General features: G+C 43.7%; 4 protein-coding genes across 12 annotated transcripts in view; 1 reads left to right on the plus strand and 3 right to left on the minus strand.

Annotated features, from left to right (window-relative positions):
* Nucleotides 1–9527, plus strand: part of auts2a (activator of transcription and developmental regulator AUTS2 a) — a 471784-nt gene extending 462257 nt beyond the window's left edge. For 3 of the 6 annotated variants that reach the window (XM_029691164.1, XM_029691165.1, XM_029691169.1), the window contains 11 exons: nucleotides 904–1136; nucleotides 2508–2552; nucleotides 3739–3834; nucleotides 4045–4116; nucleotides 4376–4405; nucleotides 4512–4583; nucleotides 5183–5324; nucleotides 5751–5831; nucleotides 6052–6135; nucleotides 6335–6575; nucleotides 6694–9527. In XM_029691164.1, the coding sequence (XP_029547024.1) occupies nucleotides 904–1136; nucleotides 2508–2552; nucleotides 3739–3834; nucleotides 4045–4116; nucleotides 4376–4405; nucleotides 4512–4583; nucleotides 5183–5324; nucleotides 5751–5831; nucleotides 6052–6135; nucleotides 6335–6575; nucleotides 6694–8014 (2417 nt within the window). In that variant the 3' untranslated portion in view covers nucleotides 8015–9527. The remainder of the gene's footprint in view (nucleotides 1–903; nucleotides 1137–2507; nucleotides 2553–3738; nucleotides 3835–4044; nucleotides 4117–4375; nucleotides 4406–4511; nucleotides 4584–5182; nucleotides 5325–5750; nucleotides 5832–6051; nucleotides 6136–6334; nucleotides 6576–6693) is intronic. The other 3 variants (XM_029691167.1, XM_029691166.1, XM_029691168.1) reach the window with 3 other exon arrangements.
* A 37921-nt stretch (nucleotides 9528–47448) lies between these two features.
* On the minus strand, nucleotides 47449–109038 carry cxadr (CXADR Ig-like cell adhesion molecule). Its single transcript, XM_029691170.1, has 7 exons — nucleotides 108855–109038; nucleotides 66239–66408; nucleotides 56358–56562; nucleotides 50316–50471; nucleotides 49564–49686; nucleotides 49254–49392; nucleotides 47449–47781 (listed from the first exon to the last, which is right to left on the minus strand). The coding sequence occupies exons 1-7, from the start codon at nucleotides 108904–108906 to the stop codon at nucleotides 47496–47498; spliced, it is 1131 nt and encodes a 376-aa protein (XP_029547030.1). The 5' UTR covers nucleotides 108907–109038; the 3' UTR covers nucleotides 47449–47495.
* A 422-nt stretch (nucleotides 109039–109460) lies between these two features.
* On the minus strand, nucleotides 109461–119363 carry btg3 (B-cell translocation gene 3). Of its 3 annotated transcripts, XM_029691172.1 has the most exons (6): nucleotides 119238–119360; nucleotides 118859–118914; nucleotides 118446–118655; nucleotides 118127–118264; nucleotides 110303–110498; nucleotides 109461–110166 (listed from the first exon to the last, which is right to left on the minus strand). In XM_029691172.1, the coding sequence occupies exons 3-6, from the start codon at nucleotides 118619–118621 to the stop codon at nucleotides 109951–109953; spliced, it is 726 nt and encodes a 241-aa protein (XP_029547032.1). In that variant the 5' UTR covers nucleotides 118622–118655; nucleotides 118859–118914; nucleotides 119238–119360; the 3' UTR covers nucleotides 109461–109950. The 3 variants fall into 3 exon arrangements, with proteins under 3 accessions (XP_029547032.1, XP_029547031.1, XP_029547033.1); XM_029691171.1 differs by lacking the exon at nucleotides 118859–118914 and having other exon boundaries at nucleotides 119238–119363; XM_029691173.1 differs by lacking the exon at nucleotides 118859–118914 and having other exon boundaries at nucleotides 118446–118652.
* A 10678-nt stretch (nucleotides 119364–130041) lies between these two features.
* LOC115148883 (protein EURL homolog) overlaps nucleotides 130042–144179 on the minus strand; it is a 25937-nt gene continuing 11799 nt past the window's right edge. For both annotated transcript variants that reach the window (XM_029691174.1, XM_029691175.1), the window contains exons 3-5: nucleotides 134732–135250; nucleotides 133730–133792; nucleotides 130042–133328 (exon numbers count right to left, since the gene is read on the minus strand). In XM_029691174.1, coding sequence (XP_029547034.1) covers nucleotides 133153–133328; nucleotides 133730–133792; nucleotides 134732–135250 — 758 coding nt within the window. In that variant the 3' untranslated portion in view covers nucleotides 130042–133152. The remainder of the gene's footprint in view (nucleotides 133329–133729; nucleotides 133793–134731; nucleotides 135251–144179) is intronic.

The raw sequence follows: 144179 nt of genomic DNA on the forward strand, positions 1-144179 counted from the left end.
TTGTGGCAGAAACCAGGTCATTTGTGGCATGATAGGTGCGTGTGGAGCACAAGACGTGTTAAACTGTGACAGGGAGCGAGAGAGACGGACATCAGGTTACCTTGGTGCTAATTTGTAGGAGACAGAGACTGACGTCTCAGGATTGTGTTAGCTGCACTCTGTGCCGTGTGTGTTTGTCTATAGTGGTGCAGTAGGTGCTGACAGGCGCCCTGTCCTTCCCACTGTCTCTATTCTGGTGGGTTTGATTAATTGATTGATTGATTTGGTTACTCAAACAACACACACTATCTTTCCAATCAGGCCATGTGATGAAAGTGCTTATGCCCTCTCCTGTCGTGCCAAACTGTGATCAAAGTTTTAGTAACGGTATCGCTCTGAGCAATTCTCACTTTCACAAGGAAATGTGTTCATCTCACCGAAAATCAAAACAGTCAATACAGAATAATATTTTCTGAAAAGCATGTCAAATGCATTTGTCTATTTCTCCTCAACCTGTTGTGAGCCGGTCAGTTAATGAACAGCTCTGGTCTAAAATGGGGTTAGAGGTTTTCATATAATTGCAGTAACGTTTCTGACTCCTGTGTGAGTCCCATAGTGAAGACGATACAAGGACGTTGTCATCCAGATCATCCTGACTCTCTATCTTGGTTTTAATGTGACATGTGACTAACACCATAGACCCTCTGTAATGGTTGTACTGCTCCGCCATGGATATTGTTACTCTCACTTAAAACAGATCTGGAACAGACACCTTCGCCATCATGGGTATTCTTCCTCGTCTTATCCTTAGCATTTATAGAACAGATCTGGAACAGACAGACAGACACAGGTCCTGACCACGAGTCTTCTTCTTTCCTCCTCCTCTTCCTCCTCTTCTCTCCCTCTCCTTTCTCTGTCCTCCAGAACAAGACCTGCTGCGCCAGGAGCTCAACAACCGTTTCCTCGCCTCGCAGAGCGCCGACCGCGGGGCCTCCCTGGGCCCGCCCCCCTACCTGCGCACCGAGCTCCACCAGCACCAGCACCAGCACCAGCACCAACACACGCACCAGCACACCCACCAGCACACCTTCACCCCCTTCTCCCACGCCATCATGCCAACCCCTGCACCCCCCATGGTGCGTACCCCAGCCAGAAATGTGAGGATAAGTAGAACACCACTCCAGGGAGGGCGAAGAGGGTTGGGGGTTTTGGGGAGGAGGGGCGGTGGACTGGGGGGTGGGGGGGGTGTAATGATAACAATGTTTGATGTTTTATTTTATTAAGGTTTTACAGCAAAAACCTCAAAGTGCTTGGTGTATATGCATTAACAATGGGGTGGAAAGGGTAGTGTTTTTGAACATGGCTGTTTTAATACAGTATTGGTACTATAAGGTAGTCCTAGTCTTGCTGGAGGAAAACAGTTTTTTTTGTGGCGTGCCTTCTAATAGTAACCATGTGTTTCTCCATTCTTTACTACAATGATGCCTTTCTTCTCCCAAAAACTCTTTCTAGTGTTTTCTCTGGAATATTTTGGGCACCCCAAACTTGAATCCAGCTTTTGCTAAATTGGCAATAACTCTTTAATTCTGGGCCAGCTTTGAGAACATAATACCATTTTAATCATTCTGCCTTAAATGACATCATGTACTGTCGTTAGTTGAGTTTTCATTATAGGAGAATGCTTTGGGTTTGGAGCCCCGCTGTTTGTCTGGGGCCACAGGCACTGTGTGGCTGTCCCTCTGATACAGGCCTGCTCACCAGCCCTCTCTCTAACACACACACACATACACAGACACACCCATGGTCCCAGACAACAGACACACACACACTTGTTTTTCTATCCTTGTGAGGACCTAAAATGTATTTCCATTCAAAATCCTATTTTCCCTAAACCTTACCCTAACCGTAACCCCTAAGCTTAAAATATCCTTTGTCCTCGTGGGAACGTGGGAAATGTCCCCACAAGGATAGAAGAATAAGACCGTACACACGCGCACACACACACGCACACACACACACACACGCACGCACACACGCACACACACACGCACACACACATGCACACACACACACGCACACACACACGCACACACACACGCACACACGCACACCCGCCTACTGTAACCGCAGAGTATTTGACATTGCTCTGAAGATATTCCTCAAAGACAGATTGGCTAGCACTCTGACAGCTAATGAGGACATTAAAGTGTTTTTAAGGCCGCAGTGTTTATACTTGACTGGGGGAAATGTATTCCCTAGGTCCACATTAAACCACTAAATGAACCCAAATGAGACACAGGGATACACAGAGCTGCATAGTTTATGAGCTCTTCAGTCGCTCACGAAATGGGAGCGCGAGAGGCAGGGAAAGGGCTGTTAAAGGCTGAGGATAACGATCTGGTCAAATGGCTCCTCTGTTCTTGATTCACTAAACAGCCCAGTCTGACATGTAGATCATTAAGCTTCTCTTTAGCTGCTGGAATATTCTTTCCTTGTTCTTAGTTCTGTTTATTTCCTTCCTTCTACAGTTTGAAAAATTCCCAACAAAAGTTGACCCCTTCTACAGACACAGCGTGAGTTTCTGTGTGTTTGTGGGGTAGTTTGTACACTCAGTACGGGCCTCTCCACCCATCTATCATGCTAGTTCATGTTGTACTTCTGTGTGTATTTATACAGTAGCTCCCATGCCTCCACCTCTGCTTCTGCTCTGAGAGAATACAGCATCCTGTCTGTCCAGGAAGGCTGTATTTTTGTCTTACCCATCACAACCTGTCTGTCTGCTAACACGACTGTTTGCTTGCTCATTCATTCACTACTGTACCATTCACACGATGGATCCTGTATGAATCATTGCAACCCCTAGTGAATAGGACAAATTCTCAATTTAGTTCAATGGCTGTACCGTGTGTGTGTGTGTGTGTGTGTGTGTGTGTGTGTGTGTGTGTGTGTGTGTGTGTGTGTGTGTGTGTGTGTGTGTGTGTGTGTGTGTGTGTGTGTACGTGCGTGTGTGTGTGTGTGTGCCGCTAAATGCTTTTGTCTCCACCACACTTGACCTCTGCCTTCAATTACTGCTCTGCTATTCAGAGGCATTCAACTGTTGTGCTTGTTGTGAATCAGAGTAGCAATTACATGTTAGTCAGAGTTTGGTCTTAATTCATCTCACTGCTATCACCACCGTTAGGCTGGGTAACCCTATTTAAAATGAGTTCATTAATGTGGAAGTATATTATGTAAGCCTCAACAGACAGACACCCGTTGGGATTGTATAGTAGGATTCTTTCTGGTGAGAGAGTTTTACTCTCAACACTAGCTAAGACTAGCTAATAACTGTAGATTTGTTTTAGTGGCTAATAAGTCATCCATAGGTTATTACTTTGTAATTTCCATGTTAGTGGCTAATAAGTCATCCATAGGTTATTACTTTGTAATTTCCATGTTAGTGGCTAATAAGTCATTCATAGGTTATTACTTTGTAATTTCCATGTTAGTGCTTAGTATATATAGTTTTGTGAAACACTTTGAGGCACTAAGGACAGTGACAGTTGTAGCTACCTGACTGACGGCAGTCTGGATGTTGATCCCTAGTTATGGTGGGTTTGTTGTGACATCATCACGTCTGTCACGTTGTTCCCACCCCCCTGTACCATGTCATGTCATCATGGCCCCTCCCTCCTTCATCTCAGTGTTCATACAGCTGCTGTCCTTCTCCTCTGTCAGAACAACACCACACCCATCCTCACTCCTCTCTTCTGTTCTCAGCTGTTCCACTCCTACCCCCCGGGCGTGTCCGGCATTCCTCCAGTGATCCCTCCGAACGGGCCATTCGGCTCGCTGCAGGGGGCCTTCCAGCCCAAGGTAGGGGCCACAGGTCAACACCACACACACAAGGAGTGAACATGACAAACACATCTTCATTGTAGAGGGTTCTCTCTGACGGGCAACACACAGCTTAACATACGTTATCAGAATAGGGAGTGGACTTGGAAAACGTGCATGTACACACTAAAGACAGAGACGGTGCTCCCCATACCTCCTCTCACAATGAGCTCTCTCTGTGTTCTGTAGACTTCTAACCCACTGGATGTGGCCTCAAGACCTGGAGCAGTCCCACACACACTCTTACAGAAGGACCCCAGGGTAAGAACCCTGTCTGGACACACTCACGCAGTCAATAGTGAAGCCATGCATAGTTGCTAATTAAGAACGCCTGAGAGACATGAAAGTAACTGAGCCCCCCCTCATCTCTCTCTCTCTCTCTCCTCTCTCTCTCTCTCTCTCTCTCTCTCTCTCTCTCTCTCTCTCTCTCTCTCTCTCTCTCTCTCTCTCTCTCTCTCTCTCTCTCTCTCTCTCTCTCTCTCTCTCTCTCTCTCCCCCCCCCCCCCCCACATCTCTCCAGCTGACGGATCCATTTCGGCCCATTCTCAGGGTAGGATGCTTTAATTCTCTCTCCCCTAAAAGCAACATCCCGTAATGTGTCCTTGAGAATCCTGCCTTTGAGGTTAACCATATCTTCTTGTTTTGTGTTTGTCCAGAAACCAGGGAAGTGGTGTGCCATGCATGTCCACATGGCCTGGCAGATCTACCACCACCAGCAGAAAGTCAAGGTGAGACCTCCCCTTTGCACTTCCTTCCACTCACAGACTGTAGAGAAACACTGTTTGTTGTGCTTCACTATAGTGTGGTTCTCTAAACCCCAATGTTCTATCATCTAAGCCCCAAGCCAGTTAAATTGGTAGTATAATCCAGCTCCCCTCCTGGAGAGAGACAGGAGAGAGACAGAGAGACAGAAGAGAGACAGGAGAGAGAGAGAGAGAGACAGAGAGAGAGAGAGAGAGAGAGAGAGAGAGAGAGAGAGAGAGACAGGAGAGAGACAGAGAGAGAGAGAGACAGAGAGAGAGAGAGAGAGAGAGAGAGAGAGAGAGAGAGAGAGAGAGAGAGAGACTTATAAGAGGACTGTCATCTTGTGGTACCTTCAGTGGTATACTGGAGGGTAAATGCCATTTACACATATTTTTTATTTGCACGAGCGTTAACCCATCTTTTGCAGATATGCAATGAAAGTATAGGAAATGTTACTTTACTCGCATACAGCGATCAGCTTCATGCCTTAGCTCTCAGATAACCAACAAAAGTGAACCCCTTCTGCTGCTGTGTAGGCGATGGGTTTTTCATGTGCTGTTTCTCCCTGTCTGGCGTCTTCCAGCAGCAGATGCAGGTCGACCCACACAAGCTGGACTTCGGGCTCAAGCCGGAGTTCCTGAGTCGACCCCCCGGCCCCAGCCTCTTCGGCGCAATGCACCACCCCCACGACTTAGCGCGTCCCGCCACACTCTTCTCAGCAGCAGGTGAGTGCGAGTTGGTTAGTGTCCTGGGTAGAGGTAGATTGTCACCATAGAAATTGGATTACCAGAAGGGACAAAGCTCTTCAGACCAGAACAATTTGACTGGAACACTCATGGGTCATTGTATTTCTATGATTGACACAATATCTCCAGGACCTCCTCTCCCCACAGAGCTAGATCAATCCCACTGACCCCATGGAGAGGTCTATTTTTAACATGGCAAAGCACCGGTCTCCACATAGGTTATAGATTACAGGTTGAGATCAATGCTCTTGCCTCTAAAAAGGGACGCATCCTGCTTATCTTTCCTACATTGTATCTCAGTTCAAAATCATTAGGGAAGCTATGATGCTAAGCTAAGGGAGATGAATATCTAGTTTTTCTATCATGAAGATGTCTTACATCAACTCTTTCTCTTTCCCATGTCAGGTTCTACACACCCGTCAGCCGGCCCCTTCGGCCACCCGTCCCACCACCCTGGCAACTTCCTCACCCCTGCACCTCACTTAGGTAAGAGGCAGCCCACACAGTACACCTAGGGTGTATGGAGCACTGACAAGTACAGTGTCTGTGTCAGAAGCTGGTTGACACTGTAAAGGAGCAATAGAGAGGGTGCTGACTGTGTTTGTGCTCTCTCTCTCTCCTCCGTCCCATGCTCATTCTCTTGCTCTTTCCCTCCCTCACTCTCTCTCTCTCTGTCTGCCTGTCTCTCTCTCTCTCCCTCCCTCAGAGCCATTCAGTAGGCCTCCCTCATTTGGAGGACTCGCCTCTCTCAGCACAGCAGCCTTTGGTGGGCTTGGAAACCCAGCACTAAGTGAGTTTCATCTCCATGACAACAATGTATATGTGTATTTGACAACAAATCTTTTGGATTTCCTGTCAGATTATGAAAATGAAAAACGAACGTTGCATGGGGTATTCATGGGATTCTAACGTTAGTGTTGACCGACCATCACACCAGGGAGATATGCCTTTTAACTTGTGTTTTGGTCTTTTCTTCTTTCCGTGTGTTGAATCCCTAACAGCGCCTAACTCTGTGTTTGGCCATAAAGACAGCCCCAATGCACAGCAGCACTTCAGCAACAACCACGAGCCGTGGAACCGGCTGCACCGCACGCCACCCTCCTTCCCCACCCCTCCACCCTGGCTGAAACCTGGCGACTCAGAGAGGAGCGCTTCAGTCAGCTCCCACGAGAGAGACCGAGACTCAGACAAGCGAGACACTTCCTCCGTCAACAAAGATGACAAGGAGAGGTGGGTGTTATGAAGTGACAACTCTGAATGTACCCTAAAGTTATACCACTGACAAACAATGAACTAGTGATACAAATTGAAATATGACTTTAAAGCCCATTGTTGTGTGTCCATCCAGGGAAGCTATGGAGAAGCGTCACCAGACCCATCCGTCCCCAGTCCCCATCAACCCCATCAGCCTGTTGGGTCACAGCCGTCCCCCGGAGCCCCCAAAGAACCACCTGCCCCCCAGCGAACCCCCCAGGGATAAGGACAAGCCCAAAGACCGAGACAGGGACAGGGAGCACCCCGACTCCTGGAAGGACAACGGCACAGACGAGCACAAGCTCAAAGAAAATCACCACAGCGACAAGGACACAACGCCAATCATCCACGACGGGCGGGTGTCTGAGGACAAGGGCAATGGCAGAGGGACGACCTCACCCTACATCCGCCAGACCAGCCTGGACCGGCCCAACGGGGGCTTGGGGAGGGGGGAGAGGGAGGCCCTGATGGAGAAGAAGGGAGAGCTGCCCTCTCTCTACGAGCACCACAAGAAGAACAACAACGAGGTGAAGGTAAAGGAGGAGAGGAAAGAGGAGCAGGACAGCCCTACGGACAGGGACAGGCCCCCTTCTCACCCACACCCTCACCTCCACCCACACCCGCCCCAGGTGCCCCCCACACCCAGCTTCCACACCCACCCCGCCTCCTCCATGGCGATGCCCATGGGCATGGCGGGAGTCCACCCCATGAACAGCATCAGCGGCTTGGAGAGGACTCGAATGGTGGCCCCCTTCATGGGCATTAGCCCCATCCCAGGGGCAGAGAGGTTCCCCTACCCAGCCTTCCACTGGGACCCCATGAGGGACCCCTACAGGGGCCTGGACATCCACAGACGGGACCCTCTGACCAGGGAACTGCTGCTGAGGAACGACCCCCTGCACCGGCTGGCCGGGCAGCGCCTCTACGAGGCAGAACGCTCCTACAGGGACCGAGAGTCTCATGACTTTAACCGTGACCACCACCACCCTCTAGCCCTGGAGCAGCGCCGGGAGCAGGAGGCCCGGGCCCACCTGGAGGAGCGCGAGCGCCTGCATATGCTCAGAGAGGACTACGAGCACGGCCGCCTGCACGTCGCCATGCACCACCCGGCCCTGGAAGGCCACCTGCCACACCCCCACCCCGGCCTCATGGCCCCCGGATTACCCAGCATGCACTACTCCAGGGTCAGCCCCTCGGCCGCCGCTGCAGCGTATGCCGCCCACGCTGCTGCAGCTGCAGCCCACCAGAATGGTATCCTGAACAAAACGCCGCCCACGGCCTCCCTGAGCGCCCCGCCCCCCCTCATCCCCACGCTGGGTGCCAGGCCGGGCTCCCCCAGACGGACTATGCCCCTCACCACAGACATCAGAGACAGACCGTCAGCCCACAACCACAAAGACATAGAGGCACGGTGAACAGAGCGGGGTGCAAACCTAGCCTCACCCTGGACTACAGGCAGATTCTGCCCCATACCCTGTGTCTGACAGAATTACTAACACTGAACTCACACCAAGCACTTAGCTTTGGGAAAACTAGACTGTACCATAGCTGTGAATAATATGTGGTTGAAAAACACACCCACAGATGATGTTTTTGTTTTAAAAAAAAAAATGAAAAAAAAGGGGGATGAAATTATGTAAACAAAAAATGAGATTTTACTAAACTCTTTTTTCCAGTTTGCTCCTGCTTTTTGTGTGTATTCTTCTCTTGTATAGAAAGCGGCCTGGAATACCCTGAAGGTGTGTAGGTTAATAGAAACGGATCCCTCACAGATGTTTTGGAATGTACAGGTACTTCAATGCATTGACAGACAGCAAAGTGTGTAGATATGTGTACAGTTAACATGCTCACTTCTTAAGGAACAAATCAAGGTACAAATATGCAAAAGGGTGTTTTGAAAGCTTTACTTTGAACAAATGTAAATAGAGGACTATTATTAAGAAGGAGGAAGGGTAGAATGTGCTTTTTGCAGATTGGTTTTTGCTTGACGCAGCGGAAAAAGCATTGTACCAGAGACCACCATACCCCCCATTCAACTATGCAACAAATGTCTGGGCTTACACTCTGAAAGCCAGCCTGGTCACCACCCAACTAACTCTGACAACACTGTATTCTCTCCACAACCAAGGTCTCACAAAACCATAATAATGTATATATCACTGAAATGAAATAGTGCTCGTAGAAAAACACTATACCGTACAACGGTTGTGCAAACGTAAAACAATTTTCTTAGAAATTATACAAAGTTGTGGTGACAATCCTTAAAATGTCTATTATAGAGCTATTTTTATTTTCAGAGGAAGTCCAATGCCTGAAGTCGCCGAACAGACAGTTTAAAGTGAGAGAGATCCCTTACTTATCAATTACCCCAACAACTCAACTCCCACTACTCCCACTACTAGTCTTGTTTTGGAGAGAATACAGCACATTTACAAAAATACAGCACATTATCCCTTCTAAAGGAGTGTAAAGTATGTGTTTGGAAATAAGTTATGTTTATCTAACAGTGTATTAAAGTGCTATCCTAAGTTGTTGTATCTACAAAAAATAAAAAAGACAAAAAAGCCGGTCTAAACTATGGACAGTTTGTTTCTAATGAGCAGAGATCTATTTTAGTAGTCCACTGAAGGTTTAGTTGTGCGCTTCAAAACTCTGTGAGAGCCAGATGTTGTGCAGTGTGTGTTTTTTAACCCCACATTAAAAACGTCCACTGGAGCCGTAGTGGTTAGTCAATGCGTATTGCAGAGAGATTGTTAACAAGAAAAACGTTTTTTGCTGTTAATCATGTACGTAAAAAAAGTATTTCTAGAATCAAAAAAATAATAATTTAAGACCAAAAAAAAGAAGCGACTGAATCTTCAGCATGCTCCTCATTTAAACTTGTGTTATGTAAATTGTGCCATGTTATTAAAAAATGTGAACTAAAAATGTCTACTGGCTTTTTTATGATCATGAGAGGTAAATAATTGCGGTCGGCACTAGAAATGTAAACATAATGTCCGACCCGACATCAGTGGTGTAAAATAACTATACTGAACAAAAATATGAACGCAACATGTAAAGTGTTGGTCCCATGTTTCATGAGCTGAAATAAAATATCCCAGAAATGTTCCATACGCACAAAAAGCATTATTTTTTGCACAAATTTGTTTACAACCCTGTTAGTGACAAATATGATCCATCCACCTGACAGGTGTGACATATTAAGAAGCTGATTAAACAGTGATCATTACACACGCTGGGGACAATAAAAGGCTACCCTAAAAAAAATGTTTTGGCCACAGATGTCTCAAGTTTTGAGGGAGCGTGCATTGGCATACTGACTGCAGGAATGTCCACCAGAGCTGTTGCCAGAGAATTGAATGTTAATTTCTCTACCATAAGCCGCCTCTGATGTCGTTTTAGAGAACTTTGGCGTGTGGGCGAGCTGTTTGCTGATGTCAACGTTGTGAACAGAGTGCCCCGTGGTGGCGGTGGGCATAAGCTACGGACAACGAACGAACACAATTGCATTTTATTGATGGCAATTTGAATGCACAGAGATACCCTGATGAGATCCTGAAGCCCATTGTCATGCCATTCACCTGCCGCCATCACCTCATGTTGCAGCATGATAATGCACAACCCCATGTCGCAAGGATTTGTACACAATTCCTGGAAGTTGAAAATGTCCCAGTTCTTCCATGGCCTGCATACTCACCAGACATGTCACCAATTGAGCGTGTTTGGGATGCTCTGAATTGATGTGTACAATAGCGTGTTCCAGTTCTCGCCAATATCCAGCAACTTCGCACAGCCATTGAAGAGGAGTGGGACAACAATCCAAAGGTCACAATCAACCGCCTGATCAACTCTTTGCGAAGGAGATGTGTCGCGCTACAAATGGTGGAAACATTATACTAGATACTAACTGTTTTTACACCAGATACTAACTGTTTTTCTGATCCCCGCCCCCACATGACTGTTTTCCCAGTTATGTGAAATCCATAGATTAGGGCCCAATGAATTTATTTTAATTGACTGATTTCCTTATATGAACTGTAACTCAGTAAAAAAAAAAAAAATGATGCATGTTGCATTTCTAGATTTTTTCAGTATAAGTAAAACAACTTTGAAGTACTATTAAAGTAGGTTTTTGGGGTATCTGTAGCAGAGAACACACAACCTAATTACTCAGAGATCAATAGAGCTAGAGACACCAAATGTATTGACAAACAACTTATATACACTACAAGTATGTGGACACCCTTTCAAATTAGCCAAACACATTGCTGACAGGTGTATAAAACCGAGCACACAGCCATGCAATCTCCAAACATTGGCAGTATAATGGCCCGTACTGAAGAGCTCAGTGTCTTTCAATGTGGCACCATCATAGGATGCCAGCTTTCCAACAAGTCATTTAGTCAGATTTCTGCCCTGCTAGAGCTGCCCCGGTCAACTGTAAGTGCTGTTATTGTGAAGTGGAAACGTCTAGGAGTAACAAGGCTCAGCCATGAAGTGGTAGGCCACACAAGCTCACAGAACGGGACTGCCGAATACTGAAGCGCATAGTGCGCAAAAATCGACTGTCCTTGGTTGCAACATTCAATACCGAGTTCCAAACTGCCTCTGGAAGCAACGTCAGCACAAAAACTATTAGTCGGGAGCTTCATGAAATGGGTTTCCATGGCCGAGCAGCCGCACACAAGCCTAAGATCACCATGCGCAATGCCAACCATCGGCGGGAGTGGTGTAAAGTTCGCTGCCATTGGACTCTGGAGCAGTGGAAACGCGTTCTCTGGAGGGATGAATCACACTTCACCATCTGGCAGTCTGATGGACGAATCTGGGTTTGGCGGATACCAGGAGAACGCTCGCTGCTCCAATGCATGGTGCCAACTGTAAAGTTTGGTAGAGGAGGAATAATGGTCTGGGGCTGTTTTTCATGGTTCGGGCTAGGACCCTTAGTTCCAGTGAAGGGAAATCTTAACGCTACAGCATGCAATTACATTCTAGACGATTCTGTGCTTCCAACTTTGTGGCAACAGTTTGGGGAAGGCCCTTTCCTGTTTCAGCATGACAATGCCCCTGTGCACAAAGCAAGGTCCATACAGAAATGGTTTGTTGAGATCAATGTGGAAGAACTTGACTGGCCTGCACAGAGCCCTGACCTCAACCCCATAAAACACCTTTGGGATGAATTGCAACGCCGACTGCATGCCAGGCCTAATCGCCCAACATCAGTGCTCAACCTCACTAATGCTCTTGTGGCTGAATGGAAGCAAGTCCCCGCAGCAATGTTCCAACATCGAGTGGAAAGCCTTCCCAGAAGAGTGGACGCTGTTATAGCAGCAAAGGGGAGACCAACTCCTTATTAATGCCCATGATTTTGGAATGAGATGTTGGAGGAGCAGGTGTCCACATACTTTTGGCCATGTAGTGTATGTCCTCTTCCACCATTAGGAACTGTAATTGCATTTCTAGGGGTAAATGAGTTGAAATTATATAAACCGAGATCAGAACTACCACAATGTTATTTTTGTACCTGCTGTAAGGGAAGGGAGTAAGACAGCCTTGGGACAGAAGTAACAGCTGGCGAGAAGTGCACAAAATCTTATCTCCATGTTTCTGGTTTGTAATGCTCATTGCTTTCAACAAATGTACTATCAGACATAAGTTCATGTTTATGACGATTTGAATAATTAATGCGATAGGTTCGAAATTTATAAAAATGAACCAAGCGTTAACATCGCAATGTTGCGCAACCACTATATTTTGCCATACTAAAATCAGACTATAATATTAACCATTATTTTCTCATCTCACTTTAATGGGAATGTAGTAGGATATGTTTTTCACCATTTGAAATTACTATTCATGCTTAGCGCTACCAATCAGGTGCCCCACAGCTGTCCTTTTCATGCGTGCTCCTTAGTTCTTGACAGAATTCTCTTCACAAACGGTAAACTCATTATGCTTATCACATTTACATGGCTTGACATAAGGAAATTGACTCACATAATCATATATGTTTAACCACTAACCTGCCGATTTAAAAAAAAAGTTTTATTTAACTTGGCAAGTCAGTTAAGAACAAATTCTTATTTACAATGACGGCCTAGGACCAGTGGATTAACTGCCTTGTTCAGGGGTAGAACGGCAGTTTTTTACCTTGTCAGCTCGGGGATTCGATCTCGCAACCTTTCGGTTACAGGCCCAACGCTCTAACCACTAAGCTACCTGCAGATAAAATTTTAAGTGGGAAGCTGATCCGTTAAGGCAATTGATTAGGGCATAATTCGAATGATGTCATATATAACTTTTAAACATTCAGTCATTTGTTGATATTTTGCTAACATTATAAAAGCAATTTGAACTAGGGGAGACAATGGCCTGTGCTTAAACAATTGTATTTTTGATTATTTTTTATTCCGGGTCATCAGTTTACGTTGTTACCTTCGTCCCAGCCTTCTCTCCTGTAACTTCTCCCAGGCTAACAACAAGACTAGCTAGCATGATACTTAAAACCTATTCTGTCATTTAGTCACTAGATGGGTTAAGAAAATGACATGTTTGGAATCTTAAACAACTAAACACAACACTACGACTGAAAAATACTTCTGGGTCCGTTTTTTTAACCGACATCGCTCAAAACCACTTTTTGTTGATAACTGTTTTTTTGCAGGGAGCTCGTCCTCCACATTAGGAACTTGCTAACTTCACTTCGTCATTCCAGTTTCTGTGTTATCTGAGAAAATATTACTTTACCCGGTGTTACTTTCACCCCAGTTTTACTTGACTATTTATAGATTTGAGTACTTTTACTCCACTACATTCCTAAAATAAGTATGTACTTTTTACTCCCATACATTTTTCCTGCCATCCAACAGTACTCGTTACATTTCGAATGCTTAGAAGGACAGGAAAATGGTCCAATTCACATACTTATCAAGAGAACAGGGGATCCATACTGCCTCTAATCTACACACTGAACACAAATGCTTTGTTTGTTTGTAAATGATATCTGAGTGCTGGAGGGTGCCCCTGGCTGTCTGTAAATAAATAAAAAATAAAACAATGAAAAATAAAATTGTGCCATCTGGTTTGCTTAATATATGATTTATAGCATTTACTTTGGGCTCCCGAGTGACGCAGCGCTCTAAGGTACTGCATCTCAGTGCTAGAGGTGTCACTACAGATCCTGGTTCGATTACAGGCTGTACCACAACTAGCGGTGATTGGGAGTCCCATAGGGCGGCGCACAATTGGCCCAGTGTCGTCCGGGTTCGTTTTTGGCTGTCATTGTAAATAAGAATTTGTTCTTAACTGACCTTCATAGTTAAAGAAAGGTTAAACAAAGAAAAAATACTTCTGATACTTAAGTACACTACCATTCAAAAGTTTGGGGTCACTTAGAAATGTCCTTGTTTTTGAAAGAAAAGCACATTTTTTGGCCATTAAAATAACATCAAATTGATCAGAAATACAGTGTAGACATTGTTAATGATGTAAATGAGTATTGTAGCTGAAAACTGCTGATTTTTTATGGAATATCTACATAGGCGAACAGAGGCCCATTATCAACAACAATCACTCCTGTGTTCCAATGGCACGTTGTGTTAGCTAATCCAAGTTTATCATTTTAAAAGGCTAATTGATCATTAGAAAACCCTTTTCAATTACAGGCTCAAAATGGCCAGAAACAAAAACCTTTCTTCTGAAACTCGTCAGTCTATTCTTGTCCTGAGAAATGAAGGCTATTCCATGCGAGAAATTGCCAAGAAACTGAAGATCTCATACAACGCTGTGTACTACTCCCTTCACAGAACAGCGCAAACTGGCTCTAACCAGAATAGAAAGAGGAGTGGGAGGCACACAACTGAGCAAGAGGACAAGTACATTAGAGTGTCTAGTTTGAGAAACAGACGCCTCACAAGTCCTCAACTGGCAGTTTCATTAAATAGTACCCGCAAAACACCAGTCTCAACGTCAACAGTGAAGAGGCGACTCCGGGATGCTGGCCTTCTAGGCAGAGTTCCTCTGTCCAGTGTCTGCGTTCTTTTGCCCATCTTAATCTTTTCTTTTTATTGGCCAATCAGAGATATGGCTTTTTATCTTTGCAACTCTGCCTAGAAGGCCAGCATCCCGGAGTCGCCTCTTCACTGTTGACGTTGAGACTTGTGTTTTGCGGGTACTATTGGGGAGGACACTTAAATCTACCTGTGCCAGGTGGATGTCGGGCTTAGGGGCATGATGCTTTGCATTATAGCAAAGATTATCTATTATATTGACAAGATAGTTGAGTGACCGCTCTAACAATGGAAATACATATCCCCAAATACGGAAGGCAGGCGGGAGGAGGCAAGATCAGATGGGACCATCCTAGCCAATGATAGAGCAGATATGCGTGTGAACAACAGGCATAACTCCAATATAACAATTTTTTTCAAAGTTGTGTAAATACTACATGTGTCCACTATCAGTGCATTCATAACAACCTAACCATTAGGAAACTTCTATTCGATCAAATAAGCTTCACCTATTCCTCTCTGATTATACAGGGGCAGGATTGGAGAGCAATGAAAATCCATCAATATCTCTATCACTCTAAATCAGCAGTTACTCACAGCACTGAAATGAATTACAACCTTATGATGGATATTTATAGCCAAGCACCTCATATTTATCAATATGGAGGTATTGTCCTGTGATGGCCAAGTAGTCTCCCAGGACAGATTTGTTGACTTCCATAATGTGGTCAGGTTTACAAGACTAATGCCCCAGATTTGGGAAATGAGCTTTGCATTTCCACACTGTTATCACCCTCAAGTTTGTTTGCTCAGCAGAGGGTGCTATAATGCAACAGGATAAGACCGTTTTTCATAAAGGTGAAGTTTATACATTAGTGCTTATCCTGTAAACCGTTGTATGCCTCAATTCAGGCTGGGATTCAATCAAATGTGCATTGTTGATAAGTAACCTTTAAATATAATTTACATGGCCTGATGGGTCTTGAGGTAATGCCACAGCCTCCAACACATGTTGACGGTATCGGCATAGGTTCGAATCTTGTCTTGTCTACTACCCTGACACAACATCTCTTATCTTTCCCCACTTTCATCCTCTATTTCTATTTGTTCAATAAAATCAGAAAGTATTTTGTATGATTAATTTACGCTTGAGTCAACATCTGCACCAATGTCATACATGTATGTACCCTACTGTACAGAATGCTATATTTTACATTTACATTTTAGTCATTTAGCAGACGCTCTTATCCAGAGCGACTTACAGTAGTGAATGCATACATTTCATTATTTTTTAATTTTTGTTGTTGTTGTACTATATGTAGTTAGAACTGTTATCCCCATTGCACAATGCTGATAGAATAATTAAGTGATAATGCCCGAGAAGCCGGTGTTTGGAGGATATATTGGCACGGGTGTTGTTAGGCCCAAGACGAAGTCCAGGGCCAGCAAACCGTGCCAAAATATTGAGGGCATACAACGGGTTAACCAACATATTCAAATAATGATATACATAATTTAATTAAAAATGTTATTTTGATGAATTTATTCATACTATTTCACCCTTCCACAAGATATAGTCCCGACACAAATCTAGGGTTGTTACCCAAGCCGGCTGGTCGTTCTATCGATTCGGTTGCCAGAGATGCGAACCAGTCGTTCAGTATTTTTGTTCTGTATCTATGGACGCGACCCAGTTGTCCGTTCTAAATGTTCCATTGTCATACTAGCTGGCAACGTTCTTATCCCTTGCTTGCTAGCTAGTCAACTACAGCTAATTTACAGTCACATCAAACAGTGCAGAAGAATAACAGTAGCTGCATTTGCATTTGTTAAAACTGTTTTCTAGTGACATTAATTTGGATACATCCATAACAATGAGCTAATGAGGCACAATTTAGCCTGGCATAGAAAATGTGTTCTCTCGTTAGGACACAATCACTTCAAACTGAAGCTGGAAAGACTGCACACTAGCAGTACTTCATTTCGCGGTACCTTTTTTCAATTTACATTTCTTTGTATATATCCATAAAAATGATGCCAGCTGATTCATAATTCAAGACTGGCTGAGAGAAGCTGCCTGTCTGCCTGTCTCGTCCTGACTCCCGACATGTTCCTTACTATAGGACAGCTGGAGATCGAATTTTAATATTGAAACAATGTTGCAAATGTCGGAGAGACAGACAGCAAGGTTATTACAAATCTCCACTGTTGAAAACTAAATGAAAATCTTTAATAAATGTGAGATAATGTCTAGAAGCTTTTTATAGTGGAGATCAAGTTTATAAATTGCCTGGCTGGGCTGATGAGACGGTGGATTGCGCAGTCAGATGGAACAGAGTAAATAGGCATTTTAACATCATAGATTTAGCTGGTGGTGACTTGTGGAATTGACTTTTAACCAATCAGCAATGTATGCAATGCACTTTTTAAAGGCAACGTTCCTGAGTTCGCTCGCAGAGACCAGATTCATAGTAAACCCTGCATATGTCATCTTAAATTACCTTTAAATAGCATGTTGTCCAAATCCGTGATGAGCACAGTAAGGTGGCAGTTACCACTCTGCAGTTTCTAGTGATTCATCTAAACAGAGTAGAGGCAGAGTTGCCAGAATGGCCCCGGAAGCATAACCAGTACGGTCCCAGAAGCGTAGCCAGAACGGTCCCAGAAGCGCGGCCAGAACGGTTCCAGAAGCGTGGCCAGAATGGTCCAAGCGTAGCCGGAATCACTCCTGGAAGCATAGACAGTCTTATTTGTAGGATTCTTCCTCTTAATCACATGACTAAACCAGCCAATATATATTTGTTTGTATAATTTTGTTTTGTTTTAAACACCATGGCATGGGGCATATTGATCTCTGAAAAGTTTAGTATGTATGGAGAACAGTTCAGGAAATGGTTTCATTGAAAATGTGTGCTCTCCTGCTCGAACACTAGATGGAGACAAAGTATTATAAGAAATTATGTCATGAGCGCAGACAGAGGGACAATAAAGCAGAGAGCTCCCAGAATATAATGACTTGCTGTAGAGTTGTGCTCATGTTTTTCGACCTCATCTTCTTCATATCAAGAGAAAGAACCAGTCTGGCAGGTATTTTGTTGAAGTGGAAATGTACACTGTCATCAGCAGCGATGTATGCTGTCAAACTGGAAGAGCAGCAGTATGGCAAACAGAGAAAGGGGGAAAAAAGTGTTAACCTTACATTGACTTTGGTGAGAAGTAAACAGAGAACCTTGAGATAATACAAATACACACATAAAAGCATAAACACATGGACATACGTGCACACACACACAGCCAAGCCTTAACCCTAACCCTTGACTGTTAATACTAGGCCTACTATTTACAGCAGTAGAGCTACCCATAACCCCAAACTAGTAATAAATTGTATTTACAGCAGTAGAGCTAGCCATAACCCTAATCCTAACCCCAAACTAGTAATACATTGTATTTACAGCAGTAGAGCTAGCCATACCCCTAATCCTAACCCCAAACTAGTAATAAATTGTATTTACAGCAGTAGAGCTAGCCACAACCCCAATCCTAACCCCAAACTAGTAATAAATGGGATTTATAGCAGTAGAGCTAGCCATACCCCTAACCATACTGGTAGTACTTACAGCAGTAGAGGTAGCCATACCCCTAACCATACTGGTAGTACTTACAGCAGTAGAGGTAGTCATACCCCTAACCATACTGGTAGTACTTACAGCAGTAGATGTAGTCATACCCCTAACCATACTGGTAGTACTTACAGCAGTAGAGGTAGTCATACCCCTAACCATACTGGTAGTACTTACAGCAGTAGAGGTAGCCATACCCCTAACCATACTGGTAGTACTTACAGCAGTAGAGGTAGCCATACCCCTAACCATACTGGTAGTACTTACAGCAATAGAGGTAGCCATACCCCTAACCATACTGGTAGTACTTACAGCAGTAGAGGTAGCCATACCCCTAACCATACTGGTAGTACTTACAGCAGTAGAGGTAGTCATACCCCTAACCATACTGGTAGTACTTACAGCAGTAGAGGTAGCCATACCCCTAACCATACTGGTAGTACTTACAGCAGTAGAGGTAGCCATACCCCTAACCATACTGGTAGTACTTACAGCAGTAGAGGTAGTCATACCCCTAACCATACTGGTAGTACTTACAGCAGTAGAGGTAGTCATACCCCTAACCATACTGGTAGTACTTACAGCAGTAGAGGTAGCCATACCCCTAACCATACTGGTAGTACTTACAGCAGTAGAGGTAGTCATACCCCTAACCATACTGGTAGTACTTACAGCAGTAGAGGTAGCCATACCCCTAACCATACTGGTAGTACTTACAGCAGTAGAGGTAGCCATACCCCTAACCATACTGGTAGTACTTACAGCAGTAGAGGTAGTCATACCCCTAACCATACTGGTAGTACTTACAGCAGTAGAGGTAGCCATACCCCTAGCCATACTGGTAGTACTTACAGCAGTAGAGGTAGCCATACCCCTAACCATACTGGTAGTACTTACAGCAGTAGAGGTAGTCATACCCCTAACCATACTGGTAGTACTTACAGCAGTAGAGGTAGTCATACCCCTAACCATACTGGTAGTACTTACAGCAGTAGAGGTAGCCATACCCCTAACCATACTGGTAGTACTTACAGCAGTAGAGGTAGTCATACCCCTAACCATACTGGTAGTACTTACAGCAGTAGAGGTAGTCATACCCCTAACCAAACTGGTAGTACTTACAGCAGTAGAGGTAGTCATACCCCTAACCATACTGGTAGTACTTACAGCAGTAGAGGTAGTCATACCCCTAACCATACTGGTAGTACTTACAGCAGTAGAGGTAGTCATACCCCTAACCATACTGGTAGTACTTACAGCAGTAGAGGTAGTCATACCCCTAACCATACTGGTAGTACTTACAGCAGTAGAGGTAGTCATACCCCTAACCATACTGGTAGTACTTACAGCAGTAGAGGTAGTCATACCCCTAACCATACTGGTAGTACTTACAGCAGTAGAGGTAGCCATACCCCTAACCATACTGGTAGTACTTACAGCAGTAGAGGTAGTCATACCCCTAACCATACTGGTAGTACTTACAGCAGTAGAGGTAGCCATACCCCTAACCATACTGGTAGTACTTACAGCAGTAGAGGAAGTCATACCCCTAACCATACTGGTAGTACTTACAGCAGTAGAGGTAGTTATACCCCTAACCATACTGGTAGTACTTACAGCAGTAGAGGTAGTCATACCCCTAACCATACTGGTAGTACTTACAGCAGTAGAGGTAGCCATACCCCTAACCATACTGGTAGTACTTACAGCAGTAGAGGTAGTCATACCCCTAACCATACTGGTAGTACTTACAGCAGTAGAGGTAGCCATACCCCTAACCATACTGGTAGTACTTACAGCAGTAGAGGTAGCCATACCCCTAACCATACTGGTAGTACTTACAGCAGTAGAGGTAGTCATACCCCTAACCATACTGGTAGTACTTACAGCAGTAGAGGTAGCCATACCCCTAACCATACTGGTAGTACTTACAGCAGTAGAGGAAGTCATACCCCTAACCATACTGGTAGTACTTACAGCAGTAGAGGTAGCCATACCCCTAACCATACTGGTAGTACTTACAGCAGTAGAGGTAGTCATACCCCTAACCATACTGGTAGTACTTACAGCAGTAGAGGTAGTCATACCCCTAACCATACTGGTAGTACTTACAGCAGTAGAGGTAGTCATACCCCTAACCATACTGGTAGTACTTACAGCAGTAGAGGTAGCCATACCCCTAACCATACTGGTAGTACTTACAGCAGTAGAGGTAGCCATACCCCTAACCATACTGGTAGTACTTACAGCAGTAGAGGTAGCCATACCCCTAACCATACTGGTAGTACTTACAGCAGTAGAGGTAGCCATACCCCTAACCATACTGGTAGTACTTACAGCAGTAGAGGTAGCCATACCCCTAACCATACTGGTAGTACTTACAGCAGTAGAGGTAGTCATACCCCTAACCATACTGGTAGTACTTACAGCAGTAGAGGTAGCCATACCCCTAACCATACTGGTAGTACTTACAGCAGTAGAGGTAGTCATACCCCTAACCATACTGGTAGTACTTACAGCAGTAGAGGTAGCCATACCCCTAACCATACTGGTAGTACTTACAGCAGTAGAGGTAGTCATACCCCTAACCATACTGGTAGTACTTACAGCAGTAGAGGTAGCCATACCCCTAACCATACTGGTAGTACTTACAGCAGTAGAGGTAGTCATACCCCTAACCATACTGGTAGTACTTACAGCAGTAGAGGTAGTCATACCCCTAACCATACTGGTAGTACTTACAGCAGTAGAGGTAGCCATACCCCTAACCATACTGGTAGTACTTACAGCAGTAGAGGTAGTCATACCCCTAACCATACTGGTAGTACTTACAGCAGTAGAGGTAGCCATACCCCTAACCATACTGGTAGTACTTACAGCAGTAGAGGTAGCCATACCCCTAACCATACTGGTAGTACTTACAGCAGTAGAGGTAGCCATACCCCTAACCATACTGGTAGTACTTACAGCAGTAGAGGTAGCCATACCCCTAACCATACTGGTAGTACTTACAGCAGTAGAGGTAGCCATACCCCTAACCATACTGGTAGTACTTACAGCAGTAGAGGTAGCCATACCCCTAACCATACTGGTAGTACTTACAGCAGTAGAGGTAGCCATACCCCTAACCATACTGGTAGTACTTACAGCAGTAGAGGTAGCCATACCCCTAACCATACTGGTAGTACTTACAGCAGTAGAGGTAGTCATACCCCTAACCATACTGGTAGTACTTACAGCAGTAGAGGTAGCCATACCCCTAACCATACTGGTAGTACTTACAGCAGTAGAGGTAGCCATACCCCTAACCATACTGGTAGTACTTACAGCAGTAGAGGTAGCCATACCCCTAACCATACTGGTAGTACTTACAGCAGTAGAGGTAGCCATACCCCTAACCATACTGGTAGTACTTACAGCAGTAGAGGTAGTCATACCCCTAACCACACTGGTAGTACTTACAGCAGTAGAGGTAGCCATACCCCTAACCACACTGGTAGTACTTACAGCAGTAGAGGTAGCCATACCCCTAACCACACTGGTAGTACTTACAGCAGTAGAGGTAGCCATACCCCTAACCATACTGGTAGTACTTACAGCAGTAGAGGTAGCCATACCCCTAACCATACTGGTAGTACTTACAGCAGTAGAGGTAGCCATACCCCTAACCATACTGGTAGTACTTACAGCAGTAGAGGTAGTCATACCCCTAACCATACTGGTATTACTTACAGCAGTAGAGGTAGCCATACCCCTAACCATACTGGTAGTACTTACAGCAGTAGAGGTAGCCATACCCCTAACCATACTGGTAGTACTTACAGCAGTAGAGGTAGCCATACCCCTAACCATACTGGTAGTACTTACAGCAGTAGAGGTAGCCATACCCCTAACCATACTGGTAGTACTTACAGCAGTAGAGGTAGCCATACCCCTAACCATACTGGTAGTACTTACAGCAGTAGAGGTAGCCATACCCCTAACCATACTGGTAGTACTTACAGCAGTAGAGGTAGCCATACCCCTAACCATACTGGTAGTACTTACAGCAGTAGAGGTAGCCATACCCCTAACCATACTGGTAGTACTTACAGCAGTAGAGGTAGCCATACCCCTAACCATACTGGTAGTACTTACAGCAGTAGAGGTAGTCATACCCCTAACCATACTGGTAGTACTTACAGCAGTAGAGGTAGTCATACCCCTAACCATACTGGTAGTACTTACAGCAGTAGAGGTAGCCATACCCCTAACCATACTGGTAGTACTTACAGCAGTAGAGGTAGTCATACCCCTAACCATACTGGTAGTACTTACAGCAGTAGAGGTAGCCATACCCCTAACCATACTGGTAGTACTTACAGCAGTAGAGGTAGTCATACCCCTAACCATACTGGTAGTACTTACAGCAGTAGAGGTAGCCATACCCCTAACCATACTGGTAGTACTTACAGCAGTAGAGGTAGCCATACCCCTAACCATACTGGTAGTACTTACAGCAGTAGAGGTAGCCATACCCCTAACCATACTGGTAGTACTTACAGCAGTAGAGGTAGTCATACCCCTAAGGCATTTGTGTGGAGGTCATGTGATAAGCTTCACTAGGAGTTATTTTTCCCTCCTTCTTCATAGGTTGCCATTATAGTGGTTTCCTATTGTGATATTCTGTGGCAGGGGAGGGGCCCAGAATAACCCATAGGGACCTCAGAAGAGCCTAAAAACGTAAACATGTTAAAATGTACTTCCGCTCCTCTACCCCTCAGATGCATAATCTGTAGCCGATTACTATCCTATGCACTGACTGCCCATAACAGCCTAAATAAATCTATAGAAAAGGTAATTACGTGGGAATATACAGGATATTTCCCCTGACAACAATCCTAATCACATCCAAACGAACACGCTCCTTCCAACTCTCTTAAAAATACTTCCCCTTCTTATAAATGGTCAAATATCCCTGGCAGTCTCGTGGTAATGTTCCCCTGATGTTTGTTCACCCCTCAGAACGCTCTCATTAATCTGAGCTCTATTACGGCTGGTGCTCCAGCTATTAAAATGAAAGTGATGCTAGAAAGATATTTATTTTGTACAGTTCTTAAATCACTAGAGAGGAGAGGCATGTGGTAATGTGTGCACGGAAAATGTTATGCATTTTGACTTCAATATGCATAACAGAGATTGTAAGACAGTATTCAATCAACATGCATTGCATTGTTCGCACAATATCATTTAACATACTTTTTTCCATTAGGAACTGTAGTCAACCTACCTCTTTGCTATAGGTACTATTGGCTATAATCACAGATGATTTCTTTTTTATGCCAAACTCACCTCACACTAGACCTAAATGCACCCAGTTTTCAGAAATAAGACATGGCATGTATCTGTGTAGTTGAGCAAACAAACACTGCATAAACATTGCTATGGGAGGTTCAGTTGGAATCTGGCCCAAAGTTTAAAACAATAGGAATTCCTTTGTATTATTGCCTGCATATTTTGAGAAAGGATGGGCAGGACGGTGACAGTTGATGTGGAAAAATACAAAAGATATGGCATGTGGGAGATCCTGTATAACAATATGTCCACTGTGCAGTGGCAGGAAAGCTATACTGAAAATACAGTTTACCAAGCGTTCAATTACTTTACACTGAAAGAAGTTAAGCTACCATTGAGAAAAATATAGTTTACTTAACTAAAGTTACTTTGAAAAAGTATTTCTATACATAAAAATTACTTTGTGAAAAATTATCATTTAAATCTGAAATGTCATAGACTACAAATTGCAGGGAAAGGGAAAGGGAAAAGGAGTTACCTAGTCAGTTGTACAACTGAATGCATTCAACTGAAACGTGTCTTCCGCATTTAACCCAACACCTCTGAATCAGAGAGGTGCGGAGGGCTGCTTTAATCGACATCCCCGTCTTCGGCGCCCGGGGAGAAGAGATCACGTTGGGTTTATATGTTAACATAGTGTAATTTAGCCTGTTAAATACAAAAACGATGTTTCAAGTGAGAGTTAGGCATGCCTGATGCCGAAAAAGAAAGGAAATTATTGCCTACTGCCTACTTGCAAACGTATAAATATAAAAAATTAATTAAAATATCACGTTTACATAAGTATTCAGACCCTTTACACAGCACTTTCTTGAAACACCTTTGGCAGTGATTACAGCCTCAAGGCTTCTTGTGTCACTGCACAGCTATTTTCAGGTCTCTCCAGAGATGTTGGATCGGGTTCAAGTCCAGGCTCTGGCTGGGCCACTCAAGGACATTGAGACTTGTCCCGAAGCCACTCCTGTGTTGTCTTGGCTGTGTGCTTAGGGTCGTTGTCCTGTTGGAAGGTGAACCTTCGCCCCACTATGTTTTCATCAAGGATCTCTCTGTACTTTGCTCGATCCAGACTAGTCTCCCAGCCCCGCCACTGAAAAACATCCCCACTGCATGATGTTGCCACCACCATGCTTCACCGTAGGGATGGTGCCAGGTTTCCTCCAGACGTGACGATTGGCATTCAGGCCAAAGAGTTCAATCTTGATTTCATCAGACCAGAGAATCTTGTTTCTCATGGTCTGAGAGTCTTTTAGGTGCCTTTTACTGAGGAGTGGCTTCCGTCTGGCCGCTCTACCATAAAGGCCTGATTGGTGGAGTGCTGCAGAGATGGTTGTCCTTCTGGAAGGTTCTCCCATCTCCACAGAGGAACTCTGGAACTCTGTCAGGGCCACCTAACTGACCAAGGCCCTTCTCCCCCAATTGCTCAGTTTGGCCGGGCGGCCAGCTCTAGGAGGAGTCTTGATGGTTCCAAACTTCTTCCGTTTAAGAATGATGGAGGCCACTGTGATCTTGGGGACCTTCAATGCTGCAGACATTTTTTGGTACCCTTCCCCAGATCTGTGCCTCGACACAATCCTGTCTCTGAGCTCTACAGACAATTCCTTTGACCTCATGGCTTGGTTTTTGCTATGACATACACTGTCAACTGTGGGACCTTATATAGACAGGTGTGCGCCTTTTCAAATCATGTCCAATCAATTTAATTCCCCACAGGTGGACTCCTATCAAGTTGTAGAAATATCTCAAGGATGATCAATAGTTCTATTTCATCTGTATAGTGGACGTTCTGCAGGATAAACGCTGCATATGCCGGCTCCATCTGAAATTAACTTTTCATTTCTATCTCGATACAGATTGAATAGAGCCCTTAGTAGCGGAAGGGGTTTCTTGTTTGAACCTAAATCAGCCTGAGGTACCTGACATCCAGCTTATGGTCAAAATGTGCACACACTGCTTCAGCCAGTATTTCCATGCAGCCTCCCTTTGGGCAAGAGCAATCCTTTTACTCTGGAAGCCTACAAGGTCATCAGACAGACTGCTACATTGTTATGTTCTACTGAAAGTAATTTTGGAAATAACACACCACACAGCAGAGGAATAGCTCAACACGAATCATCCAGCATCAGTATGGTTTCTCTGTAAATGTTTAAGGTTTGAATCATTTCAATGCCAGTAGACCTACAACAACAGCATACTGTGGTAGACTAGCAAACACATTTTTTCAGGTCTTGGAATTAGATTCCTGCTTGATGAATTAACTTAGCAGCAGTAGTTGGTCCTTATACAACTAGCCAATACTAAGCAGATAGACTCATTCCAGCCTTGACGAGACAAGGGGCATTAATACATCAATTATTGATCGTCGCCAGGCACATTCATTTGCATGACATCGCTCCTCAGCCGTGCCAAGAAAACAATTCTTTATTCATGAAGTTGGAGAAAGCGCTTTCCCTCCAGGAGAGGGAAAATGTGTGTAGTGTTCACAATGATTTAGCTTTTCTTACCTGTTATGATTTCCTCATGAGGTTCATGAATAGCAGCTAGAGGAGCAGAGTAGATTTTTCTACAAGGTGGAGCACTAGCTCTTGCATAATGTGAAAGCTTGCATGTCAACTTTGATTGTGAATGTAATTTGAAAGTATGAATTATTTTTCTTCCGTGAAAACAATGTTTGAAGAGACTTATTTTTCTTCAGTTTCTAGCGTGTAGGCTACAGGGGTCATTCCAGACCAGAAAATAACATTTTCACACGAACCACGGAGGATGGTGCATCATTAGGGTACTGGTTACTTGGTGCAGATGCTAGATTCTGCAAAAATAGCTAGGAGAGCTGACACGAATGCTTGTTACCATGCTCGTTATGAAGTGCAAGTTTACACAAAATTCATCCATTTTGTGTTTTGTTTCTCAGCTGCATTCGCTTCAGTTACAACTGTCACAAGGTTATCTTTCATTGACAGATGTGCTGGATGTCCAAGATCACAAAGGTTGGAGGCTCAATAGGCTCTAATTACCTACCTGTACCAAAGTCCCCACTCAGTGTTGGTCCTAGCACTATCCCCCAAAAGTGTACATTCTGGGTTAACTTGAAACAGATATGAGTTGGTTGTTTAGCAACAAAACCGATACGTGCACAACTATGAGGCAAAACATCCAGGGTTGGCTTAGATTGTTGATCTAAAACATAAATAAAGTTGCACAATGAGCACTTGTCTCTCAAATACATCGTTATAGTTGTTGGTTAGCTAGCTAGCTAGCAAATTTTTGCCATATAAGCATATACGTGACATCAGTCAAAACATGGTATCAAGAACAAGATCAAACGAGCTGAAACGAGCCACTTTCGAATTCACTACATGGCAGTTTCTAGTCATTGTTGCTAGCTATCTGGCCATCCAGAACCATAACAACACATGGCCTTCTGTCCCATATGACGCACATAGATTTCTTGACATTGTCCGCTAACCCGTCTATAGGTCAACCTCACTGACTGGCATCTGTCATACCAGTGTCATCCCAGATACATTTTTTTTTTAAACTTTACCCATTATGACAACCTGTACCTCCTTGCCATCTAAGTGGGAGGATAAACACACTAGTACACCATAGAGTACATTTAACATCTGCCTAAGTACAACATTATTACTAGGTGTTACACAGGATTTAGCTATTTAAAATTAAGTGTATCTTGAGGGGTATTTACTTGTAATTATTGTGTACCTACATAGTACGCTACCTACATAGCCAAGCTCCCTGCCATCCAGGACCTCTATACCAGGCGGTGTCAGAGGAAAGGCCCTAAATTGTCAAAGATTCCAGCCACACAAGTCATAGATTGTTCTCTCTGCTACCACACGGCAAGCGATACCGGAGCGCCAAGTCTGGGACCAAAAGGCTCCTGAACAGCTTCTACCCCTAAGTCAAAAGATTACTGAACAGTTGATCAAATGGCTACCCTGACTATTTGCATTGACCCTCTTTTTATTTGCACTTGCACCGGCTCTATGTATACTCACTGGACTCACACACACACACACACACACACACACACACACACACACACACACACACACACACACACACACACACACACACACACACACACACACACACACACACACACACACACACACACACACACACACACACACACACACACACACACAATCTGTTTATTATATCCTGATTGCCTAGTAATTTTTACCACTACCTAAATGTACCCCTGCACATTGACCTATGAGCAATTACCATATACTTACGCACACACACACACACACACACACACACACACACACACACACACACACACACACACACACACACACACACACACAATCTGTTTATTATATCCTGATTGCCTAGTAATTTTTACCACTACCTAAATGTACCCCTGCACATTGACCTATGAGCAATTACCATATACTTACTGTTGTAACGATGTACGCTGAGAGTCGGGAAGCAAGTTCAGGGGTGTTCAGGGGAGTGAATACATTTAATAAATAAATGAACAAAACAAGAAACACAAACAGCGCACCGACATGAAACATAAACAATGACGCCTGGGGAAGGAACCAAGGGGAGTGACATATAAATGGCAGGTAATCACGGAGGTGATGGAGTCCAGGTGAGTGTCATTATGCACATAACGCTAGTGACAGGTGTGCGCCATAACGAGCAGCCTGGTGACCTAGAGGCCGGAGAGGGAGCACACGTGACAGTACCCCCTCCCCAAAACGCGGCTCCAGCCGCAGGATGCTGACCAAGATGACGATCCCGGGGATCAGGAGCAGACCGGTCACCTCTGCTAAGGCGCGGGAACGTGTTGATCCGGCTGAGGCGCGGGTGAATGACGACCTAGAGTGCTGGAGAGAGAGCATACGTGACAGTACCCCCTACCCGACGCGTTCAGCTGCCAGCTGAGGCATGGCAGCCTGTCGTTAAAATGCAAATCAGTTTATAACATTTTTGACATGCGTTTTTCTGGATTTTTTTGTTGTCATTCTGTCTCTCACTGTTCAAATAAACCTACCATTAAAATTATGGACTGATCATTTCTTTGTCAGTGGGCAAACGTACAAAATCAGCAGGGGATCAAATATTTTTTTCCCTCACTGTAGCGCTTACCTTCTCTCTCCTGTGTGGATCTTTTTTTGTCTCAACTACAACACTTTGTTTCTTTAGTGTCAATGTCTTGATTTTGCACAAAACCTTGGTTTTCAGTTTGATAACACATGTAACATGGTTTGTGCAGGCTGAAAAATTGTGCAGTCAGATGCTATCGGAAATGTGAGCATTTGTAAGTATGGTGACAAGCATTCATTGTTTCACCTCTGTAATTACAGACTGCAATTACCACCAGTTTGTTGTTAGTACAGTGTAACAATTAATTATTACAATTAATTACAATACTTGTTAGTGTAATTACATGTTAAAATGAAGTGCTACAGATTTTTTGTATATAGTGCAGATTCCTGCAGAGTAACTCTTCCTTTCTTGATCCCTCCACCCCATCAAATTCTCTGTCTGTCACATCTAATGGTCTAGTGCCCCACAGTCTCATCTTCCCTCTGATCACGTCTGCTCTCTTACCCCTCTCTGTCCCCTGGAACCACTGGGTCCTACAGTACATGAAAACAATTTATACAATCTTTCTCCTGAGGGCAACAAAATCACCTTGCGATCCTCCAACCCCCATCACCCACCACCCTTTGTATCGTGTCCGATCAAGCCCTGATGGGTAGGCTTGCGGGGACCAGGGAGGTCTCAATCTGTGGTGCTGGACAGCAGTACGTGTGCGGCATGGAGAAGGAAGGAAGGACAGGGAACTCTAATTTCCTGGTTGGAAAAAGCCTGGGGTGGGCTGCTCTCATCACCAGGGGGCCGTGGAGAGAGAGGGACTAAATCACCACCCTGACCTACGACCCATACTGTGGCGACTTAGGGTGATGGTACTGCACAGTGTATGGACACACACAGACAAGCATGCACGCACACACACACATAAACACACAGATTTATCATTGACATCTCCATGGTAATAACAGAGATGACCCCAATCAAGGCGAGGAAAAAGGAAACATCACATTCCGTCGCCAAGTCTACATTTTATTCCCTTTGCCATTGTACCCTCCTGATTACATGGCATTGGAGGTTGATCACATGTAATTGAGTCCAGCAGAGGTGCAGATTAATAGCACAAATCACTGTGTAAAAGACTGTAATGGGAAGGGCACTGTCTGTCAGGGTTCAGGGAACCTGGTTACAAATAGGATTGGTTTTCTTTCAATTACTTTATCTGAGCTTGATTGACCTTGCCTGGGCACAATGGAACCAATGAAATAGACCCAAAAAGAAAAAACAGGCTCAATCAATTAAAATGTCAAAGAAACTGAAAGAAAACCAATACTATTTGAACCCAGCAGGTCTGGTCTAATGTCTGGGTCTGTGATCTCCAGGGTGAGTAGCCAGCCAGGGCTAATTTGAGTTTCCAATCTGTGATTTACTAGAGAGAAAATTCAGACCTGAGTTAAGCATGTGTAAATGTAACTTTATTCCTTTTTTTGCACTTTTCTCTTTACCAGTATTCTAACCTTGAATTTAAGCATGGGGAAATGATCAGTGCCAGCAAGATGCACGTTTGGTGTGGAGATCAAATAAATGTAGGTGTGGCGGAGGTGTGTCTACAGACCATGAAAAAGGTCGAGCGAACCTACCGTTTCCAAGTGGAAAAAGCATCTTTATTTTTTTTATCCGATAGAAACAACAGCATTCTCCATGCACTGTAATTTATAAATTGATAAAAGCTAATGATAAGAGCTAGGTAAATGAGCAATCCGTTTAAAGAAGGGGATTGTAAATACACATAGTAATTGATTTCGAATTGTAACAATGTTGCCGGAGAAGAAGGCTGACGTTTTACGTGTCCCCAACCGATTGTGTTTTTTTGTTTGTAACTTATTATTTTTTACTTATTTTGTACATAATGTTGCCGCTACCGTCTCTTATGACCAAAAATAACTTCTGGACATCAGGACTGCGATTACTCACCACGGACTGGCAGAATCCTTTTTTTCCTTTAATGAGTCTGACGAGCCCGACGCGAATGATATACTGCTTTCTCGCGAACAGGCCCAGAATGTCACGACTTCCGCCGAAGTCGGTCCCTCTCCTTGTTCAGGCAGCGTTCGACGGCCGAAGTGACCGGTCTTCTAGCCATCGCCGCTCCACCTTTCATTTTCCATTTGTTTTGTCTTGTTTTTCCGCACACCTGGTTCACATTCCCTCATCAGACTAAATGTATATTACCCTCTGTTTCCCCCATGTCTGTGTGTGGAATTGTTCTTTGTGTAGGGTGTTACGCTACAGGCTGGCTTGCGCTAGGTTTGTTTCAAACCTAGGTCTGTTTGTTTTGTTTAATCCAGTTCATGTTACCGTGGTTGTGCTTTGTGCTGCCTTGCCTGTGCCTTTGGGCCAGGGTGTATATTAAAGTTCTCCTGTTATCACCCATCTCTGCTCTCCTGCGCCTGACTTCCTGGCAACCAGTCACTCACCCCATTACACAGATCTCCATGATTTGCGTGAAGAGGAGGCGGAGAAAAATGGGCCAGAGGGCGGGCTGCCTTCTGAGAATTCGTAGGCGATCGAATAAACCTCCACTTCCTTCCATTCTGCTAGCAAACGTGCAATCTTTGGAGAATAAAACAGATGACCTACGCGGAAGATTAAACAACCAATGGGACATTAAAAACGAATATCTTATGCTTCACGGAGTTGTGGCTGAACGACGACACTATCAACATACAGCTGGCTGGTTATACGCCGTACCGGCAGGACTATGTATTTTTGTAAGTCTCGAGCTATTGCTCGCTTGAGGTAGAGTATCTCATGATAAGCTGTTGACCACACTATCTACCTAGAGAGGTTTCATACCACCACAGACTGAGGCTAGCACTAAGACAGCAGTGAATGAGCTGTAATCCGCCATAAGCAAATAAGAAAACGCTCACCCAGAGGCGACGCTCCTAGTAGGCAGGGACTTTAATGCAGAGAAACTCTGCATTAAAGAAATTTGTTTTACCAAATTTCTATCAGCATGTTAAATGTGCAACCAGAGGGAAATAAACCCTGGACCACATTTACTCCACACACAGAGACGCATATAAAGCTTTCCCTCGCCCTCCATTTGGCAAATCTGACCATAATTCTATCCTCCTGATTCCTGCTTACAAGCAAAAATTAAAGCAGAAAGCACCAGTGACTAGATCAATAAATAAGTGGTCAGATGAAGCAGACGCTAAGCTACAGGACTGTTTTGCTAGCACAGACTGGAATATGTTCCAGGATTCCTCTGATGGCATTGAGGAGTACAACACATCAGTCATTGGCGTCATCAATAAGCGCATCGATGACGTTGTCCCCACAGTGACCGTACGTACATACCCCAACCAGAAGCCATGGATTACAGGCAACATCCGCACTGAGCTAAAGGCTAGAGCTGCCTCTTTCAAGGAGCGGGTCTCTAACCCGGAAGCTTATAAGAAATGCCGCTATGCCCTCCGACGAACCATCAAAACAGGCAAAGCGTCAATACAGGACTAAGATCGAATCATACTACACCTGCTCTGACGCTTGTCGGATGTGGCAGGGCTTGCAAACCATTACAGACTACACAAGCACAGCCGAAAGCTGCCCAGTGACACAAGCCTACCAGACGAGCTAAACTACTTCTGTGCTCGCTTTGAAGCAAATAACACTGAAACAATTATGAGAGCTCCAGCTGTTCCGGAAGACTGTGTGATCACGTTCTCCGCAGCCGATGTGAGTAAGACCTTCAAAAAGGGCAACATACACAAGGCCGTGGGGCCAGACGGATTACCAGGACGTGTACTATGAGCATGCACTGACCAATTGGCAAGTCTCTTCACTGACATTTTCAACCTCTCCCTGTCCGAGTCTGTAATACCAACATGCTTTAAGCAGACCACCATAGTGCCTGTGCCCAAGAACTCTAAGGTAACCTGCCTAAATAACTACCGACCCGTAGCCCTCACGTCTGTAGCCATGAAGTGCTTTGAAAGGCTGGTCATGGCTCACATCAACACCATTATCCCAGAAACCCTAGACCCACTCCAATTTGCATACCACCCCAACAGATCCACAGATGATGCAATCTCTATTGCACTCCACACTGCCCTTTCCCACTTGGACAAAAGGAACACCTATATGAGAATGTTATTCAGCTCAGCGTTCAACACCATAGCGCCCTCAAAGCTCATCAATAAGCTAAGGACCCTGGGACTAAGCAACTCCCTCTGCAACTGGATCCTGGACTTCCTGGCCGCCCCCAGGTGGTAAGGGTAGGTAACAACACATCCACCACGCTGATCCTCAACACAGGGGCCCCTCAGGAGTACGTGCTCAGTCCCCTCCTGTACTCTCTGTTCACTCATGACTGCACGGCCAGGCACGACTCCAACACCATCATTAAGTTTGCAGATGACACAACAGTGGTAGGCTTGATCACGACAACAATGATATAGCCTACAGGGAGGAGGTCAGAGACCTGGTCGTGTGGTGCCAGGACAACAACTTATCCTTCAACGTGATCAAGACAAAGGAGATGATTGTGGACTACAGATAAAAGAGGACCGAGCACGCCCCCATTCTCATTGACGGGTCTGCAGTGGAGGTTGAGAGCTTCAAGTTCCTTGGTGTCCACATCACCAACAAACTAGCATGGTCCTCAGATCCTCAAAGAGCTGCACCATCGAGAGCATCCTGTTGCATCACTGCCTGGTATGACAACTTCTTGGCCTCCGACTGCAAGGCACTACAGAGCTCCCTGCCATCCAGGACCTCTGTACCAGGCGGTGTCAGAGGAAGGCCCTAAAAATTGTCAAAGACTCCAGCCACCCTAGTCATAGACTGTTCTTTCTGCTACTGCACGGCAAGCAGTACCGGAGCGCCAAGTTTAGGTCCAAGAGGCTTCTAAACAGCTTCTACCCCCAAGCCATAAGACTCCTGAACATCTAATCAAATTGCTACCCAGACTATTTGCATTGCCCCCCTTTTTACACCGCTGCTACTCTCTGTTGTTATCATCTATGCATAGTCACTTTAACAACTCTAACTACATGTACATATTACCTCAACTAACCGGTGCCCCCGCACATTGATCCTGTACCGGTACCCCCCTGTACATAGTCTCCCTATTGTTATTTTACTGCTGCTCTTTAATTACTTGATACTTTTATTTCTTATTCTTATCCATATTTTTTTTAATTGCATTGTTGGTTAGGGGCTCGTAAGTAACCATTTCACTGTTGTATTCGGCACATGTGCTTGATACAATTTGATTTGATTTTAGATGATTTGTCCTTATGATCCCTGGAGACCACTGTGAAACCAGTCATATGGAAGCAAACTGAATGTCATATCAACATGACATGTATTGCAGCCCTTTTCCCACAGTGAAGTAGGCTATAAATAGCTGTGCCTATATTCAGAGTTTTAATTGTATGCCCTCATAATTTGTTGGGAGGAAATTTGGAGACCCAAGCTATTAAGCTTCTGTTGATTTATGGCTTTAAAATATTGGCCTGGTCGATGGCCGACCGGGCTGGGTTGAAGACAAGTGAAGGCTGGGTCGAAGCCTTATGAGGCTGGCTCAAAGGCTGGGACAAAGACAAGTGGGGCCGGGTCGGAGGCAGAGCACTGGGGGAGCATTGCATTTACATTTTAGTCATTTAGCAGACGCTCCTATCCAGAGTGACTTACGGGAGCAATTAGGGTTAAGTGCCTTGCTCAAGGGTCCATCGACATATTTTTCACCTAGTCATCTCTGGGATTCAGAGATTACTGGTCTAGGGCTCTTAATTGCTAGGCTGCCTATGGAAGAGCACTCTTGAGAACGGGCCGCAGATGCGCGGAGGTGAATAATGTCTTCAAACCTGGCCGGTTTGGCGGGAAGGAATTGTCAGGAAGGCAGGTAGCTTGCTAGTCTGTGATGCGAGTGTTGTGTTCCGCACTGATTGTCTAGTATAGCATCCATGATTCGTATAATGGATTGAACAGTCTATTTTGTTGATGTTTTTGTCGGAAATGACTAGGTGATTTGGGGGTTCTATTTCCGTTGTATTTTGAGATGCTAATCGTTGAGATAAACGTCAGCCTTAACTAAGAACAAGTGTTTTTTTTACATAACAGATTATTATATCAACAGCGAGAAACAAGAGGTAGAGGTTTAGTGAACAAGACCTGACGGGAGCGAGTGCAAAATGAAACAAAATATTCCAATAACAGGAACTGGGTAGGGTGAGTGTATATACAGGCATTGATTGGTGATGGGAGGAGTAGTAAACTGATTGATTAGTGGGAGGGGAGGATTAAATGTTTCAGGTGTGGTCTTTCCCTCCAAACTTTAGCTAAGTTACACATAACACCATGAAGCTGAACTGCTGCTGTGGGATGTAGATGTACAGATAGCAGCTCTGTCTCACTGTCTCAGCAGCTCACTCTGTCTCAGCAGCTCTGTCTCACTGTCTCAGCAGCTCTGTCTCACTGTCTCAGCAGCTCTGTCTCACTGTCTCAGCAGCTCGCTCTGTCTCACTGTCTCAGCAGCTCACTCTGTCTCAGCAGCTCTGTCTCACTGTCTCAGCAGCTCTGTCTCACTGTCTCAGCAGCTCACTCTGTCTCAGCAGCTCTGTCTCACTGTCTCAGCAGCTCACTCTGTCTCAGCAGCTCTGTCTCACTGTCTCAGCAGCTCACTCTGTCTCAGCAGCTCTGTCTCACTGTCTCAGCAGCTCGCTCTGTCTCACTGTCTCAGCAGCTCACTCTGTCTCAGCAGCTCTGTCTCACTGTCTCAGCAGCTCACTCTGTCTCAGCAGCTCTGTCTCACTGTCTCAGCAGCTCACTCTGTCTCAGCAGCTCTGTCTCACTGTCTCAGCAGCTCACTCTGTCTCACTGTCTCAGCAGCTCACTCTGTCTCAGCAGCTCTGTCTCACTGTCTCAGCAGCTCACTCTGTCTCACTGTCTCAGCAGCTCACTCTGTCTCAGCAGCTCTGTCTCACTGTCTCAGCAGCTCACTCTGTCTCAGCAGCTCTGTCTCACTGTCTCAGCAGCTCACTCTGTCTCAGCAGCTCTGTTTTTGGGATCTCTCCCTGCATGCCTGCTGTGATTCACACCACTGAGAGGATATTAAACCAGCTCACCCACCCTCACTTCCCAGTCTGTCTGCCACTGACCTCATCTCCTCTCCGGATTCTTAAACATTATTTTCTCCTTCACCACCATATGGAACAGAAGTGAAGAGCAGCTCTCTGATTAAAATAATTCCCCTCACGCAGTGCATTCTCCATTCCTGTGGTGAGGCTGGCCTAATGACGTTCTTGGTAGTAATTATAATGTCATACTGATCCATTGACCACCATCGTCCTCTAGTCTACACCCCAAGCACTGTTTAAAAAAAATATATATTTCACCTTTATTTAACCAGGTAGGCTAGTTGAGAACAAGTTCTCATTTACAACTGCGACCCGGCCAAGATAAAGCAAAGCAGTGCGACACAAACAACAACACAGAGTTACACATGGAATAAACAAACGTACAGTCAATAACACAATAGAAAAGTATATATACAGTGTGTGCAAATGAGGTAAGATAAGGGAGTTAAGGCAATAAATAGGCCATAGTGGCGAAATAATTACAATTTACCAATTAAACACTGGAATGGTAGATGTACAGAAGACGAATGTTCAAATAGAGATACTGGGGTGCAAAGGAGCAACAACAAAAAAACAGCATGGGGATGAGGTAGTTGGATGGGCTATTTACAGATGGGCTATGTACAGGTGCAGTGATCTGTGAGCTGCTCTGACAGCTGGTGCTTAAAGTTAGTGAGGGAGATATGAGTCTCCAGCTTCAGTGATTTTTGCAATTCGTTCCAGTCACTGGCAGCAGATAAGTGGAAGGAAAGGCAGCCAAAGGAGGAATTGGCTATGGGGGAGACCAGTGAAATATACCTGCTGGAGCACGTGCTACGGGTGGGTGCTGCTATGGTGACCAGTGAGCTGAGATAAAGCAGGGCTTTACCTAGCAAAGACTTATAGATGACCTGGAGCCAGTGGGTTTGGCGACGAATATGAAGTGAGGGCCAGCCAACGAGAGCATACAGGTCGCAGTGGTGGGTAGTATATGGGACTTTGGTGACAAAGCGGATGGCACTGTGATAGACTGCATCCAATTTACTGAGTAGAGTGTTGGAGGCTATTTTGTAAATGACATCGCTGAAGTCAATGTTCGGTAGGATAGTCAGTTTTACGAGGGAATGTTTGGCAGCATGACTGAAGGAGGCTTTGATGCGAAATAGGAAGCCGATTCTAGATTTAATTTTGGATTGGAGATGCTTAATGTGAGTCAGGAAGGAGAGTTTACAGTCTAATCAGACACCTAGGTATTTGTAGATTTCCACATATTCTAAGTCAGAGCCATCCAGAGTAGTGATGCTGGAGGGGGTCATCATTGATGTATACAGAGAAAAGAGTCGGCCCGAGAATTTAACCCTGTGGCACCCCCATAGAGATTGCCAGAGGTCCAGATAACAGGCCCTCCGATTTGACACACTGAACTCTGTCTGAGAAGTAGTTGGTGAACCAGCTGAGGCAGTCATTTGAGAAACCAAGGCTGTTGAGTCTGCCGATAAGAATGTGGTGATTGACAGAGTCAAAAGCCTTGGCCAGGTCTATAAATACAGCTGCACAGTATTGTCTCTTATCGATGGAGGTTATGATATCATTTAGGACCTTGAGCGTGGCTGAGGTGCACCCATGACCAGCTCGGAAACCAGATTGCATAGTGGAGAAGGTACGGTGGGATTCTAAATGGTCGGTGATCTGTTTGTTAACTTAGCTTTTGAAGGCAGGGAAGAATAGATATAGGTCTGTAGCAGTTTGGGTCTAGAGTGTCTCCCCCTTTGAAGAGGGGGATGACTGCGGCAGCTTTCCAATCTTTGGGGATCTCAGATGATATGAAAGAGAGGTTGTAAACAGGCTAGTAATAGGAGTTGCAACAATTTCGGCTGATAATTTTAGAAAGACAGGGTCCAGATTGTCTAGTCCTGCTGATTTGTAGAGGTCCAGATTTTGCAGCTCGTTCAGAACATCAGCTCTGGATTTGGGTGAAGGAGAAATGGGGGAGGCTTGGGCAAGTTGCTGTGGGGGGTGCAGGGCTGTTGACCAGGGTAGGGGTGGCCAGGTGGAAAGCATGGCCAGCCGTAGAAAAATGCTGATTGAAATTCTCAATTATCGTTTATTTATCGGTGGTGACAGTGTTTCCTAGTCCCAGTGCTGTGAGCAGCTGGGAGGAGGTGCCCTTATTCTCAATGGACTTCACAGTGTCCCAGAACTTTTTGGAGTTAGTGCTGCAGGATGCAAATTTCTGTTTGAAAAAGCTAGCCTTTGCTTTCCTAACAGCCTGTGTATATTGGTTCCTAACTTCCTTGTTCCTAACTTCACTGTAGTCCTTCATACGGTACAGTAACTAACTACAGGAAGCACTTGTAAAAGCAACCTGGATGTCATTCTTTATAAGTTGCATATCTGTCACCAAAATGTCTTGTCACTAAGGGTCATGTCAGAGGTGACTTTAGTTAATGAGCTTCAGCTAATAAACGCATGATCCTTGATCTAGCTCAGCTAGATGATACTAGTAGCCAAATGGTAGTGGGGCGATGTGCTCCCCTTCTGGGAATAGGAGATAAAATAGGAGGAATGTCTGGGAAGAGGGAGGATACGACTAATGAGTGTTCAGCAGCTGGGAAAATCACCACCATTCTAAATGCAATATGTTGGGAGTGGGTGGTGGTGTACACTTCCTCTCTCTACCACAGTGACCGTGACTATGATTCTGGTCTAAAAAGGGAGGTTTTCTACAGACATTACATAATGTAGAATTGTTTCTCCCTCCAACATTACTGTTGCTAAAATCTGCACGGCTTTGCTGTGGCAGCAGCAGGTGAAGCAGTGACAAATTGGAGGAGAGTAAGTTTGATTAGACCAATGCTTTTAGAGGGTCCTTTTGTTGGCAGGGAGCAATTACGATTACAGGATAAATCATCCAGCTACGCAGCCGGCTTAGGCTGTGTACAACCAGATAACGTTGCCAAGGAAACCCTCCTGGAGAACCAATAAGCACTCTCCCCCTCTCCCCCCCTAAACCCCTATATGTGCTAACAATTAATACCTTGACTAGCAGGCAAATTGGAGGGAGCTGGGAAGGTAGGTTGCACAAATCCCCAGGTGCTTAACAAATGCCAGTCTTTTCCCTCTCTCTCTTTGTATGAGGAGGTAGAATTAGTCACATATTGAAAATGGAATGAGAAAAGACATTTCAATAAAATATATTAAAGACAGAATAGGACTAGGGAATTAAATGAGAATGGAATGGTGCATACATAACCCCATAAATTGAATCCCACATGCAATATAGGCGACAACTACTGAATGCCTTTTGAATGAATGTTGTGAATACACAGTTCTAAATGTGTAATTATTATGCCAGTAGACAATCCATATGGACTATTACGATGATGGCTATGACTGTGATAATTCAAGGCCAGATAAACAAACCCATTGCATAGCCCAATGTGTGTGTGCGCGTGTGTGTGTGTGTGTACGTGCGTGCGTGTAATTAGAGCGCTATCGGGTCCAGTCATTAGGGTCCATGATTGATTTCAACACTCACCGCAGATCAGATCAATGGTCTGGGGTCCTATCCATTAACAAGCACCCAATTATAGTTATGGACGTTCTGCTTTAGTCGGTTTATTGGCCACCAGTGAAACACTCGGCCTGCCTACCCAGACAGACACAACAGACCCTCAGAGCTATTGATCCAGCCATTCATATGTCAAGATCATGAGCTAGAGGGCAACATAAAAACAGATGTTAAAAATCTGGACGCACGCACGCACACACATCAAAGTCAAACTTTTACAATTCATAACATGCCTGATCCATCCAATAATCATTCATCTTAGTTACTCCACTGTATCCAACTCAGTTGAGCTGCTATCGGAGCTCATTTGTACCACACTGCTTATTAGCTGTGACTCGCCATGCAGATAATTAGCAACCACATTAACTAGAACAGGAAATTGTCTATAATTGAAAGTGGCTAAGTAAATTTTGACTTCTAGTGTTCCCTCAGTCCTTTCACAGAGTAGAGGAGTGATGACGTGTTGTGAGAGGGCAAAGTGCTACACTATACCAGAGAATAACAATGAGTCAGGAAGGGCTATAGGACAAGTCAGTGGGTGAAACACAGAGCAAAGACATTACTCCCCTGTTCCCTAAAGTCAAACCAGGCCTGGAGCAGGGGGAGACAGGGCAATTGTATATTGTTTGGCCTTTTACTCTATTGCTGAGACCGCTTGAACTAGGCCAGTCATTTTTTTATATAAGAAATTTGCATCTGTCTCCTAATCATTCGTAGCATTTAAATCTCTACATAAAATGGTTGAATCACAATATTGATTTAAATCCGAATAGTCCAGACTTTACATTTGGCGGCGTGCCAAACAGTAGTTGGGGTCAAATGTAACACTTAAAAAATGTATTAAATAAACACACTTTAATTTATTTTTGATTTTATCTTTATTTTATCAGGGAGTCATACTAACACCAAGGTATATTTTACAAATATGCCCTGAATTACAGTACCAGTCAAAAGTTTGGACATGCCTCCTCATTCAAGGGTTTTTCTTTATTTTTTACATCAAAACTATGAAATAACACATATGGAATCATGTAGTAACCAAAAAAGTGTTAAACAAAACAAAATATATTTGAGATTTGAGATTCTTCAAAGTAGCCACCCTTTGCCTTGATTACAGCTTTACACACTCTTGGCATTCTCTCAACCAGCTTCATGAGGTAGTCACCTGGAATGCATTTCAATTAACAGGTGTGCCCTGTTAAAAGTTAATTTGTGGAATATCATTCCTTAATGCGTTTGAGCCAATCAGTTGTGTTGTGACAACGTAGAAGTGGAATACAGTAGATAGCCCTATTTAGTAAAAAAACAAGTCCATATTATGGCAAGAACAGCTCAAATAAGCAAAGAGAAATGACAGTCCATCATAACTTTAAGACATGAAGGTCAGTCAATACGGAACATTCCAAGAACTTTGAAAGTTTCTTCAAGTGCAGTCGCAAAAACCATCAAGCGCTATGATGAACCTGGCTCTCATGAGGACCACCACAGGAAAGGAAGACCCAGAGTTACCTCTGCTGCAGAGGATAAGTTCATTAGAGTTACCAGCCTCAGAAATGGGCAATTAACTGCACCTCAGATTGCAGACTGCAAATTCTTCACAGAGTTCATGTAACAGACACATCTCAACATCAACTGTTCAGAGGAGACTGCGTGAATCAGGCCTTCATGGTCGAATTACTGCAAAGAATCCACTACTAAAGGATACCAATAAGAGAAGAGACTTGCTTGGGCCAAGAAACACACGAGCAATGGACATTAGACCGGTGGAAAGATTTTGGTCTGATGAGTCCAAATGAGATTTTTGGTTCTAACTGCTGTGTCTTTGTGAGACGCAGACTAGGTGAACGGATGATCTCCGCATGTGTGGTTCCAACCGTGAAGCATAGAGGAGGAGGTGTAATGGTGCTTTGCTGGTGACATTTTCAGTGATTTATTTAGAAATCAAGGCACACTTAACCAGCATGGCTACCATCAGCATTTTGCAGCGATACGCCATCCCATTTGGTTTGCGCTTAGTGGGACTATCATTTGTTTTTCAACAGGACAATGACCCAAAACACACCTCCAGGCTGTGTAAGGGCTATTTGACCAAGAAGGAGAGCGATGGAGTGTTGCATCAGATGACATGGCCTCCACAATCACCTGACCTCAACCCAATTGAGATGGTTTGGGATGAGTTGGACCGCAGAGTGAAGAAAAAGCAGCCAACAAGTGTGGGAACTCCTTGCCAAGAGTGTACAAAGCGGTCATCAAGGCAAAGGGTGGCTACTTTGAAGAATCTCAAATATAAAATATATTTTTATTTGTTTAACACTTTTTTGGTTACTACAGGATTCCATATGTGTTATTTCATAGTTGATGTCTTCACTATTATTCTACAATGTAGACAATAGTAAAAACGTTTCAAAATTGACTAATACATAAATTACAGAAAAAACACATCAATATGAATACAAAATGCTAGCAGGAAGAAAAACACAGTCATAAAAAACAAACACATTCATCATTAAAAAAGGTCCTCAATCAGCTTTCTGAATTGCCCTAGAGGCACCAAAACAAGAACATTTTAAAGATGATATACCTAACTCAGTAGAGACCAAAGGAATTTCCAGAGTTAACGTTGCTGAGACCGAGTGTGGTAACCCGTATGTTACGAGTGTGGTAACCCGTATGTTACGAGTGTGGTAACCCGTATGTTACGAGTTACCTCGGTCTCAGCAACGTTAACTCTGGAAATTCCTTTGGTCTCTACTGAGTAAGGTATATCAGCTTTAAAATGTTCTTTAGCAATGATGTTAGGTACAGGGGGACTTTTTACAAAAGGGCTTTATAATGAAAACATAGCAATGTAATAACCTACGTGACAATCAACCAACTTTCTGGTAGAGAATGCAGTGATGAGTGAAAAAAGTGTTGCCCGTAATAAAGCGCAGTGCACTATGATAAACTGCATCTAATTGCTTTTTATGAAGTGGCAGCTGCGTTCATATGACGTTGCCATAGTCTAAGACAAATAGGACTGTTGACTGAATAATCTGCTTTCTATTTGGCGAGAGGCAGACCTATTTCTATAGAAGAAGCCCATTTTTATCCTCAACTTCTCAATATGCTTTTTAAAAGACACAAATATCTGGATAGATGTCAAGCTAAGTAGGGACAAGATCAATATGGACATAATCCAAAGTACATATGCTTAAATCAGTTATTTTTATGCGCTCTACAGAACAACATATACTTAGTTTAACCTGCATTCAATATTAATTTCAGGTCAAGTTTTTCTGTAATACAATGAAGGCAGACTGAAGTTCAGATAGAGCCTGGTCAACCATAGGGGCAATAACATACACCACAGTATCATCGGCACATGTTTACAGGTTACAATTTTTTACAGTCGATATTGTTAACGTAAACAGTAAAAGGTACAGGACCCAGAATCAACCCCTGCGGGACACCTTTTTGTAATATCCAGGAAACCTGATTTAACACCATCAGTAGATACACATTGAGTTCGAACTGTCAAGTAATTTCTTTAACAGTTACATGCAGCTTTTTCCAGGCCAATTAAGGAAAGCCTCTGAATTAGCAATGAGCGATGAACAGTATCAGGTCAATGAAGGGGGTAGCACAATGTTGCCTTTTATCCATACAGTTAAACACATAATTTATAACTAGGGATGCAGCAGAGATAGTACTATGACCTGGTCTAAAACTCAACTGATGTACATTTAGTAATACTTTTCAAACATAACAAAGATGTCAGCTGAGAATGAATCAAGGATTCTAATATTCTATGGGCTACCTTCCAAATCTTGAGGATAGTAGCAGATATAACCGTGAGGTTAAAAATATGGGTTAATGATTCAGCAATCAGGGGGGCAGAGAGCTGCAACAAAAATAGATCAAGGATATCAGCCTGTGGATTTTTCAAGTTATCTAGCAAATCACAGAAAGTAAATTGTTGAAATGAAACAAACATTCACTAGAAGTTGATGGGTTAACCGTCGAGTCAGCTAAAGGCTGGCAGAGAATTGCTAGGCAGGAAAGAGAAGGAATTTGTGCACTTTAGCGCACTTACCTTAAAAAAAACATTGTTTATGAATTATATCAGACAGAGAATGTAATGATTCTGCGAGAAATATGTATTTTTATGTACATGACCAATATTTCCAGTTACACCCGTTTGTGTATGGCCATTCAGTCTCAAAACATCTTGAACAGTCTGATGGTTCAGTTCACATCTGTTTACAACTTCTTTGGCACTCTACAGGACCCCAAGGCTATTTAAAGTTATTATTGGTATAATTCATATCATCTTAAAATTAAAATAGCTTTTTTTAATCATTTGGCTGCTTGGCTCAGGGCCATTTTAACACTCCGTTACAATTGCCCCCAACCTCAGCAGTCAAACTCAAGAGAGTTGTGACATTTAGCCAACATGGTGATGAACATTATGCTAGTTTGAAATATTGGACAGTACAACAAAAATATATACAGCCGGTGGAAAAAACAAAGTTCACCCCTAAAAACCAAACATCTGCATATAAAACGAGCAAATGTAGATATTTGGCAAAAACATTTCTAGTAGGGAGAGAACCTAAACAGGCATGTACTGAGTGAGTTTCATTACTCTAGCTTATTTTTGTTTGGAGAAATTCAAGTTGTTACAATTTTCACCGGTCTCCCCTACACAGTTTTGATTCAAACGATATGCCCAACACGAACCAGACTGTGCTGGCTCTGGTATTTTATTTTCACATTGTCCTTTCCAGCATGGCTCAAGCAACGCTGGTGGATGCGTACCCAGGCCAGTCCAGTACAGCTCAGCCCTATAGTGTGAATCAGGCTAGTATATATAATGCTCTAGTGCCGCCTGTTTCAATGGAGCTGTGGATTTTTGCCAGGCGGTTTCTGATCGTAGTGCCTCTGTGCTTCATTGATTAATTATAGTCATTAGAGGTTAGAAAGTCACCTCAACTGGCGTTAGGGGTGAAAATCACTGCCTGATTAAAATTAATCAGAGTAGAAGCCTGCAGGAGGCCAGCCAGGGCCTCAGAGGATAAAGATAGGCTGGCTGCTGAAACCTGGTTAGAGAAAAGCACTATGATTTAAGACAAAGTCAACAGCTGCTGCTATGGAAAAGAAAGGACTCTTTTTTTCATTTTATGTCCTTTTATTATTTAAAAATACAGCACAAAAATGACACACACAAAGAAAAATTAAAACAGGTTTGATCACACAATGTGCAAACAAACCCCCGAAAGAAAAATATTCATACAATATTAGTACACTTCTTTTAAAAGCTACAGTAAATATCATGTTAGTAGTTCTTCTCATTAGTTTCCGGAGTTGAGAGGGACTGTACAATATGACTCCCTAATGACTCTGTACAGTTTGTCAGCAGTCAAAGGTCTATTCTACTAAAATACTATATATCTGGGCCCCCTCCAGACATTCCACACACACACACACACACACACACACACACACACACACACACACACACACACACACACACACACACACACACACACTTCCCTGGGCTTGGAGAGAACTGACAGCTTTTCCACCTTGGGGTAGTGTATGGTGTGGGTTTTTCTCCACATCCTGCCTCGGTGCAGCAGTTGGATGTGGCTGCTGTCCCATGGGTGTGAAGTTACACATGCCACAATGAGGAGAGGTGCGGTGCTACTGTACAATTCAGAAAGCGCTCTATACCCATCACCTCCTCTTCATCCACCCCAAATCTACTACATTCTATTCACACACACAGAATCGGGCTCTGTTTCAATAACCATGCTAGTATACCATTTAGAATCTGGACACCCACACATCCATGTCAAACTTATACAATCCATAACATGGCTGATCCATCAAATAAGTAAGATGCTAATGTGGATCCTGAAACAGAGCTACTGTAGTGCCTTAGCTGAATGAGCAGGCTTTCACCCTCTACTGTTATTGATAACACCCAGCGATCATGTTTTAGATACACATTAACCAAGAAAAGTACTGCAGAGCATCATTATACATACAGAGTATTAGAGTAAGTGTGGTGGGATAAGTTCTAGAGATAGTGTCACTTTTACAGTATATTTACACATACAACCAAAGCCTTCATACAAATAAAACAGAAAAATTAAATAATGAATTAAAAAAAGAAGCAACAAATGTATGAATCAATGTTTGGGAAATGTTTTAAACATTGCAACAGTTTAAATACAGAGCTAATGTAAACTGCGATGCAGTATTACACAGGATCCAGAACCATGTAAAGTGGACTGGTTATTATGCCTGATGTAGGCCTGGTATTACAGGTCCATTATAGCCAAACTATATGTACTGAAGCCAACTCTTGTGCCAAGCACCATACATGGCAATGATCGTTAGCTACAAAACATACATGTATGGCGCACAGCAACGATAAAAGGCTAGCACACAACCAGGGATCCACTGAGACACAGACACCTACTTAGGGGCCTGTGGCTACAACAGTATGTGTGTGATACAAGTCAGTACAGACAAGGCACAGTGATGTCAATCACAGAAACAAGTCATCTGGGCTGTGAGTAAGACTGGGAGCAGCCTGTTGTGACTGACTGAGTGATAGAGCTAGGGTACAGCATGGGAACCCTAGAGAACAGTTACTGTACTGTAGTTGTAGCCTAAACCTGTGAACACCTGTGACTCAGTATTCTAATGTTGACTTCTTCCCCTTAACACTCACTTCCTTCCATATATCATGTAACATACTTACTAACATACTATAACATACATGTACATCCTTCATTTATCCTTCACAAACGGTGATGCATGAATGAACCACTAAACTTAATAATGACCATTGAAAGAGGTTGCGATATTGAACCCTAGGTATGCGGTTCCAAATCCAGAATGTTTTCTGGGAAGGACTGTGGGGAGACCTTTGGGTTGGATGGTTAAACAACAGAGATGGTTAATAATAGCGAACAGTGTAACCGTGGTCGTCCTGCTAATACGGAATGTGTGTTGGGGGAGGGGTGTACTGGTGGAGTCAGAAGGGTTAGGGGCCTGAGCTGGTGGCAGTGAAACACAATCAAATATGATTGTTCAGTGAAGCCACACACCCCTATTCTCCAAAACACTGCCTGTTCTAGGAACTTGTAGAGAGGGGTGGGGAGAAAGGGAGAAGATGGGGTGTAAGCCCGGCAAAGAAACAACAATCCACCAATCACAAGATGGGGTGGCTTAACTCCCCCTCCCGTGTCGTTAACCAACCCTGACCATCCGTCCCACCCAGCCCAAGCTGGACCAACTGCTCTCAGGGCTGGCAAACATGCCCATTACATCAGCCAGTCCAACCAGTGGAATGAACATCTTTATAAAGGTAACCACATGACAACAAAACTCATTTGAAAAGCAGAAAACTTAAATCCCTTCGGCAACCCCTATTCTTAAAATAGATTTAACAAATGTGTGTGTGGAGGGGTTATTGTTAAATATGCAAAATATTTTAAAAAATGTTACTGAGAGATTTGATAAAAACTTTTGTCTGATTATATTTTTGGCATTTCATCCAAAGACTGGAGTAGAAGTGTACATTTCCCACGCCCAGAAACACACACTGTCATACTTTCACAGTAAAACCCACCATAGGCCAATCAGAGACCTTGGTCTGCTCTGCACACATCTCTAAGGACAGGGCCAGCTAGATTAAAAAAAAAACTTTGCATTCAACTATGTACAAAGCAACCTTTCTGAATTGACCATTAAAATGTAGCTAGCCACCCTAGTATTTTTGTATCTGCTTGTCAGAAAGATCAGGAAGTAAAATTCATAAAAGGATCTGTTGTTTTTTGCCTTCAGTAAATAGTTCATAGTGGGCCTGATGTGATATGGTACAGTACTGCATCTCTTTTCTCCTCAGTACAGCACCACAGCTTACGAGTGATGGAGGACATAAAATCAGTCAGCCCAGTCCCCAGCCCAGCCACCCCACCTCCTCTCTGGCTAGTGTCCCCCAGTCCCTCCCTCCATCTCTCCAGTTGTCAGACCAGCCCCCCACCTCCTCTCTGGCTAGTGTACCCCAGTCCCACCCCTCCATCTCTCCAGTCGTCAGACCAGCCCCCCACCTCCTCTCTGGCTAGTGTCCCCCAGTCCCACCCCTCCCTTTCTCCCCCTCTCCATTACACAATGGAGCCGTCCTTGTTTTGGGCGGGGATCATGACGGGGATGCCGCCCATGCGGCTGAGGTTACGGCCGGCTATCTTGCTGGCGACAGGCGGTGGCAGGGGTGTGTGGCTGGGGGGCCTCTCATACTCCTCCACGGAGGGGATCTTGTCATACTGGGGCTTGAGGGCGTACTCATGCAGGTTGGAGGGGGACATGGAGCCCAGGGAGGAACGCTGGCTGCCCACGCTGGTGAAAGAGCGAGCCGTCGACACGCGGCTCTTTGGAGGGGGAACGTCCTCTCTGAAAGGGGGGGAAAGAGAGTGAGATGGGCATGTAAACAACAAGAGACAAGCTTTTCACTCCCCTTTCACATTCACTTGGGATTTCACCTAGGTGTCCAGCCAGACAGAGTCAGAGAGAGATAAACAATGAGATATAAGAGAAAGACCGAAAGAGACAGAATGAGACAGATTGGGATAGGGAGACAGAAAGAGAGGGTGAAAGACAGAAACAGACAGAGAGAGGAGACAGGCAGAAAAAGGGAGAGGACAGACTGACTGAAAGAGAGAGGGTGAGGCGAATGAAAGAGACAGAATGACAGAAAGAGTGGGAAAGAGAGAAAAACAGACAGAAGGAGAGAGTGAGAAGGGAGAGACAGTGTGGGTGAAAGGTAGTGATAAAGATGATAGCTAGTGACGATGGAATGTAGTTCCAGCTGTGCCAGCTCTGATCAGCCACAGTAAGATTCTCAACAGTGGTAACTAAGCAACATTCATTCCCACCAACCCCTTTCTACTCCCAGAGCAACACAATTAACACATAATAACCTGCAATAATCCATTAAAGAGCTCAATCAAACTGAGCCTGAGGGGCCAGTGGCTTTGAATATGTTGGTAAATGCGTGTGCCGAAGTGTTTGTGAGTACATTAATATCCCTAAGCGTGTATTAGTGTCTGTATGCGTGCCGCCGTGTGTGTGTGTGTGTGTGTGTGTGTGTCAGGACTGGGCACACAGACACAGTGCTCATTGGGCTAATTGTTATGATGCTCCGCTGCGCTGCCAGGCAGATAGACAGTGTCCAGGCTGACGCTAGCAGACCCAAAGACAGAGAGACAGAGTGGATGGAACACTGTGTCCAGGGGGGCTGGGCAGGACAGACACAGGATCCACAGAACAAATAAACCACCCAAACTGATTAACACAGACGTTTATTTGAGGAAGGGAAAAAAATAGAAAACCGCTGATGGTGCGACAGCCTTTTTCCCGTGTCCGTGACCGGATAGGGAGGAGCTGGGCCCGGAGAACATGGCACGGTCACGCTGTCTTTGATTTATTGCAGGCTACAGCAGCCAAATTACCGAAATAAAAGAAAACCTTTAGAGGAACCTATACACTCGTCCCACAATGCTATTAAGATAGTTGTAATGTACTGTATACTACACTGTTATATGTGGTTATATGTGGAATCATGGACATTGAAAGTTAGTGTTGTGCTCAGTGACCTGGACACCAAGGAGATGTGCAGTATTGAGTATATGAGGGCGGCAGGGAGGGTAGTTATGTTATGGGGAAGGGAGGGCTCAAGTCATTAAGCTGTAATTTCTGTTGTTCTTCATTAATGTGTATGTTTACTATGTCTGGCCATTCTATTGCAGTGCATTTTTGTCAAGCAAATGTCTGTGAACATCTGACCAACACATATCTAATCTAATAGCAGCTGGATGCAGTTTATGCCAGTGCTGTACAATGGTGTAATAATGCAGTGACCGTACCTGATCTCGTAAGAGATCTCCTTCTCGTACTTCTTCCTGTGGTGGGCGCGGCAGCAGCAGAAGAGGATGATGGCGATGATGATGAGGGCCAGCAGCACAGCGATGATGACTCCAGCTATGATACCAGCAGTGTTGGGTGCTAGACCACAGATCATAAAAATAATACATGATAAAATTACACAATTCCACCATCTTGACTCTATACAGCCAATACAGATCCAAGCACAGATCCACACCTGATAAATAAAAAAATGATAGTGTTCAATTAAAGCCCAGATAAAGGTGAATCAGGGGGCGTTGAGGGACTCACGAGGAGTGATGCCAAGCTGTAGAATACACTCCTCCATGCCCACGTGGTTCTTAACAGTGCAGCGGTAGGTTCCAGAGGAGCTGATGGACGCGTTCCTTACATTCATGGTGCCTCCCACAGGGTCTACAAGACAGAGAGGTCACAGGGGCACGTTCAGGAAGCCAAAAACCTTCCGGAAACATTTCTGGCCATTTACTTGAGTTGGCAGTGAATATCCATTCTGTTTGAAATGATCTGCTCCATCTGAGGATGGTAAAAACTTGTGTAACCACATTGTGTTTTGTTAAAATCTTCAATAAATAGACTGAGTATAAAAAAAATGTTAAGAACACCTCTTTCCATGACAGACTGACAAGGTGAATCCAGGTGAACGCTATGATCCCTTATTGACGTAACCTGTTAAATCCACTTCAATCAGTGTAGTTGATTGAGGAGGAGGCAGGTTAAAGAAGGATTGTTACGCCTAGAGACAATTGAGACATGGATTGCGTGCCATTCAGAAGGTGAATGGGCAAGACAATAAATGTAAGTGCCTTTGAACGGGGTATGGTAGTAGGTGCCAGGCGGTTTGTGTCAAATATTGCATTGCTGCTGGGTTTTTCATGCTCAACAGTTTCCTGTGTGTATCAAGAACGGTCCATCACCCAAAGGACATCCAGCCAACTTGGGGGGGGGGGGGGTTAACTCAATATTAAGAAGGTGTTCCTAATGTTTGGCATACTCAGTGTATAATTACATCCCGTGTGTGTTACCTAGCACGGCTGAGGCAGGCAGAATCTTGTTGTCGCTGGTCTTCTCCCAGGTGTACTGCAGGGGGTTGGTCCCCTCACTGGACGTACACCTCAGGACCACGTCTTTTCCCTCCTGGGTGGGACCTTCAGTAGAGCATCTGGGCTTGGACGGCCTCACTGCCAGGGGAGAGAGAGGAGGGGGAGAGGGCATAAGCTATTAGAGATGGCATACATGGCGGAAAACAGAAATTAGCTTCAAGCTACACAAACCCTTCCTGATTTTCCAATGCACACCCCCCTGGCAGGTTGCTGAGCTCTGTGTGTGTGTGTGTGTGTGTGTGTGTGTGTGTGTGTGTGTGTGTGTGTGTGTGTGTGTGTGTGTGTGTGTGTGTGTGTGTGTGTCCCCTTCATAGCAGCAGTCATCAGCATAATGAGAGCAGTAATCAGGGTAATTGATACAGCTGCTGTCATTACAGGTGCTGTCACTAAAGATGATGAAGATTGGAGAGTGACGTGCGCACACACACACACACACACACACACACAAACACGGGGTAGGGCCTCTGGGAAAGCCAAGCGTACGCAAACAGTTCCCTCAGTCTGTTGGCAGGAGATGAGATGAGAATTCAAAAGCAAACAAAGCTCCAAATTGAAACCAGGCCGGATCCAGTGCAAGGCAAAGACGAACAGACCAACTGAACTCACCGTCTGTCTGTCTGCTGGAGAGGAGAGGAGGGGGTGGGATGAGGTATGGGTACTAAGCTAGGGGTGGGAGGTCGAGGGATGAGGTATGGGTACTAAGCTAGGGGTGGGAGGTGGAGGGATGAGGTATGGGTACTAAGCTAGTGGTGGTAGGTGGAGGGATGAGGTATGGGTACTAAGCTAGGGGTGGGAGGTGGATGGATGAGGTATGGGTACTAAGCTAGGGGTGGGAGGTGGAGGGATGAGGTATGGGTACTATGCTAGGGGTGGGAGGTGGAGGGATGAGGTATGGTACTAAGCTAGGGGTGGGAGGTGGAGGGATGAGGTATGGGTACTATGCTAGGGGTGGGAGGTGGAGGGATGAGGTATGGTACTAAGCTAGGGGTGGGAGGTGGAGGGATGAGGTATGGTACTAAGCTAGGGGTGGGAGGTGGAGGGATGAGGTATGGTACTAAGCTAGGGGTGGGAGGTGGAGGGATGAGGCATGGGTACTAAGCTAGGGGTGGGAGGTGGAGGGATGAGGTATGGGTACTATGCTAGGGGTGGAGGGATGAGGTATGGTACTAAGCTAGGGGTGGGAGGTGGAGGGATGAGGTATGGGTACTAAGCTAGGGGTGGGAGGTGGAGGGATGAGGTATGGGTACTAAGTTAGGGGTGGGAGGTGGAGGGATGAGGTACGGGTACTATGCTAGGGGTGGAGGGATGAGGTATGGTACTAAGCTAGGGGTGGGAGGTGGAGGGATGAGGTATGGGTACTATGCTAGGGGTGGGAGGTGGAGGGATGAGGTATGGTACTAAGCTAGGGGTGGGAGGTGGAGGGATGAGGTATGGTACTAAGCTAGGGGTGGGAGGTGGAGGGATGAGGTATGGGTACTATGCTAGGGGTGGGTGGTGGAGGGGGTGGGAGGTGGAGGGATGAGGTATGGTACTAAGCTAGGGGTGGGAGGTGGAGGGATGAGGTATGGGTACTAAGCTATGGATGGGAGGTGGAGGGATGAGGTATGGGTACTAAGCTAGGGATGGGAGGTGGAGGGATGAGGTATGGGTACTAAGCTAGGGGTGGGAGGTGGAGGGATGAGGTATGGGTACTAAGCTAGGGGTGGGAGGTGGAGGGATGAGGTATGGGTACTAAGCTAGGGGTGGGAGGTGGAGGGATGAGGTATGGGTACTAAGCTAGGGGTGGAGGGATGAGGTATGGGTACTATGCTAGGGGTGGGAGGTGGAGGGATGAGGTATGGGTACTAAGCTAGGGGTGGGAGGTGGAGGGATGAGGTATGGTACTAAGCTAGGGGTGGGAGGTGGAGGGGGTGGGATGAGGTATGGGTACTAAGCTAGGGGTGGGAGGTGGAGGGGGTGGGATGAGGTATGGGTACTAAGCTAGGGGTGGGAGGTGGAGGGGGTGGGATGAGGTATGCGTACTAAGCTAGGGGTGGAAGGTGGAGGGGGTGGGATGAGGTATGGGTACTAAGCTAGGGGTGGGAGGTGGAGGGGGTGGGATGAGGTATGGGTACTAAGCTAGGGGTGGAAGGTGGAGGGGGTGGGATGAGGTATGGGTACTAAGCTAGGGGTGGGAGGTGGAGGGGGTGGGATGAGGTATGTGTACTAAGCTAGGGGTGGAAGGTGGAGGGGGTGGGATGAGGTATGGGTACTAAGCTAGGGGTGGGAGGTGGAGGGGGTGGGATGAGGTATGGGTACTAAGCTAGGGTTGAGAGGTGGAGGGGCATTCTAAATATTGTCGTCTTTAGGAAGCCTGATTGGCCGTGTGTGAATGTGTGTTTGCATGTGCGTATATCGCTCTGTCTCTCTCTGTGTGCATCTCTCGCTCTCTCTGTGTGTCTCTCGGATAGAGCTTCGTGCTGGAGCGCTGACATCATGGTTTGGTAATGGGCGCTGTAACAACAAAGCCCAGGGAAAGGGAGGGGAGCGAGAGGAGAGGGAGGGGAGATCAGGGACAGGGACTTATCAGGCAGAACCATGTGGATTAACACCAGACAGCCCTGTCCTGTGTGACACGGCAGCACATAGTGCAGTGCCCAGCCCATACTAATCTAAAAGGCAGGGGGCAGGATGGACAGAACGAGAGAGGGGAGTAGAAATGGAAGATAAATTAAATGAGTGCTGATGGACTGGGGGGGTGATACGAGCGAGAGGAGGTAGAAAGAGAAAAATAATATCTTGAGACAGATACTGTAGAGAGTGTGAGATTGGTTGTGGTGGACTATATGGATGTGGTATAATATGAAGTGCTAAAGATAAGGAGATGTATTGGCTGTGCTGGACTACATTGAGGTACTGATAGGACACAGTATAGATAGAGGGAGAGTGATACATTGTGGTAGACCACAGTAGGGTGGCTATAAAGACAATGAGGGATCGGTTGGGACTGAGGCCAGGGAGACAGAAAGATTGGCTTTAGAGAGGTCTAGGCAGGGCTGATTGGTTGTTTGGAATCAGGTCAGGGAGCGATTGGCATGTTAAATACTGTAGTGGCGTATGGGTAATGAGATAGTGATTGGGACTAAGGCCAGGGAGAGAGGAATTGTGATTGGCTGCCGAAAGCTGTTGTGAGGTAGCGGCAGACACTGATTGGTTGCGAGGGTTGCTGACATGCCTGTCCGGGGTGCTGTACTGACTGCAGGTGTGCCCTCTCCTTCTGTTACCTTCACTGTCGATCTTCATACAGGGAGACACAACACGCACACAGCTCCTAACATTACCTGCACTCAGGACAAATGCCCGTGTGTGTGTGTGTGTGTGTGTGTGTGTCTGTGTGTGCCTACTTCCTGAGAGTGTGTGACCGTGTCCATCCCTGCCAATGCGCTCGGGAGCATTTACGTTCTGGTGACGATATTGACCTGAAGGTAAACTGCGGTGCAGGGAAGATGTCTTCCTGTCTCCTTGTCACACTGCTCTCCTCTAGAATAGGAATAGCTCTGCCCCAGGGTTCAATGCCTTTAGGCCTGTCAGACCCACTACCAGGCGGCGGCACTAAACCAGTAAAGACACTAGATGACCAGCTTTGTGGCCAAGAAATTCCTCTGCACAGCTCCCTAAGGACCATCACCATCGGCCTGCCTAGGTATTTGCTCTAGTCAGCTCAAGCCCATCTCTCCTTGGCTGGCTCGGGTACACTGAACAAATTGAATCTTCCTTGCTGTAGACCTGAGAGACTTCGAGCCAGCCTTCCTGTAGACCTGAGAGACTTCGAGCCAGCCTTGCTGGTGTAAAGGAATGGCTAAAAAGACATTGTTTTTGTTTAGTTCCTGGTAAAGGAAGGTAAATATAACACCAACGGATCATGTCACAAAACCAGTTTCTCAATAGAGAGATGTGGTTAACCAGGAAAACAACCGTGTCCTAATCACATTTTATTCAGCCAAACACAACGTTTATGAGAAATCCTTCATCAGTGCAGGGCTCTAATAAAAGTTTATATGTTGTTTGACCACAGCCGTCAGCCCACACTGCTTTTCTTATGTAAATATGCTGACTGGTTGAGTGACTGAGTGAGTTTCTGTATGTTCAGAGTAAAGTTGAGTCACCGAGCAGCCATACACGGCAAGTCGATTTGCGTAGACATCACTAGAGTGTTCTGCCTATTCTACACCCACTGTCATTTATGATACGCAGTTAGCTAGCTGAGTGGCTGTCATAACGCCCAAATCACTTCATTTTACACTACTTTACTGTCACTTAGCAACAACAATGGAACAGCTGGCTGAGGTGACATTACATTATGTGTGATGCTCATCAATCACACCATCACTTAATGGCAAAGCAAAACACTGAGCATACATCATTTCAGAACAAGGCAGCATTAATGTACATTTTACAACACTTTACTACATTTAGTAGGCTATTTTGATGTCATCTGATATTGACATAGCCATTTCCCTACCGTATATAGATTGGATTGCAATATCAAGGAAAACTCTAGATCTATACATACCACTAGGAATATTAAACATATCACCACGCCATTCTAGAGGGGTATTACATAAACACTTATCTAGTTTGCCACATGTACCCTTCAAAAGGCATTATGCGTGGAGTTTTTACTGAACAGATACAGTTGAAGTCGGAAGTTTACATACACTTAGGTTGGAGTCATTAAAACTCGTTTTTCAACCACTCCACAAATTTCTTGTTAACAAACTTTAGTTTTGGCAAGTCGGTTAGGACATCTACTTTGTGCATGACACAAGTAATTTTTCCAACAATTGTTTACAGACAGATTATTTCACTGTATCACAATTCCAGTGGGTACATACACTAAGTTGACTGTGCCTTTAAACAGCTTGGACAATTACAGAAAATTATGTCATGGCTTTAGAAGCTTCTGATAGGCTAATTGACATCATTTGAGTCAATTGGAGGTGTACCTGTGGAAGTATTTCAAGGCCTACCTTCAAACTCAGTGCCTCTTTGCTTGACATCATGGGAAAATCAAAAGAAATCAACCAAGACCTCAGAAAAACAATTGTAGACCTCCACAAGTCTGGTTCATCCTTGGGAGCAATTTCCAAACGCCTGTAGGTACCACGTTCATCTGTACAAACAATAATACGCAAGTATAAACACCATGGGACCACGCACCGTAATACTGCTCAGGAAGGAGACGCGTTCTGTCTCCTGGAGATGAACGTACTTTGGTGCGAAAAGTGCAAATCAATCCCAGAACAACAGCAAAGGACCTTGTGAAGATGCTGGAGTAAACAGGTACAAAAGTATCTATATCCACAGTAAAACGAGGCCTATATCAACATAACCTGAAAGGCCGCTCAGCAAGGAAGAAGCCACTGCTCCAAAACCGCCATAAAAAAGCCAGACTACGGTTGAGCAACTGCACATGGGGACAAATATTGTACTTTTTGGAGAAATATCCTCTGGTCTGATGAAACAAAAATAGAACTGTTTGGCCATATCGACCATCGTCATGTTTGGAGAAAAAAGGGGGAGACTTATTTCCCTCATTAAAATGCAAATCTATTTATAACATTTTTGACATGTGTTTTTCTGGATTTTTTTGTTGTTATTCTGTCTCTCACTGTTCAAATAAACCTACCATTAAAATTATAGACTGATCATTTCTTTGTCAGTGGGCAAACGTACAAAATCAGCAGGGGATCAAATACTTTTTTCTCTCACTGTATTACTCTGACATTTCACATTTTAAAAATAAAGTGGTGATCCTAACTGACCTAACCAGTGAATTTTTACTAGGATTAAATGTCAGGAATTGTGAAAAACTGAGTTTAAATATATTTGGCTAAGGTGTATGTAAACTTCCGACTTCAACTGTAGATAGCAGAGTAGCGGCTGTTTAAAATGTAAAAATGTCACCCATGGCAACCCACTAACCCATGACGGTCAGTAGCATCTTTCTGCTGCGGATGCCCGGGGCCTTCTTCACCTTGCACTGGTAGGTCCCCGTGTCTGAGGACTTCAGACCAGTCAGGTTGATGGAAGCGTCACCATTCTTTGGGTCGGGTGAGTTGAAGTGGGCCCGCCCCTTCACTGCAGGGTAGTAGTCCTCATAGGCCCTGTCCCCAGAGTACAGGATCACCTGGGGGTGGAGGGAGAAAGAGAAAATGAGGGAGGGAATAGACCGAGAATTAGAGGGAGATAGCTGGGTGTAACGAAGTTACAACTTTTCAGAAAAACAAGCCTGGATAAATAATCCAAGTCGAAGCTGGTTATTAAGAGTGAGTGCAAAGCCCACCCCACCCCCCGTCTCTGTTTACTAAAACAACAGACACTGAAATGAAGAGTCAGTGTATTGTTATCTCCCTAATGTCCTATGCCTGGCTCTGGCTTGTTTTTGACCTTTCCTTTCTGTGCTGCGGAGGTATTGCATGGAACAAACAAAGCCCTACTGTGGAGTCAAAGCAACACCTGCTGTGTCAACAGAGAGATAGAGAAAGCTATGACCTGAGCTCAGCAGCAGCCCCCAGCCCTACCTTCACCTCCCCTACCCCCATCTGTCTCTCCCCCTCCCCTACAACACAGCGCTCAGAGCAGAAGCCAGAAGATGGAGTCAAGGTGGAGCCAACGGACAACGAGCCGCACAGGAGCAGCACGGAGGCAAAGTAAACAAAACACCACGGCACGAAGGAGGAAAAACCAAACAATTCTCTCACATCGCAGGCAGACAACACATACACGTAGGTAAGCATAATATTCTACATTTTCCATGGAGCTTGTCAGAGACGGGGGCTTGTGTTGTGTGCAATGATCACCATCATACACACGCAGTGGAGGAGAGTAGAGGAAAAACTGAGTAGGCCTCCTAATGAACACAGAGGTAGCAGCAAGCTCCAAGGGAGAGGAAGGGAAGAGAAAACAAAGAAAGAGAGACGAACAGAACGGAAAGACGGTGGGCTGTGAGGGAGCGAGAGAGAAGAAAACAAAGAGAACCGGAGGGATGGTGGGCTGTGAGATGTCTAACAGCTCGGCTGGGGAGCGTTGTTGTTGACCCCACGGCAGGGCTGCCAAGGCTGTGTAGGCTAAGCTACATCTTGTACCTATTAGACACGTAAACTGTAATGCATTCCACCTGGATCCCAGGAGAGACATGGAGCCCTCAAACTAACTTCACTGGGATCAGAGCAACGGCAGCAATAACAAAGCGATGAGAGAAGGTGGAGGAGAGGAAATTAAATTGCCTGAGGCACTAGGGTAAAGACAGGCAACAAGCACTCCCTCTCACACTGAGACACAATCTCAGACACACACACAGACTACAATCTTGTACATACCACATGTAATAACGTGGCTCAATAAAACAAATCCTATAAAAACTCCAAGAGGGCCTACGTACTGGAAAACATAGGGCAGACGTTAATGAGAAGAGAACTAGACAAGCAGAGTTGAAAACAAGGACACATTCCTGAGTTCTGATTCAGAACAGGTAGACCAGTACTACAGTATCCATCTGGTGAGGTCAGACTGAAAGTCTCTGTGGACAAATATTGCACTAAGGGACCTCTTCTCATAATTATAATAGTATATTGTATTAGTTAGGGTGGCACCTTAGTGGACATTTAAAGTCACCTTAAATAGTAATGAACTAATAAAGAAAATAGTAGAAAGTGCAGAAGGGAAACAACCTCTATTATACTGGCAGCACCAGGAGTGAGACAAAGGTTCGGTTACTTACATGGGGCCATTTAAAGATGAGGTCATCATCATGTGACTCCCCTGCACGGAGAGGGTGGGGGTAATTTGAGAGGCAAAACAGGGAGTGGCATCACCTGTGTACACTACACTCAATGTCCCGGTCTGTCTGACTCTGGCGACAGTGTTCTTGCGTCTTTGGTAAAGTCAGGCTTTTCTCCTGACTCAGCCATGCCCCTATAGTCAGTTTCAGAAATGTACCTTGGCTCCAAATTGAATCTCAAGGTTTAACCTGAACCACTACACTTTCATGTCAGCTTTTCTTCAGTAAACAAAGCTCTAGTGCTTTCCTCAAGGACACAAACCTTTATCAGTCCACCAGGAATTTAAAGCAGCTAGCTACTGTTCCATTCTCCCAGCTAACCTTGAGAATATAGCGCTAAAGGCAACTATCATTCATGTATTTTCATGACTGTAGTTACCATTATCTTAGTTGAGAATACAATACTCAGGTCGCACCCTGCTTCCAGCCTATCTGTAATGTCTCCGCGATGAGCGCTAAATGCTAATTATCTCTTACTGTAGGCATGGCATTTCTTCATTTCAGGCCAACAAAGAGGTGCATTAGCTATGGTTCACTGATTCCCTGAATTCAGATATACCATATAAACAGACCACAACTCCCAAATCTCTAAATGAATTATCCGATGCAAGCAGTGCATTGTTGTTTCCCTACTTTAGAAATACAAAAATGCCAGTTTGACTGTGCAAACTCAAAGTAGTCTGTCATAGGGAGTGGTACGTAAAGGGTCCGCCCCCTCCCGTCTACCTCTACACTCAATATCTTCTTCACGCCTCCCATTCCATCCCACGCTCTCCTCCACTCCCTCTCCTCTGCTACTTCCCCTTATCTCCTTTTGTCATATATCCCATCCTCTACTCTCCCTCCATCTCCTCCCCCCTTCCAGCAGAGTAGATCAGTACCACACGTCCAGTAGTCCAGCCTGCCAGTACAGTGTAGCCCCAGCATCACCCCTCCCTTCTCACTCTCTGGACGTCCAGTAGTCCAGCCTGCCAGTACAGTGTAGCCCCAGCTCTGGCCAGCACTAATCCTACTGGGCACTGTCACATACACCAAGCCAGCCCTGCAGCCAGTGAATTTAACAGGCCACTAATTACTGATAATACACATGACATCACCCGACCAGGGCGCAAGTAGGCTGTGCGCGTGTGTGTCTGTCTATGCACTGAGTGTCCCTCTGATTGGTCAATTAATATCTATCCGCTCAGAGGAAGATAGAAACTTGGCCGTTGTGAATGAAGAAATGGTCTGGTGAGATTGTGGCTCTTGTAAAAGATTGGAGATGGTTTGAGGCGCAATGAACGACAAAATAATGAGCAGTGAGGCTAAACTCTGAGTATGGAACATTCAAAACATGTCTACAGCTGAGTACAACTAGAGAGGAGGAGGTAGACCACAAACGGAAAACCACCCACAACTGGCTTCTACAGTTATATCCACATGAGCATTGTAGTCTTTACACAGAAACGCCAAACCTGGGGAGTACAATGACGGCTCTATAATAATAATAACAATAATGTTATTTTTTGGGAAATACGCCACTTCTTCCACCCCCACCCCTCCCAATGAATCATCAGTGGTTCCCATTCTGAATAAAATTAAGTAGGTCAAAAACAAATAGAGCTCTCCTGAGGCACAGCTCCCCAATTTAAAAAAAAACGGAATTTAGCAGAGACAATGGAGGGAGAGGAGAGAGCAGGGCTGGGCTGGAAATAGGAGCCAGGGAGGAATGGTGAGAGGGACAGCTAATGAAGGGCTCCTACTGATCTTCTTCTAGCCCTGGACACAAAAAACTCAGGCCATGGGGGACAAAGAGAGAGAGAGAGAGGATGCAGAGGCATTACTTGCGGAGGAGTGGAATGGAGAGACACAGGAGAGACTCCCCCACCATTCAGAGGCCTGGAGTGAGGCCATCTATCCCTCTATAAGCTTCTAGATACATGCCCTCAGGCAATGCATGGGCTATGTGGATCTGTCTATTCTCTCAGCAGCCATGTGTACCCCATACCTCCAGACTACAGAGGGATGACACAGCCTGTACACAGAGCTGCTGGGTTCTCACAGCAAGGCTGGAAGGTGGCATTCCACTCAATAGAGGTACCATGCAGAGAGCAGGTGGGTGAGGTCACGAGAGCCAACTGACACACCCCCACAAACCCCTTCTCACGCACTAACGAGCGTGCACAGTGCACGCTTGCACACACTGAAAGAGCGATGCCACTCAAACCCATGTGGGATATTTTATAACGCTTTAAAAACATGCACCGAGTAAAAGATGAACTGCTGTTTTTATAGTCATGGGGGTTGTGTGGGAATTTTCCCTTACCACACATATGAGAACTCAATGGTTCCATCGACGGTTAACAAAAAGGAACAAAACCTGACATCTCCCTTTTACTTCTCAACTGACAGGCACTGTATCAAAGTTGACATGATAGTGTTTCATTAAAAAACAGTTAACCACAGCGCCATAGAGCAACACATATGGTATATGGCTCCGGTTAACCGTAGTGTTCAGGTTTCTACTTATGAAATAACACTAACACTGGCATAACAGAGCTGGGCGTTAAGGACAAAAATCCAATTAGTGATATACTGAAAATTGTTGTGCCATAACGATTACATTTATTTTGTGGGGGGGGGGGGCTAGAGCTGGCCGATATGGATAGAAAGTGATCAGGATAACAACAAATACAACAATAAAGAAATTTTTTAATGAACAGTTAATGTACATTAGCAGCAGGGCTCTAGACCAGGGTTCCACAACTGGCAGCCAGTGATTGTATTTAAGTTCCGGCCCCCCGACCATCCACTCAAGAATAAAAAAATTGTCCCGCGGCTGAATCTAGTTGATTATCCCTGGCTAGACAATTTTTTTTTCTAGTGCCAAGGAAGACAACAGATGGTAGTCTTAGACTATGATTAAATGCTTCATATAAACTCAGCAAAAAAAGAAATGTCCCTTTTTCAGGATCCTGTCTTTCAAAGAAATTTGGATTTTTATTAATTAACTTCACAGATCTTCATTGTAAAGGGTTTAAACACTGCTTCCCATGCTTGTTCAATGAATCATAAACAATTAATGAACATGCACCTGTGGAACAGTCGTTAAGACACAAACAGCTTATAGACGGTAGGCAATTAAGGTCACAGTTATGAAAACTTAGGACTCTAAAAAGGCCTTTCTACTGACTCTGAAAAACACCAAAAGAAAGATGCCCAGGGTCCCTGCCCATCTGCGTGAATGTGCCTTAGGCATGCTACAAGGAGGCATGAGGACTGCAGATGTGGCCAGGGCAATAAATTGCAATGTCCGGACTGTGAGACGCCTAAGACCGCGCTACAGGGAGACAGGACGGACAGCTGATCGTCCTTGCAGTGGCAGACCACGTAACAACACCTACACAGGATCGGTACATCCGAACATCACACCTGCGGGACAGGCACAGGATGGCAACAACTGCCCAAGTTACACCTGGAACGCACAATCCCTCCATCAGTGCTCAGACTGTCCGCAATAGGCTGAGAGGCTGGACTGATAGCACGTAGGCCTGTTGTAAGGCTGGTCCTCACCAGACATCACCGGCAACAACTTCGCCTATGGGCACAAACCCACCATCGCTGGACCAGACAGGACTGGCAAAAAGTGCTCTTCACTGACGAGTCGCGGTTGTCTCACCAGGGGTGATGGTCGGATTTGTGTTTATTGTCAAAGGAATGAGCGTTACACCGAGGCATGTACTCTGGAGCGGGATCAATTTGGAGGTGGAGGGTCCATCATGGTCTGGGGCGGTGTGTAACAGCATCATCATACTGAGCTTGTTGTCATTGCAGGCAATCTCAATGCTGTGCGTTACAGGGAAGATGTCCTCATCCCTCATGTGGTACCCTTCCTGCAGGCTCATCCTGACATGACCCTCCAGCATGACAATGCCACCAGCCATACTGCTCGTTCTGTGCGTGATTTCCTGCAAGACAGGAATGTCGGTGTTCTGCCATGGCCAGCAAAGAGCCTGGATCTCAATCCCATTGAGCACATCTGGGACCTGTTGGATCGGAGGGTGAGGGCTAGGACCATTCCCCCCAGAAATGTCCGGGAACTTGCAGGTGCCTTGGTGGAAGATTGTGGTAACATCTCACAGCAAGAACTGGCAAATCAGGTGCAGTCCATGAGGAGGAGATGCACTGCAGTACTAAATGCAGCTGGTGGCCACACCAGATACTGACTGCTACTTTTGATTTTGACCCCCCCCCTTTGTTCAGGGACACATTTTCCATTTCTGTTAGTCACATGTCTGTGGAACTTGTTCAGTTTATGTCTCAGTTGTTGAATCTTGTTATGTTCATACATACATTTACACATGTTAAGTTTGCTGAAAATAGTATCTGGTTGACAGGTAAAGGACGTTTATTTTTTTGCTGAGTTTATATATATATAGTTGAAGTCGGAAGTTCACATAAACCTTAGCCAAATACATTTTTACTCAGTTTTTCACAATTCCTGACATTTAATCCTAGTAAAAATTCCCCGTCTTAGGTCAGTTAGGATCACCACTTTATTTTAAGAATGTGAAATGCCAGAATAATAGTAGAGAGAATGATTTATTTCAGCTTTTATTTCATTCATCACATTCCCAGTGGGTCAGAAGTTTACAAAACACTCAATTAGTATTTGGTAGCATTGCCTTTAAATTGTTTATCTTGGGTCAAATGTTTCGGGTAGCCTTCCACAAGCTTCCCACAATATGTTGGGTGAATTTTGGCCCATTCCTCCTGACAGAGCTGGTGTAACTGAGTCAGGTTTGTAGGCCTCCTTGCTCGCACACGCTTTTTCAGTTCTGCCCACAAATTTTCTATAGGATTGAGGTCAGGGCTTTGTGACGGCCACTCCAATACATTGACTTTGTTGTCCTTAAGCCATTTTGCCACAACTTTGGAAGTATGCTTGAGGTCATTGTCGATTTGGAAGACCCATTTGCGACCAAGCTTTAACTTCCTGACTGTTGTCTTGATGTTGGTTCAATATATCCACATCATTTTCCTACCTCATGATGCCATCTATTTTGTGAAGTGCACCAGTTCCTCCTGCAGCAAAGCACCCCCACAACATGATGCTGCCACCCCCGTGGTTCACGGTTGGGATGGTGTTCTTCAGCTTGCAAGCGTCACTCTTTTTCTTCCAAACATAATGATGGTCGATATGGCCAAACAGTTCTATTTTTGTTTCATCAGACCAGAGGACATTTCTCCAAAAAGTACGATCTTTGTCCCCATGTGCAGTTGCAAACCATAGTCTGGCTTTTTTATGCCGGTTTTGGAGCAGTGGCTTCTTCCATGCTGAGCGGCCTTTCAGGTTAAGTCGATATAGGACTCCTTTTAATGTGGATATAGATACTTTTGTACCTGTTTTCTCCAGCATCTTCACAAGGTCCTTTGCTGTTGTTCTGGGATTGATTTGCACTTTTCGCACCAAAGTACGTTCATCTCCAGGAGACAGAACGCGTCTCCTTCCTGAGCAGTATTACGGCTGCGTGGACCCATGGTGTTTATACTTGCGTACTATTGTTTGTACAAATGAACGTGGTACCTTCAGGTGTTTGGAAATTGTTTGGAAATTGCTCCAAAGGATGAACCAGACTTGTGGAGGTCTACAATTGTTTTTCTGAGGTCTTGGCTGATTTCTTTAGATTTTTCCATGATGTCAAGCAAAGAGGAACTGAGTTTGAAGGTAGGCCTTGAAATACATCCACAGGTACACCTCCAATTGACTCAAATGATGTCAATTAGCCTCTCAGAAGCTTCTAAAGCCATGACATAATTTTTTGTAATTGTCCAAGCTGTTTAAAGGCACAGTCAACTTAGTGTATGTAAACTTCTGACCCACTGGAATTGTGATAGTGAATTATAAGTGAAATAATCTGTCTGTAAACAATTGATGGAAAAATTACTTGTGTAATGTACAAAGTAGATGTCCTAACCGACTTGCCAAAACTAAAGTTTGTAAACAAGAAATTTGTGGAGTGGTTGAAAAACTAGTTTTAATGACTCCAACCTAAGTGTATGTAAACTTCCAACTTCAACTGTATATATATATATATATATATATAAAGTATGTGGACACGTCTTCAAATTAGTGGATTTGGCTATTTCTGCCACACCCGTTGATGACAAGTGTATAAAATTGAGCACACAGCCATGCAATCTCCATAGACAAACATTGGCTGTAGAATGTTCTTACTGAAAAGCTCAGTGACTTTGAACGTGGCACCGTCATAGGATGCCAACTTTCCAACAAGTCAGTTCGTCAAAGCTGCCCCGGTCAACTTTAAGTGCTGTTATTGTGAAGTAAAAATGTCTTGAAGCAACAACGGCTCAGCCGCGAAGTGGCAGGCCACACATGCTCACAGAATAGGACCGCCGAGTGCTGAAACACGTAAAAATCATCTGTCTTCGGTTGCAACACTCACTACCGAGTTCCGAACGAAGTCTGGAAGCAACGTCAGCACAATAACTGTTTGTTGGGAGCTTCATGAAATGGGTTTCCATGGCTGAGCAGCCGCACACAAGCCTAAGATCACCATGCGCAATGCCAAACGTTGGCTGGTTTGGTGTAAAGTTCAACGCCATTGGACTCTGGAGCAGTGGAAATGCATTCTCTGGAGTGATGAATCATGCTTCACCATCTGGCAGGCCGATGGATGAATTTGGTTTGGTGGATACTAAGAGAACGCTACCTTCCCAAATGCATAGTGCGAACTGTAAAGTTTGGTGGAGGAGGAATAATGGTCTGGGGCTGTTTTTCATGGTTTGGGCTAGGCCCCTTAGTTCTAGTGAAGGGAAATCTTAATGCTACAGCATACAATGACATTCTAGATGATTATGTGCTTCCAACTTTGTGGCAATAATTTGGGGAAGGCCCTTTCCTGTTCCAGCATGAGAATGCCCCGTGGATAAAGCGAGGCCCATACAGAAATGCTTTGTCGAGATCGGTGTGGAAGAACTTGACAGGCCTGCACAGAGCCCTGATCTCAACCCCATCGAACACCTTTGGGATGAATTGGAACGCCGACTGTGAGCCAGGCCTAATCGCCCAACGTCAGTGCCCGACCTCACTTATGCTCTTGTGGCTGAATGGAAGCAAGTCCCCGCAGCAATGTTCCAACATCTAGTGGAAAGCCTTTGAAGAAGAGTGGAGGTTGTTATAGCAGCAAAGGGGGAACAAACTCCATACTAATGACCATGATTTTAGAATGAGATGTTCGACGAGCAGGTGGCCACAAACTTTTGGTCATGTATTGTATTTCATCGAACATATCCAGGAAATGCATGCATTTTGATGTCCAACCTCTCAAAATAGGATCCAGAATGATCAGATATATTTGTGGCTCTTCAGGGAATTTGCTGTCATCTTTGTGCTTATTGGACTATAGGCTACATTACTCACCACCTGAGGAAGTGGGAATTCAAAACACTTAGCTAGACGTTCCATTGCTAGGCTAGTTGATGTAGGCCTATTCGGTCCGCAGGCGCATCAAAACCAGAGGTGAGAAATACATTATATATACAGACACTGACAGAAAGCTGCGACTCTCTTCTCTGTAAAGAGAACAGTATTTTTCCCGCAATAGCATTTTGTGCTTCTCAGAATGCATCTCGCCCTCCACCGTGCGCACAGTGGGGAGAGGGAGTGAGAGTCAGCAGCCGACAGTGAAAGAGGGACAGGCAGATACATTCATAGCAGAATCAACATAATGCATAGACTATTACTGTTGACCAAATAATGGATTTAGAATAATCTACAGAAACGTTGTGTAGCAAAATCAACAAAAATTACTCACGTACGCAAAATGCTTCGCTAAAAGGAAGCCAATGTCGGTAATTTTTGGTTTATTGTCCCAGCTCTCACATAACACTTCAGTTGTAACACTGGATAGTTCCGACATAATGATGAATTCTGACATACCAAAAGCAGGAATAACCCCCAAACCCTTTTTCATGGATGAAAGAACAAACACCACTCGGAAGGACCCCATTAAACACACACCACTTTGTCCTCTTTCTGGTTGTCGGAGGCCAGCAGGCTCCATTCGATGTCCAGGGGGCCAGAGTCCACGGCGGCCAGAGAAAACTGGCAATCCAGCTTGACACTCTCACTGCTGGCCTTCTCTATGGACGTGGGTCCCTGGGACGTGATCTCCAGGCCATGGGCAACACCTGGACACACAGAGAGGGAGGGAGAGGAAGTTCATTAGCCGAATAGCACACACTGATTGCATGGCATTCCCTTCATTAGCACCTTAGGGCTAAAGATCGAATTAGAAGGACTAAGTCTATGATGTTACTTCTAAAACAAATCAGGATTCCATCTGAGTGCCTCGTTGTTCACACTTATGTTTCAGTTAAAAGTAACTGTCCGGTGTTACCAGATTTCTATGAAATATGATCTATAATTAATTATAATATGAGTGAAAAAATGTTTTTCAATTATGTTAAAAGGCAGCTTTGTGTGTCTTGGAATGGTGTCATCGTACCCCAACACAATTGTGTGGGCGTATACCAGTCATAAGAAATATTAATGCGAGTAGACCGCCGATTGGCCAGCTCATCCTGCTCACGAGGATGACATCATCCTATTTGAGGAAATAGCAAGCCTTTTTGAAATGCTCCGTTTGAGATACATGTTTTTTTTTACTTAGTTTATATGTGCTCAAACTCTACCCCCCAACCACAGCACTCCGTTATGACACCCCTGGTCTCTTGGCCTTCCCACCTCTATGGGGGTCAGCTCCCGCTCAGTCCAGTCAAAGCTCTTCTCTGTCCTGGTACCCCAATGGTGGAACCAGGTTCCCCCTGAAGCTAGGACAGCAGAGTCACTGCCCATCTTCCGAAAACATCTGAAACCCTACCTCTTTAATGGGTATGTTAAATGAATCCCACGGCACCCCCACAAAAAAAGAGAAACAAAAAGAGCACTGACTTTGCTGTTAACAATTTTAGAGGGAAAATATACTTGCTACGACTGATATGTGTGTCTCACCCAGCCATCTTAAAATGAATTAACTAATTGTAAGTCACTCTGGACAAGAGTGTCTACTATATGACTAAAATGTAGACGCAACTTTGAGGTAGGGCTGGGTGATATATAAAATTAATACAAATGTATGTTCTCGCGATATTCCAAATGCCAGTATTGCAGAATCAAGGTTTTTTGTATTTTCATTTATGTCCACTTGTTCTCATGTTGACTTTTTGGTTGTCTTGATTGCTTCTTCTGTACTGTGCACCTTACCATTTACACCAGAGATCTGTATATAATGACGAGATGCTCATGTTTCCACCTGAACAATAGGAGTTGTTGTCCCAAAAAGCAGGAAGGCAAGCGACAAGCTTATGTTCAAAATAAGCACATAGAAATGCATTGGGGTTATTTTGGACATATTTTGGTGAGAGAGAAACCTCTCGCTTTGTCTCTTTCTCTATGGTTTACATAACACCCAAAGCCCCTCCCTCTACCACTCACAACAACAAAGATGAGAGATCACTTATTCGATCACTCATTAAAATGCAAATCAATTTATAACATTTTTGACATGCGTTTTTCGCGATATTTTTGTTGTTATTCTGTCTCTCACTGTTCAAATAAACCTACCATTAAAATTATAGACTGATCATTTCTTTGTCAGTGGGCAAACAAACAAAATCAGCAGGGGATCAAATACTTTTTTCCCCCACTGTAGGTTATGTATAAGAAAAAATAAACTAAAAAGTGTAGCTCTGCTCATCATCCAAATGGAGCATTATATTTCTCAAGGAGTTATTCTTAGAATGAATAAACATATTTTCCTGGTGACATCAACGGAGCTAAAGATGTTCTCCATTCAATTCAATAAGAGCTTTAAGCCCTCAGCATGGAACCACAGTCCATAGAGAATGGAGTTGTCACATGCTGCCGCCACATAGAAAAATCCTTTTGACAGTCAGTCGGCTTCCACTGTCAAAACTAAAAATGCAGCTTTTTTTTAAAACTAGTCTGCTAGGCTATATCCCCTCGATGTAGCTCACAGATTACTAGTTGTGTATAATTCAATACCATTGAAATGATACTGTGTACAAAAAATAAATTTTTACTACAACCTGGTGAAACAAATCTGAATTAGTGCACACACGCAGGTGCACACACACACACACACACACACGAGACCAGAGCCTGGGTTGAAACTGCATTCTGTAATCTAAAAGTAAGCAGGGAGCTGGACCAGGTTTTGGATGTGGGCCATGGGCAGTTCAGACCCAGAGTGAGTTACATCAATCGTACGCCTCTGCTGCATGTTCTGCCAGCCCAATGTTTTAAAGTAATCTGTGTATCATTTGGTGGTAGGGAGATAAGGAGATGGCGCCGACAGACACGGCTGCTCTGCTTCTAGCTCCTAAGCAACTTTGCAGTATTTTGTGTGTTATTTCTTACATTATTAGCCCAGAACGTTTTTTTGTGTTATTACATATAGCCGGATATCAGAGCGGCAGTAAGTCACCAGCATTACGACCAGGAATACAACTTTCCCCGAATTGGATCCTTTGTTCATACCCCCCAGGGCAATTGTGACTAACCCCCTGGATGTAGCAAAATTTGAAATTGTGTTTTTTTTATTTTATTTTTTTACATTGGATAAAAGTAGAGACTCTACAAAATGGTATATCACACACTGCATTTGAGGAACAATGGGAAAGTAATTCTACTTTGAAAGTTGATCAACTTGTAAACTCCCTTTTGAGAAAATGGCCTTTGAATGTTTTGGTATCTAGTGAAGAGCTATTCTTTATCATCTACACCCATTCAGCATCATTCACGCCCACTTAAGCTTTAGCCCCACCCATCTCGTTTCGCTCTCGGAGCACGCACTTGACGCTCTGACCAATGATTTTATTTACCCATGGATAACATGAAAACAGCCTAACCAGCTCTGCTGGCAACAATTTCATTACGCTTTTTTGCAGACGTTTACTGACACTGGCCATATTCAACGGGTGTTGTACACACATCACGTAACGTTAGCTAACGAGCCAGCCAGCTAACGAGCCAGCCAGCTAACGTTAGCTAGTTAAACAACAATTAACAGTGCCAACAATGCCACAGCGCTGGAAGCTAACCAACCAGGTTCAATGTATGCTAACTAGGCTGTAACTAGAAAAGTAAATGGCTCTGGGATACGAATAACATCAGCTAGGGAGCCAGCCAGCTAACGTTAGCTACCTAGCTAACAGTGCACATTAGCTTAAGACATAAGCTAGCTAGGTAAACAATGAACCTAGCTAAGTAAACAAAGTGTAAGTTCACACACGGCACATAACGTTAGCTAACGTTAGCTGGCTGGCTCGTTAGCTAGTTAAACAACAAACACAGTACCAACAATGCCACAGTGCTGGGAGCTAACAAACCATGTTCAATGTGCACTGGTGTTTTCTCCATCTCTTCAGCGATCATACTCTAATTCCACTGATTTCAAAACTTGATCCTCCAGAAAGTGGAGAGCAACACTTATGCAGCTCCACTACACAACACAAGCCGCGTTCGACAGGATTACCAACAGACTGATGAGCTCAAATAGACAGAAGCCAAATACTGACGCTTACACGGACACCATAGTACCCTCCAAGCTCATCGTTAAGCTCGGGGCCCTCGGTCTGAACATCGCCCTGTGCAACTGGGTCCTGGACTTCCTGATGGGCTGCCCCCAGGTGGTGAAGGTAGGAAACACTTCCACTTTGCTGATCCTCAACACAGGGGCCCAACAAAGGTGCATGCTCAGCCCCCTCCTGTAATCCCTTTTCACTCATGACTGCGTGGCCATGCACGCCTCCAACGCAATCAAGTTTGCAGACACAACAGTAGTAGGCCTGATTACCAACAATGACGAGACAGACTACAGGGAGGAGGTGAGGGCCCTGGCGGAGTGGTGCCAACGTAAAAACGAAGGAGCTGATCGTGGACTTCAGGAAACAGCAGAGGGAGCACGCCCCATTTGCATCGACAGGACCGCAGTGGAGACGTGGCATGTTTCAAGTTCCTTGGCGTACACATCACTGACAATATGAAATGGTCCACCCACACAGACAGTGTGGTGAAGACACAATAGCACCTCTTCAACCTCAGGAGGCTGAAGAAATTCAGCTTGGCCCCTAAGACCCTCACAAACATTTACAGGTGCACAATTGACAACATCCTGTCGGGCTGCATCACCGCCTGGTACGGCAACTGTCCCACCCGCAACCGCAGGACTCTCCAGAGGGTGGTACGATCTGCCCAACGCATCACCGGGGGCACACTGCCTGCCCTCCAGGACATCTATAGCACCTGTCGTCACAGGAAGGCCCAAAATTATCATCAACAACAACCACCTGAGCCACGGCCTGTTCACCCCGCTATGATCCAAAAGTCAGTACAGGTGTATCAAAGCTGGGACAGAGAGACTGAAAAACAGCTTCCATCTCAAGGCCACTGTTAAATAGCCATCACTAGCCGGCTACCACCCGGCTACTGAACCTGCACCATAGAGGCTGCTGCCCTATATACATAGACATGGAATCACAGGCCACTTTAATAATGGAACACTAGTCACTTTAATAATGTTTACATAGTGCTTTACTCATCTTATATGTATATACTGTATTCTATTGTACTGTATTTAGTCAATGCCACTCCGACATGATCGTCCTAATATTTATATATTTCTTAATTCCATTCTTTTACTTTTAGATGTGTGTATTGTTGTGAATTGTTAGATATTACTGCACTGTTGGAGCAAGGAACAAGAATTTTGCTACACCCGCAATAACATCTGCTAAATATGTATATGTAACCAATACATTTTGATTTGTCGTGCTAGAATGAAAAGCACAATGCAAATAGGAGTGGAATTCCCTTAAATTACCCTTGGAACATCCCTTGTGTCATTCTTTGAACTGAAGGCACATTGTGTTTGTGGTGAGAGTGTTGTCAGCACAATGATGCTGCCAACCTCCTGGAGCCTGTTTGTCCAGTCCTGGAGGTTAGGCCTAGTTAGTGATACTGCTCTCAAGACCCTCATCATCTCAATCTCCAACCCCGTCGCCTCACCTCCCTCTGAGGCATGACAGACTGGGGTCACACCAGACAGCCCAGTCTCAGTCACATCCGCTATTGTGGAGAGCAAGAAGGCCCTCCGAGCATTTCATATGGTCACAGAACACTAAGCTCTAACAGCCATGAACCCCACATTGCTGCGGTAGCTGATTCTATTGTCCATTGGATCTGACAGACGTCCTTGTTCACAGCGACTCAGAAACAGTCCTGAGCAGCAGACAACAATGCCAGTGAAATGAGAGCAATAGAAACAAAGGGAGATGAATGTCTATCAAAGTCAACACAGAGAGCCTGACGTCTATGTGACAGAGCTATGTATGAATTAATCGTCAGGCATCGGTGAATACCAGAGAAACAGCCTACATGCAAAAAACGAAAATGACATTTTCAAAACAAATTCCATTCAGCTGGAACTGTTTATCAGGGAATTGTTTTCTCTGACGTTTTATCAGGGGGCACCAATGTTTTTTTTATCTAATTGATGAGTCTGGGACCTCGATGACCTTGGGCTGCTTTTGTCTTTATTACAGTTGATACTCACGGACATCTCTCCCCCTCTCAACCACCATACACACGCACACTAGGGGAAAAGTGGTATTTCATGCCATCATCTGATCACATTTAAGCTTTCCAGTAAATCTGCCATGCGTGTTATGAGGGTTCAGATGAGAACAGTGCAGTGAAATGTATGACCAACACTACCTCCCTAACCTAACTTAGCAGGCGTAAAAGAAAAAGCCTAAGCGGAGTTCCCACATCAGATTTCCAGCGGAAAAGGAAGCAAGATTGAATTAGCTGTATCCCGTTCTCTTCTCCCCTCTCCCTTACTTAGCCTACTCCCAGTGCTCGGAAACATGCCTATACAGTACCCTCAAACTACAGAAGTAAAAAGGAAAGTAGTCAACTGACATTAAAAAAGATCTCACCCCCCTCTCCCTCAACAACCAGACAGACACTTTGAACTCCACTTAAAACCATTGGGCAGAAAGGCGGGGGACATGTCTGATTTTTGATTAGCCAGTAATAGCCACATAAAAATGCAAGTGAAGCTAATGGGTTATGAGCCAATCTGTATTCTCCACTGTTCAAGTCCCTTCGTAATTAATGTAGTGAAAAGACATTCAGGACATCTTTCACACTACATATAAAAACACCCAGATGGCTGTGGCTTTTCATAGACCATTCAAATTACTGTAATGGAGATTGGAGATATGAGCACACTAAACAATCATTTTAATAAACAAGCAATAGAATGGGAATTAACTGGCATCACATGGTGTAGCATGACAATGAGCTCTGACCAAAGATTATCTGCTAGATAAGCCGATGGGAACTCAATTCCTGGGAAGTAAATAACGATGAAACACGAAATGGGAAACAATATATATTCACAGACAATGAAAGTAGTGGCGGATAGATTATGCTAGATCCTTTCACGCTGCAACTAGAGCCATAACAATGAAGGACAACAATTCTTACTAAGTAGGTGGAACCCAGAGCTGCCAGATAGAACAGTTCTATGGTTCTATGACATGTGGATGTTCCAACAGCTGGAACATAATTTCAACATAATTAGTCAATGCTATAATCATCTCACTACAACACCCACTTCCACCAGAGTAACAAAACAGCCTACCCTGCATAACACTGACACAGACAGACAGGGAGGTTGGTAGTTACTGATTAACACTAAACACACACAGGCAAGTGATTGGGAAATGGCCTTTATTCCACTGTGCTGTGACTGAGGCACAGTGAGATAGGGCTCTGTGTGTGTGTGTGTGTGTGTGTGTGTGTGTGTGTGTGTGTGTGTGTGTGTGTGCGCATAATCAATAGGTTATATTTAAGCAATAAGGCACGAGGGGTGTGGTATATGGCCAATATACCACGGCTAGCGGCTGTATCCAGGCACTCCGCAACACACACCCGAGGTGCCTCGTGTTCTCCCGGCCGGCTCGGTCCTCCCCTCCTGCTCCGTGGCTTGACGACTCATTGCGAGCTCACAGAACAGGGCTCCGGGCAGCCGAGCGGAAATGGAGGAAAACTAGCCTCCCTGCGGACCTGGCATCTTTTCACTCCCTCCTCTCCACATTTTCTTTCTCTGTTTCTGCTGCTAAAGCCACTTTCTACCACTCTAAATTCCAAGCATCTGCCTCTAACCCTAGGAAACTCTTTGCCACCTTCTCCTCCCTCCTGAATCCTCCTCCCTCTCTGCGGATGACTTTGTCAACCATTTTGAAAAGAAGGTTGACGACATCCGATCCTCGTTTGTTAACCTGTTGGAGCTGGGAGCAGTATTTTCACGGCCGGATAAAAAAACGTACCCGATTTAAACTGGTTACTACTCTTGCCCAGAAATGAAAATATTCATATAATTAGTAGATTTGGATATAAAACACTCTAATGTTTCTAAAACTGTTTGAATGGTGTCTGTGAGTATAACAGAACTCATATGGCAGGCAAAAACCTGAGAAGATTTCATGCAGGAAGTGGCCTGTCTGACAAGGAGTCGTTCTTCTTGTCTCTGTTTTTTGAAGAGTGAGGATCTTAGCTGTTCCGTATCTATAATTCTTAAAATAATTGTTATGTATTTTGTCAACGTTTATCATGAGTAATTTAGTTAATTCACCGGAAGTTTTCGGTGGGTATGCTAGTTCTGAACATCACATGCTAATGTAAAAAGCTGGTTTTTGATATAAATATGAACTTGATTGAACAAAACATGCATGTATTGTATAACATAATGTCCTAGGAGTGTCATCTGATGAAGATCATAAAAGGTTAGTGCTGCATTTAGCTGTGGTTTTGGTTTTTGTGACATATATGCTTGCTTTGAAAATGGCTGTGTAATTATTTTTGGCAGGGTACTCTCGTCTCCTGACATAATCTAATGTTTTGCTTTCGCTGTAAAGCCTTTTTGAAATCGGACAATGTGGTTAGATTAACGAGAGTCTTGTCTTTAAAATGGTGTAAAACAGTCATATGTTTGAGAAATTGAAGTTTCAGCATTTTTGAGGTATTTGTATTTTGCGCCACGCAATTCCACTGGCTGTCGAATAGAGTGGGACGCTAACGTCCCACTGGCCCAGAGAGGTTAAGTGAAACGACACCGCTGGTCCTGCTCACATTGCCCTACCCTATGCTTTGACCTCTTTCTCCCCTCGCTCTCCAGATGAAATCTTGCGACTTGTGACGGCCGGCCGCCCAACAACCTGCCCGCTTGACCCTATCCCCTCCTCTCTTCTCCAGACCATTTCCGGAGACCTTCTCCCTTACCTCACCTCGCTCATCAACTCATTCTTGACCGCTGGCTACGTCCCTTCCGTCTTCAAGAGAGCGAGAGTTGCACCCCTTCTCAAAAAACCTACACTCGATCCAGCCGATGTCAACAACTACAGACCAGTATACCTTCTTTTTTTTCTCTCCAAAACTCTTGAGCGTGCCGTCCTTGGCCAGCTCTCTTGCTATCTCTCTCAGAATGACCTTCTTGATCCAAATCAGTCAGGTTTCAAGACTGGCCATTCAACTGAAACGGCTCTTCTCTGTGTCACGGAGGCTCTCCGCACTGCTAAAGCTAACTCTCTCCTCTGCTCTCATCCTTCTAGACCCATCTGCTGCCTTTGATACTGTGAACCATCAGATCCTCCTCTCCACCCTCTTCCGAGTTGGGCATCTCCGGCGCAGCTCACTCTTGGATTGCGTCCTACCTGACAGGACGCTCGTACCAGGTGGCGTGGCGAGAATCCGTCTCCGCACCACGTGCTCTCACCACTGGTGTCCCCCAGGGCTCAGTTCTAGGCCCTCTCCTATTCTCGCTATACACCAAGTCACTTGGCTCTATCATATCCTCACATGGTCTCTCCTATCATTGCTACGCAGACGACACACAATGAATCTTCTCCTTTCCCCCTTCTGATAACCAGGTGGCGAATCGCATCTCTGCATGTCTAGCAGACATATCAGTGTGGATGACGGATCACCATCTCAAGCTGAACCTCGGCAAGACGGAGCTACTCTTCCTCCCGGGGAAGGACTGCCCGTTCCATGATCTCGCCATCACGGTTGACAACTCCATTGTGTTCTCCTCCCAGAGTGCTAAGAGCCTTGGCATGACCCTGGACAACACCCTGTCGTTCTCCGCTAACATCAAGGCGTTGACCCGATCCTGTAGGTTCATGCTCTACAACATTCGCAGAGTACGACCCTGCCTCACACAGGAAGCGGCGCAGGTCCTAATCCAGGCACTTGTCATCTCCCGTCTGGATTACTGCAACTCGCTGTTGGCGGGGCTCCCTGCCTGTGCCATTAAACCCCTACAACTCATCCAGAACGCCGCAGCCCATCTGGTGTTCAACCTTCCCAAGTTCTCTCACGTCACCCCGCTCCTCCGCACACTCCACTGGCTTCCAGTTGAAGCTCGCATCTGCTACAAGACCATGGTGCTTGCCTACGGAGCTGTGAGGGGAATGGCACCTCCGTACCTTCAGGCTCTGATCAGTCCCTACACCCAAAGAAGGGCACTGCGTTCATCCACCTCTGGCCTGCTCGCCTCCCTACCTCTGCGGAAGCACAGTTCCCGCTCAGCCCAGTCAAAACTGTTCGCTGCTCTGGCACCCCAATGGTGGAACAAGCTCCCTCACGACGCCAGGACAGCGGAGTCAATCACCACCTTCCGGAGACACCTGAAAACCCACCTCTTTAAGGAACACTTGGGATAGGATTAAGTAATCCTTCTAACCCTCCCCCCTACCTTCCCTCCCAAAAAATATATAGATGTACCATTGTAAAGTGGTTGTTCCACTGGATATCATAAGGTGAATGCACCAATTTGTAAGTCGCTCTGGATAAGAGCGTCTGCTAAATGACGTAAATGTAATGTAAATGTGCCTTATTGCTATTGTAAACTGGTTACCAACGTAATTAGAGCAGTAAAAATAAATGCTTTGTCATACCCGTAGTATACGGTGTGATATACCATGACTGTCAGCCAATCAGCATTCAGGGCTCAAACCACCAAGTTTATAATATGGGATTTCCTTCTGTCTTTATTCAGAGTAACGGCAGCCTGGCTCAGGGAAACGACTCTGGTCTCTAACGGCAAATAGAGGGTGATAAGAGAACCTATTACTACGGTCTCAAGAAAAGGACCACTATGAAGATGAACCTGCTGGTAAATGTGGGTAAATGCACACACAATCCTTGCAAAATTGTGACCACATTAGTTGGGAATTGCCTGCCTCCTGTTGAGGTGTGTTGAGTGTGTGTGTAGAGGGGGAGGGAAGCGAACAGTGGGAACAGAGGTACACTGATTAGCTAATTAAAAACTATTTGAATGACTATTCATGCCTGCTTCCCTCCATGTGACTGGCTGCTTTCCCCCACAAATTGTGTCTGTCTGACACAGCACATCCCAGCAGGATTACATGGTGACCAGCACTGGCTGATGGGAATTGTGTGTCAGAGCCTCCCCAACCCCACCCTGTACCCCCTCTACTCCTTCCTCTGTCCCCCCCAGCAGTCCTCCCACCTATACCCCTGAATGTGGAGTGTAGGCCCCCAGGGCCCCAGATTCTCCCCAGTCCTGCTGATTGTAGACCCCCTTTATCACAGCACAATGGGGAGAGAATCCTGTCTCCTGGCAACTGATCCTACCGAGAATGCTGCTGCTGCTATGACACTTGAGAGAGGAGAGGGGGAAGGTGAAAGAAGAGAGAAAGGCTAAGCAGGGGGAGGATGGAAGAACGGGGATTTGTGAAAGAATGACATGTTGCGCAGAGGTTTATTATCTTTGTGGTAAAGGAAGGAAGAATCATCGGCTGGAATCCAGTCAAGAGAGGGAGATGCCTTTATTAAAACTGAGATCTTAAGCAGGGGCCTGGAGGATAGAGAGCAATGAAAGCAACCACAAATTGAAGTGCCGGTGACAACGACTAAAACCATGTTGTTTTCAGTTGTCCTTCAAATATATTCATGATGAAAATAATGTCAGTCAAGTGGCGACTATTATTCAGCATATTCCAGATGTTCTGTGCCTATGCACTCTACACAGCTAGCTACTATACTAAGAAAACAATATTCTAGCACAGATAACATTGTCACACATTCAGTGCCTACACACGTACACAGATAAAATAGTGAGACAACACATGCCAGTGTCTCGGCGTGATGATACTGGAGCAGCATCATGTCCTCACAGTAGAACACATTCTATCAGTGGTGTAACGCTGTTCTGTTCTCTTATCGACTTACAATATTTCATAATGGCGTTGGCTGGCATCTGTAAGTCATCGAACCGGTTTGATCCTGAGAGGTCTTAGAGTAGGAAGTGAGCAGCAGTGGGAGTGCCGCAGTGGGAGTAGCAGCAGCAGCACTAGATCCAACAGACACTAATAAACCCTAGAATCTAAAGCCCAACGACAGTCTATCTGCCCTGCTCTGGCTCTGCTAGCCAAGATAAAGACCTCCGATCAACCGCTGGCTGCATCGTCTGGCTGAGGCCACCACAGACAATAAGCCTCTTTCACAACCCACTTTTTGACCCAAAAGAGCCTCAGTGTGTGTATATGGGTCTAATAGACTGTGAGGCTATAGGTCTCTAGGACCAGGCTATTTCAGGCTCCAGGGCTAACGATGTGGAAACAAGCATGTAGAGAACGAAAGCATGTCAGGCAGGGTGAGTGTGTTTGCTAGTGTGTGTTTCTTTTGTTGAGGTAGCCTTTGTATCTCTGCAAAAGTGTCTCATGAAGAACATGTCTCCGTCAAGTATATGTAAAAACACCAAGTTAAAGCCGTATTACTTTGAGAGGTCTTGTTGGAAAAAATGTAGAGCTACAATTCTTCTGTTAAGAAGAAAAGTGGGTGACTGACAACAAACAAGTGTGTGTGTTTGGAGGGGGAATATGTTTGTAGATCTGGTAGGAAGACAACATCCTGCTCCTCACGCTGAGACAGCAAGATACCGCCTGGGAAATTAACGAGCCTGTAATAAAAAATTTTTTTTTCAAACACACAGATTTGGTCTTCATTCTTATAAAGAAACATTTTCAAGAAAAGAGGGAGTTATTTTAGGGCAGCAATAGATAGGAGCTTCTTCCTTTCTTAGCTGAGTAGAGCCCTCAGTGACAGGACTTTTGAATAGCGAGCGTGGCTGGCGGCACATTCTTTTTCCTGGGTGGGCTGAGTCTGTTCTGTCGCTGCTCTGCTGGGATTAAGCTCTCATGGCAGTCTGGGGCCCCTGTAGCGAACAAATTAAACAGCTACTGATAACACTTCTTCCATTAACGCTCTGCTCACAGACCCTCTGTGACCGTGTTGAAGCCTGTCAACTCCTCCGCCTGGCCTGTGCATTACGGACATGATTTCATGGCACTAGAACTGTTGAACGTGAACACTGCTCCACCAACCACCAAACATCTCCCCAGCGAGTGAAGCCAATCCAATTTGTAGCATATCTGCATGTGTTCAGTGGGTTGTGGTTTGTTTTGTGTTGGCTAATTGGTGATTCATACACAATGCGCTATAATGCAGGCTGAAAGCTCAGCTAGTCAGGTACCCACATGGCAATGTCATCAATTCTCAGAGCGAATGACCTGAAGGCTGTTTGGACATAATTGACAAATGACGTACGTTTTACTTCCCCACTACAGTACATTAAACAGAGCACTGAGGAACGCATGCCTATGGGAGTGTACGCATTTAGTCCCACTGGATTAAAGACATCCAGACAATGTTTCCAGGGTTACGTTACAGGGCTGACAATGAGACATCAGGAGGACATCATCATGACACTGACCTCAGCTGTGACAGCCTTGACTAGTCTTACCAAGGAGCCTGGAATTATTGCTATTAACAGCCCATCTCTGCTGCCCTGAGAAATAGGTGTGTGCAGCAGAAGAAGACCTAGTAGCAGTAGCTAATAAAGTAGTATCAGGGCCACAGCCGTATGTAGCCTAATTCACTTAATACATTTGCTGTTTTTCTTGTTAAGGGTTAATATGCAAATCAGACTTGGATAACGGCATATGCTGAGCAAATAAGCAGTGAAAAGTACAAGACGCCTCTAGCCCTCTCTCTCTCACACACACTCCCTTAATGGTCCAGTAATCAAAAGGCGAAAGACGGCTTACTCCATTGACTCCCTAAGACCATGTCTCTGGGAGGAATAGATGCTTATTTATAAGCTGCTCTGCATTATCATCTTACAATTTGGCCGGCTTTCAACAGCTGCTGCTTGTCTAACCCTCGGTCTCTGCTCTGGAGATAAAACACTACATACTGCTGCTTTTGCAATAGCTAATGGGGATCCTAATAAAATACCAATACCTAACTACCCACCCTCTCTCCATCCCCCTCTCCTTTTGCCATCCCTTGAAGATCTGAGTTCGCCACCTAAGTGGCGTAGGGGTCTAAGGCACTGCATCACAGAGCTTGAGGCATCACTAAAGACCCGGGTTTGATCCCAGGCTGTGCCACAGCTGGCCGTGACCGGGAGACCCATGAGGCAGCGCAAGATTAGCCGAGCGTCGTCTGGCTTAGTGGAGGGTTTGGCCGGGATTTCCTTGTCCAATCGGACTCTAGCGACTCCTTGTGGCGGGATGGGCGCATGCAAGCTGACTTCATTTGCCAGCTGGACAGTCTTTCCTCCAACACATTGGTGTGGCTGGCTTCCGGGGTTAAGCGAGCATTGTGTCAAGAAGCAGTGCGGCTTGGCAGGGTCGTGTTTCGGAGGACGCATAGCTCTCGACCTTCGCCTCTCCCGAGTCCATAGGGGAGTTGCAGCGATGGAACAAGACTGTAACTACCAATTGGATATCACGAAATAGGGAGGAAAAAGAAGGGAGTTAATTTATCTAAGCACCCTGGACAGTCAGATAACAGCGCCCCCTCTCATGTCCCTCCTCCCCACTCCCCTGTGCTCTCACTTGGACACACAGTCAGAAACACCTTAGGGACAGTGTGTGCCGTGTGCTTGTGACAGGACGGTGGGAGGCAGACTCTGGAGACGGGCTGATAGGCAGCAGGCCAGCCCAGGGAGCCCTGATAACACCTCCATGGGAACCACAAACACACAAAAGCCAGTGGGGGACAGGAGGAAAAGACAAAGGAGAGGAGCAGGTTTAATTATGAATGCATCCAGAAGTTTCTCTGGAGACTCCAGTATGTTACCTTGTTTAGAAAAAACAAGTCTTTGTAGATTTAGTTGGAGGCAGAGGGGATGCAAACAAAACATACAGACATTCAGAGTGTTTTCTCCAGTCAGGGGAGCTAACTGCTGAAGTAATTACTAAATTGAGTCATCTTCATTCCTGTGAAAAATGTGAAAAACAGTTCCCTGTGACAGATTACTAAACACACAACACCAACTGAGGATGAATTGAGAAGAATAGTAATGGAATGGAATGTGTCCAAGTAGTTCAAACTACAACAATGCTTTACGGTTCAGTACATTTCAAGCTGGTGGAAAGCAGGGCACAAATTAAATGTAAAGTCAGAGGAGTGGTATAGATCCTTGAGTTAAACTTAACTAATAGTGTGGAACGGTGCAAGTTACAGTTTAAAAATAACTTTAGTAAGCAGGTTCCAGCACATTCCATAGTGGTCAACGTCACTGACAGTGACAAGGAGTGGTAAAATGGCAGTCGGTCAGGTGTTTTGGAAACTTGTTATCTCACATTCCCATTAGAAATAGCTGAGTGAATACGTCACAAGACTAGGAAGTTTAACAGCGTAAGAATGACAACGTGTCCTGTGGAGGCTGGGTCATTATGAGATGGGTGCGACGGTGTCACGCACACATTTGTTTTACTATCCTTGTGGGGATCAAACAATTGATTCCCACAAAAAATCCTATTCCCCTAACCCCAACCCTTAACCACAAACCCCTAAACCTAACCCTAAATAGCCTTTGTTCTTGCGGGGACCAGAGAAATGTCCCCACAAGGATAGTAAAACCATACACACAGACCCCAGATGGCTGTTTTATGAGGATGTAAATCTTCACATTCCCTCTGAGAGATTGCAGGCGCTGAATGTATAAGGTCAGTTCATATCTGTCCACATTGTACTGTAGCCCATCTTCCCAAACACGCAAAGATGTAGCTAAAGCAGCTTATTGCAATGATTCTTCTTAGAATTGGTGTTTTGATCTTTAAATATACACTGAACAAAAATATAAACGCAACATGTAAGGTGTTGGCCTGGGCTGGGTCGCAGCCGGCCGCGATCAAGAGACCCATGACTGGCGCACAATTGGCCCAGCGTTGTACCGGGTTAGGGGAGGGTTTGGCCAGCCGGGATGTCCTTATCCCATTGCGCACAAGCGACTCCTTGTGGCAGGCCAGGCGCATGCAGGCTGACTTTGGTTGCCAGCTGTACAGCGTTTCCTCTGACACATTGGTGCGGCTGGCTTCCAGGTTAAGCGAGCAGTGTGTCAAGAAGCAGTGCGGCTTGAAGGGGCGTGTTTTGGAGGACGCATGGCTCTCGACCTTCGCCTCTCCCGAGTCCGTATGGGAGTTGCAGCGATGGGACAAGACTTAAACTACCAAAAGGATATCACAAAATTAGGGAGAAAAAAAAGGGGTAAAAAGTACCAAAAAATACATGTTAAGTGTTGGTCCCGTGTTTCATGAGCTGAAACAAAAGATCCCAGAAATGGTCCATATGCACAAAAAGTTTTTCACTCAAATGTTGTGCACAAATTTGTTTACATCCCTGTTAGTGAGCATTTCTCTTTTACCAAGATAATCCATCCACCTGACAGGTGTGGCATATGAAGAAGCTGATTAAACAGCATGATCATTACACAGGTGCACCCTTTGCTGGGGACAATAAAAGGCTACTCTAAAATGTGCAGTTTTGACACACAAACATACCACAGATGTCCCAAGTTGAGGGATCGTGCAATTGGGCATGCTGACTGCAGGAACATTCCCCAGAGCTGTTAGAGAATTTAATTTTAATTTCTCTACCATAAGCCACCTCAAATATTGTTTTAGAGAATTTGGCAGTACGTCCAACCGGCCTCACAACCGCACCACGTGTATGGCGTTGTGTGGGCGAGCGGTTTGCTGATGCCAACGTTATGAACAGAATGCGGCATGATGGTCATTGGAGTTATGGTATGGGCAGGCATAAGCTACGGATAAAGAACACAATTGCATTTTATCGATGGCAATGTGAATGCAGAGATACCGTGATGAGATCCTGACGCCCATTGTCGTGCCATTCATCAGCCGCCATTATCCTCATGCTTCAACATGATAATGCACGGCCCCATGTCGCAAGGATCTGTACACAATTCCTGGAAGCTGAAAATGTCCCAGTTCTTCCATGGCCTGCATACTCAGACATATCATATATTGAGCATGTTTGGGATGCTCTGGGTCGACAGCGAGTTCCAGTTCCCGCCAATATCCAGCAACTTTGTACAGCCATTGAAGATAAGTGGGACAACATTCCACAGGCCATAATCTCAACTCTATGTGAAGGAGATGTGTCGCGCAGCATGGGCAAATGGTGGTCACACCAGCTACTGACTGGTTCTGATCCATGCCCCTAAATTTCTTTTAAGGTATCTGTGACCAACATATGCATATCTGTATTCCCAGTCATGTGAAATCCATAGATTAGGCCCTAATTTATTTATTTAAATTGACTGAGATTTATATATATACACACACACACACACACACACACACACACACACACACACACACACACACACACACACACACACACACACACACAGAGTTGAAGTAGGAAGGTTACAAACACTTAGGTTGGAGTCATTAAAACTTGTTTTTCAACCAGAACAAATTTCTTGTTAACAAACTATAGTTTTGGCAAGTCGGTTAGAACATCTACTTTGTGCATGACACAATTTTTCCAACAATTGTTCACAGACAGATTATTTCACTTATAATTCACTGTATCACGATTACAGTGGGTCAGAAGTTTACATACACTAACAGGCTGACCACACCGCTTGGCAACGCACATAGGAATTTATGTTATTCAATTATTGCACCCACACTGCTCGCACGCGCCTACGTTGCCAAGGGCTAAAATAGAAGTCATTCCTATTTCTGACGCAGATCGCGCTGCAAGTCCTGCCTCTCCCATCTCCTCATTGGTTTATTGAAGCAGGTACCCACGTGCCATCTCCTCATTGGTTATACCCACGTGGGTGATTGAAAGACGAACTGTGTTGCTGGTCGGTGTAGTAATACTATGAAAGTTTTGATGCCAATCACCATATAAGTTCAAAGATGAAAAAGCCTGGAAGGATGAGAGATGACTAGAAACGATTCGGTTGACCGTTTTATGTGTGTATTAATTGTCGGAGTAGAGGACCTTGTGCATTTCAGGTAAGATAAACATTGAGTTATATCCCAGGACAAATTAGCTAGCAACTGCTTCCCTGTAGCTCAGTTGGTAGAGCATGGTGTTTGCAACGCCAGGGTTGTGGGTTCGATTCCCACGGGGGCCAGCACAGGAAAAAAAAAAAAAAATGTATGAAATGAAATGTATGCATTCACTACTGTAAGTCGCTCTGGATAAGAGTGTCTGCTAAATGATTAAAATGTAAATGTAAACTAGCTAAATTGCCATAAATGTTTAATGCTTTTCGACCTGTCCCCAAAGTAATGTAATTGGTTTAGAGTTTGTTTTGATATTTTAAAATGCGTGTCGTGATCGCGTTTGGTGTAGGGGGACAAAATAAATGTATGCACGATGGCGCACACGCGCAGCCGGTTTGGGTTCCGTGTAAGTTGACTGTGCCTTTTAACAGCTTGGAAAATTCCAGAAAATTATGTCATGGCTTAGAAGCTTCTGATAGGCTAATTGACATAATTTTAGTCAATTGGAAGTGTACCTGTGGATGTATTTCAAGGTCTACCTTCAAACTCAGTGCTTCTTTGCTTGATATCATGGGAAAATCTAAAGAAATCAGCCAAGACCTCAGAACAAACAATTGTAGACCTCCACAAGTCTGGTTCATCCTTGGGAGCAATTTCCAAACGCCTGAAGGTACCACGTTCATCTGTACAAACAAGAGTACGCAAGTATAAACACCATGGGACCACGCAGCCGTCATACCGCTCAGGAAGGAGACGCGCTCTGTCTCCTAGAGATGAACGTACTTTGGTGTGAAATGTGCAAATCAATCCCAGAACAACAGCAAAGGACCTTGTGAAGTCCTATATCAACATATCCTGAAAGGCCGCTCAGCAAAGAAGAAGCCACAGCTTCAAAACTGCCATAAAAAAGCCAGACTATGGTTTGCAACTGCACATGGGGACAAAGATCGTACTTTTGGGGAAATGTCCTCTGGTCTGATGAAACAAAAATGGAACTGTTTGGCCATAATGATCATAGTTATGTTTGGAAGAAAAAGTGTGATGCTTGCAAGCTGAAGAACACCATCCAAACTGTAAAGCACGGGAGTGACAGCATCATGTTGTGGGGGTGCTTTGCTGTAGGAAGAACTGGTGCACTTCACAAAATAGATGGCATCATGAGGTAGGAAAAGGATGTGGATATATTGAAGCAACATCTCAAGACATCAGTCAGGAAGTTAAACCTTGGTCGCAAATGGGTCTTCCAAATAGACAATGACCCCAAGCATACTTCCAAAGTTGTGGCAAAATGGCTATGGCTTGAATCCCGTTAGCGGGATTAATATGACGACAGCCAGTGAAAGTGCACAGCGGCAAATTCAAAACAACAAAAATCTCATAATTAAAATGTCTCAAACAGTATTATACACCATTTTAAAGATAAGATTCTCCTTAATCTAACCACAGTGTCTGATTTCAAAAAGGCTTTACGGCGAAAGCAAAACATTAGATTATGTTAGGACAGCACCTAAACAAGAAAAACCACAGCCATTTTCCAAGCAAGGAGAGGCGTCACAAAAACCAGAAAGTCAGCTAAAAATAATTACTAACCTTTGATGATCTTCATCAGATGACACTCCCAGGTCTTAATGTTACAAAATACATGTATGTTTTGTTCGATAAAGTTCATATTTATATCCATAAACCCCATTTTACATTGGCGTGTAATGTTCAGAAAATGTATTCCCACCAAAATCCCCGGTGAATGAGCACATCAATTTACAAAAATACTCATCATAAACGTTGATAAAATGTACAACAGTTGTTGAAAGATTTATAGATATATAGATATACTACTCCTTAATGCAACCGCTGTGTCAGATTTTAAAATAGCTTTTCGGCGAAAGCACATTTGTCAATATTCTGAGTACAGAGCTCAAACATCAAAGCAAGCTATACAGATACCAGCAAAGTTCTGGAGTCAACTAAACTCAGAATTAGTATTATAAATCTATCCTTACCTTTGCTGATCTTGGTCGGAATTTACTACCAGGACTCCCACTTCCACAAGAAATGTTATTTTTGTTCGAAATACTCCATATTTATGTCCAAATACCTCCGTTTTGTTCGTGCGTACAGATCACTATCCAAAGGCATAACGCGTGAGCATAAAACAAGAGACAAAAAGTCAAATAGTTCCATTACCGTTCGTAGAAACATGTCAAACGATGTTTACAATCAATCCTTAGGGTATTTTTAACATAAAACGTTGATAATATTCCAACCGGACAATAGCGTATTCATTACAGAAGAAAAAGAAGGAGCGGCGCGCCAAATGTGCCTGCGCAGTAAACAACTCACTGGTCCCAGGCAGTCCACTGATAGACTGAGCTCCTATTCTCTGCCCAGTAACAGGAGACGCATGAAACAAGTTTCTAAAGGCTGTTGACAGCCAATGGAAGCCTTAGGAAGTGCAAAATGACCCCACAGACACTGTAGTTTGAACAGGGATTAGATAGAAGAACTACAAATCACTTCTTGGTTGGATTTTTTCTCAGGTTTTTGCCTGCCATATGAGTTCTGTTATACTCACAGGCATCATTCAAACAGTTTTAGAAACTTCAGAGTGTTTTCTATCCGAATCTACTAATAATATGCATATCTTAGTTTCTGGGAGTGAGTAGGAGGCAGTTTACTCTGGGCACGTCAGTCATCCAAGCGACTCAATACTGCCACCATCCATATGAAGTTAAACAATTTAAAGGCAATGCTACCAAATACTAATTGAGTGTATGTAAACTTCTGACCCACTGGGAATGTGATGAAATAAATAAAAGCTGAAATAAATCATTCTGACATTTCACATTCTTAAAATAAAGTGGTGATCCTAACTGACCTACGACAGAATTTTTACTCGGATTAAATGTCAGGAATTGTTGAAAAACTGAGTTTAAAAGTATTTGGTTAAGGTGTATGTAAACTTCCGACTTCAACTGTGTGTGTGTGTGTATTATATGTATAAATAAACAACACACACACACACACACACACACAGTATAATCTTTGAAATTGTTGCGTTCATATTTTTGTTCAGTATAAGTTTGGTAAAGGATCCCATTTTTATTGGAGATAAAAAAACAAGAAAAAGAAAGGAGAGTGAGAGCCAGTGAGCAAGAGAATTAGAATCCATGACTACCAATTTTGGGGAAGTGGAAGCAGGTAGAGAGAATTTCCAGGAGGTGAGGCACCTTCTAACTCATGCTTCAACAATTCAAACTAGGGCAGAAATGAGAGCCACATGTTTTTGGCCTGTATCCCATAGCTCTCTCCAGACACAGGAAGAGCTATGGACAGGGGGTAAAATAGATCCCTCCCCTGCTCACCCTAGATTACCTCCCATCCCCCAAAACAAATAGTCCCTGATAGGGCCCAGGTCTGCCACTCTCTGCACCCCAGCCCTATCCCCCAGCCTTTGTCTGGGCCTTAGGGCACAATGCCCCTTTGATTGGGGGACAGCGTCACTGTTCAAACACAGAGCCATACTGCTGACCGCAGCCGCTTCATTCAGACAGAGGGCCAATGGAGTCACACACACCATCGCTCTACATCAGAGAGGGAAATGCAGACAACAGACAGGGAGATGTAAAAATAACAGGCAGTCGACAAAAGCCTTGTGCACATTGCAGGCCTTAATGCTCAAATCAGTTTTGTTTTTCAAATCTGTTTTGGAATACTGACCGTCTAAACAGCATGTTACAAGTGACCAAATTGGATGTGTGTTCAGACAGCAGTCATATGGCTACGCTAGTTGTCATAGTCATGACGGGTAGTGTAGACTGATTGGTAGTGGTGCTCGTGGTTACTATCACTTAGAAGTTAAGTATCAAGCTAAGGTGACAACAATGCCTGTCATAGACGTTTCCCAGTTGCTCTGAATGGTCAAAATCATAGTGCAAGAATAATTAAAGCCTCAAAAGGACAAGATGATCTAGCTAGCTAACTGTTTAGCTCCTTCACTAATTTGCTTGTAAACCATGAAACTAGTTAGTTTGACAAGAATGCGGTAGCTGTCAACAGAGCAACTAGCAAGCAACAAAAAATGTCAAATAACAGTCTTAAAGGGGAAATAAATCAGATTTGACCATTCAGCCACAAGTCATAAGGCCAGGAATCAGATTTGTATCTGACTTCAAGCCACCTACGAAGGTGGTTTGAAATGTGACTTGAAATATCCGATTCTATGTGCTTTTTGTGATTGTGTCTCAATGCAATCAAGATATGAAATGATAGTATTTGAAATCTATTTTTGGGATTACTTGTGGTCAATTTGTAGTGTACAAATGATTACAAATGTGTTCCGGAACCCCTTTAGAGGAATAGGGAAAGTGGACCTTGTGTTTCTATTAAACTTTGTGTGCCATCTGTGGGTTAATTTGAAAATGGAATGCTGTGAAAAACGTTTCTCAAGACAGTCCCCAATGATGTTGGCGAAGGGAGGAGGGGGCAGAACAAACGTAACCAACTTAGACTGACGAAGCGTGAATATCATACCAGAACATTCATCCTTGCAATGCAGGGCTCAATTAAGGATTAAGAGTCCTCGCTAGCACCCATAACAAGCCTGGTTCTCAAACGTATTAATAAACGGGAGTTTAGGAAAAAGGGGACAGACCGACGGGCTGGCTGGCCTGAAAAGGGGTCTCGGCTTAACCTCAGACATCTCCGCAGCTCAACAGACACAGGTCAGCCATGTCTGAAATGAGTCAAACTCCTTTACTCATCCCCACGGTATCTACTCTGATGGAACAAGCAGCAAAAAGGCAATTGGTCAGATTGCATCAGGCCTGTTACAGCAGGGCAGGTCAGTTTTTGAGATTAGTTTTTTCCTTTACGTGATATGATAGAAACTGAGGCATGCAGGCAGTGTTTGTCTAGATGACGCATACTTAGACTGGGCTTTCCGGTTACATGTGTCCACTAAGACCCTACAGTTTGACTTAAAGGAATACTGCTGAATTTTCTAGCGTTACCCATAGACTTCCAGTCATTGCGCTATCTGCATGCTAGCAGATACCCATAGACTTCAAGTCATTGTGTTAACGCTAGTTAACATTGGTTCGCGAAACTACCGCTAACTTCCTTCATACTGGACACAGAAATGGTCTCTACTAGTTCATCTGACTCTGGGGAAGTGGATAAAGGGCCTCATTGCCAAAACCCTGAAGTATCCTTTAAGCCCAGTTATGAGGAAGTCAACACACACAAACAAAGGGAGGGGTAAAGACGGTGATGGTTGGTTGCCAAACACAAAGGATGAGAGGCCTAGGCTATGTGAAGAGTACAGTACAGAGGTATGCAAAGACTTGATGTACTAAGCACAACTGGTTCCATCCAAATACTACTAGGGAACTAGAATACTCCCTAAGGGAAGAGAAGAGGAATCTTCAACTACGGCAGGATCTCTTCTATCTTTTTTATAGAACATGGAACTTTCAGTTTTCCAGGACATTTTTTATTTTTTTACATCAAATTTTATTTGTCACATGCTTGGTAAAACTAAAATGAAATGCTTACTTACAGGTCCTTTTTCAACAATGCAGAGTTTAAGATAAAAAAATAAAAAAATCTCAATAAAAGTTTGGACACATCCAGGGTTTTTCTGTATTTTTACTATGTTCTACATTGTAGAATACTGAAGATATCAGAACTTTGAAATAACACATATGGAATCATGTAGTAACCAAAAAAAAGTGTTATACTAATCAAAATATATTTTATATTTGACATTCTTCAAAGTAGCCACCCTTTGCCTTGATGACAGCATTGCATACTCTTGGCATTCGCTCAACCGGCTTCATGAGGTAGTCACCTGGAATGCATTTCAACTAACAGGTGTGCGTTGTTAAAAGTTAATTTGTGGAATTTCTTTCCTTCTTAATGTGTTTGACCAATCAGACGTGTTGAGACAAGGTAGGGGTGGTATACCGAAGATAACCCTATTTAGAAAAAACAGAAGTCCATATTATGGCAAGAAAAGCTCAAATAAGCAAAAAGAAATGAGAGTCCATTACATTAAGACATGAAGGTCGGTCAATCCGGAAAATTTCAAGAACCGCCACAGGAAAGGAAGACCCCTCTGCTGCACAGGATAATTTCACTAGAGTTAACTGCATCTCAGATTGCAGCCCAAATAAATGTTTCACAGAGTTCAAATAACAGACACATCTCAACATCAACTGTTCAGAGGAGACTGCGTGAATTACAGCTAAAAAAAACACTACTAAAGAATGCCAAAAAGAAGAAGAGACATGCTTGGGCGCCGTCTTGCCCTCTTCACAACTGTGTGGGTGTGGCCCATGTTCATTAGTGATGTCGACACCGAGGAACTTGGAGCTCTCGACACGCTCCACTACTGCCCCATCAATGTCTTTGGGGGCGTGCTCACCCCTCCATTTTCTGTAGTCCACGATAATCTCCTTTGTCTTGCTGATGTTGAGGGAGTGGTTGTTGTCCTGGCTCCACACTGCCAGGTCTCTGACCTCCTCCCTATAGGCTGCCTCATCGTCATCTGTGATCAGTTCTACCACCGTCGTGTTATCAGCAAACTTGATGATGGTGTTGGGAGTCATGCGCAGCCACGCAGTCGTGGGTGAACAGGGAGTACAGGAGAGACTAAGCACACACCCCTGAGGGACCCCAGTGTTGATGGTCAGCATGGTGGATGTGTTGTTGCCTACCCTCACCGGCTGGGTGCGGCGTGTCAGGAAGTCCAGAATCCAGTTGCAGAGGGAGGTGTTCAGTCCCAGGGTCCTGAGCTTGGATGGGAATATGATGTTGAATGCTGAACTGTAGTTAATGAACAGCATTCGTACATAGGCAGTGTGGAGTGCAACAGAGCCATCTGTGGATCTGCTTGGGGCAGTTTATGAATTGGAGTGGGTCCAGGGTGTCGAACTAAATTGATTTAAATTTGATATAATAATTAGGGCAACAGAAATCTTATTTGTTTCATGTTGTTAAAACACTGATGTGCATATTTCATGCAGATTAAGCTATTAACATCTATTCTATGCATATTTTACACAGTAACCTATTTTTACACCGCACAGGAGCATCCATTACTGTCAGCCGGTTTGGCTAGCAGGAGCCAATGATGAGTCCGTCTTGCTCATGCTTCCCCCCTCCCAGATTCTGGTCTAAATATAGGTCCACACCCCAGGTTGATGCATGGTGGTCCTCTGGACATATTGAGACAAAATACACACAACACCATGAATGTGTGTGTCCATGTGATGTAGGCTAGGTAGGTAGTCTACGACTAGTATTGGCAACATATAGCCTAGGGCAATTCCACGGAAAACACATTTGCTGAAACAACTGCGCAAAGTTTGAAAACAGAATTAAGGTAAAATCTCCATCAGTTTTTAAGGCGACCACGTTTTCCAAAAACTCTTAAATATCTGCTCCAAATTAAGAATCAAAGATGTCTGCAGAAAGAATGGGGTGTCAGCTATGACATGACAAATTCAGTTTAAAAAAAAAAGAGAGTTTGTTATTGACCTACAGTAGGTGAAGTGGATTTACATCTGGCAATGGAATTACGATAACAGACTTGACATCATGGGCCCCTGATCTGTACTATACAGAAATGCATAAATATGGATATGAATAACCTTCTCTTCATGGTGAATATGTATACACAAAGGCAGAAATATGCAATATCCTTCTTTTGCGTATTTGGGCATTATCCTACATATTATTATTGAAATGCGCACCGCCCCCAAACAAGATCACATTTGGTCGGTCCTGATCAGACAAAATCATAGTAATCTATGTTTCCCAAGTTTGGACATCACAGCACATATGTTCAGTACAGTACACTGTGCTGTTGTCCAATGTGTTCTACTGTACTCTCCAAACTTGTGAAATATAGATAGATGTCTATGATTGGTTCAGAGCTGGTTTCTACGTACATGGATGTCCGGTGCTCAGGGGGTGAGCATGCTTGTTAGAGAGAGCGAGCGTGTGTGTGAGAGAGAGGAAGGAGTTGTCCCGACTGAAAAACAGTCCTGCTTTGACCACCAAATGATAATTCAACAGCAGTAATTCTGTTACAGATTCTTCTGTAATTCCATTTCCGAGTTTGTAAAATAATTATGAGTTTAAATCACTTAATTCATAAACAATATCAGTAAAAACACTAACTAATTGGTAGGTGTACCTACTTCTAAGATGTGGGTTTTTGGTAACAGAATTACAAGTCACAAGGCAATGTTTCTTAAACTTACTGAACTAATTTCTCCAAAACCAAATATGGGTCTTTACTTACATTATTATGCTTTGATGTATTTCTAATACCGTCTAAATACTTTTCTGGTAGATGTTGTCTAAGACCCCGTTTCCATCTGTTTGACCAAAAATCAAAGCCTTATTCATCATTTTTTAGATGGAAAATGGTAGAAAATTTAAATATGCCTTAATTTCTCAAAAATATAGACTCTGCTATCATTTGACATGCTCTTATTTACTTCACATGTTGGTTCTCATGGGTCCTTTTAGATGGAAATGGCCCCTACACAATTCAAAAAAAAAAAATGTATTTCCAATGATGGGGCTTTGGGGACTTTGGCAAATGGTGTATTGATAAAGTACCTAGTAACCACAAAAGATCAATATCACCTCAAAATGGATGTGCAGCATCCCTCCCTCTCAAAGCCCAATCATCCGGTCTCTCCCAGACTCTCTCCACCAAGGCGAATGCATGCTCTGGGACCTGGACTAAAAAGACCCCCTCTTCCTGTCCTCTGTGAGGAGACGACATACAGGACATCAAGATAAGCTCTATCAAAATATAACAGGCCTGCTTTATGCCTTCCTGATAATCATTATAACTCCAGCAGTATCCCTTTCCTCTCTCTTCACAGTTAGGGAAACCCAAGCTCCCGTTACGCTATTGAGTACCGTAGTATCCCCACTCTGTGGACTCCAAGGCACCAGCCAGCCAGTTGGACTAAACTAAACACACCTGAGTGTTCAGGCCCATTACGTAGAGCCGCAGAGTCTGTCAGTTGCCATTATAGCGGAGCCCACTGGGTATATTCATCCCTCCTCCAGCTCTCATTGTCAGCCTGAACATGATGAGAAAGCCTGAATGTACCACCCCCCACCCTGGCTTATTCAGTGAGCGAGTGAAAGAAGCAATAGAGAAAGAAAAACAATCTTCACAGCAAGAGCTTTAATTAAGCAATCTTGCACAAAGCGATATTGCAAAAGATTTCTACCCACTGTCCGCTCCCCCCTCCCTCTGTGATTCTGCCATGACATCTAGTCTTGGAGGTATTTATTGTTGATGTGGCGTTGTATTACAGCGCGTGTGAGATGAGGCTTGTCAGACTGATAAAGAAAGGACAGGAGAATCTGGACGGCAGAGATAAATGCAGTAAGACCCTTAAAGCCGCAGAGCTCAGAGCCTGAAGGGAGCACATGGGTCCAGGATATATATTCACCGGTTATAGGTTGTGATTTTGACAAACTTTATAGGGTCAGCCGGTCCTATCTCAGTGGCTCAAAGCGCCTGTGGAAACCCTGTAAAAGGCTGGCAATTACCCTTTAGCAGCAGGGGGCAACATATTCCATAACAAATACACTGAAAGTAATATACATTGACATTCAGTAGCCATTTCAAATGGACTCCAGAGCATGAAATTTGCTTTGAATTGCCTCTGAAATGAGGAGCTGTAGAAATGCCATTTTATGATATAGCAAAGCAGAACTGACACTAGTCTAGTGGATAAAGGAAAGAGGAAAAGGTAAGGCACCCAAGCCTAAAAATCAAATACATTTGGAAGTGCAACACTTTCTGGGCATGAGTCTCTGTAGAATATACACTACCATTTAAAAGTTTGGGGTCACTTAGAAATGTCCTTGTTTTTGAAAGAAGAGCACATTTTATGTCCATTAAAGTCAAATTTATTATGCGAGAAATGTCAGTGGAAACGCCTTAATTCGCAAATATTAATATTCAGTGCATTCGAAAGTATTCAGACCCCTTTTCCACATTAAGTTATAGCCTTACTCTAAAATTGATTCAATTGTTTTTCTCCCTCATTGATCTACACACCATACCCCACAATGACAAAGCAAAACAGGTTTAGAATTTATAAGAAATAAAAACTGAAATACCACATTTACATAAATATTCAGACCCTTACTCAGTACTTTGTTGAAGCACCTTTGGCAGTGATTACAGCCTCGAGTCCTCTTGGGCATGACGCTACAAGCTTGACACACCTGTATTTGGGGAGTTTCTCCCATTCTTCTCTGCCGATCCTCTAAATCTCGGTCAGGTTGGATGGGGAGCGTCGCTGCAGAGATATTTTCAGGTCTCTCCAAAGATGTTCGATCGGGTTCAAGTCCGGGCTCCGGCTGGGCCACTCAAGGACATTCAGAGACTTGTCCTGAAGCCACTCCTGCATTGTCTTGGCTGTGTGCTTAGGGTGGTTGTCTTGTTGGAAGGTGAACTGTCGCCCGAGTCTGAGGTCCTGAGTGCTCTGGAGCAGGTTCTCATCAAGGATCTCTCTGTACTTCGCGCTGTTCATCTTTCCCCTCAGTCCTAACTAGTCTCCCAGTCTCTGCTGCTGAAAAACATCCCCACATCATAATGCTGCCACCACCATGCTTCACCGTACGGGTGCCAAGTTTCCTTCAGATGTGACGCTTGGCATTCAGGCCAAAAAGTTCAATCTTGGTTTCATCAGACCAGAGAATCTTTTCTTATGGCCTGAGAGTCATTTAGGTGCCTTTGGCAAACTTTAAGCGGGCTGTCATGTGCCTTTTACTGAGGAGTGGCTTCCATCTGGCCACTCTACCATAAAAGGCCTGACTGGTGGAGTGCTACAGAAATGGTTGTCCTTCTGGAAGGTTCTCCCATCACCCCAGAGGAACTCAGGAGCTCTGTCAGAGTGACCATCGGGTTCTTGGCCACCTCAATGACCAAGGCCTTTCTCCCCCAATTTCTCAGTTTGGCCAGGCAGCAAGCTCTAGGAATAGTCTTGGTGGTTCCAAACTTCTTCCATTTAAGAATGATGGAGGCCAATGTTTTCTTGGGGACCTTTAATGCTGCAGAAATTTGGTACCCTTCCCCAGACCTGTGCCTCGACAATTCCTTCGACCTCATGGCTTGGTTTTGGTCTGACATGCACTGTCAACTGTGAGACCTTATATAGACAGGTGTGTGCCATTCCAAATCATGTCCAATCAATTGAATGCCAATCAAGTTGTAGAAACATCAAGGATGCTCAATGGAAACAGAATGCACCTGATCTCAATTTCAAGTCTCATAACAAAGGGTCTGAATACTTATGTATATAAGGTATCTGGGGGGGGGTTCTCACTTTGTCATTATGGGGTATTGTGTGTAGATTAATGAAGATTTGTTTTTATTTAATCAATTTTAGAATAAGGCTGTAACCTAACAAAATGTGGAAAAAGTCAGGTAACTTTCCAAATGCACTGTATAATTACCATCATATTGAAGTAAACTTGGTGTGTGGTCCTCCAATTACGACTCGGGAAACCATGCAGTTTATTAGGCTACAGATTAAATAAGTTATGAACTTCCCAGGGTGGTGAAAGTGCATAGTGATTTTGGTGCTCCTTTCCAATGTATATTGAGGGTCTTATTCTGGTGACATGATGATCGATGCTTGGCTGCTGTTTGACAATTAAAAATATTGCTTTTTTTTTTTACCATAATAATTTCATCAAGTAGACTATACCCGCACTGTATCGGCAAGTGGTTGCTAGAGCATACGTGCCAAGACCAGAGTAGGTACATTTGCCATTTAACGCAACAATTTGTGACAAAGCTATCGGTACGGTTAAAAATGCGATGGAAACACCCTTATTCAGCATATGAAAACTTAAGAGAAAACGTACATTGTGTGCATCATTACACACTGATTTTTAGTCAGCAACAAGACCGTTTGGTGGAAACACCACTGGTAGGAAAATGTGAATATAATTTATGCAGATTTTTTTATATTTGCATGAAAATCTGTCGCCAAACCTAGAAAGTGACTACATACCTAGGGATAGGCTATGCCAAGGCCTGACACAGCTGCATTATCCAATAAAAACAAATCTTGATATTTCACAGCCTCACAGTGAAATATTACTCACTAAAAAGACACCCGCCATGACCTGAATTACTACTAGCCAAATGTTGTCAAACACCCCAGGGAACACACACTGAGATGGCCGTTGTTGTCCAACACAATTCAACAATGTTAGCCTACCACTCATCAATCAAGGCAAAAAACCTCCATTGTATGAAATACCTACACTTAGCTAGCAACAACAGAAACAAAATTCGCAAGGTCAGTGCAGCTAACATATCAACCTTGAAGTTTTATGCCTCAATCTGAAACTATATTAACTGATAGAAGAAATCTAGCAGCCAGGTATGAGTGCTTTGCTTTAACATTGGGTGCACACAGCTCAACACTCCCAGACAATCTGGTAACTCTCCAGGTCTAATGACATCTAAAAGGGCTGAGCCGTGAGTGGTCCAGACAGACAACACTACACTGATTATAGAGCACCCTGGGTCAGTCTGGTAAGTTAATTATCAGGTAGGAAAGGAGCATAAACATACTATACAACTGTATGAGGAGAGCATGTAGCAGTGCCTTCAGAAAGTATTCATACCCCTTGACATATTCCACATTTTGTTGTGTTATAGCCTTAACTCAAAATGGATTAAATTGATTCTTTCCTCACCCATCTACACACAATAACCCATAAAGACAAAGTGAAAACATGTTTAGAAAATTTTGCAAATGTATTCAAAATGAAATACAGAAATCTCTCATTTACATAAGTATTCACACCCCCAAGTCAATACATGTTAGAATCACCGTTAGCAGCGATTACAGCTGTGAGTCTTTCTGGGTAAGTCTGTAAAGGCTTTGCACAAATTCTTCAAGCTCAGTCAAATTGGTTGTAGATCATTGCTAGACAGCCATTTTCAAGTCTTGCCATAGATTTTCAAGCCAATTTAAGTCAAAACTGTAACTAGGCCACTCAGGAACATTCAATGTAGTCTTGGTTAGCAACTGCAGTGTATATTTGGCCTTGTGTTTTAGGTTATTGTACTGCTGAAAGGTGAATTTGTCTCCCAGTGTCTGTTGGAAAGCAGACTGAACCAGGTTTTGCTCTAGGATTTTACCTGTGTTTAGATCTATACTGTTTCTTTTATCCTATATAAAAAAAAAAAAAAAACTTCCTAGTCCTTGCCGATGACAAGCATACCCATAACATGATGCAGCCACCACTAGGCTTGGACGGTATACAGATTGTCATACCTTCATAACAACCTTGTGCCGTGCCATGTCATACCAACCTTGTGCCATGCCGGGATATTCGGTAATACTGCCACTGAACACAAAGGGTGTCATTTTGAAACCACACAGCCTCTGGAATCCGAAGGTTAACAATGCTATAAAGTACATGTAAAATCCAATAGAGAATGCTAACGAGCGCATTGCAGCGATTATACAGTTCTGACCTAAAGTACTTGCAGGACCGACATCCCAGCTCAAAGTTATACAAGTAATTTAAAAATGCTACTCACAGTATGCTGCACACACAAAACAAATATTAGACAGCAAGGCTCGACCCAGGAGGGGATTCTCTGCTGTTACCAAAATAAGCTTGATTTTGTATTTGTTAATTAACTTTTGGTAAGAAGCTAACCACTTAGCTAGATCGCTAACTAGCTACTAAATTAGCAAACCAAATGCACAACTGCAGAGCATTTAGTACATTTTAGACAGTTAACTTATTACTTATAAAATATCTAGCTGGCAAACACTTAGTTGTGAATTCCACAATTCAATAAGATCACCTGGCGCATGCTGCACAACAGTGAGTGACTCACAAGACTCCGGTCTCTCGTCGTTGTCTGCTTGTAAACAAACACCACGTGACTGGGGACTATGGGTAAGCTTCATAATTAAACATTGTGTAACGGGAAATGAAGAACGCAAATATTCTTTAGGTCTATCTTTCGTTTTGATCCATCAGCTTCAAAACAGCTGTAAAAACAATATTTTGTGTTATTGAAAATATATATTTCACAGCAATGTAAATGGTACAATGAATACCTATACTATTCAGTGTTTGTTTCCTTACATAAACTGAAATGGAAAAAAGCGTTGAATATTTGCAAAACATCAATAGGCAAATATCGCAGCCAATCACTTCACTGGCAGGTAAGTAATACTGTGAAACACTGTTACTAGCAGCATATATTATGGAGATTTTCTGAAATTACAGTGCAAAAAGTGTGTAGCACCTTTAAACTCTAACAGTTTTAAAATCACTATTGGCCTCGGTGAAATCCCAAGGGGTTTCCATCCTCTCTGGCAACTGAGTTAGGAAGGATGCCAGTATCTTTGTAGTGACTCTGATACATCATCCAAAGTGTAATTAATAATTTATCCATGCTCAAAGGGATATTCAATATCAGCTTCTTTTTTTACCCATCTAGCAATAGGTGCCCTTCTTTGCGAGGCATTGGAAAACCTCCCTGGTCTTTCTGGTTGAATCTGTGCATTAATTTCACTGCTCGACTGAGGGACCTTACAGATAATTGTGTGTTGGGTACAGAGAGGAGTTAGTCATTCAAAAACCATTTTAACACTATTATTGTACACCGAGTGAGTCCAGAGAACTTATGCGACTTGTTACGCACATTTTTACTCCTGAACTTATTTATGCTTGCCATAACAAAGGGATTGAATACTTGACTCAAGCCATTTAATTCATTTTTTATAAATTAGCAAAAATTTCTAAAAACATCATTCCACTTTGACATTATGGGGTATTGTGTGACAATCTCAATTTAATCAATTTTGCATTCAGGCTGTAACAACAAAATGTGGAGAAAGTAAAGGGATGTGAATACTTTCTGAAAGCACTGTAGCTACCGAATGTAGCAAACATGAGTTAGTTTACAAAACATTGATAAAACATGTAACATTACCCTGGACAATCTAAAGAAATGTAACGTACGTGTAACACATGTAATCAGCTATTGTATTGTTGACTTTGGCTATTTTCCCCCACTTATAAATATATGGGCAAAACATTCTAAAATAATGTGTCTCTACCCATTTCAGAAGTGATACACTGAGTGTACTCACAGAAATATCTGTCAAATACTCCTTGTTCATTGTTGGGCATTTGACAGTAATAAACAGTGTTCCATGTTGCGATAGCAACTCCCTGAATTCCAAGAAGAAAATGTTAACATTTTTGTTTTGATGCGAGTGAACATTTGGTCCCCAGCAAATTGGAATATACCAAATTCTGTTCTGACCTCAACTCCAGTGAATAATTCCATAGGCTAAGTCACACATTAAGTTTTCCACCCAGCCACCTCTTTGTGCCTTCATATTACATTGTGGCTAAATTGGTAAGAGTGTGGCGCTACCAACACCAAGTTCTTATTTCCATAGTGATCACATACTCACTGTACAGTTAGTCGTGTTCGACAAGTGTCTGCAATAAAATATATTACTATTATGTTACAAAACAAGAGAACATGCAAGTGATTAAGGTCATAGAGTACTAATATATTCAAATGAAACTTGTTTAAATGCACTGAACACCCATTAAGAGGTGAAATTAAACATTTATACCAGGGCTTTGTACTTCCATGCTCATTCTGCCACTAAAGCTAACCTCCCTTGAATTCAAGAAATCAGAAATTGAAATGTAATGCTCTTTGATGACAGAACATGAAAGCTCTGCCTGATTTATTTATACTCCCAAGTCAGAACAGATTAGAGGTCTTAACAAAAGGTTATACTGTAAAATGTCATGATACAGTTACCCAGCTTTGTGCAATCACAGCTAAAGAGTGAACGCAATCATACTCGTGGAGAGTATTCAGAATAAAAGGACAAAAAAGGAAATGTGAGCATATTAAAAGTCATCTGGGGAAAACAAATCACTTTCGCATGAAAACAGGGGTCATTTACAGATATATACACGTAATAATAATTTGCATCGATTTAACACTAGACAAGGAATGACTTGAAAACCAATGCCAGGGTGTAGGAGTAGAGGGGGAGCTTTGAATCAAGGAAGAAGCTTTTAACCTAGTCTGTGCAAATTTGCCTTTCTCCCCCGTGTGCTGCCAGTCAACAATGCATAATGTTTCTCAATGAGATACAGGCGCTAAAAATGGCTCCTCCAACAGCTGCTTCAACTCCCCCTTCCCCTCTTTAATCCAGCCCCACCTGCCTGTGCTGCTTATTTTCTGAGCCATATTTTAAGATTAGACTTGCAATTAGCTGTTCTTAGTGGGAGAGGGGCTTACCGCTGGAAGAGAGAGTATTATATATAATAGCCTATGCTGTGTAAAAGACAATGTGTGGACATGTTAACAATAGTACACACACCTTAAAAGGCTGCTCAATGACTGCATGGCTGGGGTTCTTGCTTTGAATATGCCAGGGAATAGATAGAGGTAGTCTTCTGTGGAACCCATTTTATTATATTTTTATTCCATCTTTATTATTCCAGGTTAGTCTTTTTTTTGTGCAAGAGAGACCTGGTCAGGATCTAGCTGGCAGGTAGGGAGCAGCTGACTGCTCACAAACACCTGCAGATGCAGAACCCTGGGGCAAGGCCTGTCGCATTGTGTACCATCACACTGTGGTGGTCCAACATGCACAGCGAAGGAAGAGACCTGTATTAACCTAGAATACTAGAATAATGTACATGGATGTCCTTAATAAGCCGAATAACCTGAGTTAAACCAAAGAAAGACAATGATGGTTTACATAATAAGCGGATCGGGAAGGGCTGTCCTTAGCCTTTGGGCTGAAGTTATGTTAAGAAATTAACCCTGTCCAAAGCAGTGAGTCCTGTTCCTTTTACTCATCTGAAGACACTTCATCTGGACTGATGAACGTCATCTTCAGAAAAGCAACATTCCCTGAGAGGATTAAACAAACACAAAGAGCCTTAATATGACAGCCAGCTGGGGACCTCACTGATCTGTTTGCTTGTGAAAACACTCCTCTCTTAGGCAAAAATAATGTACATGTAAATGCCAAAATAAATGAAACACTAACATAGAGTATCTTAATAGGGTGTTGGGCCACCACAAGCCAGAACAGCTTCAATGCAACTTGTCTATGGCTTAGTGTCTGGAACTCTATTGGAGGGATGAGATACCCTTCTTCCACAAAATAAATTCAGAATTTGGTGTTTTGTTGGTGGAAAACGCTGTCTCAGGAGCCGCTCCAGGATCTCTCATAAGTGTTCAATTGGGCTAAGATCTGGTGACTGAGATGGCCATGGCATATGGCTTACATCGTTTTCATGCTTACCAAACCATTCAATGACCATCCATGCCCTGTGGATGGGGGCATTGTCATCTCTTGCCAAAATATTGGCCTGCCCACCATTTTTATACATGACCCTAAGCATGATGGGATGTTAATTACTTACTAACTCAGGAACTAGACCTGTGTGGAAGCACCTGCATTCAATATACACTGAGGGAAAAAAGTATTTGATCCCTTGCTGATTTTGTACGTTTGCCCACTGACAAAGAAATGATCAGTCTAGAATTTTAATGGTAGGTTTATTTGAACAGTGAGAGACAGAATAACAACAAAAAAATCCAGAAAAACGCATGTCAAAAATTTTATAAAATGATTTGCATTTTAATGAGGGAAATAAGTATTTGACCCCCTCTCAATCAGAAAGATTTCTGGCTCCCAGGTGTCTTTTATACAGGTAACGAGCTGAGATTAGGAGCACACTCTTAAAGGGAGTGCTCCGAATCTCAGTTTGTTACCTGTATAAAGGACACCTGTCCACAGAAGCAATCAATCAATCAGATTCCAAACTCTCCACCATGGCCAAGACCAAAGAGCTCTCCAAGGATGTCAGGGACAAGACTGTAGACCTACACAAGGCTGGAATGGGCTACAAGACCATCGCCAAGCAGCTTGGTGAGAAGGTGACAACAGTTGGTGCGATTATTCGCAAATGGAAGAAACACAAAAGAACTGTCAATCTCCCTCGGCCTGGGGCTCCTTGCAAGATCTCACCTCGTGGAGTTGCATTGATCATGAGAACGGTGAGGAATCAGCCCAGAACTACACGGGAGGATCTTGTCAATGATCTCAAGGCAGCTGGGACCATTGTCACCAAGAAAACAATTGGTAACACACTACGCCGTGAAGGACTGAAATCCTGCAGCGCCCGCAAGGTCCCCCTGCTCAAGAAAGCACATATACATGCCCGTCTGAAGTTCGCCAATGAACATCTGAATGATTCAGAGGACAACTGGGTGAAAGTGTTGTGGTCAGATGAGACCAAAATGGAGCTCTTTGGCATCAACTCAACTCGCTGTGTTTGGAGGAGGAGGAATGCTGCCTATGACTCCAGGACACCATCTCCACCTTCAAACATGGAGGTGGAAACATTATGCTTTGGGGGTGTTTTTCTGCTAAGGGGACAGGACAACTTCACCGCATCAAAGGGACGATGGACGGGGCCATGTACCATCAAATCTTGGGTGAGAACCTCCTTCCCTCAGCCAGGGCATTGAAAATGGGTATTCCAGCATGACAATGACCCAAAACACACAGCCAAGGCAACAAAGGAGTGGCTCAAGAAGAAGCACATTAAGGTCCTGGAGTGGCCTAGCCAGTCTCCAGACCTTAATCCCATAGAAAATCTGTGGAGGGAGCCAAAGGTTCGAGTTGCCAAATGTCAGCCTCGAAACCTTAATGACTTGGAGAAGATCTGCAAAGAGGAGTGGGACAAAATCCCTCCTGAACAGTGTGCAAACCTGGTGGCCAACTACAAGAAACATCTGACCTCTGTGATTGCCAACAAGGGTTTTGCCACCAAGTACTAAGTCATGTTTTGCAGAGGGGGTCAAATACTTATTTCCCTCATTAAATGAGAAAGTCGATATATCCTCCAAACACCGGCTTCTCGAGCATTATCACTTTTATACAACGGGTTACCAACATATGACTGACATATTTAAATTTTCAAAATGTTATTTTGATAAATGTATTCATCCTATTTCATCCTTCGACAAGATATAGTCCCGACACAAATCTAGGGTTGCTACCCAAGCCGGCTGGTCGTTGGTTCTATTGGTTCGCAACTGCCTCTGCAACACAATGCTGCAAGGAAAACGCAGCGTTTTATTGGAAATCAATGTAATTCTGGTCTACCAAAATGCAATTACGCTGTCGGTGTGATCGAAGCGTTACAGTCACATCAAACAGTGCAGACAGAATAACAACAGTAGCTGCATTTGTTTAAGCTGTTTTCTGGAGGCATTAATTTGGATACATCCATAACAATGAGCTAATGAGGCACGATTTCGCCTGGCATAGAAAATGTGTTCTCTCGTTAGGACACAATAACTTCAAACTGCAGCTGGAAAGACTGCAAACTAGCTGCACTTCGTTTCGTTTTACCTTTTTTCAATTGACATTTCTTTGTATATATCCATAAATATTATGCCTGCTGAATCATGATTTCGACTGGCTGAGAAACGCTGCCTGCCTCTCGTCTCGACCCCTACAAGTTCTTACTACTGGACAGTTGGAGATCGAATTGAAACAATGTTGCAAATTTCGGAGAGAGACAGCAAGGTTTATACACATCTCTGCTGTTGAAAAACAAAATGTTAGTCGAAAAGAAATGGGAGATAATGTCTAGATGTTTTTTTTATAGTGGAGATGAAGTTTATAACTTCCCTGCCTGGGTTGATGAGACAGTGGATTGCGCAGTCAGATGGAACAGAGTAAATAGGCATTAACGTCATAGATTTAGCCGGTGGTAACTTGTGGAATAGACACCCGCTGGAATGCTCTTTTAACCAATCAGCATTAGACCCACCCGTTGTATAATCTACCATAAATTCTATCAAGGAATAAAAGGAAAAGAGGCAGATTTATTTAAGGTTTTTAGAGACCTGCACACTTGACCTCAGGATTCTGCCATTGACAGTAAATCCATGCGCCATCTTTAAATAAAAGAGAAGTGGATAACAAAAGATGGCCCAAATTTGGCAAAGAAGTTCTGCAAGATAAAGCTCCTTGGGTCCTTTAACCTATTCATTCATCTGCAGTAAGGCAGTTTGTGTGATAATATCAAAAGAGATTTATTTGAAAAATCCCATTTCCGTCACAGTTAGCCATTTATCCGTCAGGGTGACCATTATTCCTCATTAGGGGATGAGGGTGTTGAGGGGCTGAGCATATGTGAACATCGAGTGGCTCAGTCATGTGGTGGGGTGTTTATCGTCTTAACGGACCGACGGCCTGATGATTGATGGGAGTGGAGAGAACCAGCAGCACCGTGGCCTTGTTTTTATTCATGGGAGGGGGAGAGAGGGAGAGAGCAGGAAAATTCTTGCCTCCTGGTCCGTTCACAAGTGCACATCCACCAACTTGGCACATCTGGATTGTGATCATTAGGCAAGCAATAAACGTTTTACAAAAAATAAAAGGAGTGTTTATTTTAGTCCAGGTAGGCCCTCCCTGTTTCAGTACGTTTTATCAAATTGTATTTGTTACATGCGCTGAATACAACAGGACCTTACCACAAAATGCTTATTTACAAGCCCTTAACCAACAATGCAGTGAAGAAAATATTTACTAAATAAACTAAAGTAACACAATAAAATAACAATGAGGCTATATGCAGGGGGTACCGGTACCGAGGCAATGTGAGGGGGTTGGGGTTAGTCGAGGTAATTTGTAAAGTGACTATGAATAGATAATAAACAGCGAGTAGCATCAGTGTAAAAACAAGGGGGGGGGTCAGTGCAAATAGTTCAGTTGGCCATTTGATTAATTGTTCAGCAGTCTTATGGCTTGGGGGTAGAAGCTGTTAAGGAGCCTTTTAGACCTACACTTGGCGCTCCAGTATGGCTTGCCGTGCGGTAGCAGAGAAAACAGTCTATGACTGGCGGGTGACTGGAGTCTGACAATTTTTGGGGCCTTCCTCTGACACCGCCTATTATAATAGGTCCTGGATGGCAGGAAGCTTGGTTCCAGTGATGTACTGGGCCGTACACACTACCCTCTGTAGCGCCTTGCGGTCGGATGCCGAGCGTTTGCCATACCAGGCGGTGATGCATCCAGTCAGGATTCTCCCGATAGTGCAGCTGTAGAACTTTTTGAGGATCTGGGTACCCATGCAAAATCTTTTCCGTCTCCTGAGGGGGAAAGGGCGTTGTCGTGCCCTCTTCATTGCTTTCTTGGTGTGTTTGGACCATGACAGTTTGTTGGCGATGTGGACAGCCAGAAACTCTCGCCCCGCTCCACTACAGCCCCGTCGATGTGAATGGGGACGTGTTCAACCCTCCTTTTCCTGTAGTCCACGATCGTGTCCTTTGTCTTGCTCACGTTGAGGTTGTTGTCCTGGCACGACCCCATTCCAATCTCACCTTCTCCCTTACCAATCACATCTCAGTGACATCACTTTATGCCCTCATTAAAAAACTGATGGTCAAGACGACCAACTCTTCAATAATTGGCCAGAAGTTCAAACAAGTTTGGTATGACTACTAACACCATCTGTTAATATATGACCAGGAGGGTTCAAGTGAAGGGCTACCAACATCTCCTCTCCATGTAGTGCTTCGGATGCCGGCCCAGTGGCAGGCAGAATTATTGCTTCCATTACCTGTGAATAAGGAATAACTCTGAAAACATTGGTCTCACCACCAGCCTTTAAAAACAGGGCTTGAAAACACAAGCTACTATTAAATCATTATCATTGTCCGTAATGGAATGCAATCGGCACGCCTAAAAATGGTCCACTCGCTCTCTAAATCGAAAATGTATTACATTTAAAAAAAGGAACAGGGTTAGTGGATGTGTTCGGGTTAAGGGATCAGCATCGTTTCGCACTCCCATGCAGACGAGGGAACAAGAGTCGTCACTCGAAAAGGAGCCTGCACGACTCGGCATGTTAAAATATTTAGGGTCCGCCTGGGTCTCTGAATATTCATGTGCCTTCGTTGTCATCATTCGATTGTGGAGGACACAGCAGCGGTGTCCCTGGAGTGCAATCTGATTCTACGTGTTCTTGCTTTATTTTCTAATAAAGCAAGGGGCTTCGGGCAGAGTGAGTGGGGCCGGGCAGGCAGATTTTGGTTTGGAGGGAAAGCTGGCTGCTACCAGAGCGTATTTGAAGCGAGAGGAGGGATGGGACTGTTTCAGCCATGTCACGAGAACTGAATGTGAAATCATGACCTCAAGCCAAAGCTGCTCATCTACATTGGGTCCATGCATGACAATAGCGCAGGTTGAACAGTACACAATGCCTTCTCTTATCGCTCTTGCCGTGATCACTTTTACCTCTACCTACAACTACTTTGTACTCCTGCACATTGACTCTGTGTCGGTAATCCTTGTATATAGCCTCATTATTGTGTTACTATTTTATTTAGCAAATTTGTCTTACTTTTTAACTCTGCATTGTTGGGAAAGGGCTCGTAAGTAGGCATTTCACTGTAAAGTTGACACCAGTAGTACTCAACCCATGTGACAAATTATAATTGATTTGCATGTTTAGAAAAGGTATCCTAGCAATGAGCTCCCAGCGGGGCGTGGAGTGCAGCAAGCTTATCAGGTAACAACATCCTTGGTCTGCTGCACTTTGAGTCTCTCTGCATTTACCTTACCCTAGGTCCCAAGCTTCACTCAGCGCTGACCAGTCCACAGCCAGGGATGAAGGGGGGCAGAGTAGGCTAGGGGTGAAGGGGGAGGAGGACCAGAGCTGGCTCTACAGGAGACCTCCTCAGGTTTCAGAGAAAATAACCATCCAGGCCCCACAACTTAAACATCAAAAGTGCTGACTGGCTGGAGGATGTCTACTGGCATCTGCTTAATGCAGCCAGGACTAGACAGGGCTGTCAGGGACTATGGAGAAGATATAGAGAATATGTCTCTGACATGACAAATACAGAAGCGCCTTGGACACAGCCTTGACACAAGCCTCGGAAAGAGGAGAATCACCTTTGACATTGAGCTTCCTGTAAAAGCGTATTTGTTTCAGTAGGCAAAGCTAGTCTATATGAACGGTTTTAAGAAACCGTTACATCACATCTCCGGAAACTAACTATAACCTGCTAGACATCCTTTGCTTTATATAGTGTGATATTTGCTTGTAAATGTTTTTGTTGAAGCATTTAGGTCGGCCTAATAAAATAATGAAAGCTTCATGAAGTCTAACATATAGGCTAGAAATGTCCTAGTTGCATTGAATCCCCATTGTGAAGAGGATGCCCTGTGCAATGTCAGATGAATGCCACGATAAGCCTGACAGCACTCCAGATGATGAGCCCATGAAGCCATTATTATGGTACAAAAATCTACTCATGTACAAAAATGTATTGCATTACAGAAAAATGTACTGGTGGGCAAGTATAACGACACCCCTAACCAGACCTTTAAACATTACCCTCACTGTGCCAGGGCTTTAACACGGCAGAAAGAGTTGTGCCTGCCTGTGTAAACTAAGCACTTCATTATTGCAGGGGTTTATCAGTAACCAGTGGAGCAGAATATCATTGCCCTAACCATGGCTCCATCTGCAGTGGCAGCTCCACTTTAAAAGTTCAGGGAACCTTTGAGCTACAGAACACAGGCTGATACTAACAGTAACACAATCCATCTACAGTATCATAGTTTCACTCCTGTGGTGAGAGAGGGAGGGGCTGGTTTCAGTGGAAATTCCAGGACAGCGACAAGCTACAAGTGACACACAAATAATAATAGGAGTGCTGAATTCCCCTGTAGCAGTGAGCTCCCCACTAGCAATAATACACACTGTCTAAAGTGCATCCCAGTTGACAAACGTTTTAGCTGTATTGTTTAGTTTTATTTTATTGGTAATCAATGTTAACAACCCATCTGAATTGCCTGACCTGCTGATAAGAGGGTGATTTACATCCCAACTAGATGATGTGAGAGCCAAAACCCATTTCAACAGTTCCAGCAGCGTTTATGATACACAGCATCGAACACGCCATGAGTCGATGGTCTCAATCTTTTTTTCCATCACTGATTCATATAAGCAGGACATTGCGTGTTGTAGTGGCATATTACTTTGGGGAGGAATAGTGACAGAAGTGTGGGATATTTTGTTGCAGTCAGGAGAAAATGGACATGAACAAATAAAATGGTGAAGGATTGCGAATTCAAACTAATTAGGCCCTCTGTTTTCCATCCATGAGACTAAAGAAAACAAAAAGGGCTACACTTACTGTTGGCGTAATTGTAGAAAGTTCCCACTCACATACAGTAACAATATATTTCAGGGACATAAATCTAGTCGATAGTAAGCGACCAACATGTGATTAAGATTCATTTCTGTCTGGGTTTAGAAAGCACCTACATGTCATTTAAGACCTTCGGACTCCTGCCTAGCGCGGGAGGGGCGAATACAGTTTAAATTGTCTTGGCAGATGGCAAACAGAAAACGCAGCACTTTGAAGCTCTTTACAGGTTTTAAGGCGGATCAGGCTATTGTGTGACTGTTAACTACCAGTTGCAAAACAAAAACAACTAGGTAACGTTCAAAAATGCTTTGCAGAGTGTAAGTAAATAAATCTCACCACGATGTAACCTATCAATTTAGCAACTATGTTTACAGTACAAAAAATTACACTGTTCTAGCATATTATCCATAATGTGAGTTCAATAAACCATGTGTTGAAAGATATGTTATTCAAGTCAAACGCATTTCCAGTAATTTCAACAATAAATATCTACGTTACTTTATGCACAGCGCGCCTATATTTGGGACTCCAGAATATCATTTTTGGGTTATCACATTTTGACAAGTGTTATTTAGTTAGCTGACGTTAGTTTGATACAATTTTGAATTCCTTAGTTAGAACTACGCTAAACTAACTAGCCATTTTCAATATTATAAGTAAAAACACTCGTAAGCAAATTAGTATAATCTAAAGTAATTATTTGACATGTTATTCAATAGAACAGACAACCAGTTCGTTGTTTTATTCGCAAACATCTAACTTTTTAGCATGGTGCTCGTCGCCAGCACTCGCATTTTCGCTCGCGCTTATGAAAATGTAGGATACAAAAAAAGTAGCCGGTGGATGTCAAACTTACCTCCGATAATACTAATCAATACACAGCAGAGGTGGAGTATCGTGAAATCCATTCCTTTCGGTCTATTCCAATAATTCTTTCAAAACACAGGTGAAAAATAAAAGTTATGCGGTGCTTCCGACTGCCAGAGCACTCACCCGAAGCATCAAAACTCACCGATCCCGCTACGCCTCAGCAGGTGCATTATAGGAGCTGGAGTCTAGACACGTGATTTCCGGACAGTACCCAAGTCGTGTATCCGAAGACTTTCACGCCCCCTGCCGTATTACATGCGTTCACAACACTGAATGGACACCGCTTTCTAATCAATGGTTATAGAAATAGTACATTTACTGTTCAACTTTGAAACACAGAACAAGACCAAGCTAAAGCTCTAAAATATAGTTGTGAAAAGCTTTACAATGTAGGTCTATAATGACAGTGCACACATTTGATCAGAACGTCTGAATTCAACAGGTGTAATACAAATATGTACATGATTATTTTTGTCTGCCATAGACAATCATATTGTATTTGCATATAATATGGTGTTTACTGTAAGCCTATGGGATGAAGGCAACAAGCATTCAAATTACACTGCAGTAAAATATCAAAACAGCAACAGAGTATGATTTGAACATTTGTTTAATGTCTCATAATTTAAGAGGTTGGCACAATTCATGAGTAAACTGAATAAATAAAAGAAATTCTCATTAGAACATAACTGATGGACAGTACAGTAGGTAACATACAATTATCCATCAAATATAAATACAGTACATATCTTCATAGCTATAAAATACATGAAAATATAAATTCCAATATTCCTTCTCCATTACAACTGTAGATTCCTTTACTCACACGATTACAAATGATCTAAAGTGCAAAGAGTTAATGTTCTTATCACAACAACAAATTAACAAATTCAAGAGTTTCCAGAGTGACTATTAAACTACTAAAATAGTTTTTTAAAATGTGGTCAGTCATGTTAGTGAATTTAGTTTGCCCTCATTCTCCTCCAACAAGAACTATATTGCTTGCTCTAGTGGTCACTCTTTCACAGCTCAGGGAACATGGAACAGGCTAACACTAACAGCAACACTTGCTACAGCGGTCCCTAACAGTGAGCCAGGCCTGGAGTGACACCCCAGTATCCGTGCCACCTTCTGTGGCCAGGTGGGGCCCAGTCATTGTGTCTGAAGGGCTGGGTGGGTCTACCTTGGGTTCTGAAGTTATAGTGAGGAGGACGTGGAGGTCCATTATATCCTTTACCAGGCCACATCTTCTGCTTGGGCACTGGAGGACGCCACAAAGGAGTAGCTGGGTAGATCACCTTTGAACAATAAAACATGGGTCAATTTCAATTATATTTCCCCCATTGTCAGAGCCGACCAAGGAGGTATTCAGACAAGACTGTATGGAACACGAAATTGTGGCAATGCAACCTCTATGTTCGTTACTGGTTGTACCTGGTATTTATGGCGATTTTGAGGGAAGGTAGGGGGAGGACGGGTTTCCCTGAGACCACTATCCTCGTCTGAGGAGGAACAGGAGTGGTAGTCAGATGTCACCCTCTCAACAGCGCTGGTCACCTTCTTAGTCACATCCTCTTTGTCATCACCAGAGAAACTGGCAACAGTGAAAGCAAGGTTTCTCTCTCCATATCTGCACGAGAGGAAAAGAAGCCAACAAGACAATTTGTCGTCACTGAATGCATATAAACAATTTAGTGCCTCGACTGGTGACCGAGGGATTTAACATGAATGGTGTAGTTAAACAATGGACAAACAAGGCTTCAAAATGACTCAGGGTTTGTACAGACAGTGACAAGTCAAATTCAATGACTGAAGTACTTTTTCAAGCACTAATATTTATTTAAGGACCATACATTTGTAGTAGTTCCTATTACGCAATTGTTTCTAGTCGTGGAAAAAGTTGTGGAAAAGTATTCAATTGTCATACGAGTAAAAGTTAAGATGCCTTAATATAAAACGACTCAAGTAAAAGCCAGTAAAATATTACTTGTGTAAAAGCCTTAAGTATACTTAAAACCAAATACTTAAGTATCAAAAAGTAAATAGAATTGCTAAAATGTACTTAAGCATCAAAAGTAAACATATAATCCATTTCAAATTCCTTAACCAGAGGGCACAAATATATATATATATATATATATTTTTTTTTTATTGACGAAAAGCCAGGGGCACACTCCAACACTCAGACATAATTTACAAACAAAGCATGCGTTTCGTGAGTCCGCCAGACCAGAGGAAGTAGGAATGACCATGGATGTTCTCTTGATAAGTGCGTGAATTGGACCATTTCTGTCAAAACAGGTGGTGTCAGGGAAAATGGATGGAGTAAAAAGTACATTATTTTATTTAGGAATGTAGTGAAGTAAAAGTTGGCAGAAATATAAATAGAAAAGTACAGATACTCCAAAACTACTTAAGTAGTACTTTGAAGTATTTTTACACCACTGATGCTATGTAACATTGTTTAATTGATATTGTGCTATGTGAATCATTTTATTTATAAACTGTAGCAGCAATAATTTGAAGCCACAAATTGCTGGAGAACTCAAATCCATAAAATGGAGCTATGCATTAAAGATCAGGACAGTCAATGAGATCAACATGATTGAGTAAGTTTTAAACTATGACAACAATAAAACTACTTTATTGTAGGACAGACCAAAATCGTCTTCGAAATCGTCTTCGAATCAAATATGCTTCCCAAAAATAACGTACTCTGTGGTAGAACATTTATTTTGAAAGCGGATTGTCTGCATTTATCAGCGTGCCATCGGGTAGCCCGACTTCAGATGTGTCCATGTAAACAAGATTATGGAAAGTTATTCTTGCAAAGCATGTAAACGTTTTAAATATGACTATCTAGCCACTATCACATTATTATGTGCATGTAAACGTACTCATTGAGTGAGAGAGTGCTCACAACAGTCCAGTAAGCTCAGCCTTTTTATCTTCTATTGAACTTTGGAAACTGTTGACCTTGATTATGAATTCTCCAGACTGAGGTCTCCACCTCTGCAGCTACCTTTTCCATGTATTTTTGCAAGAGTTATCCTTTTCCAGGCATCTCGTTATCTCCCTTTTCGTGGTCCTGCTGTGCATCTAGGTAGTCTTGATATTTCTGCCTTGCTGATTTGCAGAAAGATATCATTGGTGGCGTTATGTTGACTTTCTTTAGTCCTCCTACATTCTCTAAGAGTCATACACCAGTCTGTGCTGTGGAGGACTGCTACTTTTTTTTTGGACAACAGTGAGAGTGAAGTTGACTGCCGAGGCCTGTCCATGGAAGAACACAAGGACAATGAGTTACTGGCCAGAGGTCTCGGTTGTTTTCTTTACCCTTCAGACGCTCTAAAAAGAAAAAAAAGGTGTCCAGAGCAGTTCTCTGCAGATCATACTCGCTGAACAGACAGTGATGTCTCAACACCTGCTGTATGAAGAACTTCAACAGCCTCTGGGCATCGTCACATCATGCCCCAGGAAAACGCTTCAGGTCAACTAAGTGTGTGAGAAGACGTTTGAATTTGCGCTCACATGCTTCAGGTTTTCTTGTCATCTGTTGTGGGACAAGATAAGTAGCCTTTCGTCACAAAACTGGACTTGATTGGGGTTTTGTGCATCAACCTCGAGGCACTTTGTCACTCAAACATCCTTCCCTCACTCACTTTGCTAGACATCTTGTTTTAGCACCTTACATTTTGAAAACCCAATGTCAACTTGAGGGGCCCATGGCCTCATCCTCTGTCACAGTGCGTTTCAGGGAGTCTAAGTGTGTCACCTCTTTCTTCAAGACTCTGCTCATGACATTAGTCAATAGGTCTGCCCAGTCTGCTGTCAGGAATGGGACCATGGGACTGTCAGTTTGGTAGTTTTGAAGGTACCCTTGAATGTGTTTGGCTACAAATGTGAAAATCTGTTTTGCTTGGAGCGGGGTTCGTACAGATTGTGGCAAGTCAAATTCAAAGACTTACGTATGTTTTCAAGCACTAATATTTATTTTCAAGGCCCATCAGTTTGTAATATTACTATGAAATAGTTTCTAGTTGCCACCAGCTGGCAGTAGCCTCATGGGGGAAAAAAACGTAGTATTCATCACTACCTTACAAGTTGTACTCAATAATATGTTGTTTCACTACCATGAGTGGTAAGTCAGTAATGATGATTTTGCCTACTGGTGAACACATTTCCTATTCACATTTCTACACAAGTCCAGCATAATGACTTTATTGGGCATTTGGGAATCTACTACTTAATAGCTACAAAAAAAGCATCCTGCTTCCGACTGGCAGCTTAAGTGTTGCCGGTCGGGTGGGCTGCGTGAGGAAAACAGAACGTGAACGGCAGGAGCATGGCTGACACTTGATAAAGCGGAATATTGTAGGCACCCATGAATGAGGCATTTGGCAAAAAAGCTCTAGAGGTTGATGCAGAGAAAAAGAAAGTCACATGCAGAACTGCCGCCAGCGCAAGATGCAGCGTTGGTCTTTTCCCCTTCATGTGGCTCTTCAGGGCCAACTCACCCATGCTTTCAATGTCTGACTCATTTTTTGCACCTTGGGTCCAGTGATGTAGTGGTAAAAAAAGTAGATAAACTACACTGAACAAAAATATAAAACAAGTAGTGTTTCATGAGCTGAAATAAAATAACTGATATTTTCCATATGAACAAGACAGGATTGAATCTAAAATTGCCCAGCATATTAGCCATCGATGTAACGTTTGGCGGCGCCTAATCAGTCAGTGCTGTGCCTGCCTGGCTGAGTGGCAGTGTGGATGGAATGCGCGAGCTCGCCTGGTATCCACAGCATGAAACACGTGAGAAAATAAAACTGTAGTCTGATAGGAAAAGAATTTGCAAGACCAACACATTTTTTCTAATATATTTCATAAAACATTTGATCATTATCTATTCTCCTCTCATTTTAATTCAAGTACCGCACCCACTGAATTAAAAAAATATATATTATTTTGAACATAAATAAGCCGCACATGTCTATAATCCGCAGGTGCCTACCCATACATTGAAACAAATTAAGTTTACACAGGCTTTAACGAAACACGGCTTGTAACAAAAAATAAGCAGTAAACAGTAGCCTACCAAGAAAGTCATTGGTCACCATCTTCCTCCTCCTGTGCACTGAAACCATCTCCTTCGGTGTCGGAGTTGAATAGCCTCATCCGACATTGGATCGTTTTTATTGTCGCTCTCGTCACTTTCATCCGGAGGCAAATCCCCCGCTGAGCCCTCTTCAACACGCAGCAGTCCAGCCTTTCGAAACCCGTCGATGATAGTGGATTTTTTGACAATGCTCCATGCTGTCAGGACCCACTGGCAGACTTGACCATAAGTTGCTCTTCGCATGCGGCCCGTTTTAGTGAAGGATTTCTCCCCACTTGTCATCCAAGCCTCCCACTGAACACGGAGCGCCACCTTAAATGCACGATTTACACTGATGTCGAGTGGCTGCAAATACTTTGTTGTGCCCCCAGGAATCAGGGTGACAAAATGACTACCGTAATCAGAATGATGGGAAGTTTGAGAGCGCTCAATTTAATCTAAACAGTAAACAAAAAAGTTGTTTGACCTTAAGTTTATCTGTCAACTCTGGAGAGACAGTCCTTAGTTGTTCCATGTCCCATGAAGGATGAGTCCAGGAAGTGTGGTAACCTTGTTGGTAGTAGGGGTCTAAAAACCTTACGTGGACATCCTTCAGCTGAACTGTTTTTGTTTTCAACAATTCGTCAAAAAGCAGCACATAAACATCGTTTTTCGGTAACTTGTCCAGGAGGTGGTGCAAGACCATGATTGATCACGCAGGCAGTTCTCCTCCCTACAGGCATATGAATTGGCATTAGCACTGTCAGGAAACATACAGGGGAAAATTGTGGCGTTGTCTTCTGCACTTTTGCAGGAGTAGTGGGCGACACTTCATTGTCCATAGGATCTCTGCGCATCATGAATCATTGTTTCGGACCCGTGAAGAGAGCTTTGAAAATAACTCAGGTGGAGGATTCTGAAAGCAATACAATTCTACTCATGTTAGGTTGTATTTGTAATGAAATATCCCTTTACTTGACATTCATACTGAGTGCACAAAACATTAAGGCCACCTGTTTCCATGACATAGATTGACCAGATGAATCCAAGAGAAAGCTATGATCCCTTATTGATGTAACTTGTTAAAGCCACTTCAAAATCAGTGTAGATGAAGAGACATACTAGAAGGATTTTTAAGCCCTGAAACAATTGAGACATGGAGTACGTATGTGTGCCATTCAGAGGGTGAATGGGCAAGAGATGTACAGTTGAAGTCAAGTTTACATACACTTAGGTTGGAGTCATTAAAACTCATTTTTTCAACCACGCCACACATTTCTTGTTAACAAACTATAGCTTTGGCAAGTGGGTTAGGACATCTACTTTTTGCATGACAAGTAATTTTTCCAACAATTGTTTACAGATTATTTCACTCTATCACAATTCCAGTGGGTCAGAAGTTTACATACAATAAGTTGACTGTGCCTTTAAACAGCTTGGAAAATTCCAGAAAATTATGTCATGGCTTTAGAAGCCTCTGATAGGCTAATTGACATCATTTGAGTCAATTGGAGGTGTACCTGTGGATGTATTTCAAGGCCTACCTTCAAACTCAGTGCCTCTTTGCTTGACATCATGGGAAAATCTAAAGAAATCAGCCAAGACCTCAGAACAAACAATTGTAGACCTTCACAAGTCTTGTTCATCCTTGGGAGCAATTTCCAAACGCCTGAAGGTACCACGTTCATCTGTACAAACAATAGCATGCAAGCATAAACACCATGGGAGGACGCAGCCGTCATAGTGCTCAGGAAAGAGAGACGCTCTGTCTCCTGGAAATTAACGTACTTTGATGCGAAAAATGCAAATCAATCCCAGAACAACAGCAAAGGACATTGTGAAGATGCTGAAGGAAACAGGTACAGAAGTATCTATATCCACAGTAAAACGAGTCCTATAATCGTCATAACCTGAAAGGCCGCTCAGCAAGGAAGAAGCCACTGCTCCAAAACCGCCATAAAAAAAGCCAGACTATGGTTCGCAACTGCATATGGGGACAAAGATCGTACTTTTTGGAGAAATGTCCTCTGGTCTGATGAAACAAAAATAAAACTGTTTGGCCATAAAGACCATCGTTATGTTTGGAGGAAAAAGGGGGAGACTTGCAAGCCGAAGAACACCATCCCAACCGTGAAGCACAGGGGTGGCAGCATCATGTGGGGGTGATTTGCTGCAGGAGGGACTGGTGCACTTCACAAAATAGATGGCATCATGAGGTAGGAAAATGATGTGGATATACTGAAGCAACATCTCAAGACATCAGTCAGGAAGTTAAAGCTTGGTCACAAAGGGGTCTTCCAAATGGACAATGATCCCAAACATACTTCCAAAGTTGTGGCAAAATGGCTTAAGGACAACAAAGTCAAGGTATTGGAGTGGCCATCACAAAGCTCTGACCTCAATCCTATAGAACATGTGTGGAAGAACTGACAAAGTGTGTGCGAGCAAGGAGGCCTACAAACCTGACTCAGTTACATCAGCTCTGTCAGGAGGAATGGGCCAAAATTCACCCAACTTATTGTGGGAAGCATGTGGAAGGCTATCCGAAACGTTTGACCCAAGTTAAACAATTTAAAGGCCATGTAATCTTCTGACCCACTGGGAATGTGTGGAAAGAAATAAAAGCTGAAATAAATCATTCTGACATTTCACATTATTAAAATAAAGTGGTGATCCTAAAACAGGGAAGTTTTACTAGGAAAAAATGTCAGGAATTGTAAAAAACTGAGTTTTAATTCTATTTGGCTATGGTGTATGTAAACTTCTGACTTCAACTGTAAGTGCCTTTGAAACGGGTATGGTAGTGCAACTCAATATTAAGAAGGTGCCCTTAATGTTTTGTACGCTCAGTGTTGATCCAACTACCCCTTACATTTAATCTTCAACTCTTAAACACATAGCCTATGCTACAAACATTTTAAATGTCCCCCTCAAATCAATGCCTGTAGCTATTTTACCTTAGAACAGACATTAAACTAACAAATAGAACAATGGTAATTAAAACCATGGTTTAAAGATAAATATATTAAATGTCTAACGTTATAGCTTGCCATTAGGTGCAGCTGTAGAAACTACTTTCAGCAACAGTGGTGCTGAATGATGATGCCTAGTTCATTAGTCAGCAGATCTTGGCTGGAAAACTTTACTGTTCTGTATCCAGAAATTAACAGTGGTAGAGTTTGCAAGCTAACTAGCTAGCCAAATGTTTGCAAACAGACTACTCAATGCTAGTTAGCTCACTATTTTTGCCAAATTGGCTAATGTTTTCTGGCTAGCATCATTGCCCCAAATCATTCAACACTCAATATCCCAGATCAACAGCCTTGAACGAGGCATAGATAAAGTGCTATAATTATTGAGAAATTCTGTAATACTCAAGCTTCAGTTCACTTAGCTAATAAAACTAGCTAGCTAGCTGGTAAAGTCTAGCTTACTAACGTTAGCTAGCTCTTTCCATTATTCAAATGTAGCTAACAGAAATAATTCACGTTTCAAACGTTTCTTTAGCGGTTGGTCTGGTTGTGCTCTGCTGCTGAAGCTCTGGAGGTTGTTGCAGAGAAAAAGTCACAATGTAGAACTGGTGCTAGCCTGGGCTACAGCTTTAGGTCTTTTCCCTCTTCATGTAGCTCTTCAGGGCAAATTCACCCATGCTCGCAAGGTCAACATCTTTGATACATTTTTTACAACCTGCATGATGTGGGTTGGTTGGGTCCGGCAAAACCCATTCATAAAACATCAATATCCTGCCAGGCAGGATTTAACCTACATTTGCCCGGCATTTTAGCTGTCGATGTGACGTTTTGGCAGCGCCTCAGTCAGTTCTGTACCTGCCTGGTTGAGTGGCAGTGTGAGTGGAATGAGCAAGCTCGCCTTGCAACCTGAGCGCAAATCACGTGAGTGAAAAAAAAAAAAAACTTCTGGAAATTAATTCTTAAGACCAATACATGTAATATTATTCATATTAACATTTTAAGATTTCCTGCTCTCCTCATTTTTATTCAAGTACCAACTTGAGAAAATGTCAGGTTTTCAAGGTATTCCAGTACTTGAATTTCAGAGTACTTCAAGCACCTTGTGCGAAATCTGCGACTGCCCATCTCCCAAAGTGTGCACTCCCTCCAGCCAATGCTTACACCAATTCAATGCTTTAAAATAAGACTGACCTGCAGCACACCTCCCCTGGATCCACCCACAGGGTGAGTTCTCTGGGCAGGCCAAGGTCCTTGTACTGAACCCCACTCTCCTGGCAGGCCCGCAGCAGCTCTGGATCCTCCCTCTGCAACCTGTTCACCCGAATACACCTGCAAAGTAGTGGAGTATGCAATAGACCTTCAATAACGCCAATCATACAAATCACTGCATAACCAAAACATACCCTATTCTTCGTAGGGCATGATGCCCTAGACTAGAGGTTGATAAAGCTACTGATAAGGTAATCAAGATAGGGGGAGCAAGGCAGGCATCTGATCCATAGTTAGTTACCTGAAGGCCTGTCCTTTGCTGGGGTTGTCAGGATACCAATGCCCCCTGAACTTCTCCTGCAGGGCAACAGTCAACCGCTCCACAAACAAGTCCACTTTCTGGGTATCTAACCGTTCCACCTTTTTGATCAGTCTTTTCAGGAAAAACACCACTGCTGCAATCTCTTTCTTCATCATGTTTCACTGATGTGCTGTAACGATGGTCCAACTTCTGGAAATATGAGGAATAGTAGCACAAATTGACCAGAAACAGTAAACTCACAAACAAGTTAATAGCCTAGAAACAGCGGTTTCACCCATCAATTAATCTCCAAAATCCATGAACTATGTAGCAAGTAAAGCCTACCTAGCAACACAAAACAAGCTGACAATAATTCGTTTAAAGTAAATATTCAGCTAATTTAGTGGGCTAACCATTGTTAAATCCAAACGACATTCCAGTCTGGCGGGTCATCTTCCAGAAAGGCGCGCTGTGATGCATTATTTCCGTTTAGCCATGTGACTGCCAATCATTCATAGCTGCTAACTCAGTGTTAGCCAACAACAAAACCCAGACAAAAACTATATACATAACCGATGTATACATTAATTGCAGATGTTTGTGACAAAACTTTTCAAGTGAAGTATTCTTAACGTCATCCTAGCTAGCTACTGTAGCTAAAGAGAAAAAGTTCAAAAAGCATGCTATTAATAATAAATTCGTCGGGCAACTAGCTAAGTAAACTTTGTAAACTACACATCAAAACATGTTACTTGATTATCCAAAATAACAATTAAAAGGCCATCATATTACCGTAATTGCTGTTCATCACCATGTGGAAAACTGTTGCCAGCTTAGCTCATGAATGTCAACCTTCGTATGAGAGTATAACCTGCCCGGGAAGCGGAGCGCGCGTTTTCTGGACTAGCCCTACGTCACGGTCGTCACTAGTTATTACAGTCAGAGTCATAATTGTGGCTAAACCCCGCCTATTTCTACAATGTCTCTTTTTATAATGATTTTAAACGAAACCGACACCAAACTGCTAACATTATCCCTAACCTTAAATGAAGACCAAAAAGCTAATTTTTGTTTTAATGAATTTTTACGATATAGCAAGCCTATTTTGACTTTGTGGATGTGGTAACTAGTGACGATCCGACGTCATCCCCATTGAGCAACGTGACTAAAATGGCTTACTTGAAAGCTACAAAATAAAGTTAAACAATGTAAATGGGGATGTAAGAATGTTGTTTGAAACTATGAAAGAGCGTACTATATTTTAACTGCGCTTCGTTATTAGTGCACGTCCTATGCGAAGCAAAATACAACTGCAAAAGGTTAAATAAATTTAAAAAGAATATCCACAGGGGGGTGCTCAACCTTCATCTAAATCAACGGCTTGTATGTATCAAATCAGAGTGGGTAGAAGACTGTACTTAGTTTGGATTATGAGTTATCAAAAAACGTTTAGAGGGCTCCAGGGTCTCGAGGCCATATATTGAGTGTCTCGGTGTCGGATACATTTGTACTCGGGCTTGACTCGATCTCGGGACAGTCAGGACTCGTAATGTCTTCCCGAGACCAGCCGAGTAAAAAACTCAGAATTATCAGCCTCCATTCTGCTAGCGCATTAAACCTCTTCGCCAGACCATATATACACTCCTTTCTTAAAATATTATCTTAATGTCCGTTGGGCAGTTGCAGCGATGAGACAAAATCGAAATTGGGGAGGAAAAAAATAAACATCATCTTAACAGCCGTTCTATATTTTATCGACATGTTTGCGCAGTGGCGAACCTATAGGCCTTCAGTGTTTGACAGGTTCGTGATTCTGAAAGGACAGCAACCGTAATACCAGCGCACTCATGTAGGAGTGCACTTTTTTTTTATAAAACACAAAAGGGTGTAGTGGAGGGTATAAGCAGGTATAAACCGTATACCCACTTTTGTTTTAGTGGCCATTGCATATAGTCCATTCTTATTCCCTATTGATGCGTATCAAAGTATGTAGTGGAAGTATACGATGTAGTTCAACAGCGAAATCATGCACAAAGTAGCCTACACAATTACAAAGCACGTGAAATATATTCACATGCGCCACCCAGTCAGATTCAAATCAAATCAAACTCTGTCTCATGCGCCAAATACAACAAGTGTAGAACTTACCGTGAGATGCTTACTTACAAGCCCTTAACCAACAGTGCAGTTAAATAAGAGTTAAGAAAATATTTACCAAATAAGCTAAAGTAAAAAAACAAAAAAATTAAAAGTAATACAATAATGAGGCTGGGTACAGGGCTTAGTTGAGGTAATTTGTATATGTAGGTAGGGTGAAGTGACTGCATAGATTAGCAGCAGTGTACAAAACAAATGCCTAAAAGGCCAGCATGCCAGAGTTGCCTCTTCACTGTTGACTTTGAGACTGGTGCTTTGTGGGTACTATTTAATGAAGCTGCCAGTTGAGGACTTGCGAGGCGTCTGTTTCTTAAACTAGACACTAATGTACTAGCCCTCTTGCTCAGTTGTGCACTGGGGCCTCCCACTCCTCTTTCTATTCTGGTTAGAGCCAGTTTGAACTGTTCTGTGAAGCGAGTAGTATACAACGTTGTACGAGATCTTCAGTTTCTTGGAAATGTCTCGCATGGAATAGCCTTTATTTCTCAGAACAAGAGTAGACTGACAAGTTTCAGAAGAAGGTTATTTGTTTCTGGCCACATTGAGCCTGTAATCGAACCCACAAATGCTGACGCTTCAGATACTCAACTAGTCTAAAGGCCAGTTTTATTGGTTATTTAAAATCAGCACAGGACAACAGTTTTCAGCTGTGCTAACATACTTGCAAAAGGGTTTCTAATTATCAAGCCTTTTAAAATGATAAACTTGGATTAGCTAACACAACATGCCATTGGAACACAGGAGTGATGGTTGCTGATAATGGGCCTCTGTACGCCTATGTAGATATTCCATTAAAAGAATCAGCCGTTTCCAGCTACAATAGTCATTTACAACATTAACAAAGTCTACACTGTATTTCTGATCAATTTGATGTGATTTTAATGGACATAAATGTGCTTTTCTTTAAAAAACATGGACATTTCTAAGTGACCCCAAACATTTGAACGGTAGTGTAGGTATTACAGACTCAGTCAGGGAGAGGTTGAAAATGTCAGTGAAGACTCTTGCCGGTTGGTCCGCGCATGCTTTGAGTACACGTCCTGGTAATCCATCTGGGCCCGCGGCTTTGTGAATGTTGACCTGTTTAAAGGTCTTGCTCATATCGGCTACCGAGAGTGTTATCACACAGTCATCCAGAACAGCTGGTGCTCTCGTGCATGCTTCAATGTTGCTTGCCTTGAAGTGAGCATAAAGGCATTTCATTTAGCTCGTCTGGTAGGTTCGCCTCACTGGGCAGCTCGCGTCTGGGTTTCCCTTTGTGTCCGTAATAGTTTTCAAGCCCTGCCACATCCGACGAGCGTCAGATCCAGTGTAGTAGAATTCAATCTTAATCCTGTATTGATGTGGTTTAAGCATTGTTGTGGATTTAGACCATCCATTTTTCACTCTCAAAATAAAAGTATCTGAAATCAAATGTATTTATAAAGCCCTTCTTACATCAGCTGATATCTCAAAGTGCTGTACAGAAACCCAGCCTAAAACCCCAAACAGCAAGCAATGCAGGTGTAGAAGCTCGTTGGCTAGGAAAAACTCCCTAGAAAGGCCAGAACCTAGGAAAAAATCTAGAGAGGAACCAAGCTATGAGGGGTGGCCAGTCCTCTTCTGTCTGTGCCAGGTGGAGATTATAACAAAACATGGCCAAGATGTTCAAATGTTCATAGATGACCAGCAGGGTCAAATAATAATAATCACAGTGGTTGTCGAGGGTGCAACAGGTCAGCACCTCAGGGGTAAATGTCAGTTGGCTTTTCATAGCCGATCATTCAGAGTATCTCTACCACTCCTGCTGTCTCTAGAGAGTTGAAAACAGCAGGTCTGGGACAGGTAGCACGTCCGGTGAACAGGTCAGGGTTCCATAGCCGCAGGCAGAACAGTGTAAACTGGAGCAGCAACACGGCCAGGCGGACTGGGGACAGCAAGGAGTCATTAGGCCAGGTAGTCCTGAGGCATGGTCCTAGGGCTCAGGTCCTCAGAGCGAGAGAAAGAGAAAAAGAAAGATTTGGAGAGAGCATACTTAAATTCACACAGGACACCGGATAAGACAGGAGAAATACAGACTGACCCTAGCCCCCCGACACAAACTACTGCAGCATAAATACTGGAGGCTGAGACAGGAGGGGTCAGGAGACACTGTGGCCCCATCCGACGATACCCCCAGACAGCGCCAAACAGGCAGGATATAACCCCACCCACTTTGCCAAAGCACAGCCCCCACACCACTAGAGGGATAACTTCAATCACCAACTTACCATCCTGAGACAAGGCCGAGTATAGACCACAAAGATCTCCGCCACGGCACAACCCAAGGGGGGGACGCCAACCCAGACAGGAAGGTCACGTCAGTGACTCAACCCACTCAAGTGACACACCCCTCCTAGGGATGGCATGGAAGAGTACCAGTAAGCCAGTGACTCAGCCCCTATAATAGGGTTAGAGGCAGAGAATCCCAGTGGAGAAAGGGTAACCGGCCAGGCAGAGACAGCAAGGGCGGTTCGTTGCTCCAGTGCCTTTCCGTTCACCTTCACACTCCTGGGCCAGACCACACTCAATCATAGGACCTACTGAAGAGATGAGTCTTCTATAAAGACTTAAAGGTTGAGACCGAGTCTGCGTCTCTCACATGGGTAGGCAGACCATTCCATAAAAATGGATCTCTATAAGAGAAAGCCCTGCCTCCAGCTGTTTGCTTTGAAATTCTAGGGACAGTTCGGAGGCCTGCGTCTTGTGACCGTAGCGTACGTGTAGGTATGTACGGCAGGACCAAATCGGAAAGATAGGTAGGAGCAAGCCCATGTAATGCTTTGTAGGTTAGCAGTAAAACCTTGAAATCATCCCTTGCCTTAACAGGAAGCCAGTGTAGAGAGGCTAGCACTGGAGTAATATGATCAAATATGTTGGTTCTAGTCAAGATTCTAGCAGCTGTGTTTAGCACTAACTGAAGTTTATTTAGCGCTTTATCCGGGTAGCCGGAAAGTAGAGCATTGCAGTAGTCTAACCTAGAAGTGACAAAAGCATGGATCAATTTTTCTGCATCATTTTTGGACAGAAAGTTTATGATTTTTGCAATGTTACGTAGGTGGGAAAAAGCTGTCCTTGAAACAGTCTTGATATGTTCGTCAAAAGAGAGATCAGGGTCCAGAGTAATGCAGAGGTCCTTCACAGTTTTATTTGAGACGACTGTACAACCATCAAGATTAATTGTCAGATTCAACAGAAGATCTTTTTGTTTCTTGGGACCTAGAACAAGCATCTCTGTTTTGTCCGAGTTTAAAAGTAGAACATTTGCACTTCCTTATGTCTGAAACACAGGCTTCCAGCGAGGGCAATTTTGGGGCTTCACCATGTTTCATCGAAATGTACAGCTGTGTGTCATTCGCATAGCAGTGAAAGTTAACATTATGTTTCCGAATGACATCACCAAGAGGTCAAATATATAGTGAAAACAACAGTGGTCCATAAACAGAACCTTGAGGAACACCGAAATGTACAGTTGATTTGTCAGAGGACAAACCATCCACAGAGACAAACGGACAACTTTCCGACAGATAAGATCTAAACCAGGCCAGAACTTGTTCGTGTAGAATTTGGGTTTCCAATCTCTCCAAAATAATGTGGTGATCGATGGTATCAAAAGCAGCATTAAGGTCTAGGAGCACGAGGACAGATGCAGAGCTATCTAATTGAAAGTGATACAGATTAGTACAAGTAGTGGAATCATGCCATAATGGAATAATAGATCATGCTACAAGTTTGGAATGTTCTTATATAAATTCATCAAAAGCCAATCATTTGTTAATTTGACAAAAATCTGTTCATCACACTGGATGTATTAGACTTTAGAATTGCATTGGGGACATACTTATTTCACTGTACATCCTTACCTATGGATTATGGATCAATGACATGGAGTATCAGTCTACTCAGTGACACCCAGAGAACATTAGCGTCATAGCTCTTATTGCGGGACTCTGAAACCACTGAATTGAGCCAAATTTATTATACCAGTCAACCTACTATGTGTATTGAACACTATTCCAGAGGAAAAACAATACGACCTGGATGTTTTGGAGCCTGATAACTCTGAGGAGGACTTTGGGAAAAAAGCACTTTGGTACTGAGTAGACTGATACCTAAGGATTGGGGATCAATGAAATGGGGTAATGCGTTGGGCAGACCGCACCACCCTCTGGAGAGCCCTGCGGTTGTGGGCGGTGCAGTTGCCATACCAGGCGGTACAGTGCAATATCAATGTTAATACGCACAATAGGCTGACTGGGGAGGTGATTTCCCACAGTCAAAAATCAAATCAAATGTTATTTGTCACATACACATGGTTAGCTGATGTTATTGCGAGTGTAGCCAAATGCTTGTGCTTCTAGTTCCGACAGTGTAGCAATATCTAACAAGTAATCTAACTATTCCACAGCAACTACCTAATTCACACAAATCTAAGTAAAGGGATGGTATAACAATATATACATATAAATATATGGATGAGCAATGACTGAGTGGCATAGGCAAGATGGTGAAAAATACAGTATATACATATGGGATGAGTAATGCAAGATATGTAAACACTATTAAAGTGGCATTATTAAAGTGACTAGTGATCCATTTATTAAAGTGACCAATGATTTCAAGTCTGTATGTAGGCAGCAGCCTCTCTGTGTTAGTGATGACTGTTTAACAGTCGGACTTGAGACTGAAAAATAGCTTCTGTCTCTCTGTCCCAGCTTTGATGCACGTGTACTGACCTCGCCTTCTGGATGGTAGCGGGGTGAACAGGCAGTGGCTCGGGTGGTTTTTGTCCTTGATGATCTTTTTGGCCTTCCTGTGACATCGGGTGCTATAGGTGTCCTGGAGGTCAGGTACTTTGCCCCCGATGATGCGTTGGGCAGACCGCACCACCCTCTGGAGAGCCCTGCGGTTGTGGGCGGTGCAGTTGCCATACCAGGCGGTGATACAGCCAGACAGGATGCTCTCAATTGTGCATCTGTAAAAGTTTGTGAGGGTTTTAGGTGACAAGCCAAATATCTTCAGCCTCCTGAGGTTGAAGAGGCGCCGTTGCGCCTTCTTCACCACACTGTCTGTGTGGGTGGACTATTTCAGTTTGTCCGTGATGTGTACGCAGAGGAACTTAAAACGTTCCACCTTCTTCACTGCTTTCCTGTTGATGTGGATATGGGGGTGCACCCTCTGCTGTTTCCTGAAGTCTACAATCATCTCCTTTGTTTTGTTGACATTGAGTGAGAGGTTGTTTTCCTGACACCACACTCCGAGTGCCCTCACCTCCTCTCTATAGGCTGTCTCGTTGTTGTTGGTGATCAAGCCTACTACTGTTGTGTCGTCTGCAAACTTGATGATAGTGTTGGAGGCGTGGGTGAACAGGGAGTACAGGAGGGGGCTGAGCACACACCCCTGTGTGTCAAAGTCCCTCAATAAGAGCTACTACGACGCTAATATTTGTGTAAACTCTTCACAGTTGTGTTCTGTGGGTGTCACCAAGTAGACTCATATTCCATTTTATTGCTCTACATTCCAACACTCCAACCTTGTTTAAGATGATCTAGTCTCAATATGACATGAATCACTTTAAAAAAGAGGGACTTTTATTTTGAAGGCAAAACGCAAATTCCACTATTGTGGCTAATCCTTATTGTAGCTAGCTTCACAACACATAACCCGGTCCGGTAAAGTCATACTAGCCTGACTAAGCTAGCTGTCTGTTTATAACGTTAGTTTTGGGCAACAGAGTTAAGTAGCTGGCCAGCTAGTTATTTCAATAGGAGAACAACAAGTGGCTACCTAGCTAATACTTAGTCACATGGATTCCTAAACCATTGCTAAGAATATTGAAAATGACTGCAGTTTCAGGCTGGTTGCATTGGTGCTAGCTAGGTAGCACGCTAAAGCTAGCTAGCTACCCCAGACGTTGCTAATAACATCTGTATCAAAGATATTAGCAAACAATGTTTAATCCTGCTCGTTTGAAACTGATCTAATTTCAAATGCTCACACAGACGTTTTCCCATTCGGTAGAACAAATAATGCCATATTACCAACGCAGTATTGTACAGCTTTGACAGTGATCGTAATGGTGGCGCTTGGTTTGCACGTGCAAATTCAGCACACACAATATTCTACAATATAGTTGTGTAATTTGACGTGTGAAATTAAAAGATTATTTGACTGTGAAATAGTGCTATTTGATGTGTATCTTTTTTGACATGCAAAGACCCAAACGGCGTTCCATACGCAAGAGCATTTGTGAGGTCGTGCACTGATGTTTGGCGATTAGGCTTGGCTCTCAGTCAGCGTTCCATTTCATCCCAAAGGTATTCGCTGGGGTTGAGGTCAGGACTCTGTGCAGGCCAGTCAAGTTCTTCCACACCGATCTCGACAAACCATTTCTGTATGGACCTCGTTTTGTGTATGGTAGCATTGTCATGCTGAAACAGGAAAGGGCCTTCCCCAAACTGTTGCCACAAAGTTGGAAGCACAGAATCGTCTAGAATGTCATTGTGTACTGTAGTGTTAAGATTCACCTTCACTGGGGGCCTAGTCCGAACCATGGAAAACAGCGCCAGACCATTATTCCTCCTCTACCAAACTTTACAGTTGGCACTATGCATACGGGCAGGTAGCGTTCTTCTGGCATCTGCCAAACCCATATTCGACCGTCGGACTGCCAGATGGTGAAGTGTGATTCATCACTCCAGAGAACACATTGCCACTGCTCCAGGATCCAATGGCGGCGAGCTTTATACCAGTCCAGCAGACACTTGGCATTGAGCATGGTGATCTTAGGCTTGTGTTGCGGCTGCTCGGCCATGGAAACCCATTTCATTAAGCTCCTGACGAACAGTTCTTGTGCTGATGTTGCTTCCAGTGGCAGTTGGAACTCGGTAGTAAGTGTTGCAACTGACCACAGACGATTTTTACGCGCTTCAGCACTCGGCGGTCCCTTTCTGTGAGCTGCTATGGCCGTTGTTGCTGCTAGACATTTTCACTTCACAATAACAGCACTTACAGTTGACCAGGGCAGCTTTATCAGGGCAGTAATCTGACTAACTGACTTGTTGGAAAGGTGGCATCCTATGACGGTGCCACATTGAAAGTCACTGAGCTCTTCAGTACGGGCCATTCTACTGCCAATGTTTGTCTATGGAGATTGCATGGCTGTGTGCTCGATTTTATACACCTGTCAGCAACGGGTGTGGCTGAAATAGCCAAATCCACTAATTTGAAGGGGTGTCCACATACTGCTAGGAGGATGTCATCCATTAGAGGACTGGGTGAGTAACGTTTTCCCCTCTTGTCGTTTTTCGGTGGCTATACACAGCTAGAGATGCAGGTGTCATTTGGTTAGTTAGCAAGAACTTGAACAACTGTTATCCAGTTAGCATATCTCTTGTGTTCGCAAATTCACTCTGGCTATCTACTCTGATTTCAGAACACAATCATCTGAGTGTGCCAGAGTGCAGAACAACTGTTGAATTTACGAATCCCCAACTCCCTCTGAAATTACCGGGTCAGTAAACGTAGGGGGGGAGGAATAGTTAGTCAAGAACACTCTAGATAACATGTCAACAGACTAACCAGCTCTGCTATGGCGAGTCAAATGGTCAGAGTGAGGTGTTCACTCATTTGTGTCTGAAAGTAGCTCGCTAGCAAGCTAGCCAACTTTAGCCAGTTAGCTTGAGTGCTTGGTTGGGACAAGGAAGCATTGGCAGGCAAGCAGCACAAGGACGAGGAGGCTACACTTCCCCATTGTTTATCAGTGCAATTTTGATGGCCAACTAGATGAAAAGGTTTGAGAGGGTTTATCTAATGTTCCTTCGTTAGATTTGAACTCATCTTACTCTGGCTAGCATTAGTTGTTGATCTTGTTGTTGATGAGGGAGAGAGAGCCTACCCTTTCATGGTTGTTTGATCAATAGGACTGTAAAGTTCCCATATGTAAGATGTTTACATATTTGCATTAAATCCATTCAGGTGTATTTCGTGGCTTTTGGTGAATGCGTTCTAATGATCTAAAGTCGCGTTATTGCAACTGCCTGTAAACACACAGTATGGTTCAAAGTGAATGATGTCAGGCCCGTGAGGCAAATTACTTGTTTGTATAAAGGCCTACGGTAGCTCATATTGGCTATAGCGCACTGTTCTGTGTAGACTCTGGTCCTGACAAGACAGATGTTTTTATTCGGTTTTATTGACTGCAGTGTCTAACTGTCCAAATGCATGACCGCTTTCCCACTCCAGAATATTCACAAATGCCTTAGTATACGTAATTCCCAAACATTCTAAGAATTTATTAAAATTACCATATCTAAGTGGTCGCTTGGCAGATTTTCTGTGTCATTCTTCTCGGGGGTGTATATGAACATTTTTAAATAAGATTTCATGTTGCTAAAATGGTGTCAGTTCCACATTAAATGCAACAATGTTTCACACACAAGTTATTTTCACAGAGATGGCTAACAACAGCAAGCGCGCTGCAATAAAAAAACAGTTCCACTCACCAGATGATGATCTTTTGAAAGTTAACTTCTTGTTGAAAGTTATTCTTGAAAAGGGAGAAGTTAACAAACTAGCAACAACATCCTCTTTGATAACACCTGCTGCAAACTAGCCGACAACAAAAGCCAGCTAGACTGTGGGAAAACTACTGCTCACTATTGCGCAGTGACCTGTTGACCTTCAAGAAGGCAGCAGTTTCCATACATTTTTGTAAAAATGGTCCCATTCTTTAAGTGAAAATGTGATTGGTTGATTCCACTGTCACTCCAAAATGTTGCCCTAATACAGTTGAATTGCGGATGCCTTTATCTAGCTTCTATTATGTATCTCTGCAGAGACCAGCAAAGAAAAATCCTGATTGGATTTTTTTTCCCTTCTTCAACCCTTTCCTTTACAGAAAAAACTGAAGCGATTAAATCAGAACATAATTGAAAATAATTTTGTAATTATAATAATTGTATAAATCCTTAGCCCTTCTCTGAAGGTGTAGAAGGCACATTATTAACCCAAACACAGTGGGGAACAATCATTTGTAGAATTGCTCTATTTTCCCTCATCATGCATTCTTTCACAATATAGCATGTCTAAAGAATCCTTATGCTGTTCAGAAATATGAACACAGAAATACTGGACATTTTGAACTGTTATGGTGGTGATTTGACAAAATTACAATCATGGTCTTGATTTGGACTTGCATTTTTCTGGTCTTGACAGTCTCATTTCCCCCCCCCCCCAAATCTTGACTTGATTTGCTCTGGTCTTGGATCTGTCTCGAACACAACACCAGAGGGCTCTGATTAGAGACAATTGGTAATTGACTAGATTCCATAACATGGTCTCATAAGTTGTTCTGTAGCCAACTCAATTGTTGTCATACCATGCCTACATCTACTCAGACAATATGACACCAAACAGAAAATGTATGAAAAATATTTTATTGAAATATTTTGGAAAAAATACAAAACAATTATTTTGACATTTCATATAGGCAGTCAGCTCCACAAATAAACACTTTCTACAAAGAAATCCACACAGCACAGGCATAGTTCACACATTACAAAATGTAGGATAGTTCACCCAAATTACATATTGGACAATGTATGACCGCAATCGATGCTTTGGCTAAGTTTCCCTGGCACCACTTACAAATGCTAACGTTGGAGCATTTGTGGCACAAATCCCATTCAAGTCCTGGTACCAACTTTAGCATTTTTTGCACATCATATTCAAATCATCTAAGTTACTGGGATTCACAATACATTTCAGATACCATCGAAAGAGTTGGACATGATACGTAAGAAAGCTAATATGCCAAATGCGGGAAACAGTGACAGGGAAATAAAAACAAAACATGGATTGCTGTCATACTTTACTGGGTAAGGAAAGCAATGTCATTTTGTAATTTGGTATAACTATCCCTTTAATGTATATCAGACCAAGTAAATAATGAGTCAAGTCAAATTTAGCAGAAAGGGGAAAGCAATGTAACAGGTATGTATGTACACATATCCAGATACACACACACAGCTAATGGACATTTACCCCAGACAGACACGGGTTGCTCACAGGTCTTTCCAACCTGGGAAGCAACCGTTCAGACATATCCTTTTACCAAACCTACAAACCACTCAGTGGACAAATCTGAAATGGCACCCCATCCCCTAGTATAAGTACACTATAGAATACCACAGTATGAGTCATAATACCCGTGAAGACAAGCGATCAAACAGGGAAATGTTTCAAATCGTTCTTCCACCATTCATTTTTCCCCATAGTGGATTTTTAGAAACACTAAAAATAAGGGCTGTTTCATGCAGGCTTATCTTGGTGTGATGTTTCTATAACCATGTAAATCTCTAGGACAAGGCAACTTTTAACAATATATTTGCCTGTATTTACCCCCCAAAAATGAAACGCTAAATTAGCTGCTAATGTGGCTATCATGAAGAATGGCATGATAATCTTGGTGAGACTGCAGAATCGAGGAAAAGGTAAGAATCTCTGGATTAAGTATCTAATGTTAGCTAAATGTAGTAATTCATAAATTGGCTACATTTCTTTAAAAATCAACAATTCTGTGAACTGTCTTGAGCAAGTTTTAAACTGACAATACACGTTAGCAAGGGTGTCAGCTAGAGATGACGTGCAGGAGCTTGCAGGGATTTGTAGAAACCCATCCCTTATTTTAAGTGTATCTAAAAATCAGTAACTCATGCTCAGAAGAACACACTTATTAATCCAAACAAAACCAGGATGAGACAAAGCAGAGCTAAAACCTTTTGTCTAAACCCCAAAGGGGTCAAATCTGATCTCTTATAAAGAGGGAGACTGACATTGGGAGATTCAAATACATCACAACCTGATTAGAAGTGTTTCTTTGTTCCCAAAATATACAAATTCATGTTGGGCCAATTATAGAACTATCCTAAGAGGCTCCACTTCAGTGGTAAGAACCTCTGCAGTAATTTTAAACCACCACCTGAGGGTGCCTAAACATAACAATTCATGTTCTTACTACAGCTGTTTCCCAAATGTTCATGAACAGTTCATTTGTTTGTCACTTTTTTTTCTTCCTTTTAATCACTGATCTGACCAGGCTGGATAGGTGAAACAAATCATTATTTGGGTTTTCTTTCAGCTATATTGGTTCCTTCCAATCAGTGCCCTTAAAGCAGAAGGCAATGGTTATTGTTGGACACATCCTGTTAAGATTAACGAGACTGCCGAATCCTGTTGAGTTCACATATCCATAAATTTGAACTCCACAAGGCACAGGCCTACCCCCCAGAAAACAATTTGCTAAAATTATAAATAAAATAAGTAAAAACCAAAGCACATTTGAAACCCAAAACCACAAGAGTAAAACAATATTTAAAAAATTGATTACATACATTCATAACATAAGACAGACCATGAAACCAGGGGAGAAGTGTTGAACGATTCATAACAGAGGACAATACAGCTAAACCTGTTATAGAATCACACGTTGGTCATTGAGCCACATTTCAAGTGAATTTGGTATCAGTGTATTTCTATTGCATTTCACTATTAATTCTAGTTGATCTAGCGAGGCCTATACTTGTAGGCCACAAGTAAAATAATAAATACTGACATTTGCTGCCTTGAAGAAAATAAAATACTTTGGTTTGGCGATTGGACCATATAACGCTTAGAGTCGGGCCTTCTCTGCTATCAGCATGTATTTCATGTCACTCCCTTGTTCAACTATAGGCATGACTTGTGCTCGACAGCCATAAAATACCTTACCAGTTGAAATCAAGAGAACTTAAGTTAAGACTATCAGAAAATAGCATTTGCAGCATGCCACTAACAAAAAATGTAAATACAAAACCAAAAAAACAAATTCAACCCTAATCCAAAACTGGCTAAAATCCCACCTCCACTTAGAACTAGATTGTGGGTGATGTAACAGAATCTTCAAACCTCAAGAATAGGTTTCACTGCACAGATTACAAAATAAAATCTCACTGGTCATTTAGAAACAGTTACCACAGCAACAGAATAAGTCAACCAAATATTTGCTGAGGAGCGAGGAAATGGTGTGATTAAAATAACAAAAGAAGGCTAAATGTAAATGATGAAAACCAAAAAATGAAATGAAAAGAACTTTAGCTAGATATGCAAACAAGATCTTGCTCACATCACTGAATCAAATACATTTGAAAAGGCATTCTTTAAAAAAATACTTCTGCATAGGCAACAGGTCCACCAACAGAGGGGATCAACAATCCACAGTTCCCATTTAGAAGTCGATGGATCACAAGGTCCTTCAATTTTATTGCCTTTCCTCAAGCCCTTTATTCAAGTATTGCAGTCAGAAAGCCTTAAGCATGATGAGGAGGCCAAGTCTACTCCTCACTCATCTGAGACAAACCACACCACGCAGCAAGTCTTTCACAATACAAAGGGCACTGGCTAGAGAGGCCAGCCTGTGTCTGTAGCCCTGGGAGTGAGACAGCCAGCCCCCTGAGAGAGGCAGCCAAGCCAGGTAGGTACCCCCAGACTCCCCTCACTCCACGGGGGCATTGCTGCTGGCCTTGACCCCGGACCCGGCTCGGCTGATCTGCAGCCAGGGAAGCTTGGCACAGTTCTTGAAGAGCTGCTCGATAGCGATATGACGAACGTGCAGCTCCGACGCCAGCGAGTCTTTCTCCTGTACAGCCACCGTCAGCTCCTCAAACACCTCTGTAGAGGGGGAGGCAGAGGTCAGTATAGCACAGGGTTAACACACACACACACACACACACACACAGTGGATGGCATGACAGAGATCACAGAGCAAAGCAGTATATTGCAAGCCAGGGACCACACAAAGACAATTTGTGACAAAGGAAATAAATTAAACAGATTAAGCAGAGGGGGCAGACAGCAATGACAACACAGTACCAGCAAAACATAATACCACCTCACAAAAGACAAAGACACCAGCACAGACGAGACAAAACAATAATGCAACATATTCAGTTCCTTCCATTTATAACAAGAGACATTTCAAACCCATACACTCCTATATAGATAAATGCAAAGCAATAATTCAGACATCTGGTCACAGTTACACTTTAATAGCCATCTATTGAAGTTCTTACTTTGAATCTGTAGCAGGAGCTGACCATTCAGCTGGTGGAGTTCATCCACACTCATTTTAATCACTGGAAGATAAAACACAGATTGGGTCACAAAACAAGAGCAACACAGCATGTGTGATAAAGTAAAGCAAACTTGTTCAGAACAGTCCTCTAACTAAACAACTAACGCGACCTCAGGGACTTAACACATAGCAACAACGAACTACGCAGAGCGAAGAGTCATATAGCAACACTGTCGTCATTTACAAAGGAATGGAATTCTAAGAATGGCATGAAAGAGCCACCGTCCTTGGGAGATATCCCTCCTCTCTCCCAGAGGACGTGCAGCAGGCACAAAAAACATTGGTGCTGTTACAGGGACGGGACATGGACACTGAGGTAGGAGAGAGAAAGCTTTTCTCTGGAGTGTGATGGTGTGGGGAAAGGAGGGAAAGTGGTGGTCGAGGAGGAATGTGTGAGGAGGATGCTCTACAAACTGAGTCCTTGCCTGCATCATCATTGTCTTGTGTGCCATTAATGAGTAGTAGGGGAGACGGAAGAGATAGGAGTCCATATAACAAAGATCAGAGAACAGATCAGAAGGAGGAGAGAAATGGATGCGGCGCATCCCATCTGTCTCCCTCCCACGTTTCCTCCCTCTTCAACACGCCTCCTCCTACTCAATGCCATTCATCACAGAGGCAGACACCTTCTGATCCAGCCTTGAGATGTCTCTGATGAAGGGAATGTATGCAGGGAACGCAGATCCCCTGAAGCCTCTCCAGTGATGACTGGGCTAAATAACACTGGCTATAGTCTGACTCCTCTACCCTCCTAAAATGGTGCACTCATTCCCAGAGGCTTCCTCTAGCCCCATGCTTAGGCTACATCAATACAATGTCTTTTTTTTAAGCAGAGAGCTCACTTCTGGAGAACAGAGGGGTAGAACATCTGACCACAGCCAGTGTGGTGTGTTGGGAATAGAGGAAGTCAGTGTTATTACAGTTGGTATAAAGAACTCACACTCGTCTCTGCTGTGGCCATTGTTTGAGTGCAGCAGCTGGTGGTCTCCTCCAGAACACTGGCTGTGGCGATGAAGACCCCTCCTCCCTGTGGACCCCCACAGGCCCTGCCCGCCCTCCAGTAGCCCCAGCCCCTCAGCCGAGTGGCACTCCAGCATGCCTGTGGCGTAGTCCGGCAGCCCTCCTGCCCCCGTCCCCTGGTTCCAGCATGGGGTGTAGCGAGGCACCTGTGCGTCTGACTGGGGAAGAAGTTTACGGTCTCCATTCTGGCTGTAGCAAAGGAGCTGGTGCTTGCCCCCCCGGCGGCCCGGACCTCCCTCTGAGCTGACAGAGTCTTTGTTCTGGGCGTACTGAACAATACGGCTGATCTTCTGGCTCAGGGCCAGCTTCATGCCCTCGTAGGCACTGCGGGAGACCTTGGAGCGGGACAGCTTCTGGTTGGCGATGAGGTGGTACTTCTCAAAACACTCCCGGTGACCCCGTAGGGATTTGGAGTGCAGGAGGGTGGCATGGGACACACCTGCAGCAAGCAGAGCAAGAGCGAGACACATAGTAAATCAGTTAGAGAAGACAATTAGCTACATGTTCTGTTTAGCAAAAAATACTATATGTATTTCAAGGTATTGAACTGAGGGACATATTTCTAGGAAAAAGAGGACTGTTGGCTTTGCTCTTTTTTCAAAGTCAAGCCACTGCAGATTAATGATTTCCTGCGCTAGATGCTGTTCTAGAAGGACATAAAACTATAACGGTCTTACAGTACTGACTTACCGCATTTGACAAACATTTCCTTTTTGGAATAAATCCATTGAAAGCAGCCTAAAATAGGCAGATTTAAGTATTTTGATTTCCAGGGGAATGCTGCTTATAGTGGGCTTATCTTTTGAACCATTGAGATAGCAGGGCTGGGAGATTGACCGATCTTAAAATGCACAGATATATGCTGGGCTGAACTTAAATTTTAATAGAGACCACTCTCCTATCTAAAGATTGCAGTGACTTGCCAGCACAGACTAACCTAAATGACTAGCTATCATCTTCTCAATATCTAAAAGAGCTTTTCAAAAGAAACTAGGCCATTACTGCATTTCAGGTTAACCGAATTTAACAGAGTTAAGTACCATCATTTTCAAAGATAAATTCTTTAGGCAGACCTTCCTTTTTAAGGATGTTTCTGAAATCCTTCTGAAGAATCTTATTGAGTAACTATTAAGAGAGAAGTTGCTCTGTTGTGGTGTGAGCTCTCCAGAGACTGTGAGCGTTGGGTTGAGTCATATTAGAACCTCCAGCTTCCTCAGAGGGAGAGGATCACCTGGGATTAACAACACTTCCTCAATTCGGACTGCAAGAGGCCATTTTCTCTAACGCATTTAACACACAGAGAAAATGCAGGGGAATTTACCTCAGACACCACATCCAAAGTCAAACTAACCTTGAAGTAAACCGGGGGCACTGGCAATCATGTAAACACTGAATGGAGCACACACAGTGTGTGAGTACGCGCGCAGCGTGTGTTCATTTGTGCATGTGTTGTGAGAGAGAAAGTGAGCAAACAAGCGAGCATGTTTGTACAGGCTTTGTCTTCAGCCTACATATCACGCAGACAGACGTGCTGGAGCCTTCAGCTAGGGGATTAGTCGAGGTCAAGACTGAGTACAAGGCAGTAAGACGGATGCTCTTGATAGGTAGGTTCACCTCAAACACTTCTCCAGGAAAGAGAGAAGAGGTAAAGATGGCATAGGCTGCCCGTCACAAAAAACAGAAACGCATCGAGTTGTTCAACACTGTAGGCTTTAAGATATGATCATCAGCTGACTTGCTTGTGCTAACCAACCCGTCACACAAGCACACTGTGTTTATACTAAGAACAAGCCAAATTATGCCTATACAATAAGTGTGTGTGTGTGTACCCTGAAACAGACAGCTCTGTGGTGAATTAGTCTTATAAGGAAGCTGTGAGGCTAGAAAATTCTAGAGGCTTGGAGAGCTGGTATGGGACAGTGTGTGTGTGTGTGTGTGTCCCTGGCTACTGAACTTTCCCTAAGTCCAACCTGCACACCAGTTACCACGGGCTTCATAAACCACCAAGCCAAAAGCAATGTATTAAGCCGATCAGATAATCAGGCTTCGACCACCGACTGGTTCGTCCCATCACAAAATAACACAAGCCCAACAGTCAAATCACAGGCCCAGAACCAGAGCAGTGTACCACCAGCCAAACAGAGTGGAGCTAAGCTCCCAGCCATGTGCTAAGCAGCTTAGCAGCTAGCTAGCAATACTCTCTCACACACACAATTCAGAGGTGAGTCAATGTCTTCGGCAGTGGCAGTCAACTCGTCAGAGGCATAAGCAGCAGCACGACGCTGATGAGAAATAGGCTCCAGAACACAGGCCTGTGAATCATCCTTTTGTTGGCTTTAGCACATCTCCGGTGGAAGCCGTTTACCTGGCCTTCAGAGAAATAAAGCCACAGAGCAGCCACAGAACAACCTCATCTGAGCACTGCATAAACCATCCACCATGCCCTCAGAGTCAGAGTACTGTTTGAATGGTATCGGTCTGTGTAAAAGCTAAGGGAGCATAGAAGGGACAGGAAAAAGCAAACAATCAGTGAGTAGGGTAACTCCTGTTTGAATTGAATGGTGTCAGAGTAAAAGCTAAGGGAGCATATACAGAGCAGGCAAACATTCAATGAAGAATGATGTGTCACCATGCCATGGTTAGTAGTAACTAACTATAACCAGAAACGCTACAGCTAATCCCCGGGGCTAACACGGAACCCAAACCGGCTGTGCACGTGTGCGCTATCGTGCATACATTTATTTTGTCCCTCTACACCAAACGCGATCACGACACGCAGGTTAAAATATCAAAACAAACTCTGAACCAATGACATTCATTTGGGGACAGGTCAAAAAGCATTAAGCATGTATGGCAATTTAGCTAGTTAGCTTGCATTTGCTAGCTAATTTGTCCTATTTAGCTAGCTTGCTGTTGCTAGCTAATTTGTCCTGGGATATAAACATTGAGTTGTTATTTTACCTGAAATGCACAAGGTCCTCTACTCCGACAATTAATCAACACATAAAACGGTCAACCGAATCGTTCCCAGTCATCTCTCCTCCTTCTAGGCTTTTTCATCTTTGAACTTATATGGTGATTGGCATCTACACTTTTACCACAACAACCGGCAAAACATTTAGTCTTTTTTGATTCTATAAACCAATGAGGAGATGGGAGAGGCAGGACTTGCAGCGCGATCTGCGTCAGAAATAGGAATGACTTCTATTTTAGCCCTTGGCAACGCAGACGCTCGTTGGAGCATGCGAGCAGTGTGGTGCAATAATTTAATAACATGGATTTCTAAATTTATTTTGCAACGCTCGTGCACGTGACGTGTCCGGTCAGGTCAGCATGTAAGGAAGTCGTGCTCTATCCATCTGATCTAATCCTGCTCTGTCTATTTAGCAAACACACTTTGCCACAACTCTCCAGACTGGAGGCTGGGAGGGTCAGTGAATGTGGGGGCTGTCATGGAAACCGTAGACCTAATCTTATCATATGTAATCTAAGACCAGACAGCCCGTATTTTCATGGCTCAGGCTCGCTCACTCCATCAGAACATGTTCTTTCCCTTCTCTACTATTCATCAATGCTGTCCTGGACTGGAGATAGTAGGCCACACCTCTGATTATTTCTCTAGAGGCATGGCCAGGCTTAGTTTCAGAGGATCGATAGAATATCACCATTGTAAAACTACTGTAGACCTGTAGTTGTTTACTGTACATGTCACTAACAGGCCATTTAGAACAAAAGGTGGCGGAAATTCTGTTTTCTGAAAACAACTCACGGTTCCTTATAGTGTTCTTGGCAAAATGAGTTGAATTCTATCATTATGTGGTTTAACCTACTTAGTAACACTCCCTTAGCTATAGGTAACTGCTTTTTGTGTGTGTAGGCCTACATTGGGCAAGGACATTCGATTGTTGACACAGTTTAGGAGTCATTGGGGCCGGGCTAGGAAGTTGGTAGTAAGAAATGGGGCAGGGGTCATGGTGATATCATGTCCAGATAGAACTTGACATGGCTGAAAGTGTAGCAGATGTCAACAGCTGCAGAGCTAACCCTGGAGAACAGACAGAGCTCAGTACAGTACACCAGAGAGTTAATTGGTCACACTTTGGTCCTGCCGCTGCTCTACTGAGTGGTAGATGGGGAAGAAGAAGGGCTTTTAACTGGTTGGGGAGAACCAAAACTAACCCAAGACGTTCATATAGTGGGTTAAGCAGACATCTATTACCTTTTTACGTTGCATTCATATGGGTTATAGTGTATTTAGGCAGGTCCATCTAGATAGAGCTGAACAGCATATGGTGCAAATGATTAATGTATTAGCCTAAATATTCTACTGTATTCCCAAAACATAGGCCTATTACCACAATTCATAAAAGGCATTTGGTCCAAAGCTGGAATTAGTACTGAAAGCCACAGATTACGCTTTACCACCCCAAAATAAATACGCTGAAAGCCATTCATGCTCAGTGGGGTGGTGGAATAGTGGCTCTGGACTCAGCTACGGCAAAGAGAGCATGTTTCTCAATCTCCAACTATAGAGAGAGAGGTCTAGTGCCCAAAAGCTTTAGCATGGACAGCGCCTAAGGATGTAACGATTCACCGATATGCATCGGTCCCCGTGTTCAAATGTTTAAGATATGAGTGCATTGGTCCCTGGGACCCAAAACGAACCAAATGTTGCATGCGTCAGTCAGAAAATCTGTTACACAATTCGCTGGTCCACAATTTTTTTTGTTCAAATTACTTTTTCTACCTTACGAAAATACCTAATCTTTTGTGACAACTGCATCCATTCCAGTGTTGAGCTAATTATGTTGACAGTCATTGATCTACAAGTCATTTTCAATGTCAAACAACATCAGTAGCCTAGTCAAACTGTGCGCTATGCCTATCTTCACACCCTGACCAAAGAGAGGGAGGCATATTCCTGATTTGGCACAACTGCACATCACCTTCAGCATTCAAATGTTTGTAAAATGGCTTGCGCAATATTAGGCATTATTTGTTGAGTGACAACCAATGTAATTTGCTAGGTTATTGTTATCAAATGCACTGTTGAAAATTGTCTTTTACCGGAATAAAAGTAACCTAAGCTACCACCGGAGACAACTCATCTGTCTATAGGAAGGCTACATGCTGATCAGGGCTTACATTACATTTTATTTAGATTATTGCTGAAGATGAACCTGAATAGTTTTGCTTGAAACAATCTGTATGCATGCATGTATACTACCGTTCAAAGGTTTGGGGTCACTTAAAAATGTCCTTGTTTTCCATGAAAACACACATGAAGTGAGTTGCAAAATGAATAGGAAATATAGTCAAGATGTTGACAAGGTTATAATGATTTTTAATTTAAATCATAATTGTGTCCTTCAAACTTTGCTTTCAAAGAATTCTCAATTTGCAGCAACTATATATAGCCTTGCAGACCTTTGACATTCTAGTTGTCAATTTGTTGAGGTAATCTGAAGAGATGTCACCCCATGCTTCCTGAAGCACCTCCCACATGTTGGATTGATGGGCACTTCTTACGTACCATACAGTCAAGCTGCTCCCACAACACCTCAATAGGGTTGAGATCCGGTGACTGTGGTGGCCACTCCATTAGACAGAATACCAGCTGACTGCTTCTTCCATAAATAGTTATTGCATAGTTTGGAGCTGTGCTTTGGGCCATTGTCCTGTTGTAGGAGGAAATTGGCTCCAATTAAGCACCGTCCACAGAGTATGGCATGGCATTGCAAAATGGAGTGATAGCCTTCCTTCTTCAAGATCCCTTTTAACCTGTACAAATCTCCCACTTTACCACCACCAAAGCACCCCCAGACCATCACATTGCCTCCACCATGCACTGACAGATGGTGTCAAGCACCCCTCCAGCATCTTTTCTGCGTCTCACGAATGTTCTTCTTTGAGATCCGAACACCCCAGATTCGTCTGTCCATAACACTTTTTTCCAATCTTCCTCTGTTCAGTGTCTGGGTTCTTTTGCCCATTTTAATCTTTTATTTTTACTGGCCAGTCTGAGATATGGCTTTTTCTTTACAACTCTGCCTAGAAGACCAGCATCCCAGAGTTGCCTCTTCACTGTTGACGTTGAGACTGGTGTTTTGCGGGTACTATTTAATGAAGCTGCCAGTTGAGGACGTGTGAGGCGTCTGTTTCTCAAACTAGACACTAATGTACTTGTCGTCTTACTCTGTTGTGCCCCGGGGCCTCCCACTCCTCTTTCTATTCTGGTTAGAGACAGTTTGCGCTGTTCTGCGAAGGGAGTAGTACACAGCGTTGTACGAGATTTTCAGTTTCTTGGCAACTTCTCGCATGAAATAGCCTTCATTTCTCAGAACAAGAATAAACTGACGAGTTTCAGAAGAAAGTCCTTTGTTTCTAGCCATTTTGAGCCTGTAATCGAATCCACAAATGCTGACGCTCCAGATACTCAACTAGTCTAAAGGACAGTTTTATTGCTTCTTTAATCAGAACAACAGTTTTCAGCTGTGCATAATTGCAAAAAGGTTTACTAATGATCAATTTGCCTTTTAAAATGATAAACTTGGATTAGCTAACACAACATGCCATTGGAACACAGGAGTGATGGTTGCTGATAATGGGCCTCTGTACGCCTATGTAGATATTCCATTAAAAGAATCAGCCGTTTCCAGCTACAATAGTCATTTACAACATTAACAAAGTCTACACTGTATTTCTGATCAATTTGATGTGATTTTTGCTTTTCTTTCAAAAACAACGACATTCCTAAGTGACCCCAAACTTTTGAACGGTGTGTGATATAAATATTTATTCTCATTGGCTATGTCATAAATTATTTTTAAAGATAAATATTGATACACACTAGCACTTTTAATCTCTAAAAGTGACAAATTAGTTAGTGGGCGATGGTGATTTCAAATCAAAAGTTGCTTCCCCTAACTGATAGTGTGGGGTGGTAGATTCCCAGTTTCCCTTATGGCTCAGCTAAGGTGTCTACATAGACCATAGATCTAACTCACTCACACACACACACACACACACACACACACACACACACACACACACACACACACACACACACACACACACACACACACACACACACACACACCTCATGAGCTTCATCAGCAGTAGATTTTAATTTAGAATGAAAAATGTATATGTGTGTTTATGGTACACATTTTAGTGCAATTCGTTCCTCTAATCGAACTGAATCATTTCAAACTAAAACGTATAGTTTCTGTATCGTATCGCAACCATATGTATCGAATCGTCTTGAAGGGGAAAGATGCACATCCCTAGCAGCGCCATTTAAGACTTTCATCATTTTGAAGAGGTGGTCAACTGGATGGGACTTCGTATGGGTTAAGGAAGGATCACATAACTCCTTCCAGGTCACCAGGAGGGATCAGCCTTTAACATAGGCTAATCAGAGTGGTTTGCACCTCAAGGTGAGAAGTTCAGCCACAATGAGCAGGCCGTTTTAGACCAGAGAGCAGCACAATGACCCCTAACAGCAGCACATAGCGGCAGCATCAGCTCCATCATTCCAGTGTATTAAGTCCGACTGAGCCTCTCTCATGTTGGCTCAGGTTAGAGAGTGGCGGCTCTCTCAGGTGGTTAGCCTACTCTGACTCAACAGCCGGAGGCCTGTCAGCTCCTGGGAAAAACAAACTCCAGTTGTGAAACTTATGTATTCTGACTCATAGCTGTTTAAATCTTCAGAGGATATTGAATGCGTTTAGTGCTCTTTTGAAAGAGCTCCCAGGATACCATTTACATAGAGGGATGAGCACTCACTGCTGTGGTGAATGGCACTCAGAGGTGCAAAAAACACCACTTATAAACAAAAAAACATCGCTCAAATGTCCCCTAAACTCAAATATAAAAAGGCACAATATCAGTTTGGCTTAGACAGAGACAAAACATAGGCTAGGCTATAGCCAACCACAACTACTTTAAAAACAGCCTCATCTCTCCCACAGAGGAACATCAAACTGTAGCTTGTCTGACCTGGAAGACTGTGTTGGGGGTGTGAGGGAAGGACTGCAGTAAGTCATGTTCCATTGTCTCTGCACTGTGTTAATACTCTGGGCCCCAGTGCAGCAACTAATCTCCATGAAGCATCGCCACACACAGCTGGTGCAGGAGGAAACAGAGGAGAGGAAAAACACCTAGCTAGCACTGAAGTAGCAGTGTATAAATAGCCACTACCATTACTGCTGTAGCCACTGACAGAAGCACATGGACACAAACATGCTTGAGCTTTGCTACCGGACCTGAGCTGGACGGCCCCCAACACTAGACATTGGGTTAGGGCCAGGTAGGGCATGTTCTTTCAAACGCTCTCGGATATCATTTTCAAGAATTACTAAATTGATCACATATTTGCTTCTGCCCTGCTGCGCAATGTATCTGTACAGTCATATCTGACTAAGATCATAAAAGGTAACCACAACACTGTCTGAGCTGACAGGGGAGACTTTCACAGAAAATAAATGTTTTGCGAGTTTAGAGTGACGAAAAGTAGCTAGCTAACAGCTCTCTCACGTCTTGTCATTGAGAAGCCCAAAGCGGAACCGTTGCTATGGACACTCACACACGCAGAGCGGCAGCTCAGGGAGCAGGGGACAGACAGTGACAAGCAGCTAATGGATATGGAGGAAGTTATTTCTGATTCAGCAGGGCAGGGCTGTAAATTTGTAGGAAGCAATCAGACTGGGTAGGGTAGGGCCTGAATGTCACGAGCATTAAATGTCATGCAGACCTCTAAGACCAAACATAAGCAAGCACACTCAGACATGACAGAACAGAGCTTGTTCTTCACACTGAAGGGGCCAGACAGGCTGCACAGTTCCCTCTTCCAACCTATTCAAAACAACAGACTGCTACTGCTCCTACAGGACCTGCCCTGTTGTCTGCGTGGTTTCCAGTCAATAACTCAATGACCACAACAACAAAAAAGTGTCTCTGTCAACGTCAGCCTCTTTTTTAGTTGAGTTGATATGTTGTCACTGGACCCTGACAAGTCTTCCTGCTAGCTACAGTGTGTGTGTGTGTGTGTGGAATAGAGCTTGTTAGTGCTGTATGTCGGTGCAGTGTGTTGTCTGACTCTAGCTACATGTAAGGAGTGTGCGTGTTAGCAGCTAAAAACAGACAAGCCTGAACATCTATCCTTCGTGCTACGTTAGGGGGAAGCTGTGGGTGTGGAGTTGAAAGTGGTTTGACACGCACAAACAGCCCTATAGGCCTACCCTCCAACAACAGTGCACTGCTGCGGTATACACACTGTGTAAGGGCAACATATGTCTTTTTGTTCGAGCATGTAGGCCTAGATAACATCTGCCTTGAACTATCAAGTGTATCCTAGTAGATGAGAA

The sequence above is a fragment of the Salmo trutta genome, chromosome 15, assembly GCF_901001165.1.
Source record: "Salmo trutta chromosome 15, fSalTru1.1, whole genome shotgun sequence".
Lineage (NCBI taxonomy): Eukaryota > Metazoa > Chordata > Actinopteri > Salmoniformes > Salmonidae > Salmo > Salmo trutta.

Bases quoted from the DNA above. Each gene is read 5' to 3' on its own strand.
- cxadr (XM_029691170.1), bottom strand. From the start codon at position 108,906: ATGGATTTCACGATACTCCACCTCTGCTGTGTATTGATTAGTATTATC. The intron at 66,409-108,854 runs GTAAGTTTGACA...CTGTGTGTCCAG, and splicing joins ATTGATTAGTATTATCGGAG to GTGTTGCCCATGGCCTGGAG. The intron at 50,472-56,357 runs GTTAGTGGGTTG...CTCCCCTGGCAG, and splicing joins GATGCTACTGACCGTCATGG to TGAGGCCGTCCAAGCCCAGA.
- btg3 (XM_029691171.1), bottom strand. From the start codon at position 118,621: ATGATGAAGAAAGAGATTGCAGCAGTGGTGTTTTTCCTGAAAAGACTG. The intron at 118,265-118,445 runs GTAACTAACTAT...ACTACTTTGCAG, and splicing joins AGCAAAGGACAGGCCTTCAG to GTGTATTCGGGTGAACAGGT. The intron at 110,499-118,126 runs GTCAGTCTTATT...CCTCTCGTGCAG, and splicing joins CCAGGGGAGGTGTGCTGCAG to ATATGGAGAGAGAAACCTTG.